Source organism: Leptinotarsa decemlineata, unplaced genomic scaffold, assembly GCF_025532065.1.
Source record: "Leptinotarsa decemlineata unplaced genomic scaffold, Ldec_3_MD MMD2_tig00026354_RagTag_RagTag, whole genome shotgun sequence".
NCBI lineage: Eukaryota > Metazoa > Arthropoda > Insecta > Coleoptera > Chrysomelidae > Leptinotarsa > Leptinotarsa decemlineata.
Window position 1 is genome coordinate 13,041,136 of NW_027412702.1, and position 121,896 is coordinate 13,163,031.

At 34.5% G+C, this 121,896-nt stretch overlaps 2 protein-coding genes across 3 annotated transcripts; one reads left to right on the forward strand and one right to left on the reverse strand.

Moving 5' to 3' along the window:
- The first annotated feature begins 14,363 nt into the window (after positions 1 to 14,363).
- LOC111506235 (F-box protein 42) lies at positions 14,364 to 121,218 on the forward strand. 2 transcript variants are annotated; one of them, XM_074184028.1, is made up of 5 exons: positions 14,364 to 14,427; positions 108,526 to 109,107; positions 112,724 to 112,935; positions 115,699 to 115,965; positions 120,516 to 121,218. In XM_074184028.1, the coding sequence occupies exons 1-5, from the start codon at positions 14,379 to 14,381 to the stop codon at positions 120,933 to 120,935; spliced, it is 1,530 nt and encodes a 509-aa protein (XP_074040129.1). In that variant the 5' UTR covers positions 14,364 to 14,378; the 3' UTR covers positions 120,936 to 121,218. The 2 variants fall into 2 exon arrangements, with proteins under 2 accessions (XP_074040129.1, XP_023017017.2); XM_023161249.2 differs by lacking the exon at positions 14,364 to 14,427 and adding an exon at positions 108,048 to 108,340.
- Phb1 (Prohibitin 1) lies at positions 102,205 to 104,927 on the reverse strand. The gene is made up of 5 exons (XM_023161239.2): positions 104,766 to 104,927; positions 104,588 to 104,681; positions 104,341 to 104,502; positions 102,679 to 103,018; positions 102,205 to 102,621 (listed from the first exon to the last, which is right to left on the reverse strand). Exons 2-5 carry the CDS (start codon positions 104,676 to 104,678, stop codon positions 102,384 to 102,386), a joined length of 831 nt encoding a protein of 276 aa, XP_023017007.1. The 5' UTR covers positions 104,679 to 104,681; positions 104,766 to 104,927; the 3' UTR covers positions 102,205 to 102,383.
- Positions 121,219 to 121,896: the final 678 nt, after the last annotated feature.

The window sequence follows — 121,896 nt, forward strand, 5'->3', positions numbered from 1 at the left end:
CAAACAATTTTGAAATTGTTCACAGCGATTCACAAGGATGTGTCAGAAAATTAATAGTTTATAATAATCGTTTACAGTGCTCGAATATACCTGAGATACCCATCGAAAAATTCCTCGGCATTCTGGAGTAGGCCCTGCGCGAGAAATGTCGATGAAATTCTCTTCGCAGCTGTCGGATAGTTCTAATTGATGGTAGCAAAAAGGCCTAGTCATGCACAGAAGGTTGAAGTTTCACACCTACCCATCGTAATCTAGCTTGCCGTAGTCGTACTATACATAACCTGTACCGGCATTCCGGTAATTATTTAGATTCGATGAGAGATAGCGGTCGAATGAAAATGTAGAAAAAAAATGAGACGTCGTGAAGAGCTCGGACAGGGATTGCATTGTGCAAAAATAAATAATCGTTCTGAACGAATTCCTGAAGAAATAATTATTTCGCCTGGACTCCAGGATATGAAGATTTGGGTTAGATAGAATCAAAATAATAGTGAAAGGAATGAAATGATTTGATTTTTGGTATAAAAAAAATGTGTTAACTGTTATCCGTTTGGCCTATTCCTCGTAAATCTTGAAAGGAGTTGAGGTCCTCTATAACAAACAAAGAGACGGTTTGTACAAATTGAAATGATTGAAATATATCCCGAAGATTTTAAAGTTCCAGCATATGTGATTTACTGGCTAGAAATATTATCAAACAAAAAAAGTATCGAGTATATATTTCCAGAACCAATTTTGATTTTTTTTTCATTCATTTCACAAACTTTCAACTTTCATTTGGTTTCACCTGTCACGGTGTCTGTAATCAAATCAAGTTGAACTTGACCCTCTTTCCACTATCGTCATAATGCACGATTTCCTATATGCAGCCATGTGTCATTTAATATAACGGACATTACAAAATGATGATTGATCATTTTCACGGTAACCCGTATGAGATGAATATCGACTGAATACAACAAAGTGACGTCTCTCTAAATTCAATATGGTGGACCGACTAAGATGGCGAAGTAGTTATTTTTTATGCACACCCATGAATCGGGTAGTGAATGAAAGGAGGAAGTTCATCGTCTATAATTCAGTTTTTTTTCATTCATGTATGCAAACCGAAAATCTACTGTACTGAACAGTCTAAGAACAATACTCCTTTGATAAATTATTATAAGAAAAATTTTCAGAAACAAGCTTTTATTTACGTTCTCTAAAGTGAAGAAAATAAACTTATCAAACCCAGTAATTAATCATAGTAAACAATTCATGTAAAATAATTGAAGCTTTATTAGTCTATGAAATATAGAGTTATCTTTGCACCAGATAAAACAGAAGGATCTCTACCTTCATTCAGAATGTCTAGTTTTGCTACCACACTAATGAAATGGATAACAATGTTTCAACAGGCTATGAGAAATGTATCAGAGTATGTTAGTCAGAATAAATTACATATGAAACTCGTTGCAAAAAACAGGCGACACCTATCTAACGAAGAACAGTAAAGTCTACTGTAATTTGTGAAATACGTCGCTGATTTGTACTCAAGCGATCATCAAAATATGACATGAATTGAAAGTGAAAGTTCATCGTATCATCTTGTTGGAATGCAAACTCAATAACTAATACCTTGAAATGATATAGGTATACAGAAAAAATAAAAAGTATGTTTCAGTTGGGCGGGTACTACATCTTCAACTTACTGATGTGTATCTATTCAAAACAATTTTCCCACACTTGAACAAAAGTGCCTACTGTTTCTCGACCCAAGTTTCGCAGTCCAAGATAGCATCATCAAGAGATGTCTAAAACTAAATCTTTCAGTATATAGGAGTGTTTTATATTCTTCCGCACATTTTCTCATTGAATTGATTTTCAATATAAGTTATTGTATTTTTTTAATGTATTCCGTTTTTAATTTATGTCCTAATGAATACCAATACCCATTATTAGTATTTATTTGGTTTCTATCGGTAATATTATGTGAGAGAGTAAACAGAAATTGCTTGGAATGGAACCATCATTGCTGTTCATATAAACCCTATTCTACATTTTTCTATTTCTAAACTTTCAAAGGTCTCCAAACTTTTTTTTTCATATACGGGTCTCAACAACGTCAAACATTTAAATTGAAAAGGTATAATTTTTAAAAAAAAATTTTTGAATAGAAGTAGAAATCCAAATAGCCTTTTGACCAATTTCAAGCATTTCTCACTTATTTTATAAATATTTTCACAAACTACACCTCAACAATTTGATCTCCACAAACTTTATTTGAAAAATATATCACAACATGTATCGCTAAGACATTAGCTTTTTCAAGTGATTTATACAATTATACAATTTATACAAGCAATGAAAATTAATAAACTTAAAAATTCAAACATTCTAATGAATGACCAACTAGATTTGAATAGATCACCATTATTGAACTTATTTTTTTTAAAACCTAGAAAGAATTATTATTGATGTAGATGTGAGGCAATATACTTTAGGTAATCATAATTGAACAGGTACGTTATGTAGAGGTTCAGGTAATTTCTTAGAGGTAGTCTCAATTATGGTTACCTGTAGTATATAAATAGTAATGAAAGGATAATTTGATGTATAAATCACTTGAAAAAGCTAATGTCTTAGCGAAACATATTGTGATATATTTTTCAAATAAAGTTTGTGGAGATCAAATCGTTGAAGTGTAGTTTGTGAAATTACTATGGATCTTCATCAAGTAACGGCCGAATCAACCAGAAAAAAAAAATAAAATATTCTATAGCTGTTCTAAAAGGCATTTTGAGCAATACTAGACTTCTATGGTCTATAAAACCGAATATAGGAAGCGTGTTTCTTGTATCTAGTTATTATGGTTCTCTCAACTTGAACGAAATACTTTTTGTTGCAATCCTAACAGCTTATTTTATATATTAGTCGAACTAAGCAGACTATAATAACTCGTTTTCAAGGGACGTAGGTATTTCACATATGTGATATCATCGACAAGAATGTATGGTCATATAATATATGAAATATGCTCCAAAGTGAGTGGATCTATTCAACCCTCCACCTCAACCCGCAAGGGTTTATTGTGGCTTAGACCGGCACATAACTACGAGCTTTGAGATGCCTTTGGTAGTTTAGAAATCTTAAAATATGAAATGAAATTTATAGCAGGGGAGCCCACGATGGGGATTTACTCGAGCGTCATTGAGACATATTAGGTTGCAAAGCTTAGATGATAAGAAAAAAAAATGTTTTCATCGGTGGGGGAAGCGGCTATAGATTTTCAAATATGTAAAAAAATACTGTTACATGGATATACTCGAGCGCGTCAGATATTGATAGCATCAATGTCCTACGTATTTTTAATAATGTTGGTATGTTAATTGATCGTTTGCATGATGTGGGTGGTTGTACGTAAGGGTTAAAAGTGAAAAGAAAAGAAATTTAATCGAGCGCGTCAGATTTTCAAAGGGGGTGTTTAGTGCAACAAAAAAAAAAGCTCTCATTCAATAATCTGACGATTTCAATCTGACCCAAACTCGCGGCCATTATTATAATGTGCAAAAAAAAAATCGCCATTTTGAAATACTCAAGCGCATCCGATTGAGATATATATAGTTCATCTTTATGTTTTAGACGTGGTGTCTCATAATCTGACGATAATCTAGAGGAATTCGCTTAATCTCAAAAAAAATATTTTTTAAAATTTTTTTTTAATTCATTGAACTCAATTAATTGAAAAGCTCAGGAAATAGCATGCCAATGCTATGTTTTTTAAATAGAATACTTGTATTTATAAAAAAATTATTTAAAAAAAATGCCCAAAAAAATATTTATTTTCATAATCAATTGATTAATTGGTGAAGAAAAGAGAAATGTTTTTCACCACTTTTATTTGTAACTAACGTTACTGCAGTTTCGTCGTATAAGGACATTTTCAAACTTATATACTGTATAAGTTTGAAAATGTCCTTGTATATATATATATATATATATATATATATATATATATATATACTTATATACTGTATAAGTTTGAAAATGTCCTTATATATTGTATAAGTTTGAAAATGTCCTTATAGGACGAAACTGCAGTAGGTAACGTTAGTTACAAATAAAAGTGGTAAAAAACATAGAAAGTTAAATTTCTCTTTTCTTCATTATGATTTCCTACCACGTAGTAATGGCTACATCCATCAATTGATTAATTAATCATCACGAACGAGTCTCTGTGTGGCAACAGGATTCCGAGTGGAGACGGAGTGGGAGAGTAATAGATAGAGAAAAAGTGAATAGAGAATTAAGGAATAGAAATTTGAAGAGGGAAATATAGGTATCGCACAGCTGCACGCATTAAATTTCATCGAAGAATTTTTGTTATTTCGGCTTGCGGAAATCGTCAGCTAAAAATTAGCTACGCTCGAGAATGTCGAAACGACGTAATTTTTTTACAACTTTGCTGCCCTCCCCTTTCTTTACGTCACTCTCAAATTGTCAGATTACTGGAATATACACTTTTGAGCAGGTAATTAACTCACCCTACCTTAATCTGATGCGCTCGAGAATTTCTGATGATCAATTTTTTTACTAATCTGATCCTTTATCCCTCACAGGCGGCCTTATATATGGGGCTCATATTTGGTGGATGTACTTAACCGAGTACAAGGTATCCCCCTGTATATTAATCTGCCGCGCTTTAGTAAATCCCGAAATCACTTGGGCTCCCCTATTATTATGAATTAATCAGATGAATATCAAGTGTCACAAAAAGTTTTCATTAACATATAAGTTGAGAATCACAATACAATATCGGAATAATATAATGATTGATAATAAGAATTCATTTAATGAGGAAAAGTGATGTTTCTTTTTGATATTTAAATTAGTTGCCATTTATCCAAATTACCATGGAGGGGTATAGGATTCAACAAGACGTGCAGATAATGAAATTGTTTTATCAAAATGTTCAGTTCGGGCAACGTACCGCGTTCTTCGCCCATTTTACGGTTTTACTACCGAGAGGACTATTCGCAATGTCGTGTATGTATGTGAGAGTGTGCAGGAGAGTCCACATGAGATCCAAGAGCGTCCAATGCATCCCGAAAAAGTCATTGTTTGGTGTGGATTTGTGCTGGCGGCGTCATTGATTCATATTTCTTCGAGAACGACGTTAGCCAGGCCATCACTGTCAACGGCGAGTACTTCAACTTCTTTTGGCCTGAATTGGCCTGTTCTGGTGTGGAAAAAGTGGTTTTCATTTCACGCTATCGGTTCCAATTCTACAGACAAATCTCGGACCAACTACTCACACAGCGGCTGAAAATGTCCCAGAAAATTTTCCTTCCCGCCCCTCATCTTCCCTTTCCTCTCCTTGCCTACCTTCTCGCACATGGAGAATAACGTGTTCGTGATGGCAATCGAGAAAACTGGAAACACGTGTTTCCGATTGATACGTCTATTTTGAAAAGTCGCTGGCAGAGACAACGAACGTTTCACTCTCGTCGGCAAAGGAAGAAAAGAACAACAATATTGGCAATACTATTTTCCGTGGAGTCGGCAACAATACGGCCTTTCGGGCCTGCCGTTGACACGGCCCATTGTCGATGTCTTTTAGTCCGTATTTGCTCGAGTATCGATTGCTCTGACATCTCTATGGCCGGAGAGAAAACAAACGTTCTAATGTAGATTTATATTGAATTTGAAGCGGCGGAATTTTAAAAGGGAAACCTGTTGAGTCTTATTTTGTCTTATCAAAGTAATTGACAGGCTTTTGTTTCGATTTTCGAGTGAACGAGTGTCTTGCTGGAGCGGTATCGCTCTGATTGCCACGTTCGTGAATTTGGGTCGGAAAATGCAACACCTGTAATGAGTTTAGAGAAACATTTTTTGGTGGTCAAGTTGGGCGATCGCTGAATTGTTGTTTCAAAGAACATATTACATCGGTAGCATGCGTAGAATAAATAGAATAAGTATAATGAACTTTCAATTGGGATAACTGTACGAGTATATTACTATCCACTTTTAGTCTCATCTTCTTCGGTTCAATATGGAGAACAAGCAACTTTCTACAAATGGAGATTGAAGGAAACTTCGCTCATAGTATTTGTATCTGCAGAAATATGAAGAAGCAATGAAAATATCACTAAGGGCTTGGACTCTGGCCACAAGTCTTCAAAAAAATGAAGGTAGTGCCCGTAAAAAAACAGTAGACGAAAACGTAGTGACTGAGTACTGACCAATATCTTCAATAACTCTTCTGATGAAGGTCTTCGAAAATATTCTATGAAAACGCTTCAGCCTTTATTTAGTAAAGTATAACCTATACTTTGTCCATCTATGCAACATAGTGATCTAAAACATTATCATGCATAGTGCACGTGATCTCCCAGACAAGGCTGCTTGTACAGAGTCGCACTAAAGAACGACCGAAATTTATTTTTTTTATAATATGCGGCTGGGTATAAACATTTTTTTAGGTGGAGTGTAGAGATACAAATTAGCAGTTTTATTAGCCGTATCAGTATTTGATATTTTAAAAATTTTAAACTTCAAAATAACTTATATTCTTCTGGCAGAATCTTCCAGGATTGTTTCACTCCAAGGCGTTTATTCACCCTTCGATGCTTGAAACCAAACAGTTGTTGAACTACAGTAGGGATGAACTACGATGTATAACTGGCCTTCTTACAGGTCACTGTCATTTGAATCATCATATGCAGAAACTTGGACTGTCGGAAGACAGTGTGTGTCGCCTCTGTTTGGACAATGATGAAACAGCGAGTGTGAACCACAATAAACCCTTGCGGATTGCGGTGGAGTGTCAAATTGACCCGCTTACTTTAGACCTTACCGTATATGGTCACACCACAGGCGTTAAAATGCAATTAAAAATGATTGGCCCGCGTAAGGAAGCTTGTATATTTTATACTTTGATCACTCATCTATCTTTGTTTGGGTTACGTTGTTCGTTAGATGGATATAGTTTAGTTTCTGAAAAACAATTCGGGATCAGAAATAAAAACCATGCAATACTGGTACTTACCCAAAAACTATCTTCCGCTATGAAGAAAGGTGAACCATTCTTGTGTATTTTCGTGTACATTTCTAACCTCAAACCCTTGAAGATTTTGAGATCAGAAATAATAGCCTACACTTATTTCAATCTAACCTCCAACATCGATATCAGTTCTCACAAATAGACAACTTTTACAGCAATCCTAACACTACTGAGTATGAAGTATGAAGTACCTCAGAGTACAGTTCTGGGACCCTTACTTACTATCGTACTTATCGAAGCATTTGTCGGAAAGATGTCGCAATAGATAATCACTATAATATAGATGAGGCTGTTGATGAATCTGAGCAAAGTTGAAATATTAAGAATGATCTTAAGGGAAACAAAAAAATTCTAGCTCACCTTTACCCTTTATTTATTTCTAATATGAACAAAGAAAAAAAATTAATTTCGAGCCAAATGATAGGTACAATAGCATTGAAAGCCACTATTAAAAAAAACTGGGCTTCGGCAGTATTCTAGATAACAATTTCGTTATCATATTAGCTAAACTCAAACAACACTACTGGATATTTCCATTGTGATCCCAAATAGCAAAGATGGAAACTCTATAATGACTCCGCGAACTTTTGGCTAATATTTCTGATTCTAATAATCGAGAAGCTAGTTCAAAAAACATCACTCATGAGATACTAAGTTCATTCATTTCTGGCCCAGTACAAAATAACTTCATGAAATATCTATTTTTGAAGAGATAATTTGTATTTAAACGTAAAAACATAACAAGTTCATAGAGTCGTATAAAGTGGAAAATGTTGAATGCCTTAATTTCTCAAAGTATCATTTTTAAATATGAATTTGACTTTTTTCAATTAACTTATTGTCAGGGTCATCAACAAACTCCCAAGAACAAACTCTGGATTTTATAGAAAAATTCACCTATTTAAAACACATTCTCCTTCACCAGAATAAAAATACTGTCTCTCGACGTTTCGCTAACCAAGTTAGCATCATCAGTAGATAACTAGCACTATTAATGTTCATGTTGAAGTAGTTGTTTCGAAAGTATTTTTTCTGTACTGTAATTCAATGTTTACATGAAATAAGTTGTTTGGAGTGGGATTTTTCTTGCAGTTTGTATCTGAAAGTGACTTCTAAGCATGAAATACACATTTTTGTGAAGAGTTCATTTTGAACTTAATTGCTTTCTCCGTTCCTTTGGAAGTTTTTCCACAATTTTTTGTAAAACGATGGAGAAGTGAAAGCCAAAGTTTTTATTTTAATAGTGATAACAAAAATTAAGCTATAGTAACTTCGAACCCGAGACAAAAGTAGGTATATAACCCGTCTTGCACCAACCGCCCAACATCGAAACAGTGGCGTAGCGAGAACCCCACAAACTCCCATCAATCACCGTATCATTTCCAACAGCCGAGGAGAAGGCATCCGCTAACGACGCCGAAAGACGAATGCGCCCCGACGGTGGCCGTTGTTTTAGCTCATTGGGCGCCGGCCGGATGCCCGGCCACTGCTACAATCGATACCGGTCGTCGACCAATCGCGCTCCGCCAGAACTCTGCCTTCTTTTGTCTTTGCGAGAACAATGGAGGAGCGATCGGGTCGTTTTGTTTTTCTCTCACGTGTGTGCGTTCGTCAATTTTTATTTCGTACGTTTGTTTATATCGGTAGGTACGCACACACACACACACAAAGAGATGTGTATATGGCCCCAGAAGGTCTGCACGGGGCAGCCCGTCTTTCTCGCAATTAGTCGCGTTTAGTGTCGATGATCGATTACTTGCGGTTTTCTGGTGGGACACTAACCTCGATCGCGACACAAGGCTGGCTTCGATAGAATTCCTTAGAGGCAGTCATTCTGAGAATTTCGATTCGGTTACACAGTGAGCTCTTGAATTTTTCTCATGATTCGATGTCCCCAAAAACTTCGGATTTATGCCTACATGTTCCATAATAACCACCGTAGGTTTGAGAGGGAAATCATTGACGTTAATGAGAACATTGCGGCTCCATGCATGGACTCATATTGCGACTTTTTTTCCACTTTTCTCAACACCACGTTGCAGTAATCGCGTTCCCTGTCCTTTGTTGTATATTTATCATATTTTTTAACATAACAGTTGAGATAAATTAGGAAATTGTAAATATGATAATATCTTCTTCTAATTATCAAATGGCGTTAGCTAGTGATCTCGACTGCTGCAGTAAATTGATTTCAAAATAGCCAGGGTTCAAATACGTATATGCTCTATATAGTAACATGCAGCTTGGAAATAAAATTGTATCCTGTGATCTTTGCTCAACTGGTGAAAACTTAAAAAAAGTACTGTTTGCTGCCATATAGATGAATTTGTTGTAATATTGATATAACGTATTAAAAAAAAACACTTTATTGTGAGATTTTCACTAAACAATTTTACAAAAACGCAACATGTGTTTCGCCATATACAATGCTCTTAAATGGATTGAATTGCATGTGTTTCAGAGTAATCTTTATCTATTCTTCATTCATCCATTTCCTGATCTAGTCCCCCATCGAAGACTTTGATGATGTATCTGAAACTATTATTAACTTTTTCGTTGCGGGAGATTCCTGAGAATTCTAGCCAGCAGAAGGTAAACGAGTATCTATCAAGTCAATCTAATTCTGTTTCCCAATTTTTTCTGTTTCTTAACGGCCTTCTCACTCTCAATGTTCCAATATTCAAATCAATATTCTTTGCAGATTGCAAGACAATAAACACATCCACCTGGAAGATGGATATGTATTGACCAAGTTCATAGCTATTTATAGTACTGGAGGTTAATCTCCTCACGAGCAGCGATAGAGAGAAGTTGACCTGTTGATATTGGAGTTCCTCAGGGATCAGTTCTGGGGCCTATAATCTTCTCCATTTATATACTCTTTGTCGGTGATACGTCAATAACGTTGCTCAGTGGAAATATAACTGAAATTAAACAAAACATGTAATTGCTATTTGGTTTTGGATCGACTTAAAGTACATGCTGAAAATGTTAGCTGTGTGCTTTCAAATCATTGATTCTCTGTGTGGAGAAAAACATCTGTTGAAATATGTTTTTCCGTTAATCAGTTGTCGCCCTTATGAACGACAACTCCCAGATGTCTAAGCTTGTGAGAGCTGAGGATTAACGAGGTCTCACCTCTTAACGTGTGATTGCTAGCACAGGTTGGGTGAAAATCGATTGTCTGGCCTCGCGGCTTGAACCACCAGTTCACACAGCATTATTGAAATAAACGATATCCCGATATATCCTTCCATAAAAGTACACAATTTCTAGGGTTAGTGTTCATCTAGACTCTAACCTCTGTTTTGATTCGGAAATTTCATACAGACTGGGTTCTCAAAAATATGGTTTCAATGCCTTACTACAACTGAAAAAAGTTTTAGAAAGAAAATATAATATAAGAAATGTGTACTACGCCATGGAATAGCTACTTGAAAATGATTTATTACGTCCCTGCATGAGGAAATAGACAATAGTAGTCATATCGAATGAAATGTCATACATATCATATCGTATCACATCATATAGAAAGATGGTTCAAATAAAACATAAAATTTGATAGGTTCGTGGGATACGATGTTCAAAAAATGAGGTGAATTTTCACTTTTCAAAAAAATATTTTTTTATTCATCAATTTCTATTTTTCCTCTTCAAAGTAGCCTCCCTCATAAATAATACACTTATGCCAGCGTTTTTCCAATCCACGAAGCATTTCTGATATGCAGTTTTTGGTGTGTCCTGGAGCTCTATCAGCGATTAGAATTTCTTCTCCTCATTGGAAACAGGAAAAATTCAATGGGGGCCAAATCTGGTGAATACAGGGGCTGAGGCCTGATTACAGTTTTGTTTTTGGTCAAAAAAATACGAACAAGCAATGATGAGTGAACAGGTGCATTATTGTAATGCAAAAGCTATGAATTGTTTTTCCACAATACCGGACGGTTTTCTTCGTATTGCTTCTCGCAAGCGGCGCATAACTTCAAAATAATACTCTTTGATGACATTACAACCATTTGGCAAAAATTCCTGATGCACTACGGCATGGTAATCGAAAAAACAGTGGGCAAAACCTTGACATTTGATAGAACTTGGCGTGCTTTTTTTGGTCTTAACTCTCCTCGGCTCTTCCACTGGGACGATTGGAGTTTTATTTAGATGTCATAACCATATACCCTAATTCGTCACCAATTATGACCCTTTTAAGCAAATCTAGATCTCCGTTGACGTCATTCAACAGTTCCTGAGTGATGCTCATACGACGGTTTTTTTTGATCAAAATTCATCAATTTTGTAACAAACTTCATAAAATTCCGTTTTCTCAAATTTCTCTCACTCTTAACGTGTGCAATATTAAATATATATCTTGATGAAATTTTTTAAATGGTTCTCATATATTTTCCGTTTTTCTAATAATATTCAGTAGTTACCAGATACACTATGCTCTGTACTCAAGTAGGTATAAATTCCATCAATCCTATTCCACTTGTTACCCATTTATCTATTGATATTAGCCTTTAAACATCATTAACTTTTGAGAAATTGCCACCAATAAACTAATTTAATTTTATAGCTGTTATAAACAACCAGCTGCAACTTGTGACGTATATTCTTAAGTTACATTTGTCGTTTTATTTGTAAACCACACCAATATTGCGTCGTTCGTTTCACTCAAAGTCCCTATTTTTTTAATGCCAACTCCTTGATAATTTTTGCATATCAACTTATGTCCCATCATAAATGTAATTGTACGGGATTTATAAATCTTCATGCATATATGGAAAGGTGTTAGAATGGTTCAGTAATTATTTGAACAGTAGAAAACAGAAAGTCCGTTTTGAATATGCACTATCAAATGAAAAAGACATTGATGTAGGTGTTCCCCAAGGTAGTGTTCTGGGTTCACTTCTTTTTGTTTTATATTTGAACGATATTGAACTTTTTATTGAATCTGAGTTCATAAACCTATTTGCTGATGATACGTTGCTTATGTGTAGCGATATGAATTTAAATAGAGCTATTCATAAAATGGACATGATTTTAGGAACGATAAATGAGTATTTATGCACTAACAAATTAAAGTTAAACGTAACTAAAACAAAAGCAATGATATTCACCACGAAATATAAATACAGTTCTCTGTCAACGGTATAAACCTCAATATCAATAACGTAAAGATTGAGGTTGTGTCAACAGTCAAATACCTTGGAAAATATCAAAAAACTTTATTTTTTCCGTAGAATAGCACAATATTTGTCAATGCAATCCAAAGTAACAGTTTACAATACCATTATTCAACCACACTTTGATTACTGTGCGTCAGTATTATTTTTATTCATCATCAATCATCTCTAATTAACAAACTAGAATGCGAATAAATCAGGATACCAATTCCAACAGAGCCACTTTGTAGCCAGCAGACCTTTTTTGAACAAAATAACTTTGGGAATAAATATTTTCAAGGAGTTCACTAAACTTGCATCTAAACTTGCCATAAATAGACATTCACTGTGAGTTGTATGTGGTAGACTATTTTGAATTTGTATCCAACAAACCCACTTTGTAGGCTCCTTCTGAGCAAAATAAAATATTTTTGGGAGGCTCTGAGCACTCAATTATAAATGGACCTTCATTGTGAGTCGCGTATGTTAGACTGTTTTAAGGATGCATCCGATCAATTTATAAGTCGCAAGAGGACATGTACATATCAAATATATTCACTTAGTTATTCGGAAAGTGCAGCTTGGACGAAAACATTGAAATAAGCTCACCAAAACCAGCTCAGGACCTTGCAGGAGTATGGGACTGATAAAGAGTGACTTAGTTATGGGTTTCGCTTCGTCATTAACACCCAGTGACTTCTTCGACGACTCTTTCCACAGACCTTCGCCAACATTTTAAATTGACATAGATACCAGAAAAACAAGAATATATCTCTGGTGCCAGAAAAACAGTGTCAGAGTTCAAAGAAATATTTCCTTTGTAAATAACGTATGCGTGACCAGTTTTGACGATGGAGGATCTCTATAGATGACCAGGTGTTTTCAGATCAGAAACTCGTGAGTAGGAATTTAATAAAACATGAAGAGAGAATACGATTCTTGCCGAGAAGTGTCCAAGATAAAATTGTAAAGAATAAGTATCTCGTTGAAAGAACGAATAATAACGAGAAAATGGCTACTAAAATCTGTTTTTACGTCAACCAGCTGTCACCCCCATACAAACGACAACCCTTGGAAGTCGAAACCTGTACTATCTGAGGATTAACGAGGTGTTACATTTACGTGCGATTCTTAGCACATGAAATATTGAAATCTAATGAAGGAAGTAAGAGCTGGAAACATGCAACTTCCACTGAAGAACACCAACAAGTATCGCTGTCTTTTGGACTAGCAATGAACTCTGAATAGACACTGGCTGCGAAAGAAAGAAAGAAAGGAGAATCTTATGAAGATAAAAAACTCATCCGAAACTAGTTCGGAAAACGTTCAGCCGGATTGGCACCATCCAGTCTTCAATTATACAGTTATTGGCAACAGTATAACTGTTAAATTCCAAAAGATCAATAAATTATCGTAAAATTTCCTGGCACTGTACAAAAGTTTTTGTCCAATTGAAAATGATAGTTCACAAAAAAGATTCAATTATGAATTATAAGTTAATTGATTGATTTTTTTTAAATTTTGGTACAAATGCATACACCAATTCAGTTGAATAAATTGAGAAATGATTTAATAGCAAATGTGATAGAGCTGTCATTATCTTCTTGAATTTTTAAAATATTCTTTACATCTAAATAAATATTTAGCTACTTTGTTGATGAAAATAATAGTACATTCATTTATTGATACTGCTTCCATCCAATTGCTAATTATTCACTCTATTTTAATTCACCTGAAAAGTTTCCACTTCTCTGGTCATAATATCATGAAAGTAATATTTGTGTCACTTCTAATATGAATATTATCGATCTAGACGCCATATAGAATATGAAATTTGAGTTATATAAACCAAACCCCAGCACACAACAGCTAACGATGTAGACAAATGTGTAATCTACAGGTAGATATCTTGATATTCAGATGCGTTTTTTGATAAAAACTAATGACCTAACCGGTGGAAAATTATCCAGTAAATGTTTTATTGCCTAAACTCCATTATTAAGCTAAACATCGCCCATTGCCAGAATGAAATAATGGAATAATTGGAGTTCGGGGATAATTTAGTAGTTAGAATTGCTTTTGTAGGCATTTGTGTTTATTTGTATCATTGGAGCATTACTTTTTTGTTCTGGATACATGTTTATGTTGAGGAGGTGCCTGAGAAAGAGAAACAGATGAAGCAAGAGAAGTTGTCCAAATTATTTACTTCTGTCAATATCTGTGGTAAGTATTCGAATGAACAACAAGAGGTTAATGATGAATAATAAGAAGAACATGTAAGAGTATCTTATCTATATCTTGGTATCTATAAACTAGTTATTTGGCAATTACCCACTAAGATGAATATTGCGTATCTGACTGAAACAATAGAGTCAATAATCTGAATGATGTAATGAATCCACATTCTTATCTGCAATCCACAATATTGCAGAATTTACTTTATGAACATCTCGAAGATGTTTCAATACAGTGAGTCCCTTTCAAATTTTAAGAAACCTAATACAGTGATTTTTTGTGTACATGATTCACTGAACCATTCAATATGAATAAAACTTTTCAAAACTAAATTAATTTTTATGTCAAATTGTATACTATGTGTCAAATTATGTCACATTTGAATATTCGTTATATCTGCTTGCTATGATACTTTCGAAGTAGAATACAAATCAATCCACATATGAATATTTTTGCTTGAACATAACCGAATCGAAACGTTCTCATATTCCCCCATATATTCTACTAACAGAGAGACTCTTATGGTTGTTATCTGGCTTATCTGATCCAGTATCCACGTTATTAGATTATGATAGGTTTGTCACACATATAGTGGGTTAATTTTCGAACTATTCTGTACTGCAGGTCAATAATTGTTTTCTCTCACTTGAAAAAACGTCTAGTTATTATTATAATTTGAAAATGTCACCTTTATGTTATCTTTGAAGACTATCATTGGACGTTCACATTGTCGTTTACAGTTGATGAAGCAGGTTACTGAAATAATATATCACTGCTTTTCATCACTACATTTATAACATTTCACCGATTGTCAATAATACTCAAATCGTCTTCAAATCATTGGGTTTTTTATACTGCATATGATTTCTCAATTCTACAGTATAATCAAGATGAAAAATAATCTAAAAAAATATAGTCACCTGATTCACTTTTCACGTTTTAATTTTGTTCTCCAAAAATTCCAGGAGTGAGGTTATTTTCTATAACTCTGAGCAATATACCTGAACTTCTCAGATCGACAGTGATTTCTTTATCACACTTTTTTTTTAAATTATCGTCATATCAAATGAACTATTTTCCAAATAATGGAAATAGGGGTATTTAAAATTGGTCACAAGTAATGCAATTTTTTTCTTTGATCCTGCAACTCCATGAAATATCTATTTTAAAAATCTTTGTTCGTGTCAAGCAACAAGTATTTTCCCTTCATATATAATATTATTTTTTATCAAATTCGGATTACTGACATCAAACAGTAAAATATATCGGATTGTTATCCGATATCACCTTGTTTTCTAACAGGAAATGAACAAGGATGTTCAACAAATGTAAGTATGCACTACTCAAACCAATAACATTTCTGTATTTTAAAGTAAATACTTCCATATTTCCTTGGAATTAAATTTATAAAAAGTCAGTTTATATACACAAATTAGGAATTGGTTTTTACCTCCTCAATCGTCAAAAAACGCCGTCTTTTCATGGGTCTCGTCAATCTTGGGAATAAGAAACAGTCGCAGAGGGACAAATCTGGTGAATTCGGTGACTAAGACATGACTACGATGTTGTTTTGGCAAATATTCATGAGCAAGCAATGACGACTGAGCAGGTGCATTATCGAGCTGCTAAAGCCATGAATTGTTCTTCCGCAATACCGGACGATTTCTTCGTATTGCTTCTCGCAGGCAGCGCACAATTTCAAGATGATAGTCCTTATTGGATGTACGAGTATGTGGCAAGAACTCCTGATGCACTACGATACGGTATCTAAGTCAAGAGTACAATCACCGTATGCTACTGTCAACATTCCAAGTGTTTTTGAGCACTTTATTCCATTTTTACACGAAATTTGATGCAATTTAATCCATTTTTTCGATAACGAAAATCGCCGAACACACAAAATACTTCTGACTTTTATTCTTACCAACAAACTAAACATGCTTAATAGCTGAAACTGTAAACATATGTTCGAGACGAGTGTATCAACATAAAAAAATCGCTAATGAAATGTACGTAGCCCCCGAAATTTAAACATTCAGCTTATTTTTTAACAGACCTCGTACATGTCCATTCCTATGGTTGTTTAATTTCTGTAGTCGGATCAAATATAAACGTCAAATATCAACTGACTGATATCTTCTCCATTAACTTCTCTCATCACATTACATATTAGCATGTTAACATTTTTTTTTCAAAATTTGTTCATATCGTGGACAAGCTCCTTCAAGCTATGGAAAGAGTTTCAATTGGTGTATAGATCATTTTTCAAAGATGACTTAAATCGTTTGATTGTAATTTCATCTCGAACAATACCCTTATCATTTCTAAAAAAAATTCAATCACTCTTTGCAAAGGTGAATTCAAAACAGGTTTTAAACAGTTGCATAGACTGATAAATCAAATCTCTAACAACAAAAATGATCTTAAACGTAACCTTGACAAACTCTACAAATAACAAATAAAAGAAAACCATCAAGAAACATACAAAAAGCTCCGAACACCAAACATATCCAAAAGTGAGTTAAACATCTCTCGAATCGAACATTGCATTCATATCAATAACAATGCCAAACAATGCGGAACAGTTGAATAGTCTACTATCACTTTCCACAAATGGCTGAATTGCTGAATCAACAAATAAGTCCTTCAGTGGATGTGCGAAATATTTCACTTGCCAGTGAGTTGACGCCATCTATTGTATCACAGGGGAAAGAGCATGAACCTTTTATTACGCATGTTGGGTGGGCGTCATTGCCAGGTCTAGAGTTTTGTCTTGATAAGTGCTACAAGTCGATTTCATTTATGTCTGCTTGCTGATTTCATTGCCAAAAAAGAATAAGCAAATGTTGACCACTGTGTCGTCACATTTGATGTTCCTTTAAAGAAAAGGAGGTAACTGCACTGCTTATAGGTAGCTAATCCGTTAAGGGACCCTAAAAGATTCTCCAAATATATTTTCATTAAAACCCACACTTTAACCCAGTTGAGCAAAGGACGTTAAGATAACTGTACCAAAAAATGTATAAATTTTATGTAATACACTAACGAAAAATTTCAGATTAGTTTTTTGGGAAGTATGGGTAGAAAGGAAACCAAAAATGTTTTTTTCAAGACCAACAAAACTTGTTGAGTCATAGATTGATAGAATATAGAATATTGAATTATTTAGCAACCTCGGGTGTCCCCAGGGGATCCAATCTTTACCCCCTTTCGTACAGCACTCTGGACATCTTCTGATGATTTGAAGGGGTTGAAGGGGTTAATTTTATTACACTTCAAGAAGGTCTGAGAGCACTAGAGTTGTGATGCTCCGAAAATTGTCTCTCAGATATAAATAAAAAATATCATAACCCAATAAGTTTTGATTACTCAACTACTCAATGTCGTGTTCAATGAACACGACTTCAATGAAATCACTTGGTTACTGTCTGCTGAATTGGTCCAGTTTCTCTAGCATAGGCAGTTAGAAAACACGACATGGTATATTCATTAGAAGTTGATTGGATGCAATTGACAGCATATAGTGTGTTCAGAGTTAATGTCTAAAGTACTTCATATTCAACATGATATGAATCACGATAAAAGGTAAGACCTCGTTAATCATTAACTCGCCCAAGTGTAGACTTTTGATGGTTGTCGTTCGTAGGGGGCGGAAGCTGGCTTACGGAAAAACATATTTTAACAGATTATTTTAACATTGTCGACTTCCACGGGTACTATCCTGAAAGAGAATATGACAACAAGCATCTTCAGAAATATTGCTATATGATAGGCGTAACTTAACCGTTCCAACCACTCTTTATTGTTGAATTGGCGGCTTGACTGTCCCCGTCTATTGAAAAAAGATTAATTTCTCAGTCGTAGGTTAGTCTCACATCAACAATTAATATTCTATAATCCAACTAGTCCTACCAACTAGACCTATCTAACTAGACCTATCCAACTAGTTTTATGAATATACTTATCAGGTCACCATTTTACAAAATGTGCAATATCTTCAACGATATTGCACACGAGTAATATTCATTTTGATAACCTAAATTTCATAATAGATATTCACAAACAAAACCGCAATTATTGTGTTTATATATTTTTTGTTTACTCTATTTTTCGTTTGTTAAGTCCTGAGCCATTATATTTATATTTTCTTATCATTTTTCTGTTACGTGATGTACTCCTATTGAAAATGAATGTATTATTATTATTGATATTATATTCTTACTGTAAAACGATATCTATGCAAAGATGTAACATCAGTTTCATCATTTTTCTTAGAAGGCATTTGTATTCTATTATTCAATAAATGTATCACATGCCTACGTTTTTTTTACAGTTGTTTTGTCTATCTGTCCAAAAATTTAATTTTTGTATTTACCAAACTTCATACAGCATTTATGTCCATTTCCAATAGTTTTTTCGTGTAATTTGCTTAGTCCAGAAGAGTGAGGGACTCACCCGAGAAATTTTATTTCAATTTTTTAATCTTTTCGTCATATTTTTTTTGATACATCTCCTTTCTCCTTTCAGGTAGTAATAAATGAAAACATCGAATTTTGTTCATTTCATTGCCAAGTATTTGAGTGGAAAGTAACTAGATGGTTTCAAATCATACAGAATTTTTAACATTTCCAAAAATATATCTTTTTTTCTATTGCTTGTCTACATTGATCTGCTTCATATCAGAAAAGAACTCAATAGATAATTCAGTGAATGGACATGTGCTGGATATCCGAGTATCTTTCAGGTCATATTTTTTTCCAAAGCAATAATTGTCGGACGACTTCTCTTCTGAAGTATAATCGTAATAACGTCAGCACAGTTTTTGGTTTGATTCTCAGAAGAGGTATCTGTGAAACTCTTTCCTAAGTACTATATGAATATACCTGACATATCAAATGAAACTGCCGTGGTTCTCTGGATATACGAAGAGCAACCCTGAAATGTCAATTCACGTGGTTCAAACAACCAGGTCATTTGGAGCTACAATTCCCAATGTCTATAAAATCTATAAATTTTGGGTCACTATTGTCCTGAAACCTCTTCAAATGGATGCCCAAAAGATTGATTTGGTTAGTTTGGTTTGTCTGAAGTCGTACAGTGCTAGAAAAGCTCAAAAAACGAGTGCAGTGCCTTGACTGTTGTTATTGACCTCATCGAGCAAGCACCAAATAAAAGGACAATTATGTGGATCCTAACTATGTGTCACAGTGGTATCTAATATATAAAAATGGATGTTTGTTGGTTGGTTGGTTGGTTGGTTGGTAAGTGATAAACTTCTACATCGCTTAACCGATCGTGATGAAACTTGACATGTATAAGTAATTTTTCATAGAGAAGGTTTTTAGGCTATCAATTTTTCTGTAACTCGCCACTAGATGGCGCTGTAGAACAATTTTTTTTAAAAGCACTGTTCTATAACGCTGCGCACGCCTAAGTTCGTTGATTCTGATACTGTCAAAACATTGGAACAGCAGCGATACAACAACATAGTACTAGTTTTGTATATAAACGATGAATTGTTTACCAGTTTCAATTGTCGCAGTTGAGGGACAATTGAAACAGTTATCAAATTAATGTTTTTTAAATAATGTTTTTGAAAATTATTACTGGGACGTAATTGAATGTGACTATAATATATTCACAATGAATTTTGACTTGCAACCTCAAATTGTATAAGAAGCAGTAAGAAAAAATATCAAACTGAATCTGTTTATATCGTCCCTTGTCTAGGATCGTAGAGTGGGTGGAACCGTGGAACGAATGTGTGTTCCTTTTTATTTTCAATTTATTATATGGGTGAGTTGTTTCTCCCACTGGTAAATTTCGAGTTATTGACAAATCAAAATCTGGCAACGTCGCACCGTAACTAATCGTTACTCCGTCATATCCAGTGTTTAATGTCACATTTCAGATTTATTTTAAGCTTTCATATCTCCAGGCTTCATTGAATTATGCTTGAAATAAATCATTATTATTATTGTCGTCATATTAATTCAGCAACGATGAACTGTTGATTTTTTGTTGCCGGTTCATTGATTATTGAATCATTATCGTTGTAAATTATTATTATTGCGATGGAATTCGAAATCTGGCGTGTCGATACGGGTTTTGGAAAATTATTGTTTACAGGGTGGAATGAAAAAGTAGTGGAGTGACTACTTATGACTATCAGGGGGAATTTTAGGAAAGGTTTCCTGGTTGAGATATTTGTACCTAATTGGCAACAGACTAAAGTTTCGATTATCAATAGAATGAGTACTTTTTTGATTACAAATAATCGAAAGTTACAGTTGCTGGGTAATCTATATTCAACTTTTCAGAATCAGAAAACTATATCAGTACAGGATCCATTCATTATCAACATGTGAACAAACATTTTTGTTTGATTGATCCATTTTTAAAAAAATCGTATCATCGCTAATTCCTTCAAATCTGTTCAAAATATGTTTTTCCAATAACCAGTTGTTGCCCCTTACGAAATTGAAACTTGTGCGAGCTATCGATTGAAGAGGTATCACCTTTCAACGTGCGATTTCTGGCACGGTTTGGCTATAACCCCGTTCCACATAACGGTCGATTGAATGAGTAGAACGAACAACTCAAGCTAATCAACCGGCCACCATCCCCCTATTCGTACTTTTCGATTGATTATTTTGCTTTATCTCCCAAATCAACTTTTTTTAACTAACGAAGGAATATTAACGATTAATATTTTCATTTCTTACAAATGTTTATAATGAACATAGCAATGGTGAGCTGGCTATTTCCAATCAAATTAATTCGGTATGGATTCAAATAAAGAAAACCTACCTTTCACCAATAAAAACTATTTTTCATGATGTACCACAAGGTTCAGAAATCGGAGCAACTCTTTATCTGTTATACATTTCGCCGAAGACATCACAATTTTTTGGCATAGCTGTGAACTTGTTATGCCACTACATAGCTCTCAAGAGATGTTATTATCTATTCGTATTATGCCTGAAGAAACTGGAACTAATTATAGTGTTCTTAATAATTTCGAAGACAAATATCTTCGTGAGAGATGCGTTAATTGCCTTTTTTTTCAAATTTCTTTGTTAGTGTAATTATAATTATTGAATTTTCACTGTGCTTTAATCAATTTTTATTTGTTTTATTCGTGTTAAATATTTCTAGATTTCTTCTGAAATTTAACTCCAACTGTGTGGAAAAGGCCATGTTTTGTTTTCATTTTCCCACCGTGTATGAGCTGAAGAAATTCTGAAGATATTAAATGGTGGCTCTTTACTTTCATCTGAATGGTTTCTCAATAGTGTGGCGGTAATATATCCCTCAGTTCATCGCCTCCATTATTCTCATAAACTGATTTACCAACAATGAAAATAAAAACATTATCAAGTTATCATCAGGAAACTCCAAAACTCGACTCGACAACTCGTAAATGTGGCCATTCACAATAGACTGAATGAAAGAACAATCTTAATCCGCTATAAAATTCCCCGTCAATCCCATACAAAGTGTTCGCCCATTACCGCTACACAAAACATCAAACGGTGGTACAGTGGTAGAAGTAAAGCGAGACCGTGCTTTAAGAATTTCACCACCTGTGGCGCTTTGCCCTTCCTATCTGAGGAACATATCTCTTCGTAAATTTATGCTCGTTGTGTTAAGTATTTGTCACAGTCTAACTGCAGTGTTTTATATTTGTTAGGACGAGAAGCTGCCACTGTTTTACACCATGCCCAGCATGTGGTACAGTCGGACAGCTGAAGACCAAGCTTGTTCACCTTATTCGGTTGCAAGGTTCATTAATTTTCACAGGGAAAACGCAAAATGCCTCTTTAAAATGATTTCGTGAAAAATTGTGAAACCATAACTTGACTTCGACGTTTATTCTCAAGTACCAAAACTTCGAACACTTCCATTTTTACTTGGCGTGAATCTCGAAATTCTGTTTGTTCCATGTTCTACTTATTTTTTTTTATTCCAAGTAGCAATTATGTGGCCAGTCATGGATGGGTTGTTATTGCTTTGAAGCGACAGGTATCGGTGAATTTACTCGTTTGGAATCACTAGAGTTACACAAACCTAGATCATTTCCTGAGAAAAAGTTAAATTCACTTTGTTAAGGCTATTGATCCATTCTGTAAAAATGCATTGAGGGTTGACCTGGTAGTAACAATAACTGTTATTGCTGTTTATTTAAGAATGACAGCATCTTGAGGTTTTGTTTAGTCGTTAACTCTAGCACTGTGTGAATTTCACCATATTTTCACTTCATAATGATAGGTCACGTATTAGAAACGATATTTTTCTATTTTCAAAGGTTCTTCATCTTGACTGTCATGAAATTGCTTGTATTGTGCACTTCTAGTAAGGCCAACTGGTTCAACACTGATGGTATAACTCGGCTCAGCCATTTATGTAACAACGGGCCTTCGTGAAGTCCTATATGGAACAAAGTTATTTAGATGGTTTCTGGTCACTAGACCAGAATCTCGTAGCACCGGCACCATACTTGTAAATTTCATATCATTTGAGTTGTATGCCATATTCCAGAGTGAATTTGATTTTTTGTGAGAAAACCATTTTAGCTTTTTACTTTTCCAAGTACATGTACCAAACGTTCCTAATGGAATTCAAACAGATGTCTTCTGGAAATCCACAGAAATTGATTGCTTGCAAGAAACTTCTGTTACACATTTCTGTGAAGTTTTTCTTGATATCTTTAATAGTTTCATTCATCTCTTTGGAAGTTTCCCATTTCAATAGAAAAGTAAAAAAATAAAGTCTGTCTTTTCCAGTAACTTCAAATTGTTATAATATTGTGAGATTTTTCCTCCTGGGCTCTTTGAAACTTACAAAACTGCTTCCAAATTTTGATTGTGCCTTGTTTTTCAGTTGTACACTGAGATATTTATTTCAATGAAATGTATCTCTCCAGGTTATCTCTTCAGATATCAATATATGCCCAATACGGAGTTGGATTCAAGATGAAAAATATATTCTTGAATTACTAGTTTTACGATCCAAAAAATTCATTAAAACATTGTCTTTGTCGTTTATCTACAGCAGATTTCATTTGCTCTTTACATGGAGCAATATATATGAGTGTTACACTTTCTGAGACTCCTATAATTTTTCCTGGAAACTGATCTGATTCAGTCATTTACTTATTGCTATTGTTGTTAAAGTAGCTACTCTTAATTTACTACTTAGCTGTAGTCGTTTTCATTTATAGATTCTTGTCTCCTTTCACCTCAAGCACTTACTGATAGCTATATTTCTGATTAATAAATTATTCGCTAGGACTATATACATCCGTCTTCCAGGCGAAAGTGTATGCTATCTTGCAGTGTGCAAGGCTTATTAAATTGAGACCTCAAAGAAATGGGCGGATCAATATTTTAATAGACAGCAAGAACGCACTAGGGGCTCTGACAAACCCGAAGGTGACATCAAAAGTGGTCTGGCAATGCCATGAAGAACTGAATGAACTTGCAAACAGGAACAAAACTTTGTACTTGTTGCCAGGGGATTCAGGAATCACAGGTGATGATAAAGCTGATGAATGCGCTAGACGCGGATCTTCATATATAGGTCCTGAACCAGCTCTGAGGGTACCAAAATCATTGGTACGGAACCAGATTAGGACCAATAAGAAGCACACAGAGTACTGAGCAAAAGTACCTGGCAACAAACACAGTAGAATCTTCATTTGGGAACCATCCGAGAAAAGAACCGAAGAACTACTTCAATATATTAGGGATCGGCTCAGAATAATAACAGGGTTACTAACCGGTTATTGTCCGCTTAGAGGACACCTGAATAAAATGGGGCTGCATAACGGAGACCTCAGCTGCAGATTATGCAACGAAAGGATAGAAACATCTCTACACATCTTATGCGAATGTGAGACACTGAATCACAGGAGGCAGGCAATATATGGACGAAATTACGTCCAGAAGAATATGACGAACATCCAACACGAAACCTGTACAAACTAGTAGAGGGAACGAGACTGATGCAATGGGTGTCATGAGAAGATAGGAGAATAAACACAATAAGCCCAAGAGGCTGGAGTGTTTTCTGGAGACTTGGACTAAATGGACAAGTCAGACAGCTCCCAAGGTACCAAAAAAACCATCTTTAGTAATTGCAACTAGTAAAACTACACCTCTATTGGCATTGATCATATTTCTTATAAAACTGTACAAATATATCAAATAAACTTTATCTACTGGCAATAAAGTTTCAAAATTTCAAACATAAAGTAAAAATTGATAATGAAACGTAAACTGAAGTAAACTAAATACACTTACCAAAGAAGTGAATGATCCAAGTCAAAATATAGAACATGCACGTCAATAACTTCAGTGTTAAATTGTCCCAAAAACTAACCTCTCGTGCAATATTCATCTGGTCGTCTATAGACAAACATCATGTAAGCATATTAAATATGTATACCGCACACGTCTCTGTTTGCCTTATTATTCATTTTTCTATATTTATATGGTATCTGAAATATGTTAAACAACCAAAGGCCAGTACGGACCCAGAGGTCGACCGATCGCCCACGAAGATCTGTGATCATTAAAAAAATTAATTATTTTTTTTCATAAGTCGATACAAACTGATTAACTGAAAAATGCTGAGAAACAGAATTTTTATAATAATTTGACAATATATAGCGATTTGAATCCTATTTAAATTGTTAATTTACAGTGCTTGTGTATTTCTATTCAAGAAAATTAGCAGATTTATTCGGTGCAAAATGATCATTGGAAAAAAATGTGTTTTTCTGTTAACCATGTCTCCCCCCTAATAACGAACGACAACCCTCAAAAGTCAAAATATGTGGAAGTTTAGAATTAACGAGGTCGTGCGATTCCCAGCACACAATATATCATTTCTTCATGAGTATGTTAAATACTACTATTTCGTTGAAAATAATTAGGTGTCATCATGTGTCACAATATTCACTTCATGACACATTAGGGAATCTTCATGTCACTAAATTATTACACTGCTTGAAGTAGGTGTTGACACAGCTCAATAAAGCAAGCGGATGGTTCAATTGCAACAACAGCCATAGAAAGAACAAATCTACTAGCTGAACAATTTGCGTCCCAGTCCACAGTAGATTTTCTGGGAAAGACACCACCCACAATTCCACAATGCCGGAAATTACTTTTCGACAACGTCTAGTTAGGCGAATTATGAAACAGCTTAATATCAACAAGGCGTCTGGTTCTGATGAAATGCCTGTCATCGTACATCATACAAAAAGTCCGCCAATGAACTCTCACCAGTATTTTGCAACACCTGGCTTCGAAGGAAGGTGTTCTTCCTTTTTGTTGGGAGATTGTTCACGTACAGCCTATTCCCAAAAAGGGCAAGAAACATCTCCTAAATAGCTACAGACACCAGTCTGCTATCAGTGACATCAAAAATCATAAAGAAAACCGTAAACCACCATATCCTCAAATATTTGGAAGGCTTAAACATCTTGAGCGATCATCAATATGGTTTTCGGAAACAAAGATCAACTGGTGACCTTCTACCGTGTACCACCCATATTTGGAATAATACAATCGAGAAACGTTTGTTTGAAGGTGATTGACAATGTTTCGTGATGAATTTCACTAGTTCGGACTTCCATTGTCTACTATATAAAATGATTTGAAATCCCTGAAACAAGTAAAAAAGAATAATTAAAAGAGAATAGTTGAAAATAACAATTATATTAAGCAACAATAAACCTGAAATGAAATGATAGTGAAATAACCTACAAGTAAAAATATAATAATTGAATAAATAAAAATTAAAGGAATGAAAAAAGAAAATAATAAAAAAATAAAAAAGTGTAGAGATTCCAAGTCACGTTAGTTCACGACGTTTCGATTGTTGGTATCTACAATCGTCTTCGGGTGATGACTGGACTGATTCCTCCGAGAGATGACTATTTTATAGGTCGTTGAAATACTTTCACTTTCTCTACTTTCCATTTTCCGCTTCACTGATTCCGTGAGAAATGACCGTTTTGGCGGGAGTTGGTCATTTTTCGTTTGATGATGGGTTTCCATATGTTTCGTATATCTACGCTGGCCTGGCTGAATACGTTGTTGGACAACATGTATGCGGCTTCCTTAAATTTTCCCCTGAACCAATGTTTCTCTCTGTGCAAGATCTCAGCTTGGGACCACTCGATGTTGTGTTGACGGGTCCAAACATGGTCTGCTATTCCTGATTTGCTGGTTTCTCCTCGCTGTGTGTGCTTCTTGTGCTCGGCAATGCGAACATTCAATGGCCTCTTAGTTTCACCAATATAGGATTTTCCGCACTCACAGGGTATCCGGTAAATGCAATTCTTGGAATCGCAGTCCGCGTTTGGGGGCCTGGTTTTCGTGAGGCTGCTACGGATAGTGTTACCGGATCTGAAACAGGTTCTAATGTTGTACTTGGAACCAATTCTTCTTATCCTCTCCGATAATCCTCTGATGTAGGGAAGTGCAAGCACTGGTTGTGACGGCTTCTCTTCCTTGCGAGGCTCCTGCTGTCTTTTAGCCAAATTCTTTTCTACCATCGCTTTGGAGTATCCATTCCGCTGAAGATCATTTTTGATGATGTCTAGTTCCTTCTGGAGACCTTCCTTTGTATTACAGAGCCCAAAGGCATGGTCTAATAGAGTCTTGATGATTCCTCTTTTTGTCGATTGATGGTGGTTGGATTCGTGGTTCAGATACTGTCCCGTATGAGTGGGTTTTCGGTATACAGATGTTTCCCACTTAGTGTCGGTCCTCTTCACCAAAACGTCTAAGAATGGCATTTCATTGTGGATTTCCTTCTCCATTGTGAAAGTGATGGAAGGTCTCACGCTGTTGATGTGTTTCAGAAAGGCGTCTAGTTCAGTATTCCCATGGTTCCATATGATGGAACCATGACTATAAAATAGTCATCTCTCGGAGGAATCAGTCCAGTCATCACCCGAAGACGATTGTAGATACCAACAATCGAAACGTCGTGAACTAACGTGACTTTTTTATTTTTTTATTATTTTCTTTTTTCATTCCTTTAATTTTTATTTATTCAATTATTATATTTTCACTTGTAGGTTATTTCACTATCATTTCATTTCAGGTTTATTGTTGCTTAATATAATTGTTATTTTCAACTATTCTCTTTTAATTATTCTTTTTTACTTGTTTCAGGGATTTCAAATCATTTTATATAGTAGACAATGGAAGTCCGAACTAGTGAAACGCAATCGAGAAGCATGGAGAGTCAAGAACTGATAGTTCTATGGCCTTTAACCGTGTGTGGCATGAGAGTTTGCTGGTCAAAATTCGATGCTCTTGGCTTGTCGGATTATTTTTTGTATACGGCTCTTCTGCTTTCTGAAAAATAGGTTCCCTGCAAGTGGCCGTCGATGGAATTCTCTCGAATATTTTCACCATCAACGCTGGTGTTCTACAGGCATCCATATTGTCTCCAACCCTCTTTATTGTATATCAACGACTTATTGGGAAAAACCAAGAATCCAATATATTGCTTTGCTGACGACAGCACACTTGTCTCGTCATTCCATTTGGATTCCAGGACATCGGCTACGGAGGCATATCTTCACCGGCAGCAGGAGGTTGCATATCTAGAGCGCCTTAACTATTTTCCTGTAGTGCTTGTGTTTTGTCCTTGAAAAAATCCGTTCTATTGATAATCTGTACTCATTTACCGAAATAAAAAAACGTAAGTACGTTCTTCTAGAGCAACGTGAAGTACAATTTTTGGTAAATTTTCGTTTTGACGGCATCCGGCGATTTTGATCCGAAAGAAAAAAGTAGCGCTCTCTCTTATTTACAAAGTTACGGCCCTTCAAAGTTCAGAAAAGGGCAACTTTTAGTTCAGAAAAGGGCAACTTTTCAGCCTTCTTTTTCACAAAATAAACTATTTAAAAACACAAGCATTTATTCACTAGGACACCTTTACAACTTATTCCTCCTTCATTGACACTTTTCACTTCAATTATCAGCATTTTTTCTATAAAAATGTTAAAAAATGTACGGAACTGCTTTTTGGTTACATATCTCTGTATTTTACGTTCTTAAGGTTAATGGCATGGTTGGTACGACTGATGAAGTCCATATTCCTAAAGTAATTCAAATGTTTTTTACCTTCATTCTTCAGATCGTAAATTGGTTTTTGGTAGTGTATTACGAATTTGAAATAGTAGGCAGCGGCAAATACCAACCACCTTTTTTTGAAATGTCACTAGTAACTAACCTAAAAATAGAAGAATGTCACCAGGAGAAGCATTCGTTTTTAAATCAAGTTTTTTATAAGAAAAATATTCATTATTGAAGTGAAAAGTGTCAAAGAAGGAGGAATAAGGTGTAAAGGTGACCTAGTGAATAGATGCTTGAGTTTTTAAATAGTTTATTTTGTGAAAAAGAAGGCTGAAAAGTTGCCCTTTTCTGAACTTTGAAGGGCCGTAACTTTGTAAATAAGGGAGAGCGCCGCTTTTTTCTTTCGGATTCGTAATCTACGCATCAAAATACGTAAGTACACTCAAACATTCTTTCAAAATCGCCGGGTGCCCTCAAAACGAAAATTTACCCGATTTTCATATTTGGCAAAATAATTTCCATTTCCGGACTCAAATAACAAAAAAAATACCTCGAAACATTTTCTTTTTTTGGTGAAATAGATTTTGATCTTTTCAAAACAGTTGATATGTTTTAATATGGGTCTGCATCATGAGGTCGTGAAAAAATGTGGCGTTTCCAAGTTAATATTACCAGAAATGAGTTAATGTGATAGTCGTAGTAACTCTAATTAACTCCAAAAACCAGCGCGAGCCCGAATAATAAATATTTACCTCAATGACGTCTATAAAAAACGAAGCCCCGATTTCAATCTACGACCGTTTCATTTCTAATCTCGGCACCTCGAGCGAATTGCACGACTGGAAAAATAATTATTCGATTTCTAATCAAATCATAATTGCGTTCGTTAGTTCTGAACTGGCAGTTGGAATTCTTCCCACCGAGCCGACCTACCTATCTCGGCTTCACGAAAAATCGCCCCGTCACTGCGAGCGGGAGAGAAACAACTAATATTCGAGAAACATTAATCTAGCTGGCATCAAACATTTCGATGGTTTGACACATCCGAGCCTCAAACAACACTTTTGCTGCTGACTCACACTCTAATGACGAGCCGACACCGACAAAGAACAACTTCACACTCTCCTGAAGATCCGCTACATAGTCGGAGAAGTATCTGGGGTCGTTCGAGAACCTGTGTTCGAAAATAAAACAGTTTCGACGGAAAAAACAAAAATGAATTCGAAGTTGAGAAAATATTACCCTGTTCCTAGGCATTACCGGAAAAGGAGTACCACAGGGCAGCGTGTTGGGACTACTGCCTGTATAATTTATCAGTATACTCGTATATAGAAACCATAAGGAAGGTTTTTGGCGAGACCTACAACATGATAATGTTGAATGTCTTAACTTTATGAATGAAGTAAGGGTTGTGGTGTAATTGGCCGACACAAAATAAACTATTTAAAAACACAAGCATTTATTCACTTCAATAATCAACATTTTTCCAATAAAAATGTTAAAAATATACGGAGCTGCTTTTTGGTTACATATCTCTGTATTTTACGTTTTTAAGGTTAATGGCATGGTTGGTACGACTGATGCAGTCAATATTCCTAAAGTAATTCAAATGTTTTTTACCTTCATTCTTTAGATCGTTAATTGGTTTTTGGTGGTGTATTACGAATTTGAAATAGTAGGCGGCAGCAAATACCAACAGCTTTTTTCTGAAATGTCACTAGTAACTAACCTAGAAATAGAAGAATGTCACCAGGAGAAGCATTCGTTTTTAAATCAAGTTTTTTATAAGAAAAATGTTCATTATTAAAGTGAAAAGTGTCAAAGAAGGAGGAATAAGGTGTAAAGGTGACCTAGCGAATAAATGCTTGTGTTTTTAAATAGTTTATTTTGTGAAAAAGAAGGCTGAAAAGTCGCCCTTTTCTGAACTTTGAAGGGCCGTTACTTTGTAAATAAGGGAGAGCGCCACTTTTTTCTTTCGGATTCGTAATCTACGCATCAAAATACGTAAGTACACTCAAAAATTTTTTCAAAATGGCCGGGTGCTCTCAAAACGAAAATTTACCCAATTTTTCTCAATGCGTTTTCATATGATATGCAACACGAATGGTTTTCAAAAACAATTGCAATTTTGAAAAAAATTATTGAGTTTCTGAAGAATCATATAATGTGTTACTATGTTTGATGTTTGTGGTAGTAGACTGAAAATTTTCGGCGCCGTATGATCTGGATCACCTGTAATTTTGCGATAGCTACAGTGGAATTCCTTTAATTTCCGCTATTGTAATTGTGAACTGAACAAATTTTGGAAATTGAATTCGTGTTTTGAAAAAAATACACACTCATCTCCAATATATGAAGGCAAAGGCTCGGTTTCAGATTATTTAATGAGCCCTTCCATGAGATTTTATAGCCAAGGGCCAGCATAGAATTGTGTTTTTGCGCAATAAAAAGGTTAGGCGCTGGGGTTGATATGCCCCACGGTATCATCCAGTTACAAGAAAAATTCAGAACCGCATTTTACTTTCCCATACAGCCTAACTACATGTGAATTCTTCTACTGAACTATTTATGTGAGCTTACATATATGTATTATATCAGTACATATACGTCGAGATTCAAATTAATTTTTATGCTAATTCTCTACGTTCATAGTGAAATTTCTAATAAGTTATTCGTAACATCATACCCGAAGATTGAGCGCTTGATAAAATCTATTTTTAGTATTATTTTCGTTCGCCGTCAAAAGCATAGACGAGAAGGGGCTCATAGCAATGCCCGCTTCAGATAACCTAAAAAATACTGTACTTCTGGTAGAATAAGGAAAAATATCTTCAAGTTTCAGTTATTTGGAGTCGTGAACAGCAACATTGCTGTTCAGGACTCTATATAAGAACATTATGTAGAATACATCCAGTCTAATGTAAAAGCGAAATATTTTGAAATGCTGCCTCAAATCTTTGGATCTTATTTCTGCATATTCCGGTCATCGGTGTTTATTTTTTTGTGGAATAAATACCTAAGTAACATATTTCCATATGAGCGAATCGAATTCCAATATGGATCTTACCAGCACGAAATATGATAATAATAATCATAACTAGACGTAAAAAACTAAAAAAACAAATGCACCTCTATAGAATTTTGTATCCCAAATCGTCCGTTCCACGGTTGTATTTTCCCCCACAACAGGTAGGCCGTGGACTTTTGTAAAGACGTCAGGAGTTTGGATTTCCTTCTCTACATGATCCATGAGAGAGCTGGAATTGGAGCATTTCTCTTCAGGGCAGCTGCCCGAGCAGCTAGTGAACTTGGTTTAGTTTTCGACACTGAACTAGGTGATCACAACTTTGTCACCGAGTTGGAACCCGTTCAGCAAAAGGCCCATATAAAAGCCGCAAAGATCACCTCATTTCTGCGGTAACCTAAGAATAAGCCAAAGCATGGGGTGTTCTTCAACAACATTGAAGACCCTGGCTTATCAAAGCGCCTGACCTTCGCTTTCCTCAAGTCGAGTGAGCTGAAGTCGGAAACTGAGGGGTTCATCATGGCCTGCCAAGATGGTGTCTTCAGCACCTGAGTCTACCGCATTCGCGTAAGGTATAGAGAGGTTCCTGACATAAGGTGCAGGGCCTGTCGCGAGATTGCTGAAACCCAAATGCACTGGCTGTCAGCATGTCCAGCATATGCGATCTCAGCTCATATTCATCGACCACCTACGGCACTCTCGTGGCATTGACGAGACACCGGTGTTGCCCTACGATCCGGGGGGAATTGAATTCGTTGCTTGGGACGATAAATGCCAAATTCATTGGAACTATTCGTTTCCGACCCTCAGGCTCATACACGCTGATAAGCCTGATGTAGTCCTCGACCACCAGAGCAAGACGATATTTGTCGTGGAGTTTTCAGCTCCTGGCGAGACGAATATCGTCCGAAAAAACTGTCATTCTTGGCTCATTGCGACTGCTTAGAGCACATTATTCTCGGACCCAATGACCACTTACCCCACGTTGTGGGAAATGGTCATTGGTTTCTAATGCTGCCGCCCCCTCCCGAATATATCGTGGTTTTGGAGATAGGGCCGGACCAGCGCATCCCTAGGGAAAAAATAATGATAATAATACTTTATTGAATCCCTTAAGATCATGGGATACGTCAACACGTATGGAGATTTTATTGTGGATATATCTACAAAAGAATTGCTAGACCTCATAATAAATACCAACTTTTTGTTGGTCCTCTTATAAATTTCATAAAATCATCATCATTAGTAAGAAATCGATACACCTTCTTACATTTGTTAAATTTTTCCCAATTAACTACAACTACACTATTGTTGACTCAAAGAAAACAGTTGGTACCACCACTGCCCCTCACCGACAAAGCCAACTCCCTCCTCCCCAGGTCGAGATCACGACTAAGGAATAATTTCTTGTCGGTGAAAAAATCCAAACGCTAAACGCTCCCAACACATGTCTAACGCCCGTTCACGTCAGAACTTTTTAAAATGGACGTCTTATCGGAATGTGTTTATCAGGTAATTGGATCCGATAATTATTAATATCGGCGCGCTGACCTTGCATCTGACAGGATGACGGCCTCTATTTTGATATCCATCTCGTTCCGATATTGTTAGGGTGCGCGGACCGAAAGACGAATAGCAATAGAATTTGCTCACATACCTAAGTTGACTTGACTGGAACACTTTTTACTGAAAAAAATATATCATTGAGGCTCATACAGAATGTATCACAAATATTAAACGGTGCCTTGCGTCAACTGTCCGTTAGTAAAAATGACTGAAATTATCAAACGCTCCCAAAACAAATGGTTTACCCCAGAACTAGCTCAGATAAAAAATAACTTGCAATACTTGCATTGGTATAGTCGAAGTAAACGATATTGTGCACTCTTAAAGTTGGCGGCACTCAAAGGCCAAAAAACCAATAAATAGAAATGAAGCGGCAGCGAAATAGTCCACGTGGTTTGTAGACTTGGCGGTTCGTATTAGATAATTAGGTAAAAAGATATAGAAATAAATACTCTGAAATGTGATGAACGTTTGATAATAAATGAAAAAAAAAAAAGTATGTTTGAAGGTGGTTGACAATGTTTCGTGATGTATTTCATCTGTTCGGACATTCATTGTCTAATATGATATAAATTGATTTGAAATCCCTGAAAAAATTAAAAAGATTAGCTGAAAAATAACAATTGTATTAAACAAAAAACTGAAATCCACAAGTTATCACCCGAAGACGATTGTGGATATTAACAATCGAAACGTTGTGAAGTAACTTGCTTTTTAATTTTTTCAGCTCGTGTTGATAGCTCTTTTTTTTGGTTGTTGCTTGCATGTTATTTCATTGTAATTTCAGTTTTTTGGTTTATAAAATTGTTATTTTCCAACTAATCTTTTTAATTTTTTCAGGGATTTCAAATCAATTTATATCATATTAGACAATAAAAGTCCGAACTGATGAAAAATGAAGTAGCTGATAAATTTGCAGATTATTTTTCGAATATGTGCAAAAGTAAAACAGATACCCCTTTTGGCGATAACTCTTCAATCACATGTACCGTTTGTATTTGTTTTCCGAACAATATATTGCCCTCTACCTAACAGACACTGATATATTGAACATCATAAAATCCCTAAAAATGAAGCATGCTCTAGGATTGATGAATTTTCACCGAAGTTGCTGAAAATTATGGATAACTATATTATCTCCCCTCTAACAAAAATAATTAATTCATCTCTAGCCGGAGGAAAATTTTCTAGCCTGATGAAAATTTCTCTAGTATTTCCCCTACACAAAAAAGGTGACAAACAAACAATAGATAACTACCGCCAAATATCTCTTTTGACAGAATTTTCAAAGGTGCTTGAACGCTGTTTATACAATGTAATAATCAGTTTTTTAGAACGCTATGACCTGTTAACGCTTTCTCAACATAGTTTTAGGAGAAATAAATCAACGGAATCAGCCACATACCATTTACTGAATTATGTTTACACTTCCTTAGATAAAGGAAAATTCGTTGTGTCTTTTACGTTCGATTTCTTTATAGCTTTCGACTACCTAAACATAAAATTCATATTAGAAAAACATAGAATCTTGTTAAAATGGTTTGAGTATCATTTTTCCACAGAGGTATTCTCATCAAACTAGAACTACAACTATCGAATCAATGCACTACTTCTCTTGGTGTTCCCCAAGGATCTATCCTGGGGTCCTCAATTTTTCTCCTGCAATCTGCATAAATTTTCATATGAGAAAGCTAGTTACAAAAACCTTCTACAAAAATTTAATATTTGGTGACAGCATCAAGTTACTCGAGACATGGCTCAACTCAGACCTTAGTTTTTCCTCCCACATAAACTTTGTAAACAAATCAATACTTGCAATTCTTCAGCTGAAACCAATTTTGGGCCAAAAGGAATTGTTGAATTTATACTATGCGTTTGCATATAGCCAAATATCAAATAATATTGCATGGGGACTGGCTACTGACTGTTGAACAGTTTTCACTTCTCAAAACAAATAATCAGACTATTATTCAATTTGGAATACAGGGAGTCATGTAGGACTGTCTTCAAACAACACTCTATTCTGCTCTTCCATTCTATTTTCATTTAAAAATGTGTAACTTTTTTGAAAAGCAATATTTCTGACTTCAACGTGTTAGGAAGTCATCATAAGTACCCACCAAGAAGTTCTATATTGGAAATACCAAAACATAAAATTACAACATTTAAGAAGTCCACATTTTATCATTGCATATTTCTTTAAAACAACTTGCCAAAATATATAAAGGATATCAAAAATTATAACAGCTTTGAAAATGCAACAAAAGAATACCTCCTGGAAAATAGCTTGTATTCAATAGAGGAATTTCTGGCATTGGAATCCAAACACTTAATGTTCGCCGAGTAAGTTTTTCAATGTGTGAATACGTATAATATAGTTTTTTACCTATATTCTGAATTTTTTTAATTTTTATCTATGTAACATGAAATTTTTATAGTCTCATGACTGTCACAGATTTTTTTCACCTGCCAATTGTACTCTGTATGTACTCTGTACCTATCCACGATTGTTGATATTTACGTTGATATTTGAGATAAATGAATTTAACCCATTAATAATAACAGAGCTGACAATAGTGCCGACTTAATTTGAAACACCCTGTATACATGACACTTATTTTGATTGCTGCCAAACCCACATTTCAATAAGACTTCCATTACCCATTTGCAGTTAACTTTGGAATTTGGTCAATTCGAAGTGACCAGTGACCACGTTTGGTCTCGAAAACGCAGAATGGCCACATATTTTATTATTTGTTTCTTAGAAATTTTGACTTTGAATCCCGAAATTTCGACGTAAATCTCGAAATTTCGACCTTAATCTCGAAATTACGACTTTAAACTCGAAACTTTGACGTCAATCTCGAAATTTTTATTTTAAATTCGAAATTTCAACTTTAGGTAGGTACACTCTTAATTTCTAGGTAAACCTCAAAATTACGATTTCGAACTGGAAATTTTTAAAAACAAGCACTGAGTTGGCGTCTTCGGGTGATGAAGAAAATCAGTTGCGAAAAGTAATTTTTTTTCGATACGCCAGGAGTTCCAGTTCCTTTTATTCGAAATTTTCATCTTGAACTCAAAATTTTGACTTTTACTCCGAAAGTTTGACTTCAAACTCGACAGTTCAAAATTAATTTCAAAATTATGACCTTGTATTCGAAACTTCGACTTTAAACTCAATATTTCAAATTTGAACTCCAAATTGCAGATTCCAATTCATAATATCCGAATTGAACAGATGATAATATATTTTGCACACTTTCAGTCAGTAATGACATATGGAATCATAGTATGGGGAGTATCCCAGGAGACCGATAGGGTACTCAAACTCCAGAAAAGAGCAGTTAGAAATATCACTGGAGTGGCCAGGAGAGTAAGTTGTAAGAATATAGTTGTACAGCTGAAAATCCTGACTTTCCATTCTTTGTATGTCATGCATAATCTGATATATCTATGCCAAAACAGAGCGCTGGGAAACAGTAGGTATCACACAAGAACTGCAGCAATCACGAATCACCATCTCCATAAACCAGAACGTTGCACAAAAAACATGACAATTTAATCATCTACCAAACTGTTACAAAAATTTTTCTATGAATAAATTCAAAATAGTAGTCAAAAATATCTTATTAATAAAAGCGTACCTACTAGGTACTCTATAAGTGATTATTTGGGAGACACAGATTTTAAATGATTTTATATTTTATGTATGCATGCATATTTTCATATTTTATCAAACCACTTGTTTTTTATTGCTTTCAGATGTTCTTATGTATAATCTGTAATCTGTTTATAATTTAAGTATCTTATTTGTTTCTGTCATCTGACTTGTTCTGTTTTATGTAAGAAATAGTCATAAGAACCAATAAAACATAATTAACCACCATTACTATTATATTGAGTTCTTTTACATGCTTTCATGCACATAGTTACATTAATAACTATATTCATTATTTTGACTACAATTTGTGAAAAATGTTTTAAATATTATTTTATCTTAGAAATTATTTTTCTTTAAACTGAATCTGTAATATACTGACTAGTTCTATATTATGCTAGACATAATCTATAGAACTATTATTATTGAAATAATGTCTATTTTATTTCACTTTTCAAAACTATAATATATTGAAAACCTCAATATCCTATCGAATGGTTTACGACACTCAATAAAAATGAAACAAAAAATTAATTCTTGGGAAGAGAAAAACCTATATGATGGCATTGGTTGATAGTTAATAAAAATCCATAACTCATTCAAGTTACCACTTTATTGTGAGATTTTCACTAATCAATTCACAGAAACGCAACACGTGTTTCACTATACAATAGCTTCCTCAGGCGCTTTGATACTACTCTAGTATGAACAGTATTACTAGTATGAACACGCCTTGAACAGTTATTATTGAGAAGAGCACGTGTTGCGGTTTTGTAAACTGTTGAGTATAATCATTATTACATTCCTAAGTGTTATACCTATCAACTAACTTGGACTAATATACAACCTTGAACTCAATTTTTAGAAAGTCTTACAGACATTTTAAGGATTTTTCTGCAGTGCTTGTGTATCTCGATACGGAAGTAGGTAATTCACGAATGCAACCGTGGAAACAATTTCCCTAACTGTTTATTTAGCTTTTAATAACGATTTTTGAGTATTCAAATATCCATACACCATACACTCCCGTAACTGAAAAACCCGTGCTTAATCTGTATTTTATTCGAAATGAAAATTGAATTACCTAACAAAAACTGTCCTGCTCTGAGCAAACATTCAACCGCCGAACTCTAAGAAAAAACAAACAATATCTACGACAAATCAACGAATTCCTCGAAAACGGGAACGGAAAAAAGCCGAGGATAATCAATTAATCCCCGTCTCCTTGGTCGCAGGATGATGAATCCTGCCGAAGGACGAGGACGAGATTGGAAAGAAGGGTCTCTGCGGAATAGTCTCCTCATTTTGCGGCTCGCCGAAATGACATCCTCTTTTTAGCCGGCCTGATCCGCGATTTCAATTAAACTAGTAGGCCGGTCGGGGGACAGAATCCCGAACAATAATACGGCCTCACCGCAACCCCCCTCCCCTTGCCGCCGCGAATTATTACCGACGAGACTGCTGCCCCCCGTAATATAGGCTCGAGCTGTGATTGACAGCAGTCTCACCGCTCGAACTAAAGTCTCTACGTGATACTGCGACCAAACGTATTCGAATATAGTATATTTTCAGGGGTGGCTTTTGAGAAAATGGAATTGTTAGAAACTTAAAGTTACTATAAGACTTCTTTTCTTGTCATTTGCCCGTCGTCACATTCGTCTGTAGCAAGTTGAGATTATTCTACAAAAATATTGCCTCTGAGTGTGAATTATTCTACAAAAATATGGCGAAACGTATTGGAATATGGTATATTTGCAAAGGTTTTTTGGAAAAATATAATTGTTAGAAACTAGAAATCAAGACTTCTTTTCTTGTCATTTGCCGTCGTCACATTCGTCTGTAGCAAGTTAAAATTATTCTACAAAAATATTGCCTCCAACTGTGAATTATACTATATAAATATTGGATAATGTCATCTTTGCAGGGGTGGTTTGTTGAAAAAAATGAATTATTGGAACCTGTGTGAATTATTCTACAAAAATATTGCCGAACGAATTGAAATGTAGTACCTATATTTGCAGGATTGCCTGTCGAAAAAATGAAATTGTTGAAAATTGATAGTAAATCAAGATTATTCTTCTTGTTTTTAAGAACAAAGTACAAGCACTATAGAAAAATCCTTGAAGCGCTCTTGAAGCGGTGCCTGTGCGAAAGTATTGATCCACATTGGATTTTAATCGCTCTGGAGATTATATCCATTTGGAAAAACGTTCTCAGGAAGTTTATTTCACATAAACGCCGTTCTTCAAATGAAAGTTCTCAAACAGTGAAGTTCGAGGTGAACCTCAAAGCGATGAGCAGCCACAGTCCGTCGCGTATTTCTGATATGTATCGCTCTTGGTGGAATCAAATGTGCCAAGTCACTTGAACACTTCACATGGAAGTATCTATGTCTAGAAGAGAGGCAAATCTCCAACCTTTCTTCGATGTTCCAGACTATCAAGGATGAAATTGATGTTCGCGTCTCCAATCAGGCAGATAGCTCTTTTCTGGATTCAGTCCAGCAGCTTTGGGATATATTTGGGGGCAAAGCTCCATACATGAGAACAATACTCCAAAGAAGGTCTGATCTGAGCTTTATAAAGCATCAAAAGTTGCTAAGGTGTGTACAGTTTTCCAGTTCCGTAAATAAAAATTCCTAGCCCCCTATAAACAAACAGAGGTGATTAAATAGTCCAGTCAATGATTTTTTCTTGTATTATTTTGCCAAACCTCATCGATGTTCATAACATTTGGATTTATGTTTTACTCACACTCTACTTCGAAGCTGACCCTGGGACCGCTTTTACTCTGGGAATGGATTCCACTCCTTCTGGTTAATGAAAATGGTTTCATTGAAAATTAGTCCGGCAATGGACAATTGTTCAGTTTCAGCTATTTAGCATTTTTAGTTTGGTGGTAAGAGACGTCAGAGCTGAAAGTGTTTTACGTGCTCGACGATTTTCTGCTATCGAAAAATAATGTATTGTAATGAATCTGAAGCTCCTGACCGATAGGCCAGCCGACTCATCGAACGAACACATGACCTCACCGAGAAAGAATGCAGTCAAAAACCGCCAGTGAAATTCTAGTCGAGTATCGAACCGTCTATAATATTCTCCAGAGGACCTTTACCGATATAAGCCCGTCTTCCCAACCCAAGAGGCAGTTCAGAAAGTGAATCGGGCGGCTAAACAAGAAATTCAAATACTGGAAATAAATTAAGCGTTAGTTGTAAGCGTTAGTAAGTATTATAATAAATAAATTAGTTTGTGATTATTGAAATAATGTTGGAAATAAATTTGTTTAAGACAGTTAATCCATCAATTTGCACCAAAGCTATGTGGAAAATGGAATCAAGTGCTCAAAAATACTTGAAATGTAGACAGTGACTGTATAGTGATTGTACTCTAAATCAGGAAAATGTTTACAAGTGGAACAAACTTTTCACAGAAGGTTGAGAAGATATGAATGACGACGCTCGCCCTGGACATCAACAACCGATGAAAATGTTGAGAAAGTGTAGGAAATTCTTATGGAGAATCATCGAATCACTATTATTAGAGAAGTTTCTGAAAATGTCAGCAAATCAGTTTCTCATGCCACGAAAATTATTCGGAAATTTTGGAAACGACGCGTGTGGCAGCAAAGTTCGTTCCGTTGACCAAAAATCTGAAGCTTCAGCATCGTTCAGAAATTTTTGAATGACGTCAACGGCAATCCAGATTTGCTTAAAAGGGTCAAAACTGGTGACGAATCATGGGTATATGCTTATGACATTGAAGCCAAAGTTAAATCGTCCCAATGGCACAAGAGAGCCAAGACCAAAAAAAAACACTCAAGTTCGATCAAATGTCAAGGTTTTGCTTGCGGTTTTTTTCAATCACCGTGGCGTAGTGCATCATGGTCATACGGTCAATAAGAACTATTATCTTGAAGTTATGAGCCGCTTGAGAAAAGCAATACGAAGGAAACATCCGGTATTGTGGAAAATCACCTGCTCACTCGTCATGGCTTGTTCGTGATTTCTTGGCCAAAAACAACACTGTAATGATGCCTAACCTACCAGATTTGCCCCCCTGTGACTTTTTTTGTTCTCAAGATTGAAGAAACCTATGTAAGGACGGCATCTTGTGGCGATTGAGGAGATAAAAATCGAATCGCAGAGAGAGCTCAAGAACATTCCAAAACGCTGTCACAAGAATATTATTTAAATCTCAGAGGAACTATTCTGGAAGGGACAAAAAAGAAATTTATAAATAAATGGATATTTCCCTTATTTTTTTCTAACAAACAGCGAACATCATCTTTAGGCATTATTAGCCACTCTTGTAGGAATAAGACAACATAATTTTTTAGCTGATTTATAAATTATTCAAACATACATATCGTCTCAGATCCGTCCCTGCATTCCGTGCAAATAGCCCAAATCTCTTATTACGGCACCAATATCAAACCCGGAATGCTTATTATTTGTGTTCTGCGGCTGTGACTTGTTTGGAGAGGCATTTTAAGTGCTTTAGTGGTAATGTTCACCCTCGCGGATTGCGTCAAAGGGTGGTTTTTAAGGGTCATAAAAATCATTCTTGGAATATTTGCTGACACGAAAATCTGAGGGAATAGTTCAGTATAATATTTCGATATATAGTGAGCCAAAGGCAATTAAATTTTTCAAATCTGAACTTCTATATTTGAATACAGTTTAATAAGGGACCGCTGGGTAAGAGTAAAAAAGAGTTTTACAACGACGATGATACATTTGATAACTTTGCGTTATTTACAAGTGATTTAAAATCACATCCTCCTTTTCATCTTTTGGGCTTTGGACCCTCAATGAGATGAGTAACATTTCAGAAAAGAATAATTCGTATTAAAAACAAAGCAGGAACACAGAAAAATTGTGTTGATCATTTACACAAGGTGTATCTTGAATGATGTCATTCATTTTAGATGGTGATTATTCGTCATATTTAATTGAAAAAAAATGCACTTGAACGTGTGTCCTAACTTGCTTCGTTTCCGAGTACCAGTATGTTAAAGTTTCACTAATTATATCGCTCGTTCCCATGTGAACCGCTGACCATGCTGAAGCAGAATCTCGCGATTCTGGGAAACTGATGTGCAAGCAATCTTATCTTCATGGAAAGAATACTTTTATAATTCAGTCATAATTTTGCTTTCACACTGTTAACACCTATTTCTGTTTATAACATTTGATTTTTAAAATAGGACTTTGACATCCGAAAGTTATATTTGGCGCAGTCGGTAGGATACTTGAAATTGAACGTATCGAACGTGCAATTTTCGTTTCAACGATTTATTGGGTATCGAACTTGTTGTTTTGTCTTGTGGAGGTGTTTGTGAAGGAGTGGCTCTTCAAACTTCAAGAAACCCAATCCATCGTGGACCTTTAGCTACCCTCAACAGGCAGATCATCGTGGAACAGAATCGTCCAGTCTCGCAAGGAAGTCTTTCTGGAAATCGAAAATTGAGGAACCAAGAATGCTCAAAGTTCTTACAATTTTAATATTATCTGGAAATCTCGGACTCCGGGAAATTATATCTAAACAAAACCTAAAGAACAATCCAGGACTCATTCCTCTCAAACTTGGAACAGCCAAAGTCGAAACGCACTCATATTCACTTATTCATTATTATGATTCAAATCCAATAATCATGTTGGTAAATAAACTGAAATTCCACTCAAAAAATGTAAGGACACTTGTAGGTGGTCACAAATACTACTCATGGGAACTACTCATGGGACACATCCAACTATTTAAAAATATTAGATTTTTCGGAAAAAGAGGTGACTGATAGACTCAACAATATTTTAACACATCCTCTCAGAACAAAACGCGGTTTTATAAATCGCATTGGATCCATTTTCAAGTCAATCACAGGAAATGTAGATTCCAGCGATGATGAAAAATATGACCGTCTGATCAAAGAATTACAAGATAATCAAAATAATCTAGTAACGAACATCAAGAAGCAAAACTCACTCTCAATCTCATTAATTGATCAGTTCAATAGTACAGTTCAGCAAGTGAAACATAACGAAAGGCTTTTGGAATCAAAAGTGAATCAAATAGCAAAAATTGTTGAAAATCAAACGTATAAAGAAAACTCTTTGTTCATCAAAGACATCGTGAATCAGATAATCAATATATTTGAAAATATAAATTCATTTTTGCAAGATGTTGAATACTCAATACAATTTTCCAAACTGAACATTTTTCATCCTGGTATAATAAAAACAAAAGATTTGTTCAAGGAACTGCAAAAATTGAATAAAATTGTTGAGAAAGACAATCTATCAATGGAAATAAGTTTCGAGAATACTTTGCTTTATGAAAAAATCATAAGCCTTAAAAGCTATATATCAAATTTCAGAATAACCTATATCTTGCATATTCCAATTACCCATTCCTCAAATTTCGATTACTATCACCCATTTTCTATTCCTATATTAACTAAGGGTCAGTTTAAGGCTGTTATACCTCAAAACAAATATTTATCAAAAAACGAAAAATTATATGCATTCTTGAGCGATCCTTGTTCGGAGATCTCCCATCGAACCTATATCTGCCCATCCACTAACATTAGAGACCTGACAGAAAACAATCCATGCGAAATCCAGCTACTCAATGTCCAGAACACCTCCACTTGTAAGGAGACAGTCATACATTTATCGAGACTAGACAACTCAAACAAATGGGTTGTCCTCCTACCGTCTCAACAACCTACCAAACTCAAGTGCCAGAACCAGAACGAAATCGAAAACATACTACCGGAAGTTATCTATTCGACATTCCAATTGGATGCCAGTTATCCTGTGGCAACCAAATCATAACCAACGATCGCCAAGTTACCAATAGTGAACCAATTATCTTACCAGACTTGGACGGAGGGAAGCCAGAGCCACCTAAATCAATAGGAATCCAACTTGATTACCTGGACCTGGACGAACTTCATTCAATAAAAACAGCAATAATGGAAAACGAACCGATTATATCCTTCAAAGACGTAGCACATATACCAAGTTTTTGGACGATGTTTATCTACTTGGTCCTAGTATCAATTTGTTTGTACCTAGTGCACAAGAAGATTGGCTTAGGGTGCAAAACCAATGAACCATCCGAACCAAGTCACTATATCGAGATGTCTAGGGTTCAACTTCTTCGCTGACTCTCCTACGTTGAATCTTCGGGGGGAGGAATAATATCGCCCGTTCCCATGTGAACCATTGACCATGCTGAAGCAGAATTCTGGGAAACTGATGTGCAAGCAATCTTATCTTTATGGGAAGAATGCCTTTATAATTCAGTCATAATTTTGCTCTCATACTGTTAACACCTATTTTTGTTAATAAAATTTAATTTTTAAAAAAGGACTTTGACATCCGAAAGTTATATTTCACTGAAGATGTTATTCTTCAATTAATAAATCAAAAGTCTTTTCGTCGATTTTAATAAAACTAGTGTGTTTGTTAACAGTATACCGAGGCGTCTTTCATGAAATTAAAATACGGATAATAATTCCACTGTCATCACAGAGGGTTATCTGAATAATATTTATAGTAAAAATTATTTCACGCCACTGTTTTTCTCCAAGTTTGATATTTTTGTCAGATCAAACAATTAATAAAATACGGCACTAGACGAAGAGACGATTTGATACTTGTATTGCACGTCAAGATTCTCATTTTGAGCATACAATTCAATATTTTTCATCTACTTTCCAAACAGATTTTCATTTCAAAGTTTGTTCAAATGGCGACGAATATCAAGACAGATTTTTGAAGTTAAATGATGCGTAATCCCCATTTCTTCGCCACTCACTCTGATTCGATGAAACTTATCTATTTCAAATAATATCAGACTAAGCGATAACAATGGCTTAGAATGATATTTGCCATGAATATCAATAAAGTAACCATCTGGACCACTGGACTTGAAATTCCAAATCTGATTTCATGAAAAGAAGCCCCTTGTTATTCTTAACAAGCCCATGTAGTTTATTCAAAATTAGTGGAAATGATTGTGAGTTATTAATAAAAGAACGATATTTTAGTAAAACTGTGACACCCCGTTACTCGGAACCTTTTTTTGATAAAATATGACAAGTTATCATCACCTGAAATCAAGGACATCATTCAAATTACATTCTGTATAGTAACATAGCAACAATTATTGATCATTTTAAACGGTTTTATTTAGATTGCCCTGTTCTTTTGTTCATTTATTCATTTATTTGTTTGGGTCAATTCAGTAATTGAAATTCGACCCTCTTTCTGTTGACAGATTGTTCTGATATTAGATACACACATTTGGTTTTGATTACAATACAATTTAATAAGTTATGTATCATTGTAAATCCAAGATGGCCGCATTTCCAAAATAGCATATTACATATTATTCCACAACTACCTCAATATGGGTATCTGTATCTGTAGAGTAGGGAGAGTGAGTGTAGGCCCACAGAACTTAGGCCACATGTGACCCATTGTCCATCCTCCCAAGGAGTTGTCCTTCTAGGTCAACGTCCATCCTGTCCTTTCCAGGAAGGTGAACAGGTCTCTGAGAGACATTTCCTTTATATCGGCAGGTGTAGGCCAAGACTCGTCGAACACACATTCTCTTATTGACAATAACTCCGGACACATAGAACATAGGACATGATACGTCATTAACGATACACTACCCAAGTTGAACGTACCGAAAACGGTGTGGCATCAAGTTGATAAAAATTAGAAAGTGATAACTTGAAAATAAAATAATCGAAAAAAAATATATGTAAAACGGTTTTATTGAAAAAAAGTACTAAACCCTGAAAAATTATTTGAAAATTCCTAGGTAGCAGTCATCACGCCACTCTTCTCTGCAGTATTCGGTATTGATCAAATGAAAAAATAATAAAATCGTTGGGCGTAGTATTTATATATAGGGCTTTTCATGATGAGCGTTAATTAGCCGTTTCTGACAAACTATTTAACGGATCAACCTGAAAATGTCACAGTATGCATAAATCAATATGACCTACACGCTTAAAATATTTCAGACGAAGCGGCGTTGTCGCTTCTACTATAAAGTAGCGGCTTCTTTGATTTTTCAAATGGAACACCCCGTATATAATATCATATTATGATTCATTATCACTTTGTCAACAAATTCATATACTATTTCTCTTTACCTATCTATTACCGTTTAGAAGATATAAATTAATTTCGATATTTTTTTTACCAAACATGAACTTTTATAAATGCTGATAATCTTGAACACTCTTGCACTAAAACGATCAAATTTGAAATGGAGTGGAGTGATACTATGAGGATTTTCACTCCGAGTCATATTTTCATTTGCCTCATACAGGGTCTTCAAAAAATGCAGATACTTTGATCTCATGAAAAAATGAGTGGAACTCAATTTTTTCATATGGAACACCCTGTATATTTCAACATTTTTGAGCTCTACATCCAATTTTAGATTAACTTTGTTCAGATAATACTATTTCTATTTTGAACCGTTTTCGAGATAAACTGTTTCAAACGGAAACTGACGTGGTTTCCTTGCTCGTTTTTTTGAATTCATCACTTATTTTGGATATTCAACATTTTTTTTATACTTAGTAATATTTCTTTTTGATCCAGTTTTATAACTGTCTCAGATCAGTCAATTCGAAATTGGTATGTACCTACCTTAGAAAAAGTTACAATTTGTATACATTGAGGTATTGGTCTCTAACGTACAACAGTACATATTAATATTTTTTAATAGTGTGCTTTGGAAAAATAAATAAACCAATTATTTAACGTCAGACTTTCGTTGGTGGTTTTGACTGATTGTGATAGCTGCCAATAATAATAGAATAATGTCAAGATTAGGTTACAGTAATGAGGATTTCTTGAATTTATTAATAATTTATGGTGAGTGCAATAGAATTGTAAGTAGAACATGCCGAGTATCTCATGAAAGATATCCACAACTCCCGAAGCTGAATAATAATGTGATAAATCGACTACTAAAAAACTGTAGGTTGAATGGAACCTTCCGTCCAAAAACCATTCGTAAGAAGACTAAAGTGGATGATGATGACAATGGTATAACAGTTTTGGGATACTTTCAAACATTTCCAAATGCATCTCTGCACAAGGCTGAAAGGGAGATATAGGTATACCCTACGTGACAATTTGTCGAATTCTTAATAAGCATAAATGGCATCCCTATAAGTTCTACTGTGTCCAACATTTGAAAGAGACTGATTTACCTCGTAGAGTGGAATTCTTTGAATGGTTACTTGTCAAGACTCAAGAGGATGAACATTTCCTTGACAATATCATATGGACAGATGGGGCCAAGTTCACAAAAAATGGAGTTTTCAATAGACACAACAGTCATTATTGGGCGCCAGAAAATCCCCATGTTGTCCGCCAAAGGGGTTTTCAAGAAAGATGGCAATTCAATGTATTTTGTGCCATAAAGAATGAGTCAATTTTTTATATCGAGTTTTATGATGATAATTTGAATACATCAAAATATGAAAATTTACTGAGGAATGGAATTCAAATGATTTTGAATAATAGACCAGGAAGAGAACGTGTATGGTACCAAATGGATGATGCTCCACCCCATAATTCTCATTCAGTCAGCGAAGCTTTAACCGAAATCTTCGAAGACAGAGGGATTGGTAATAATGGAACTTTTCGTTGGCCTCCTAGAACACCAGATGGCAATCCATTAGATTATTTCGTGTGGGGTTTCATTGAAAATATGGTTTACTCTACTCCAATAACAACAATGGAAGATATGAAATCGAGAGTTACAACTGCTTTCAATAGTTTGACTCCAGACTTTTGAAGAGATTACATGTTTGTTTAAGTAGAGGTGGAGATGTGTTTGAACATATTCTGAAATACACTGACGATTAAATTAACTCATTAATTTATAGGTTTATTATTTTCAGTACGTGTTTCAGCGTTAATAAAACTATTGTTTGAAGAGAAGTTTCATTCGATGGTTGAGGAGTATTTCAATAATTATCTTTTCATTGTATTATCTGTGACTAATTGAGAAACATCAAACGAAATCTGTTTTACAAAAATGAGTGATGAACAAGGAAACCATGTCAATTTCCGTTTGAAACAGTTTATCTCGAAAACGGTTCAAAATAGAAATAGTAGTATCTGAACAAAGTTAATCAAAGCTCAAAAATGTTGAAATATACAGGGTGTTTCATTTGAAAAAATTGAGTTCCACTCATTTTTTCATGAGATCAAAGTATCTGCATTTTTTGAAGACCCTGTATGAGGCAAATGAAAATATGACTCGGAGTGAAGATCCTCATAGTATCACTCCACTCCATTTCAAATTTGATCGTTTTAGTGCAAGAGAGTTCAAGATTATCAGCATTTATAAAAGTTCATGTTTGGTAAAAAAAATATCGAAATTAATTCATATCTTCTAAACGGTAATAGATAGGTATAGAGAAATAGTATATGAATTTGTTGACGAAGTGATAATGAATCATAATATGATATTATATACGGGGTGTTCCATTTGAAAAATCAAAGAAGCCGCAACTTTATAGTAGAAGCGACAACGCCGCTTCGTCTAAAATTTTAGGCATGTAGGTCATATTGACTAATGTATACTGTGGAATTTTCAGGTTGATCCGTTGAATAGTTTGCCAGAAACGGCTAATTAACGCTCATCATGAAAAGCCCTGTTTTTACTCAGGTTACGATACGCCCAACGATTTTATAATTTTTAATCTGTCCAATACCGTAGATTGCTGAGGAGAGTTTTGTGATGACTACTACCTAGGACCTTCCGAATTATTTTTCATCATCCGTACAATAAAACCGTTTAACATAAAAAATCGCTTATTTTATCTACCCACAACCACAGATCCTTGCCGATGACTTTAAATTATTTATGGAAATTAAAAGTACTGCTCACTTTTGAAAAAGATTCGTGTATTGCTATTATTTTCCATAAACAAAATTTGATTCTTTGATTGTGTTCCGGTTTATAATATATGTTATGTGGTTCACACTGAATTTATATTTTTTAAAATAAACTTTATTGAATATAATTATTTACAATAAAGTATGAAATGTTACAAAAATGATTCAAGAAATCGACGAACTTGGATAGTCGCGAAATGATTCAAGAATGAGGCGTCCTCTTGTTTTCCCATATTTATAGGATCAGGAACTGCTGATGTAGATATGCGTTTCTTCGAATGTTCTAGAAAAACCTCGGAAATGTGCTGAATATGCTGAGTCATTTCCTGGATAACTGTGTAGTGGCTGATGCAATGTTTGTTTATTATGGTGCAATCCTTGGACAAAGGGTGCATTGATTTTTCTAATATAACATATATGTTTTGGTGTCCAAAATAAAACCCTTCGCCATATTCATCTGAAACTGATATTGCACCTTCACCAAGAATCCGAAAAGTTGGATTATTCAGATATATTTGTCATTTGAAAACTCTCTTTGCTTACCTGTTAACTTTCAAATCAGCAACAATTTTTCACGAGTGCCTATATATATGCTTGTCAGTTTGTGTGCGTTGTGAACGAATTTTATTCGTATGTGAATATTAGAATGTAAATATTTATATTACGATGTGTACACACGTTTGCTTTTTTGTTAACCTATTGGACTGAAATGAACATATTTTACAAATAAATTACGTCTGTTGAATCTCTCTACTGACATTGAATGCGTTTTGTTGGTAATATTCCATTCCAGATATGTTTTTTCCGACATGTTTCTTTCTCTACTCGATCAAAATATGAGGAGCAGCCACAGCGAATAATTTTTAGGAGAAGTAACTCAATCTGGAATAATATAAGTACACTTATCAATACACTTATCAATATCATATAAAGATTGGCCAAAGGTGAGACAGAAATTACGTTTTATCTGAGAGCAATAAAATATCGTTTTATTTTCTAATAAATTATACATGGCTTTGGTTTTTGGAAATTGTGTTTCATGAAGGTTTATATTGTTTCTTAAATATTTCACAAACTGTTCTTATATTTGGATCTGTAGAGACTGAATTATTAATCAGACGGACACAGCGTTGACAAATAATAAAATGTATTAATAACACAAACAAAACGGCAAATAGAAAATAACAGTGTAACCTCGTGGTGAGGAGAATCAGAATTAGGATTAGTTCCCGGCCGAAATTCCTGAATAGACTTAATACATCGAATGAAAAAAATGTGTTCCCAGTAATTCTTCAAAAAATCACCACTGGTCGGGGTCCTTAATATAGTCAAAAGGATCAACCACTTGGTCCCAAAATCTTTGTCTAAATCGATAAAAGTGTTAACGATTAGTATCTACTCGAAACATCCCAAAAGGTTTCGTTCTAAATATTCATCTGTTTTTCGTTTTCGAGAGAAGAGAGCATTTCAATGATATGCGATGTGAAAATAAAATAATTAACATAAAAATCCAAGCAGATAGATATTTTGTACGCCTGCTAGATAATGCAGTTATGTAAAGTTAATTTCGTAATAAAAATTTATAATCCTAAATAAAAATCAGTAAAGAAATGAAATGTTTCTTAAGTTAATTGTTGTAAGAAAAAAAATACAGATCTACACTTTTGAAACACAAATACAAAAAACAATATGATTCATTTCGCCCAGTATTCAATAAACTATACAAATAGCGAACAACATGAAGAATCATTAATTACCAGCAAAGATAATTTTCAAATTTGATATAATCGTCAACTTACGTGAATTTTTGCGAAAGAAGAAAGCTTTCCTTCTCTACGTTAAAAATGTTACAGACCGAATGGGATAATTTTAGAGAAACACGATGTGAAACCAATATTTAGGACAATGCAAACTATCAGTGAAAGTCTGAAGGAATACAAGACAAATTGTTGACTCGGACAAACCAACAAATCAGCAAGATTCAGTAGTTTTTATGTTGATGTGTTAGTCGTATAAATTATTATTATAATTGTGGACAGTTGAGTCCAGCAATACATTTGAGGTTCAGACTATTACCACTGATGAGACCAATGACGGTTCGAAACAGTGCTGTCTGATATTGAATAATGCATTGTGTTTAGGCTCTAGTTTACAAATAGTTGTAAACTAGAGCCCCTTCCATCTTCATTTTCAAATGTATTTCATTTGTTAGGCAAAACAATAAATTATATGATAAGACTGCTTCAGATCACAGTCATAATACAAGAAACGGTGATCTTCTAAAAATCCCACAGCATCTCATGACAAGCTATAAAAAATCCCCTCAGTATAATGCCATTACGTGCTTCAATAAGCTGCCAAATGAAGTTAAAAAAATCACAAGTGACAAGGTATTCCATGATTATGTTAAAACTATGCTTTTAGAAAGAGGCTATTACAGTTACCAAGATTTTTTAATTGACAATCTCACAAGCAATCAAATTCACAGTGGACGAAATGTTATTTAGATTAAATTATGTGAATGATGTAAAATGTTTACTTAATTTGAGGGCATCTATGCTTACTTGTATATGTGTGTATATATGTATGTGTATATATGTGTATATGTGTATATTTAGAGGTGATTCTGTGTTCAATCTCCAACTCTTTTTATCTTTACTAGCCTGTAGTACAACTGACTTACCATATATACCCAAGTGTATCAAAAATGGTGAATAAATATTATTATTATTATTATTATTATTATTACTATCCAAACAAACTACTTGTTTGGATGGTTCCTCGAATTCCATAGTACTCAAGTATTTTGATGAGGAGATTGTGATTAACACAATCAAAATGCTTTGCTCAGATCCCACAACGTTAAAGAAGTGTGTTCGCCACGTTCCTCATTGTTTATTGCATTTTGTATTATTTCCATAACTGCATCAGTTGTTAATCTGTTTTCCATGAAGCCATATTGATGTTTGTGGAGAATACTATATTTATTCATAAAGCTCATCAGACGTTCTTTAACTATGATCTCTATTATTTTTCCCAAGATGGGTATAATAGTAATAGGTCTGTAATTGGCAGGTGATGAAGGATCTCTTTTTTTGAAAATAGGTATAATTTTTCTAAATTTCTATACATCTGAGAAAAAAACAGCCGTTTATCAGAATGGTTAACGGTTCGATGAGATAATTTAGAGTTTCTTTAAAGATAAGGCTATTTAAATAATATATTATGTCACACGAGTTTGAGCTCTTGAGTTTTTTAATCTCATCGTATTACATCTTCATGGGTCACAGGTAACATAAAAAAAGATTCTCGAGGTGTAGGGAGGTTAGAGTAGCAATCTGTCATGTTGATATTACAGGATGGCAAGGATCTGATTATATCCTCGACTATATTGGAGAAGAATATGATGATAGAGGAGGCACAAATATCATTGCAGTTTCAAACATATGATATTATTCTTTCACCGAATATAAAAATGTATCAATTGAATGGGGCTTCAGGTGTCTTGAATGTATCCGCCTGGTTCATATTTTTTAAAGAATCGGGAAAGGTTGAAAATTTTTCTAAAAATTATATCTAGAACTTTAGAGGCAACATTGATTCTTGAGAAAATTCACGATTATTATAATGGATACTAAAAAATATTTTGTGAATTTCGAATATATCGGGCTTTCTTATTTACATCTAAAAATCACGTTGTCTTAATTTCGATCCAACACGTTCAGCTTCTAATCATCGAAATGAATCATTCATATGAGACTAGTAGTTGTTCGCGGCTTTGCCCGCGTTGAATTTTGTTTGACACATTGAGCTTCATGATATACCAGTCTAAACAAATAGTTGAAATATTTTTTCAATCACCCAAAACTTCAAGTTTAGTTTACGATTTCAATACTGACGAAATTCAATACAATCTTTGAACCCCTATTTTTCCTCCTTGGGGTGGAAATTCCTGAGTCCATTTCTTGATGCTTATTTACGATATACAAAGAACTTACCTGCATATTTTAAGATTCTAGGTCCAGTAGCTTCGGCTGTACGTTAATATACGAGCGGGTAACAGCTAGTAATTTATATTTTTACTTCAAAAATACAGCCAACTGCACTAAGTAATGAATAGCTTGGAGAATCGTAATATGTTACCTATAGAGAAATTCGCAAAACTAACACATCCGCCAACGACGTCTTCCGTCACGCGTCTGCCCGCGTTCGGGTTGCGTTCTGGGCGATGGCACTTCATTGCTTATTGGTAGACTACCCAATAGGTAGTCATCCTCACTGGTAGACAAGATGGAGAAGTAGAACGTCAAAACCTTCATGTCCCAAATATGTCCTATGTCCTAAACATATACACTTTCAATTCAAACTCTCCAATATACTGAAGTTACAACGAAAATCGAAAACTGTAAATAAATATTTTCTTCAACTAACATATTGTGTGAAGCCGCGGTCAAAAATAATAATTGATTCAGTTCAGGTACATCTGTACCAAGGCCACCCCTCATGGCTGCTATTAACCTCGAGAAACCCCATAAAATTAATTCTCCTTCAATTCGGTAGCGGTTACTTTTTTCCACGGCTTTCTCTGATTCAATTATCGGTGTGTGCGTATGAGCGAGCGACTTTGCAAATGGCAATTTATCAGTTTAAGTCATTGTCGGGGTCTTCGGATGATGATTGCCCGACTCAATAGCGGAAACAATGACATGTCCCTCGCGTAAAAAACACGACCTCCTTGATCAAAGTGACACAATGTAACGTGTAATCAGCGAAATTGCCCTTGGAAGCAGACCCTCGTTTTTCGGTACGCTGTTTTACAACGTTTTGATGTTCTCTGCGGGGCAAGTGGGGCAAAGTGCGAGATTCCTTCTTCAAATAAAAATCTTGTTCAAATTTGACTGGTTGTATCAACTCGTCCCAAAGAACACATGTGATATACTACAACAATTTTCAATTGAAGGTGATTCATTAGCAACGTCGCACTTGAAGTGACCAACGGATAATCCTCTTACCAGCTCTGCAGAGGCGTACGAAAATAATATTTTCATTTATTTGAACACATAGGTAATTTCGTAAAAATTGTTATAGTAGGTGGCGCTACCTGCTGTCAATGGTAAAATTGATTACATTTTCTTATTATGCCTAATACAGTCAATACATTGACTCGTCCGAAGAGGAATCCCCAGTCACACTTAAATCTATTATTATTTGGTCGAAAATAGTGTCTACCATCCCGTCCAATCTCCACATTTTCTCTTCTTCCTTGATCACATGGATTACAGCATTAACCCAATCTTCTTTCCGTATCCGTTCCATTGCGAGTTCTAATAAACGTTGGATATCAGAAATTTTATATGTCACCTTTTCACGAGCTACGTAACCCTTAATTTGAGCTCAGATTAATTCTATCGGGTTTAACTCGCAATGGTAAGGAGGAAGTCTCAAAATGGTGATGGCTTCAGCACGAGCTATTGTATCCACCACATGCTGGCGATATCTGTCACGATGCTGTTTACTGAAACTCATAAGCTCGGCCTTAACCATGTCCTCGGAAAATGGAATTCCATTTTGTCCTAACCAACTCTGCATGTCTGCTTTTCTGGTGGTCATACTTGGTAGCTGTTCTACTAATCGGCTGTGATAAGAAGCGTTATCCATTACTGTTAGCGAATTTGGCTCGACTCGTGAAAGAAGGGATTCAAACCATCTTTCAAAGCTTTGGGCGTCCATGTCTTCGTGATAATCCCTCGTTTTTTTGATAAAAAAATTAGTGCACTATCGTCTAAAAAGCCACCCTCGCTACCTATATGGGCGACAATTAGTCGTTGCCCTTTACCCGTTGGTCCGCGTAACTCTGTTGATAAACCGTCCACAAATGCTTGACGATAACTAGTTACAATAGTATCTTGCCAATCTCTAATAGATTGAAGATATCTCCGTCGCCATGAGACTATAGCTTCTCTTTCTATTAAGACAGATTTACGGGATCGTTCGGCATATATAAATTTTAAATTTTTTTTTATTATTTTCCTCAACTTCTCTTTGCTCATTTTTGTAATGAGATCATTATCCATTACCTTTGTCCTAATGGATTCGAGGGTTGGCGCTTTATTCTCAAAAAAGAAAGAATGAATGGTATTGCGTACAAAATTTTTCTGGTACTCGTCCAATTCAATTTTTTTCTACCACGACAATGTACTTTTGGAGCTTGCACAATCCCAGTCACCGTTTTTTCACGTTCAATGCGTTCAATTGTCGACACGGATATTCCCGATAAAATGAACACTGGGCTACAGCTTCCACTGTACGGAGTGTATTTTTTAAATTTACGTACACTCTACAGACAATCTGTTTTTCTTCTAACGACATAAACTTCCGCTTTCTTTGTACATTACTTGGACCTGCTACTGCATCCATCTCAATACTATAAAAATAATAAAATTCAATCATATTATTCAGCAATTTGTCGGTTGTTTACTCAACTCAAAAACAATTTTAAAGTTGATGTATTTTGAAAAACACTTTATTGTGAGATTTTCACTAGAACAGATTAACAAATCTGCAACACGTGTTTCGCTGCACAGTGGCTTTTTCAAGCGTGTTCACTAACAAACTGAATTCTACATACATTATGATTTATACATATATACTTTTTGAAATATTACACCTGGGTTTAATGACTAGGTCAACTAATTATGTCACAATGAAGTGTGAATGTGATGAAAATCTATGATGATGTATTTTGAAAAACAAGTATCGGCCAACTCTATCTTATATTTGAAAGTTAATAAATATAACAGTCTATTTGATGAATATAATAAAATATATTTAATTAATACAAAACAAAGTCACCTTCACAAGAAACAGAACACACTACGCCTATGCAGATAAGGACGCTTGATAATGAAGGAACCGAATGACTATTCATGGCATTTTAAGAACGCAAATATAATAGATCTGCCAAGTGTTGATCAGTTTACCGATGTTTCAAAGTATTTAACGAACTGGTTCACCTATTCGCTGGTACATTCTATCGATATGCAGATGCTATCTTGTTACGGGGGGCAAATTTTATGTAATCATCTTACTTTTCAATTATTTACAATGGCGATACATAGACAATAAAAATGACCCCGGTAAGAATTTAGTTCTAACATTAATTTAACATTGTTGTCATTAGCTCTCAGTTCAATTTGTATATGAGTTAATTTCAATTGAAAATTGAATAAAATTAGTGAAACGATCCATTGATAATAAAACAATTCTGCCAATGAAAAAACCTCAGTCCTATTGCTGATGGCACAATAATTGAGATTGAGATGAGAGAGTGAGATTTTGAAAACAGCTAAACCAAGCTAGATTTTGGTTCAAAAACAGTGAACTTCAATGATAATCTTTGAACTTCGATACCAATGCACGATAAACAATAGCAGCCTAATGCACTGTCAGATTTCTCGAGGTGTGGTTAAGCTGGCTAGAACATGATCTATATGGAAACAACGAAAGCAGTATGTATGGAGCTCCGCCTCTAAGCATACCCTGCTGTATTCCATCCAGAAAAGAGCCATCCGCCTGATTCAAGACACGAACATCACTTGCAACCTTGCTAGTCTGCAACATCAACAACATAATGGGATGGAGAAAGCATGCTGAGACTACTCAACGCCTGTCTGGAAAGAAGGTATTTCCTGCGGTATGAAAGCAAACAAAGGTTGAATAGATACCAAAGAAGGACGGAAACCCCAGGCCCATCAGTTCACTGACAGGCATGTTGGACAGGCTTCTTAATGGTAGGATTCAAGTCTGGTGTGAAAGGAGGTTGAAATTCTCTCCAAACCAATATGGTTTCAGAGGAGAAATGGATACAGTAATGGCAGTAGAAAAAATGGTGAAAACAATTAAAGAAAATAAGAGAGGAAGCAGACACAGTGTGCTTGTGGCATTGGACCTGACCAATGGAGGTATGGTTTGAACGAATCAGAAGTATGAAAGAGAGGCAAGGCATAGGTAAGTTTGGGGTACAAGTGCAGACCTACGCTGGTCATCATTGAAGGTAGCTCCGCAGACGATATCGAGAGGAAATGGAATCTGGTCTGGAATGAATGTAAAGCATGAGAGGAAGAGATGTGGGAGGAATACAATGAAAGGAAAACAGAATGCATGTACATACAGGCCAGACGGGATGAAAGACTTCCGGTCATAACAGTGAATGAGAGAGATATTGAAGTTAGAATGAATGTCAAATACCTGGGAATTGTGGTGGACTCTGGACTATTGGTCATTGACCACCACAAGGAGGTTAGAAAAAAGCTAAACACACTGGCGGGAAAAATGAGGAGATGGACCGGGAGGAATATTGGATTGAAGAGAGACTGTGTCAGAATAATATATGAAAGGGTAGCGAAACCTGCAGCTATGCATGGTGTGCAAGTGTGGGGGAGTAGAATGCATGATAGTAGAGTCAGGAGATAGCTAAGGGCTGCGCAGAGGCCTTTCCCCATTACCGCATGTGGGGCGTATAGGACGACGCCGACGGCCGCGCTAAGTGTGATCACGGGTATAGCCCCGCTTCACATAGAAGCCATGCCATGCCATGATTGGAGAATGAACGGGGAAAGGAAGATTGAAGACAGAATGAAAGGTATAGACAAGATACTTCCCTGGATGCAATGGGATTTACTGGAGGAGTCGCAGATCGAAGGGATGATTGAGGTGTATGTGGATGCCGGAGCGAGGAAGGGCGAGGAAAGAATGGGCATAGGCCGGGCGTACGAAAGGAATGAGGGTGAATGGGTTCTAGGAAATGAGAAGATTCCCGAACAGAGCAGTGTGAATGAAGCTGAACTGATCACGATAGAGAGAGTGATAGAAATGTGGGGTATGAATGAGAATGTCAGAGTGATTAGTGATTCTGCAATAGCGGTGGAAAGGATGAAAGTGGCACGAGTGAAGAATAAAAGGGTGGCAATGATTCAGAGAATGGTTGAAGCGAGGTATGAAAGGGGGGCACGGACCGAAATCTTATGGCGAAGAGGGCACCGAAATGATAATCTTGGCAATGAAAAGGCCCACAAGGCGGCCACGATAGGCATAAGAAGGGATAGCATTTCATGGAATGTAAGAAAAATGAGTAGCAAGAGCGACGAGAGAAAGAGGATAAAGGGATGGGTTATGGAAGAATGGCAGCGAGAAGGGAATAATGGCCTGACTGGGCGACAGCTCTACAGAGTCTGTAAAGCAGTCGGGTATGAGTCACTGGATCTGTCGAGGAAGGCAGTTAAACTGTTCAGGGGGCACGGTAACTTCCCGGGATACCTGGCTAGGTTTAACCTGGCGCCGGAGGTGCCGTGCCTATGTGAATGGGGGGAGCCTGAAACGGCAGAACATGTGATAGAGAGATGTATGGACAGAGATTGAGTTGGTTGGCGTGAATGGAAAGAACGGCTGGAACAAGAAAAGGGAGGTATGCAGTTAAAAGATAGGAATGGAAGGAGAAATGAATGGATATGCGTGGCGAATGAATGGGCAGAGAGTGTAGTGAGAAACGAGTGGGACGAGTGAGAGGCAAGCTACCAGTGTGGCCAAATTGAAATGACGACGATCTTCCCAATCTAGGCAATCCTATGAGTACTCAAAAAACTGATTCATGAAACTCTGAACTCTGATATTTATGACAAAATGGATTGTTTAAAACAGGAAAAATAGAAATATTTGTATATATTTAAATTATGATGATGATATGGAATAACTTGCGATTACTTATATATCACCTTATACAGAATTGTTTATTTAAGTTCAAATAGCATAATATGTTAATGTTATATTGTAACATGTAAAGAATTGGAATTTATTTTGGTATTCAATAAAATTTTGGGTCTTCGACCCACGCTGGATTGGATGACCACGAGTCCTTTGGCAGTGGTGACGTTTGGATAGAGGAAATATGCCCAGTTGAAAGGCTTTCGAGCCAGGCCAGCGCAGGGCAATGACATTATTCATGTTCCATCAACTTATATTTTATGGAGTGTGTTTCTGGGATAACTCATCTCAAAGGTATGTAATAAAAATATTTTTTATCTCATGAAATGCAGCAGCGAAAACGTTATAAAAATTATGTGGAACTATTAAAAAGCATGTAAACAAATATTCACAGCAGTCAGATTTACATAATCATAATACCAGAACCGGAACTAATCTTTTTTATTCCTTGAGATGAAACTTTCAGGACAGACGGAAACATCTATCATAATCAGATATAAGGAACACTTAGCACACTTAAAATATGGAAGACCTGAAAAATCAGCAGTCGCCAGCAGTTGGTAATTAAACTATACTGACAAATCATCTTGATTAAAACATGCGCAGTCGTTGAACTAAAATGCTGAAAAATATTTTAAAAAACGCTATCAAGTAAAGAAATTAGTGGAAGTAGGGGCTTGTGTCTGGGCTCGGTAAGTAACAGATGCGGCACTAATTTGTGTTCAAGGACACATGCTTCTGAAATTATAAACTAAACGTTGTGGTAGGCTAAAGTTGATTTGGAGGAAAGCATTTTGTAATAAATATCTGCTTTCACTTAAAGAAGCTTAAACGGCTCTTCCTGAAGTTTCTATTCACTCACTGCCAAGGCAAAGGACTATTTGGAGGATGACACCATTAGTATCCAAAGACAGCATACAACACCAGAGGCACTATTTTGATCAAGCATAGGTTTAATTAGTGATTCTAGGCTGAACCATGGATGCATTGCTTGACTCAAAGGTCTTCAAAAGACAAGCCTGAGTAAGTAAGGCTCTCACATCTCCTCTTACGAAAAAACCATTCATGGGATCAACAGAAGACTCATTATTCGAATCTTAAAGATGAGCGCGCTGCCCAAGGCTCTACAACGCAAGTTCGACATCAACCGCCAAACAATATAAGTCCTATCGCTGCAGCTTCCACTTTAAAAACCTGAAGAAATCAAGAGTTTTTCTCGATCTTTGTCAACTCATTTGATTCTTCTCCTCATTGCCAATGCAAGTACCATTTGAAACATATTTTAAAACCGTTCAACTTGTATGCTGCCTAGTTCAAAATAAATAACATCAATTGTGAATTTACATACTCTTTTATGTAAGACATGGAGCTATGGAGCAATCTGCATTTTTAGAAAAGGACTTCAACAAGTTTTACATTTTCAATGAACTTTCAATCATTTGACAAATATTTATGTTAGTGAACTGATAGTTTTCAAAAAGAAAGCATTTCTTTTCAAAAAATATGGTACTTCACATTTTTTCGTAGTAGGTCATTTTTGCTCCACTCTACCCTGTTAGAAAGACACCGAACTGTAGAACGGGGTTGGAAATAACGCCATTTTTTACAGTGTACTCTAAATTAAAGAACAGTGGGAGTGGATGCCCGATAAATCCATGTGAAGAGATACTTCAGATTGTCAATCCCACATATAATGACATGTGGTCTATAGCTGTATCAACAGGATTGATTACATCTGCAGGGACGAAATTGAGATTCATATCTCATTTTAATCTGCAGGATGATGAATGCTGAGAAATGAGAACTGCTTGAAAATTTTGAACCGTTACGAAGGGGTGTTTGTGCGCATTTGTTTCTAGTTGTATAATAAGTTACGGAGTCTTTACTTTACATAGTTTTTTGACAATTCTGTAATTGAAAATTACGTTGGCTTACAAGTAGATTTTGTAAAAATTTCTACAATATGATTTTTACTAACAACTCAAACTTTATCTTCTGAATTTTTGATCAATTATAAAAGTATCAAGAAACATTACACTAATGAAAAATTATGGAATTCATATTTATAGAAAAAATGAAAACAGCTCAAGAACAAACTCCTGACATGAACTGGAGAAACTCCAAATGAGAATAGCAGAATTATGAAGAATGGTGACAACCTAAAAATTTCTAGGTATTGAAAAAACTAGAGTAATCATAATTGAACATAAAATGACAACAACGTCCTATGAAATTGATTTTTCTCTGTGACACAACAAAAAATAACTATGACGAATATGAAGAAACAGAAAAAAATGGAAAAGAAGAAAATAATAAGAAGGTTTTTGATGGAATCGGTCGATATTTGATGAAAATCATAAAGACACTCTCCGAAAGTTCGAAAATTCTAACTACAAGAGGCAAGTAATTCAAATTTCAAAATAAAAAGTTCAGTGGAAGTGCTATTATATCCCACTTGTTGCGTTTTTGTGAAAATCCCACAAGAAAGTGTTTTTTGAATAAAAAGATTAGGAGATATGAACTTGAGATAACTAAATATGAGACCTAAATTTGTGCAACATAATTTCTTGAATTTGTAGTTATCAAGGCATCGATAGAAGAGAACTAAAAAAGTCTTGAAGTACATATATCTGCATAAAGTCGATGATTTCCGATAATTGAAAATCATTCCTCAACTAGGCTGAAGTGGACAACAAACAACAGGTTTGTCATCGCCCCATCTGCATGTGAACAAAGTAACCAACCGCATATCCAAAATTTGCTCAATTCCTCCTATAAGGAAAAAATTTTTTCAAATATAATCAGTGGGCATACTGGCGATTGGTTACCTCGTTCACAGGCAGATCACACATCTTCAAATGACATTTAATGAATTATTTCTCAAGTTAATTCTATTCATGATAATCATAAATTTTCACAATAAAAACTTTATTTATTATGCACGTTTCACTACAGAGTAGCATCCTCAGTTAGAATAGTACTCCACATTACTTTACAATGGAATCTTTACAAATTATGGAACTTAATTAATAGGGATTACTAATTGGTAAACAGGTAGTATACAAAGAAATTATCGACGTATTCGGTAACCATGTAGTTTTTTATGCCATTCGAACTGACTTTCTATGCACTATAACGATAATTTACCTGCTTTGTACATGCAGAAAAACCTGTTCTTGAAACTACCAGTTACCAATTAGTAATCTCTATTGATTAAGGTCGATAATTTGTATAAATTGCATTATGAAGTAGTGTGAAGTACCAGTCCAAAGGTAGTAAGTAGTAAAGGCATTTTGGAAATAAAATCTATATTATGAAAGTTTGCAATTATCATTGCTGTATTCAAAATCCAATGATACTTTTTTCGATCATAGATATTTAGAGATATGTTTGAACAAATGAAAACATTCCTTCATAATACCACCAGCCATATAATACTAGCAACATGGGTTTTTACAGGCATTTTAGTACGATTATGGTAGAGCGATACCCTTATGTCAAATTGAAAATATTTATGAAGACCTGCGGCTTGCTATGTGGTCGGACAGCCGACACCGATGGCACGAAAGGGCGTTAGAAAACCTCAAAATTGTTTTTTCAACCAAATATGCTGGATGAAATTTATAAAATTATCGCAACCGAAAGGGTTCACGAAATCTACAACTTTAAAAAACACATGTGTTATAATGCATATACAAACCTGTACAAACGAATACTTTATTTATTCGATGTATTTACCACGGCATAGAATGATTTTTTATCTGCTTTTAGCCGAATCAACGAAGGATTTTTCTCTGAAGTCCTTAGAAACAGCTCCAAATTTGATTTTCTCAAATCAAATCAAGCCAATAATTGTGTGAAAGCTACTTTTCGGGCTTCTTTTCCGTGTTCTATATATTTTTATGCCTGACATTACTTCTACCACTGCGGTAGATATTATCAAAAACGATGTGGTGAAGGTCCAAGGTGGTCCCATTGTTTTCCACGCAGAAACTGTGATGTTAGTATTTGACTCTGGTGCATTATCAAGCATGAGGCTGCTGACTCTCTTGCAAAGGAGGGTGCTGCAAGCAGCTTCATCGGATCAGAACCTGTCATTGGCATCGATTCAGGTTTTGCCAAACAAACATTGAACACCTGGATGGCAAGAAGATTTATGGACTTTTGGCAAAATCTTCCAGGATTGGCTCACTCCATGGCGTTCATTCACACTTCGAAGCTTGAAACCAAACAGTTATTGGACTACAATAAAGATGAACTACGATATCTAATAGGCCTTCTCATATGTCACTGTCTGAATCAGCATATGCAGAGACTCGGACTGTAGGAAGACAGTATGTATCGCCTCTTTTTGAAAAATGATGAAACAGCATACTTTGTGTCTGCCCCGCTGCGGACCGAATCAGGTTTTCAGAGTTTGGCAGAGCCAATTGACCTGAAAGACCACTCACCATATAAACTAATCGGTGTGAGCCAAAATAAACCCTTGCAGGTTGCGGTGTTCATTGCCTCTTTTTTTCTACTGAAATCATCGCTATGTTTTTTAATAATGTCTGTTGTCCCTCTATATACTCTTGAGTAGTAATTTTGAGTTTCATCGAGTATTACTGTATCTTTGAATGATATATGTGAGTGCCTTCTTTGTTGAGAGCATGTGCGGCCACAGGTAATTTGTCGGTATTCCTGAGTCGACAATTACACGAAAAAAAAAATACTTTCGACAATTGCTTTTATGTGAACAAAAAACCTTTTCCTATTCATTTTGTACTCTAAACATGCGTTATGGAATTCAGAGATATCATTCTGCTACACAATATAGTATATAAATAAGGTAAAATTCCATTTACATGGAACAGTTTCATCCTCAATGGCGGACATCCGATGTTTCGGAATGAGGCACATGCCTCTTCAGCATCAATCTTAATAACATTACAGATGAAGCACTCAATTCATTCATAAAATTACGACTTCATGTCACAAATGATTTTAGTCCACTCATGTCATCAGTGACAGTACGTAATTATATTCTTTCGCCTATTTAATTTGATCCCAGCCACAGGACTGTCGTTTACAAAAGAAACATTACTATGGCTGGATTTGAATCAAATGAGCGAATGAATGTCATCACGTACTGTCATCGATGTCGTGAACCGAGTGAATAAGTACTTTTTGATGTAAGCAATAATTGTATTCTCACAATGGATGGTGTTAAAATTTCCGAAAACTAGAATGAACTTTTCATAGTAATATCTTCAAAGAACAGGAACGTAAAGTGTTTTCAGAAATACATAAACCGAAATAACAATTCGATCCTGAATCATGAAACCAGCAGGTAGGTTCTCGACAAGGATTAAAGTGAAATATTGCATTTGCAAACAAAGACGCAAGAATTTATAATAAATAACTTGAATCCCTGTCGAGCTTCCTTAGTTTGGTATCATTCAGGAATGAATTGTCAATTTAGTAAAGCTCTGAAAACATTATACGACTTTCGTTTCCTCCGTATAGAGAACAAAGCTTAATACAAATTAAAAAATGTATTTGCAATATCTGAGAAAAGTTTTTGAAAAAAGCCATGCAAATTAGATTATTTATATAAATATCATAAACATTATTTAAAGAACAAAAATAATTATGACCCCACTCCAAAAGGTTTCAAATAATAAACGTAACTGTAATTTTTTCACAATTATACATGGAGAATGAAAGTTATAAACGGTATAAAATGAAATTATGTATTTACTGGATACAGCAACAGGCTTGTCCCTGGCATTTTGTGGCACAGCTGCTTTATAGTAAAACAATTTGGGGCTGTTGGTTCATGAAAAATTCCATTGGGTTGAGATCAGTTGAACTAAACGGACCACTCAACTGCTCCAGAAAGATGCAGGGAAAGACAATTCGCCTTCCGTTGAAATCAGATTCTGGGGTCGAAAGTATTGGCTGTTGGAATATCAGGAAAACACTAGGTTGAATCGGGCATTGATGAATCATGTGCAGAATCCAGATATGATGCCGCTATAAATATTTCATCAAAGGAAATATGGTCCAGTAACTGTATGTGATTGAACTGGCCGTTACTGGATGAAATAAGTGAACTGATTGTACGTATCTCAGACATACACCATGTTATCCCTCTATTAGAATGGGAAATTCTAGATCTACTTACTTTCTTTCAATCTCTTATTATTTTCAATTGAATGAAAAATTGTACTCATGCAGCAAAGGACTAATTGTAGAAAATTTTTTGAGCCTGTGCTAGGTGAAATTTTCATGGATAATCCTGAAAATGGAATTATTAGTGATTAAGTAGGTAGTTTCTTTTATACTGATCAAGTTTTCAATTAGTTTATATCTAAACTATATTTTCCTGACCTTATTAGTCATTAATTAGATGTGACATATGATTCAAATCGATATATTATACAAAGCACCAATTGTGATGCACTGTTTAGAACCTTTGGTGTATTAATGAATATTACTGAGTAAGATTAATCTTCCTCTTGAAGATGATCACTTAGTGATTGAAACACCTGTCGAGGTGTTAAAAATTAAGGTTTGGTATTGGGATTGATCTCCAGTTATATTCTTTGGGTAGAATAAGGTTAGCATGAACTTGCCTGAAGAAGCTAGTGTATAATAATGATAATAATAATAATAATAGGTATTTAGATTATGTCTAGCATAATATAGAACAAGTCTGTATAGTACAGTATCAATTAAAAAAATATTTATAAGATAAAATTAATATTAAAAACATTTTTCACAAAGTGTAGTCAATATAATTAATATAGTTATTGATACTAAGTGCATGAAAGTATGTAAAATGATTCAATATAATAGTATTGGTGGTTAATTATTTGTAATTGGTTCTTATTACTATTTCTTACATAATACAGAACAAGTCAGGTGTAAGGAACTGTTTGTCCATTCGAGTTTTCGATTATACAAATAAGAGACTTAATTTATAAACACATTACAGATTAGAGATCATACAGAAAATATCTAATAAATATGAAATATGAAAATATGCATGCATACATAAAATATAAAATCAGCAAAATCTGTGTCTCCCAAATACTCACTTATAGAGTAGTATGCTTTTTTTATTAAGATATTTTGACTACTATTTTCAATTTATTTAAAGGAAGATCTTTGTAGCAGATTGTTAGATGATTAAACAAGGTTATTGCCATGTATTTTGGACAACGTTCTGTTTTTTGGAGACGGTGATTCGGCACCTCCACGATTGCTGCATTTCTTGTGTGAAATCTACTGTCTCCCAGCACTCTGAATTATGCCAGCAGCTCTGTTTTGGCATATATCAGAATACGCATAATATACAGCTTACTCTCCTGGCCACTCCAACGATATTTTTAAATGCTCTTCTCTTGAGTTTGAGTACCATATCGGCCTCCTGTGATACTCCCCATACTATGATTCCATATGTCATTACTGACTGAAAGTGTGCAAAATATATTATCATCAATACAGATTTTTCGACGGTCTTCCCGAGTTGGTACAGAAGATAACACTTTGGGCCTAGTTTTTTGCACACTTCATTTATATGGGTAGTCAATGTACAGCGTTCATTCACATGCAACCCAAGGAACTTCGTATAAAGTACTTGTGTGATAGATCTGCCGTTAGATTTTGGCAACAAGCTGTGGTCGAATTTATTATTTGAGGGACTAAATCGTATGAACGTTGTCTTCTCCATTTTCAAAACTAATCCGTTTGAAGAGAACTATTCCTCATATATTTTGATTCCTTCATTGGCCTTCAAGACTGCTCTACATTGATCCCTGTATCTATGAGGGAGGTGTTGTCTGCATACATTATAAAACTTTCATTAGAAATGTCATTTACGTATATTAGATATAACAGGAGACCTAAAACAGAACCCTGGGGAACCCCTACATCTTTTAGTGTTTTCAACAAAATGCGATTGTTTGCTTGAACATACTGCATTCTGTTTGTCAGATAGCCATTCATGTACCACTCCTCTGAAACCGTACAGTTCTAGTTTTGTTAAAAGGGTTAAAATGGTTGACAAGATCGAATGCCTTGTTTGGATCCAAAAAGTTGCAAAGATAACAAAGTGGTTTTCGAAAGTATTGGCTGTTGGAATATTAGGAAAACACTAGGTTGTATGGAGAATTGATGAATTATGTGCAGAATCCAGATATGATGCCGCTATAAATATTTCTTCGAAAGAAATATTATCCAGTAACTGTATGTGGAAAAGGTGCAAACCACTTCGTTATCTTTGCCTAACTCCTCCGAAAGTCTATTTACAAGCGTCACCATTGCATTTGAGGTTGACTTGCCTTTTTGGAACCCATATTGATTTGAGTTAATTAAATCAAACCTATCCATGAATTATTCATTATTCCATTGGCAACATATTTTTCAAAAACATTTTCAAACATCTGTGACTCTTCCCGATTTGTAAATCGGAATAATTTTTGCCATTTTGAGGCATGATGGAAAAGTATTTCTTCAAGAGAACAATTTAATAGATACGTTAATGGTTGCATCAACAGATTTGCACACTTTTTTATTAGATTTGTTGTTATATGATCATCAAACTGTGAGTGGGAGCTCTTTAGATTTAGGATAATGTTTAAGATTTCTGATTCAGTTGCTGGAATAAAGAAGAATAATTTAGGATGTCTATTTTTCAGCGTTTTTTATGTTGGTTTTCTTTGTCCGTTGTTTGTTTGAAATAGTTATTAAATTGATTAGAAACTATTTCTGGGTCATTGGTCAAATCATCATTTATTTTAAGTGTTATATTCGTTGTTGAAGAAAAGTTTTTACTTGTAGTTGGCTTAACTATTTTCCAAGCTGCTTTTGTTTTATTTTTTGACGCATATATTAAGTGAGTGTTCTAATTAAACTTGGCTTTGTTTAGTAGTTGGTTGTAGATTTTCTTATAACGCGAAACACGTGCTAAACAGTTTTGTGAACTGTTTAGTGAAAATCTCACAATGACGTGTCCAATAACTGTATTTCACACACTTAATGCTAGCGATGAAATTGTTATTTCTTTTATTTTACACTCGTGGAGTTCAATTCTTCTGTCAAAGTTATCTGTAGCTACTTCATGAACGGAGACGTACTTTTCATGGATGGCTTTTTGAAAATGCTCAATACTGAAGACTTTCCAATATTAAAATCTTCAGTTAGTTCTCTTTGGTGTATCCTTCATTTGTTTAATTCGATATATTTCACCCATATGAGCGTCCATTCAGTAGTTTTTAAATTGATTGCGTTCAAACAGAGATACAGACAAGATGGGGAACTTTAATTTGTAGTGTGTAGTGATTAATGTAGTTGTAATAACAATTCGTTATTTCATTTTTGTATTATGATTATTATTTCTTTGTTGTTTTGTGAAAAACGTTCTAATTATGGTATTGTTGTTCGCTCCGTACCAATTGGAAGTCACTCGTGATACATTTTTGGAATAAGTTCAGTAGAGTATTCGAAAAATTTGTAAAAAATTCAAGGTTCTGTTAAAAAACTGGCGATGACATCATTACTCGTGAATCGCCCCGTATATTTAATTGAAATTCAAAGAAAAAGTCAATCAATATCGGGAATTATCAATGATGTTGTTTATTTAGTTTATAATGAATCGATTATAACGGATGCACTGTATGAAGCTATCTCAGCAAAATTTATAGTCCTGCATAAAATATTAGTTTATAATTTTTTATTTTACGCTGTCTGTTCAAAAAATAAGGTGAATTTTCATTTTTCTCAAAAAAATATGAATTTATTCATCAATTTCTATGGGAATTCAGAAAGCCCCCCTCAGATATAATACACCTGTGCCAGTGTTTTTTCCAATATTCGAAGCAGTTCCGATATGCACTTTTCAGTATGTAGTTGAGCTCTCTCAGCGTTTGGTTTGTATCTCCTCAATCGTCATAAAACGCCGTCTTCTCATAGGTCTCTTCAATCTTGGATACAATAAAAAGTCGCAGGGGGGCAAATCTGGTGAATACGGTGGCTGAGGCATGATTACGGTGGTGTTTGTGGCCAAAAAATGACGAACAAGCAATGACGAGTAAGCAGGTGCATTATCGTGATGAACAGTGTACAGCAGTGTACAACCAAATAATCAACTATTTAAACAAATATAATATTATTACTTCATCTCAGCATGGATTTCGACCTAACCACTCAGTGGAGACAGCATCTGTTGATTTGACACAATATATATATATATATATATATATGATAATATCAACGAAAACAAAGTTGTAGGAGGACTTTTCTTTGACCTGTCGCGTGCATTCGACACCATAAAGCACGAGTATTTACCAACCAAATCAGAGGCAATAGGTATACGAGGTCCAGTTCAGCAGTGGATCCCATCATATATATCTGGGAGGATGCTTAAGGTGCAGATTGAGGACGAGTTCTCTGATAACTTTGACATTACAATTGGCACTCCCCAAGGTGGTGTCTTAGGCCCCTTGCTATTTTTGCTTTATGTGAATGATTTACCCACTCACATTAAGCATGGACAAATCTTTATCTATGCGGATGATACCACAGTTATTGTTGTAGCTGACACCGCTACTGAATTCCAAAAGAAAATTAAATTGGTTACAGAGGAATTTTCGCACTGGTGTGAGGTGAATCATCTAATTAAAAATACAGAAAAAATGGTGTTCATAGAGTTTACAAGTCCCCTCAGGCGAACACACAATCTTACAATAAATATTGATGATATTGAAATAAACACATCAGAGTCAGCACGATACTTAGGTATGGAACTAGACTACAAGTTCTCATTTAACAACCAAATAGATTCTATTTGCAAAAAACTAAATAAACTATATTATGCTTTCTATACACTCAAGTCAAATTTTCATAGACCTAACTTGATCAATTTATATTATGCACTGGTATATAGCACCATCAGCTGCAACATCATAGTATGGGGAAGGTGGTCCACAGAAACATCCAGAGTCTTTGGAATACAAAAAAAGTTCATCAGAATGATATATGATTTAGACTACAGAGAATCGTGTAGGAACACCTTTACAAATAACAATATTTTAACATTCACATCTATTTATTTGTATAAATTACTGACGTATACCTTTTTAAATAAAGGAAAACTAAACAAAAACAGTGAGTACCACAGATACGATACGAGAAAGAAAAATGACTTTCACTTACATCCCATACTCAGATCACATCACAAAAAACCACCTTTGTATGCAGGGGCATATTTATTCAACTTATTGCCTGAAAGCATGAAATCGGAAACCAAAATAAAAACTTTTAAACATACACTGAAAAAGTTCTTAATCCAAGGAGCATTTTATACTTTAGACGATTTCATTCAAAAGTGTGGCTGATTCATTTTCATCAATGTAGTATGCATTATATGTACTGTTTTTAATATGTATCCATCCAATATGTTTTAACTTTTGTGTGAAATTGACTATTGTTAATGTGTTTGTACTTGACATATCTCATGTTATAAGAACAACCTAAAGAGACAAATATATTATCTATCTATCTATCAAAAGCCATGAATTGTTCTTCCGCAATACCGGACGTTTTCTTCGTATTGCTTCTCGCAAGCGGCCCATAACTTCCAGATAATAAATACTCTTCATTGACCGTACGAGCATGTAGCAAGAACTCTTGAAGCGGAGAACATTGAGCAAAACCTTGACATTTGATTGAACTTGGCCTGCTTTTATTGGTTTTGGTTCGCCAGGGTCCTTCTATTGGGACCACTGAACGTTGGTTTCGATAGCATAACCATATACCCATGATTCGTCACCAATTATGACCCTTTTAAACAAATCTGAACAGCCGTTAACGTCATTCAATAATTTCTGAGCGATGCTCATGGGACGGTTAAAATTCAATTTTGAAACAAACTTCGCTGCCACACGCTTCATTCCCATAGTTTTGAATCATTCACATCTTTTCGAACTTCTGTGAAATGCGTGTACCACTTGTGAACATTTTTCTGTCTCAGATTACAATCACCATAGGCCAGATTTCTAATTCACTTCTTTTTCAGATTCACTGGAAAACACTTGCTCGCGATATAATGGCATTTGTCTCCGGTTAGTTTTTAGGGGCCCCATGCATTAAATTATATTCAAGTAAAGTCATGATTCGATAAAGTGATTGATCAGAAAGTAAAAGCACCTAAAAGCTGGCTTTGGACCGCAATAGGTCAGATGTCAATCCTGCTGAAGTGCCCATCAGTAGGTTGAGGTCCACTCATAAGAGTGGGGGTGAATGGACGGAATGGGATGTTCTGCACACAGTAACCGTGTTGGGAAGATTTCAACTCATGGACAAGATTATAACAATTTCTTACTGAAAAATTAAATAAAAATGATGAAAACATCGTTTTGGTTCCACGTTTGTTAATGGTTGCGTTGGACCTTTGTTTCTGTGCTCTACTAGAATTAACAAATTTGAGGAGAAACAACTCTTTCGATGATGAACTATACAATGGACTGAATAATCGATTGTGGTGCATATACTTATATTTACAACCTCTGAATATCGCTGGGCAATAAATAAAATCCGTGAACGTCGACTCTAAATCAGAACCATATTTATGGGTGTATGGCCACTGTATTAGGGTAAAACAATAACGATATTTCATTTAATACAACTCTCCCTGGCTCGTAAACGTTGATCAGCCAGCGAATGAGCTTTTATAGCGCAGTGGTGGGGTGGTCAATTATGAACATTATTTTCCATAACTTTTATTACCTACTTAAAAAACTGACTTCAAAAAACGGTTTTACTGACGTCTATGTTTTATTTAGTAATTATTATACGATCCAGCTCATATTTGGAGAGACAGATATGTCCTTAAGGATTGAGGGTTGACTTTAATTTTATTTTCTCGTAAGTATACCAGTCCTCCAGCCACTTTTCCAATTTATTTCAATTTGATGTAGTCAAAACTTTAACTTACAAAAAAATTAATACTTACTAAATGTATACCAAATTGCATCCCTATCATGCGAAACAGGCATTTAGGCCTAGATCCAATTTGTCAGATCACATACGCCGTAGAAAAAGCCGACAAAGGAAGAAGTGCACGCGAGGCCTCAGTATTACAGGGTGTCTATCGTCCTGGATGTTTCCATTTCAATGTGAAGTTTTGATATTTTGATAATAAATTTTCATTGAATTTCATTAGTTCAGAAGGTCATTGTCTAATATGATATAAAATGATTTGAAATCGCTAAAAGAATCAATAAAATTTAAAAAAAAAAATGCTGAAAATAACAATTACATTAAGTAAAAAAACGCTAAAATGACATTACAAGACAAGATAATCTAATCAGTTTCAACGTGGAATACACCAACGTTCCTGTCGAAGAAGCACTGCAAATCATACAGAAGAAGCTATCTGAAGACGGGAACCTGGAAGATGTAACTAACTTACCTACAGAAGTAATCATGGAATTACTAGAATGATGTGTACCAAACTGCTATTTCCACCTGAAGGACGAATTTCTTACGCAAGATGAGGGACTGCCACTTTCACCAGTCATAGCCAACACATATATGGAGTGGTTTGAAACATAATATGGAACCATGGGAATACTGAACTAGACGCCTTCCTAAAACAGATCAACAGCGTTAGACCTTCCATCACTTTCACAATGGAGAAGGAACTCCACAACGACTTGCCAGTCTTAGACGTATTGGTGAAGCGGACCGACTAAGTGGGAAACATCTGTATACAGGAAACCCACTCACACGGGACACTATCTGAACCACGAATCCAACCACCATCAATTGACTAAAAGAGGAATCGTCAAGACTCTACAAGACCGTGCTTTCAGGCTGTGGAATACGAAGGGAGGTTTCGAAAAAGAACTAGGCATCATCAAAAAATGATCAATGGAATGGTTACTCTCAAGTGATAGTGTCGAACACAAGAAACACACACAGTGAGAAGAATAAACGGATAATATATCGAATTTTACTCTTCTAACTCTGCACCGCACCGCAAATTTACCTAAACCGTTGATAATTATCATCGTAGAATTCTTTGATTGGCTGATGTCTTTCTTGTCCTCTAACCTAAAGATTGAAGTAGAACGGCGGAAATGTTGGTCGAACAAATATAGAAGACTAGCAGTCTTTCCTAATGGTGTCAACTCATCAAACAGCACTCTAGAATCCAATTATTACTTATCACGTGTCCCTTGTATATGCCGGTATGTTTGGCTAATCTTTTTAGTAAAAAGTAATAATGAATAATCTTACTATTTCATTGCATCTACTCGTGGCATATGATTATCGAAGCTAAATATTGAATACCTGATTATATTAGGAATAAATTCCATGATATTGTGCAATATTCACGATGGAAAGATCTGGTTGATTGATTCTGCTAAATTACATGGTCATGATGCTCCTTAGGTGGGTCAGAGCATTTATATAACCAACCCAGAACACATAATTTATTACCATGGTAGTCGATGGCATTAACACCAAGTTTCCAGCAATGTTCCCAAACACTAGAACTGCAACACACTTGTCGACGTATGTTTCGCCAACCAAGTTGGTGTCTTCAGAAGATAAAAGATTAGTTCATTTCATCTCCTGAAGACACAAATTTGGTTGGTGAATCGTGCGTCGACAAAAGTGTTGCAGCTCTGGTGTTTGGGAACATCACTTGTTTTGGGTGTATTCAACGCAGAGGTTTCACTTCAATCTTCCAATTATTCTACTTTACTGTCAAACAATTCTTTGCTAGTTGAGGGTGGCTACTATCATAATTAATCAAATTGGCTTCTAAAACTCAAGAAATTATATTGATAAATTGGATGATTGTAACTCTTCTTCGGAATATATATTTGTAGAATCTAAAAATAATATATAAATATGCCATTTGTTGTGTTCTATTTCTTGTTAACATCGTATATTATTTAACGAATACGAAACAAGCCGCAGGTAGTTGAATGGATATTCAATTTATTTCAATTAGGAATACCGGCCCTGTTATTAGTCGGGACAAATTATCCAAAATTGATTTATGGGATGTTTCTTGAAGACACTGAACCAGAAATTTATCAGACCGATCATTATTGTTTTGGTGCCTCCGTTAGGATTTTTCATTTCGGTATAGCTCGAAATCTCTTATAGAGAAACACTTGGTATGTATATTATCGAAATTGAAACATCACCAAATATAGGATAATTGGGGGTTCGCTCCATGTTCTGTGTTTTTTATCCTCATAAGGATTATTTTCACAACGTTTCGGCAAAGTATCATTTGCAGTATTCTGGTGATGTCTGGAGTTTTACTGATAGATGTAAAAGTCAATTTATTTTCCGAAAGTATAGTTAAAGTATAGTAAATTATTTTTTGACTAGCATTCTCTGAAGAATCGTGTTTAAATTTACAGAAGTGATAGATGAAACACAATCTCTTCAATTCGGGTTCAAATGTGCTTATATATAATTATGAAATTATATTTGTGTAGCTTCATTAGATAAGTAGACTGTAATATAACATAGGATTGTATGATTTGAGGAAGTGTCCAATAGTATTTTGCTCAGGACACAAAAAAAGACCGAGAGAGATTACGTGACTGTTGTTCTGCTGCTTTTTCAGCGACCGACCAAATATATTGATAAGAGGAGCGCTCCATATATTTAATCAGAATAGGAAACAGCCAAATTTCGCGTTGAATACAAATTTTGCAAATTGAGTGAAAATCATCAATAGATAAATACACAGAGAGAAAAATCAAAATAAAAAAAGAAAACTGGTGAAGACGGAACAATTTTTGTAAAGTATTTCTAGAAATTCAAGTTGGAATTTTTAGGAACAAATAGAAATTGGGTTAATCTATTTATTGATATCGAAAATCAATTTGAAATTTCTATTTTTGATAGAGTTTTTCTTGGACAGTATATCAAAAGTTTTATCCGTTAAAATTCGGATTTTTTACCTCTTTTCAACTTGAGTCGTTGAGCTAGTTTTGTTAATTATTTTTCTACGGAATCAAATTGAACCGAAGCGCTGTCGAAACAATCCGAAAAATCAGCCAAGCATTTGGCATAATGACCGCAATGTTCGAAGTTGGTTTGCGAAATTTTGTCCCGGAGGTTTCACCCTCGAAGATGAGACCCGAAGTGGTACACCTACAGTAGCCCAGGATGAGGATTTGATGATACTGGTAGAGACTGACCCACCACAAACAGTGCGTGGGTCAGTGAAAAAACTGAGCGTCGCTTCCATATAAGAAAGGTCAAAAAGCTCGAAAAGTGAATGCCCAGCGATTTGAATGATAAACAGAAATTGTACCGTTTCGAGGTATGTTCTTCTTTGCCCTTGCGCAACTAAAACGATCCTTTTTTGAATCGGATCGTCACCTGAGATGAAAAGAGAATCCTCTACATCAGTAGACGTTCAGAACAGTGGTTGGAAAATCCACCAAAAAAGACCATGGTTACTGTATGTTGGTCAGCGGCTGGTCAGCGGCTATAACTTTCTGCAGCCGACAGAGTTCTGAGAAAATCGACTTAATGTACCAAAAATTGCGTAAGCAGTAGCCGGCACTGACCAACAGAAGAGGTCCGATCCTGCTCCATGACAACGCATGTCCACACGTTTCACAAATCACTGCCCGTAAATCATACGAATTGAGCGTCGAAGTTCTGCCACAGCCACCATACTCCCCAGACATCTTGTCAACCGACTAACATATTTCCAAGCACTTCGATAACTTTCTCGCCGGTAGAACCTTCGCCAATCAGGTTCAAGCAAATGCGACCTTCGTCGATTTCATCGAATCCTGAGAACACTATTTTTATGCTGACGAAATTAATCGACTCGTGTTACGTTGGCAAAAGTGCACTGGTTCAAATGTCGTTTATTTTGTTCACATTGAATAAGTATTCACATATATATTATGATTGAAGTAGACTCATAAAAACGGAAAAAATATTATGAGGAGCATTTGGAATGTTTTTAAACATTCTGTGAGATTTTACCTTCATTGAATTTTTAGGATGTCGATGTAAGTGATGGATAATGGTTCAGATTATAATCAGCAGGCATTGAAACATTTTCTAGAAATCATAACGTTTGTTAATGCTGTTTACTTATTGGATATTTCCTACTGAAACTATCAGACTCTATATAGAATATATGGTCTACCTACAAAGTAGCTCTGGTTTTAACAAATTTCCTTTGCGGTGAAAGCTGCAGAGAAAGACAAAGGACGAATCCTGTTTGACGCATGATGTTGAAGCTTGGCTTTGCAACAAATTGACTTGGTGTGCCTCTTTTATCTTTCATATACAAAGATTTAGTCAATCTCATATATGACGTCTTCTTAAGGGGATTGTGTTGAAGTACTCTTTGCATATTTTCTCGATTTGTCTTTTATACTGTGTTATTTCGTTCCTGTTTTTTATTTCTCTTGCACTACCATTTGGTCAGTTATTTTCTGTTCTTAATTTTTCTTTTAACTCCCTTAGTTATACATTATTTTTTGCAATTCATCGTATATTACGATCCCTGATTGTACTTCCATTTACAGGTTTCTGTATGCTTTTCGTTTTGACTCTCCTATTTTTTTTTTTTTCATTTGATCTTAACGCTGTTAGAAAAGCATTTTATTATCTTTTCTGTTCTTCTGCTCTATTTTCGCCTTCGCATATACTTCAAAGAGTATCTGAATTTGTATAGTAGGGAGGGTGAGTGTAGACCAACAGCACTTAGGCCACATGTGACCCATTGTACATCCTCCCGAGGAGTTGTCCTCCTAGGTCATCGTCCATTCTGTCCTTTTCAGGAAGGTGGTCATGTCACTAGGAGACATCTCCTTTATATTGGCAGGTGAAGGCCAAGACTTGCCGAACACACACTCTCTTTGGCAACCTTAAGGTGTCTCACGGCGACCTCCGTGAAGGTTTTGGAAGGTGCAGCGACATTACTGTCGTTGCGCGGCTTCTTCAACCTTCTTGGGATTTCCTCCGTGGAGGTGCCCTTGCTGTTGGAGATGGAGTGGGGGAGGAGGAGGGTGCACTTATAGTTGATCCACTTCTGCCTCTATCGTTCTCCTTCTCCTTTTGGCCTCGGCGCCGCAAATGCGCTTACGCCTTGGCCATTGTATTATATCACAGGTGATCTGTCATGTCCAGCCTCATTCCAAGTGGTAGATTGGGGTGGACATTTCTGTTCATCCCCAACCACCGCCATAGAGTGAGGTGAGCATTTCTATCCAGCCTTTTTCAGTGTCTGTTTTTATGTTTTTTTCATTCATATGTGTTCCCACGCGTAGCAGGGGAAGGGTTGGTCACTCTGGCTGATTTCAATGAGGTTTCGCCCGTTTCCCCAAGGGGATAGTTCGTAACTGCATATCACCCTGCGGCCATTCAGCTGCCGGCACGATTCCTTACACTTTAACTTGGGTAGACTGGTCCACGGTGGCATGTTTCGCAAAGTCTTTTGGGGAGTGTTGGTTCCCCTCACCCTACTTATTTCTGCCACTGACCAGAAGTCCGGCGACCCCGTCTGTAAGGCCACATTGGCTTCCCGGTCAGGGCACCCAGTCCCCAGTCCCGCCATTTTCACATACGACGTCTTTGTATTGACGTTTTGGACAATTCCTTATCATTTGTCTGTGGCTAAGTACCATTATCCATTCTTGCTCTATGTGTTGTTGGTTGCGGTGATTTACTGTTTGTATTGAAAACACAGAACTATAACTCTAAGTTTCTGTTCTGTGGTTGAAAGGATTATGATTGCCTTCTAGATCGAATAAGTTTTATCGGCAGGTTTGATAATTTCAAAACTAGTGTTTTGTCTTTTTTAGAAAAATGATGTGCTACATAACTTTCACAATTTACTCGAGAAATGATATTCATATGTAATAAAAGCGTGGTAGAAATGGCGACTCCTCATTCTTTTCGAATTAACTTCAGTGAACTTTTTATTACCCATTTCAATTACCTGGCCATAAAAAGACCAAACCGAATAATTATCAGACACCAGACCAGGGCGTGTTTGATGATTTAGTATAATAAGCACAGGTGTGCGAGTGACTGGACGCGTAGGTAGCCTGCTAGATGCTACCGTGCAGATAGCTGATAGCATCAAGTTACAATTTCCATATTCATATAATCCGAATGAGCCTGGGCCTGATGCAGAATCCTCGGAGAGTTTATTTTTTCTTTTCGAGACGTCTCAGAGGTGGCCGGAAGTTGTTACGCCTTGAATAATTGTTGTTTGTTTTCAGGTGATGTATGAGCGTGTATTCGATGTGGTGCGTTCCCACGCATTCGTTCGAGGTGACGTTATCTCATCAACCCCGACTAAATGCTTTTTTTCTGCCGGGAATTATTTCTTTTGAAACCATTATTGCCCTGCGGTGGACGAAGTTGAGAACTGAACAGCTAGATTTGTTGATGGAGTGATAATGGGTTTGATGACAATTGTTTGGAATCTGTTTATTCGACTGTTAATTTTTTACAATTATCCAGATTCAGATTTGTTTATATAAAATTTGTTATTCTAAAGATTTTACTCTCAGCAGCCCATAAGTATATTTTTAGACGAGTAAGAACGATAAGGACGCACTAGGACGAGTAAGAACGGGTAAGGACGAATAAACACGGATGACAGGTGGGGACATGTAAAGACGAATAAGAACTGATAAGGATTGATAAGAGCAAGTAAGAAAGGGTAAGGACGGGTAATGACGTATAAGGACGAAAAAAGAGAAATGGATTTTCCATAAGGAAGAATGAGCAGAATGATTAAAAATACCATTAGGATCTGGTGCAGGCGTATACAGTCGCAGGCCCAGAATAGAGGTATTGACCCGCATGGAGAACTATACAACCGTATTTCAAGCGATTCCAAGCCACACTGCCCTAGACCGTAATGAAGCTGCTGACTGTCTTGCAAGGGAATGCACTACAGGTCCAATTCATGCAATTTTGCCATCAATCAATCAATTATGCTTCATCCTTATTAACAAAGCTAGTGAAACTTTATGAAGTCAACAATGTTAAAGTTTTTAAAAAATATTAAAATTATGATATACAATGAACAATCATTCATAGGGTTAAAAAAATGTACATATACGAATACACATAAATAAAACTATATATAAACCATTACAGATAATAAATAAATAAATCATTACAGATATGTAAACATCTGAAATACTAAGAGTTGTATATTTTCATGCTCTCATATATCAAATAAAATTTTGTTATTGGTGATTTTGGGATTAGCAAGGGTAAATTCCTACTTCCCCTCGTGTGGTTACGTCTGTCATTATTTGCTACTGAATTGGAGTATTTCTGACTGATGAAAAGTGGTTTGCAGTGGTCTTATTATTTTTCCTTACATATGTATCTGACAACCCTTTTTATAGAACGAATACTGAATATAGTAGTTGCTGACAACAAAAGCCCCAAAAAGCAATCCACATATCCAAAATACACAGTTCTGGCTGAGGATTGATTGAGTCCGTTAGAAACAACTCGAACTGCGTAACAGCCAGATGCTACTTTTTGCAAAAATTTCTTATATGCTCATCCAATTTTAATTTATCATCTATAAATACCCCTAAAAATTTTGTGTGAGTTTTGTTGACTATATATAGCGTGATTTTCTATAAGTAAGTCGTCAAAATTGAGTTTGCATCAAACTGCGTATGTTTTATTTGTGTTGAAACATAAGGAGTTCGAATCGCACCACTGTTTAACCCTATAGATAATAATAATAGGGATCCAGAGTTATGATGGCTCTGAGATTATCTTCATTTGTCCCACGCCAAAGGATCGTGGTGTCATCCGCAAAAAGTGTGAACTTCCCTTTAATGTTAATGATTACCAGATCATTCAGATGAAGCAGAAAAAAGATAGGACCCAGAACCGATCCTTGTGTTACACCTGATGTATCATTCTCAATATGCGATTTATTTCCTTGGAGTCTTACTAATTGCTTCCTGCTTGTTAGATAAATGTAAAGCTAGTTATATGACAATCCTCTAAAACTATAGCACTGAAGTGTAAATAATAGTGTTTCATGGTTCACGCCAGTCGAACGTATTCATCATTTTCATTGATTTGTGTCACGGTGGATTTTCTTGATGAAACAGCACTTTCTTTTTCTTCAAATATAGGGCCGCTTTCCGCGATTTCGTCTTCAAACGCTCGAATATCGCTGTGGAATAATCACTGTCGATAAATATCAGACCATGCGCATACTAAAATACTGATGCCATAATCTTGTTCACCACGTGCAGATCACTCAGATGACGATCGTTTTCATTCTGGTTTCAAATAGTAAAACCATGTCACATATCGACGCCTAAATTCGAGTTTTTTGTGGTGGAACAGCTTCAAACACATCAATTCCATGTTGTTTTTGGTCGATTGTGATCCCGTGCTTCATCCACTTTAAACAGAGCTCTCACATACTCGAATATTCATGCATGATATGTGCAACACTGTCCTTTGATATCTTTAAAGACTCAGCTATCTTGATCAACTTCACTTTGAAGTCGTATTACATTATTTTGTGGACTTCAATTATGTTTTCGTCGGTAACAGCCTCTTTGAAGCATTCACTGCTTGCATCGTCTTCGGTTCATATTTCACCTCGTTTAAACTTAGCAAACAACTTCTCGACGGTTGATTTTTCTGGCGCAAAGTCATCAAGCCAAGCCTTGGCTTCAACAGTATTTTTTTTTTCGCCAAAAGTAAGGGAGTGTCTAGGATGTACGAAATTATAGTGTCACTCAACATGCCTTACAGAAAGGCAACAAAATAAATGAAAATTGTTCTGAGTTGTTGAGACCGGTACAAGACAACAGATTTCCAAATGTATTCGAAAATTTAGAAGCGACATAGAAGTCGCTATAAACATCGACAAAGTTTCCATTCAAAGCAGCCTGTCGTTTATTCTTTACCTTAGTTACAGTTACAAACCAGGTAAATATTGGATATCATAACAGGTAAACAATAATAATAATAGGAACCCACATAGCAATAGATATTCCAGGTATATTTCATGAATATACATTTATGGATATTGTATTATGCTATGAATATGCCATGATTATCATGGATATATATATATATATATATATATATATATATATATATATATATCTTCTGGAGAATATTCCCTGGAAGTGCTCCTGGCGAACCTTTGATATATTTTAAGAATATTCCTTGGGAATATTCTTGGAATATCTTATAATATTCTTAGAATATCTAAGGAATATTCTATTAAGAATATTCCAGGAATAGAACCCGAGGAATATTCATAAAATATTCAGGATATTCTTAGTTTATTGTAGGAATATACAATAGAGAAACACCATAGAATATTCTTTAAATATATGTTATGAATATTCTAGGAATATTTGGAATATTCCAAGAATGTGACGAGTAACCGCTATTAGGCATGTATATATTGCATTTTGATGCAAGATTCACACAAGTAATAAAACACATAATATTCATAAACAAATATATTTTAAAAACAATATACACTGAAATATTTGACGTTTCAACCAATATTAAAAATAAAAAATCTGATTCAAAATATTTATTCACTGAATAAAATATTCCTGAATACTGTCATATTATAAATATTAGAGATGTATTCAAATTAGGATGTTCCTACTCTCAAACAAATGTATACTAAAAAATATACTAAAATAACAACTCTGTGAATTCATCAGCACTAATTAAAAAATAATAAATATATCATTTCATTGAAAAAGAAAAAGTGTATTATATCAAGAAATAGGTTAGGTTAGGTTTCTCACTTAAAAAAATAAACCCACAAATGAAGTATTTAAAATGAGTGGTATGATGGGTTCTTCAATGAATTTCACTTACTTAAAGTTATCCAAACTTTGGTCACCAGAATAGTTTTCCTTATATTTGTCCAACAATGCATCAGCCAGTGTTCCAATAGTAATACCTGGAACAAAATGTGCATTAACGTTCATTATCACTATTTGAAAGTGGCACAATAAAACTGGAATAAAAATCAAATAGATATTTTTCGCATAGGTTACTCATGAACATTTACAACATTTGATGACTTGGAGAGCAACTTGCATTGTCTTGTTGAAAAGTGCTCATTACATTTTCAGTTCCTTGGCGCACCTGCCTGTACCAGGTACCACTCTGTTTGCTTTTGGGCAAATTGATACTATCTTAAAAACGAGTGATAAAAATTATGAAAACAAATGATACAAAAAAATGTGTCATTCACTTACTTTTCTCTATTGAAGATACACAACTGAAATCACTCTAGTTCAAACATGTACTTAGTCAAACCAACAAATCCCACACACCAACTCTTCTCGAACCTAAAATGAGATATAGTAGGTTAATCACCATGACTTTACTATCGATACTATTGCATTTTACTTACTTTTCTTGAAGAGTGAATATATGCAACTCTCCTGTTTGAAGATCCAAAATCAAACTATTCGCTGTACTGCAAATTGGACAACCCCAAATTATAAATGGTACACTGAATGTGACAGAATTATACTTTGATAATAACACCAACACACCAGGCATTACACACGCGAACCTGCCACGTCAACCGCCATGTTGAATCAAATGTCGGATTTAACGCAAATGTACCATGCATTAAGGGACAGCCGCTTTCACAGAGCTCATTCGACTGTCGCGCGCTACACTTCAATTGACCAATGAGAAACGTTTACTCCAATTCTTCACTTGCCCATTTCTCTTTTTCCAGGATTTTTCGCTTTGTAATTAAATAATTTCAAATACAAAAAGACAAATAGGATGAGAATTAACCAATTTATTGATGCAATTGGTTCATTTATTGGCCCATTCAAATTTTTTTGTCGTTTCCAACAGTTGCTGTTGGAGCAATTCATCCAGAATCTTCGCGTTGAGTTCAAAAACTGTTTAACACTATCAGGGTTATATACATTAGGTTATGCATTCGATTAAGATCTTCAAATATTTTTGTTTTTAATAATATTGAATTATTTGAATACGTTATTATAAGATAACTCAAAATTCCATTGTATAGAATATTCCAAAATATACCGTGGGGATATATTCTAAGAATATACCATATGGTATATTCGATCGACGACAATATTCTTAGAATATTCAAGGGAGAATAATCCATTTATAGACATTCTATGCACATTCTTTCGGGAATAATCCTGTCATATTCTATGAATATTCTAAATGCATGTATATATTCCAAGAATATTCTATGAATATTTGGAATATATACGTTCGTTTTATGATATACAGGGAATATTCCATGAATATCTAGTGCTGTGTGGGAAGTGAAATACAATGACAATATAATTGTATAACTAATACTGATTATTCATTAATGATCCTTATCAAATTACCTTCATCTGATGACTCTTATTATGGAATCTGGTTCTCCCAGATGTAGGGGAGACCGGGTATAGTTGTCTCACGGGTTGGTTGTCACAGCGGCCATGTTGGAAAATTGAACAAACGAAAGAGTGTATCGAACAAAATAGAAGGATCGCGAGAGAAATATCTCCTTTCTAACGTCACTTCAGTACACTCTCATACTGTGTGAGGGAGATACGTACATTTGTTTTTTTCGGACGGCAAAAGTAAATTTTTGTGCGTTTGTGTCGAATCTCATAAGCATACTAGAATTTTTCATGAATATATATCATTTCATGTATTTTTGATGTGACATATGTGATTCATGATATCACTATCCATTTTTATGAATGAATATAAATTCAGAGATATTTCAGGGAGTTATATTTTGGAATGTGTTTTGGGGCTGGTTGTCTCAACTTGACGGTGGCTGGTAGTCACATGTGACAACCAACACCATATAAGTGTGCTGCATTTTTTGTTGGCTTTTTGAGCTTCTGCTACATACAATTTTGTTTGGTTTAGAAAAAATCATAGAAATATCATGGCATCATATGAGGAAGTCTGATTGGCTAGTATTACACGCAGTTATACTGCGTGATGCAAAATAAGTGGTTTTGGAATTAATTAGTATCGCAATTTTACACAGTTTTGTGAAGAGATGTCGAAGAGATGAGCAACAAGGTGTTATCAATACCATCAACAAAAATTGGTTATCACAGGTATAGGCAAATCATCAATACCATCAACAAAAATTGGTTATCAAAGGTATAGGCAAATATTCACCGACAGATAGAAGAAAGAATTAGAAAGATACTAAAGATACATACTTATGACTTCAAGTATTCATTTCGGTTCGTCTCCCAAGGATATTCGAAAAACATTTACCATAATTGTGATTTCGAATATTCACTGAATTTTAGACTGACTAAATATAATTTCGCTAGGATGGGTATTTTTAGTTAACAGGCATTGCGGCCTGATGGATATTTTTGGTATTTTAGTTACCAGAAGGAAGTTATTTATTTGGAGCAAATAGTTTTTTCCTACAAATGAGACACTTGTTGTCTCTTTTTGAGTATAATTAATTACCTATATTATTCCACTTTTATTCCCCTTAATTACCTAGGTAACTCTTGTCCCAGATACTGTGACAAACATCCTCGGTCCGGGGTTAAAAGTCACACTTTTTTTCCATTATATTTCCTCTATATATGATGTTGGAGAGAAAAATAATATTTTTTTAATGAGTAAAAAATACCATTGCTTATTTATAAAAAAGGACACTAAAAATGCAAATGACAAAAAATGTGTCTTCCCACCCCGATCTCCCCTATATGAAAGATCTATGTTATTTGTAATATATAGTTTCAGCCATCTCCTAGTGATGCTAACTCGGTTAGCGAAACCGGCGTCGAGATACAAACTATCCATTGTTCACTTCTTTGTAAACAAATATTTCTTGAATTTACAAAGGAGATAATTAAAAAAATCATTTTGATGAGATGACTTGAATAACAAAATGGTTAAGGCTTTCGCGGCCAAGGTTCTCAGTATCATTATTTTTCGGGTTTGAAGGCCGCAGATTTTTGGAATTTCTTGCTAATGTTTCGTTGGCGCGAATGGCTAGCTTCCTCAGAGGTGTATACGTCCTGATGGGTTAATATCCGATGATAGTAACAAGAAAAATAATGACACTGACTTAAAAAAGTCGGTCAGTTTGATGTAGTTCACTAATTGAGGTATTAGGAATCAGTTGTGATCATTTTCTAATGGGTGAAACGTGCATAAGGAAAGTGTTGTCTCATTTATTGAAGAGATAACTTTTTGGAAAAAACTTTTTTTGATTTCCACTTCTCCATCATTATATAAAATTGTTACCTTTCCAATTTTCTATTTGATGCGATTGAAGTATCTAGTTCCATGAATGTTGTTTCAGGAAGTGTCGTTGTGATAAAGCCTTTTCCAGTGGAGTGAAGTTGTGAATTTTTTGTAGAAATTGAGTGAATTGTCTAGGAAAACGACTGAAGAAGATTAATGTTTCCACCTGGAGCTTATGAAAGTACACTTAGAGATAGAAAGTTTTCCTTGTATACAAAAATATTAAGGTACAAAATTTGTTCTTACATTACGTTGTGTAGCGTTTTTATTCCGTTATGAATGTTTGTGGATTACAAACAAATATTTGGAAGGCTTTAACATCTTGAGCGATCAATATGGCTTTCGGAAACAAAGATCAACAGGCGACCTTCTATCATATGTCACCCGTATTTGGAATAACGCAATCGAGAAACATGGAGAATCAAGAGCTGTTGCACTTGATATATCTATAAGGCCTTTGACTGTGTGTGGCATGAGGGCTTGCTGGCCAAACTTCGATGCTATGGCTTGTCGGGTCATTTTTGTGTATGGCTCTTCAGCTTCCTGAAAGAACCTTCCCTGCTAGTGGCGATGGTGTCTCTCGAATACTTTCACCAGCAACGCTGGTGTTCCCCAGGGATCCATATTGTCTCCAACCCTCTTTTTATTGAATATCAATGACTTATTGGAAAAAACCAAGAATTCAATATATTGCTTTGCTGACGACAGCACACTTGTCTCGTTATTCCATTTGGATTCCAGGACATCGGTTACGGAGGCACGTCTTCACCGGCAGCATATTCTATTTGGAAGGATTTAACGTCTTGAGCGATCATCAATACGGCTTTCGAAAACAAAGATCAACAGGCCACCTTCAATCGTATGTCACCCGTATTTGGATTGACGCAATCGAGAAACATGGAGAGTCAAGAGCTGTTACGCTTGATACTTCTAAGGTCTTTGACCATGTGTGGCATGAGGGTTTGCTGGCCAAACCCTCATGTATATCAACGACTTATTGGAAAAAATCAAGAATCCAATATATTGGTTTGCTGATGACAGCACACTTGTCCCGTCATTTTAATGGATTCCAGGACATCGGCTACAGAGGCACATCTTCAGCGGTAACATGAGGTTGCATATCCTAATGAGGATCTAGAGGTGATTTCGAATTGGGGTGAAAGTAACCAGGCTCAATTCAATGCAACAAAAACACAGGCATCGGTTTTCTCCAAGAAGATGAATGTCTCCGAACCGGATATAATAATGTCAGGTCAGACAATTCCGCTTCAATAAGTCTATTGGGTGGTTAAAATGGAAACCAATATGTCTTGGCACAGTTATGTGGCTGGAATTTCGAAAGCTGCTTCTCAAAAACATCAAAAGTTGCTGAGGTTCGGAACAGTGTTCCGAACCTCAGCAATCGACGCAATCAAGAAACATGGAGAGTCAAGAGCTGTTACGCTTGATAATTCTAAGGTCTTTGACCATGTGTGGCATGAGGGTTTGCTGGCCAAACCCTCATGCCACTTTTCACCTCATGCCTTCTTCTCCTGAGGATGCTAACTTTGTTGGCGAAACGCGCGTCAAGTGCAAAAATATCAGTTTGGTGGTAGGGCAATTGATCTCGAAAAAAGCTATTCAATTTAATCATGTGTAAAACAAATTGTAATAACTAAATAATTATCGTAGGTAAAAGTACGCTTTCATTTACCTAAGGATAGTCCAGGTAAAAATATCAGGAAAAATATAACTTAAAGGATTCATGTCATAGAAAAAAATAATTATTAGGAATGGTGTTAAAAATGAACTCACCAGAGTATACTCAGTTCAGGTTTACATTATGAATGGATCAAGTCAAAATTCAATAATTGTATATTAATGAAACAGTATTTCTAATGCAAAAAGTAGTTATTTTCGGAAAAATGAGTCAAGTGTAAGTAATATTTGCCTGTTAGTTTCTCGTCGAGCTGTAGCTGCAGTTTTCTACGACCAGGAACGGGACAGACTTGGAGCACGTACTTTTCTAATTTTTAAAAAGGACCTAAACTATCTTGTGGACGTGGACAATAACATTTATCGAACTAGACGAATGAAAAACCCACCATTCGGTAAATTAACTGAAAATCTATTCCGTAAGGCACTCAGAGATAGAAGTCCTTGTTCTTCCCTCTTTAATGATTCCATACAAGTTCTGTAGAAGCTCTTCTGCAGAAAAACTATTGTAAAAAGTCTCCAATACTAAAACCCTTCTTAATCGAAGGGTTCCGTTAACCAAAAAAATCACTAATAACGTCTTCAAGGAAATGGCGTCGCTCGTTCTGGAAAAGTAGTTGTGACCCAGTAGAATCCTCAGGAAGAGCAACCTTTTGTGAAACTCTCAAAATCTATATATGAAACTATATCCGAAACGATATCGTTCAAATTCTTGAAAATGGACCACACGGCTCACCACTAAACGAATCCCTTCTCGAGATTCTCGTTCATCACTCCCTTTTCCAAAATGGCACAACTCCTGGCCGTTCTCATGATCAAGGATCACCTACCGCGCAAGTCTATTCTGAGGAATTCACCCAAATAATTTTGGTGACACCTCATTCCTGACTTTCGGTTTAACGAAAATTGAAAATCTACCTCGAAGGGATCCGAGTGAATCGGTCCTATTGGAAAGAAAAACTTATCAATCTGTACCAGAAACTAATTATCATATGTGTATTGAGAAGTGAAAATCTTAGCAAGGCAAAAGGTGTAAATTGGATTGCCTACTCCTCAGAAAACTTTCTTTAAAATCAATTAGGATTACCTTCGGTGAAATAAAAATCAAATGTAAAGCACAGTAGGTTTTTATAAACGCTACAACATATAAAAAGTTTTGTTTCCCAAATTGTTGTCACAATTCTGTTGTGTGGAAAATGTTTTTTTTGTTAGATACTTATTGGTGTCCATATATGGTTCAGTTTCCACTTTCAATGTCAATTCATATATAAAAAATTTTAATATATATTAATTAGATTTAACTTTCACGAAAAAAGATGCGATTCATTCAAATCAATTTGGACCTTACTACTTTTACCTGCTATAAAATACTTCCCTGTCACTGTTTTGTAAACCTTTTATACTGAAAATATCGATCAGCTCTATTGACAAGTTATGATATGAATTTTCATCAGCCGTTTCCATTCAAATCAATTCGGTTTGAATTTTCCATCAAAGGAAATTTCGAAAAATATATGATATCATTTTCAGTTCAAGTTCAAGTTGTCTCGATATTGCTAAAGACCATGAAATAATCCCTCACTTTTCTGTTTCCAAACGGCCTTTTACCTTCGTCGAAAGTTTTTATCTCGGCGGAAAATGAACCTAAACAAATCAAGAGAATCCCCACTTCCCTTATCTAATCAAGGCGAACAAATAAAAAGGCAAAGTGGAAGGCGAAACAAAACCAAGTAGCGCAATCAGAGAAACTCCCTTCCGAGAACTACATATATTTTTATCTGTCATCCGCAGAAGTAAAATGTTTTCTTATGGGGTCGAGGGAGAACGACAGAATAAGGGCCGAAGACAGAATAGGAAAAGGGTTGGCCGCGTTGCCTGTGCCATAAAATCATGAATAATCCCCTCGCTTTCCCCTTGCCGCCCGCGTCAACCCTAAAACAAAACTTCAAGATGGATTTCTCAATTCTGAAATGCAAATGAGCTGTAAAAGATCGGCCCGGCTGAGAAAGCCATAGGCTCAGAGGAATATTAAGCCCCAGGCAATTAATCTAGTGTAATTACTCATCTGGTCGACTCGCCACCTAGCGGTGAGAAGGGTAATTACGGGAGAGACCCGCTAATAGCTAATGTAATTAGTGCTGGGGTTATTAATCGTCGAAAAATTCTTCAGGTGGCTTTCTCGGCTCCCAGGCAGTCGTCTATGTATTTTATATGGAAATGTCGTCGTTAGATGCATTGCAGGAAGTTTAATTGTGCTGCAGGAATTCATAACAGCCCGCTGACGATAATGATCGATATTAATTTTGTAGGTATATTGGTGTGAGTCACTTGTAGCCGAATGCTTGAATGTGTTTCGATATATAATGAATTTAATTTCTTTTTCATTTACCGATGAACAATAAAAAACTTTGGATCTGGCTCGAATGACCAGAACGTAAAGTATTAGTTTCAAAAATGAACATGTACGAGAACAGAAAACATCATTCATGATCGATGTTCAAGATGTTAGTACTTCTCAACAGATTAAAATTAGTGTTAATTATTTTTTCAGTACTGGAAATATATTTCCTGTATTATTTTTCAGATCGACAACTCCATATTGAAAAATATACAGTGCGGACGTATCTATACTAATATAAATGTGAAAGTTTGTAAGGAAGGATGTATGTTTGTTGCTCTTTCGCGCCGAAACGACTGAACGGATTCAGATGAAACTTTACATTAATACAACTTATACATTAGAATAACATATAGGCTACAATTTACAAGAATAAGTATTAAATAAGTCGGAAAAATTCTTACTCCCTGAGAGCTATCTTAGCGTGCACTGCCTATATCGTTGGAGTTACATGCAAATAATGTACAGAATATTGTTTATCTTCAATGGTTCTAAATAAAAGTCCGCGATAACATATAACGTATACAAAATACTGAGCCATAAATACAATTGAATTGGATACTTTTTTGCAATTCACATTTTAGAATTTCTGTCGATACGCAATGGTCGTTTAGTGTACATAAACTCTGTCTTTTATACTATGTAATTTGTACTAATCGTTTGAAAGTTATCACGATAAGATTAACTTGACTCAACGCAGTAAGCTATTACGCGTCGCGTCTACTGTAAGACGACGGGGGACAATGCGTGGGGGTAGAGGGGTGGTCTAAGCAATGAAGCGCCATCGCCGAGAACGCGACCGGGCAGACGTGTGCAGGCAGACGTCGTTGACGGTTGTGTTAGTTTTGCGAACTTCTTTATGAGTAACATAATTCGATTCTCAAAGCTATTCATTACTTGGTGCAGTTGGCATTATTTTTTAGTTGTTGTATTTTTAAAGTAAAAATATAAATTACTAGATATTGCACGCTTTTATATTAACGTACAGCCGAAGCTACTGAATCTAAAATCTTAAAATATGCAGGTAGGTTCTTTGTATAGCGTAAATATGAATTAAAAAAGGGAATCAGGTATTACCACCCCCAAGAGGGAGAAATAGGGGTTCAAAGATTGTATTGAACTTCGTCAGTTTTGAAGTTGGAAACCTGAAGTTTTGGGTTAATAAAAAATATTGTAACTGTTTGTTCAAAATGGTCTGTCAGGAAACTTTATGTGACAAACCAAATTCTATGCGGTTGAAGCCGCGGGCAACAACTAGTATAATATATCGAAGTCGGACAACATTTACGTAAGAAGGTATCATTTTTAGTACCTTTCGTCAAGAAAAGCAATAGTTTTGTATCACTAATCGCCAAAAGGGCGCCACCAACTATTTTTTCAAATAGAAGGTTTGATACGTAAGTGTTTCAATCTATATCCAACATTTTAAAAATTTTTGATGAGTCGTTCCGTCGTTCCTGAGTAATTAGCAGTTTTATATTCGTTTCAAGGATCCGCAAACTAACGATGAATATAATAATTTCAAAAAAATCGCACCCCAGACTATTCCACTAAATGTTTACAATGTTCACCGTTCATTTCGCAATATTGATGCAGTCCGTTTACAAATTTATTCATTATGGTTTTTCTTGTTTTGTTTTAGAGGAAACCGTATAACTGTAGAGTCTTTATGGCAATTATTTGCGTTAATTTTCACAGTACAAATACAATTTCGAGAAAAGTTGGCATATTTTGTATTCAAAACTCCACAGTATAAAAACTAGTTCCAATTGAATTGGGTTAATAGACACGTATCAGAAGATCGAATTATCCTATTCAACAAAACGAAAATTCCGGAACACTTCATAAGAAGTTCATCCAGCACAGTGTAAAAAACATATTGAAATAATAACAATAATTAACTGAAAATGTTACGCCACTGTATATTATAACTGAACTATTTAAAAGTGTAAATTATGATTTTTAAAAGCAAAATTATTATTCAACTAATCATTTAAACAATCGAAATATAAAAAAATCGATTTTAAACAATTAAAAATTAAAATTAAGAAAAAAATTTTTTTAAATCATAATTACCTCTAGACAACAAAATAGTAAAAAAGTTTTTTCAAAAATATTGAATTTCTCTGTTTGTTTAAAACAATTTGATGAACAAATTACGTAAAAAATTCATATCCCATGTTAATAACTGCCATTGTTTAATGTGAAAACAGACATAGCTAAATATCAATTGAAAAAAAACAATATATATCAAAAGGGCTCCACGAAGTTCAAAATTAAATTTATAGGCCAATTATTTATACCTTTTATCCCATTATTTATGCCAACGGAGATTGGGAATAAATTTGTTAGTTAACAATTGAATAACTTTTTGAAAAATGGTGATAAAACTTTTTTTCTACGAGACTCGATTCACTCAAGTGTTAAGAAGATACAAGATTTTTTCAAATTTTCAAAATGACATTTTATGTTATAAAAAAAGTATTTCTTTTGATAAACTCTCTTTAGCGGCAGCGCGCGCATGCCGTAACAGTCGTAACGTCAAATTAAAATTATAAATAATGTCGATAGAGTTTCGGGAGTCGAGACTTTTTTATCGAAAATTTCCTCCTCTTTAACGAGCTTTTTTCAAAATTGCTTAAATAATAATATTTTTTGAGTTATTAACGAAAAACTAAATACCATTTTTTTTAATCTTATTTTGTTAATAACAATTGCAATTTTTTACCTGCATTAAAATCCTTCAAAAACATTTTTCTAGAGGTGATTCCAAATCGAATGAGCTATCACTCATATTTTTAGGACCTTTATCTCTATTTTTCATGTTTTTGAACTTGTTGATTAGACTATAAGGATAATGATGGTTACTGACGTATAAGTAAATATTGAATTAAAAAATATCGGTTATGAATCAAAGATTCATAACACAAAACAAATATTCAACTCAGCAGGTACTACCAAAAAATGTGGAAATCTTCCAAAGAAAAGAACAAAGCTACTGATTTCAGAATAAACTCTTTACAAATATGTTTGGATCATGGAAAGAAGTAACTTTCAGACACAAACTGGAAGAAGTTTTAAACAACTTCTTTTAAATGAACATTGAATTATACAAAAAACATTGTTTTTTTATTCGGTTTGTTCTCCAAATATTCCTTGTGTAATTGATTCAGATATCATTCACAGGACTGCTACACAATGTCGTATGTAAAAGATAATATTTCATTTACATGAAACACTGTCATCCTCAACGGCGGACATATATGTTTAGGAATAACGAATGTTTGGATTACAAACTAAATAGGAAAAAGCGTTTTTGTGTAATTCAATGTTTCGACAGGGCTTTCTCTTACAGTTTGTATCTGAAAGTTACTTCTTCGCATGATCTACAGATATTTGTGAAGAGTCTATTTTGAAATAAATTGCTTTCTGCCTTCCGAAAAGTGTATATTCTATCGAAAACCCAACTCCTACAGTTAGAGGATGGTCTACTGAAACAGAACAACAGAAATGAGAAATGAATATTTAAAAATGTTCTTCCTGTATAATCATTTTATTTTATACTAGCTTTCACCCGCGGCTTCGCTCGCATTTATGCCATTAAATAAGTGTCAGTACAATAGAAATGAATCAATATGAGAACTATATTTTAATGCTTGGCTGGTATTATAAATTTTTAAAAATTATTACAAACGATGAAATTTCTAAAATTTAAAATATGCTTTATTGAACAAATGTTGAAATATATTTCACTGTTAGAAAAATAAATAATTTTCAATTCTTACAATTTAAAAAGATAAAATGAAGATTATTAATTTAGGGTGTTTTTGTAGACTATGTTATAAGTTTTTCCTAACCTAACCTAACCTAACATAACCTAACCTAACCCAACCTTACCTAACCTAACCCTACCTAAAGTAACCTAACTTCATTACTGGAATGCTAGATGACGTTGAAGTGGCTAGTTTTTGAGATTTTTTTGAAAAACAATTTTTTTATCTTACATAAAAAATATTTTTTCAATAAAAAGTATCCTATGTTACTTCTAATACCTCCAAGAATATGTGTACAAAATTTCATGATGAACGGTTGAGTAGTTTTTGCCTGAAACCGTAACAAACAAACTTACATTCGCATTCCAGTCTGTTACCGCACGATGTAAGATGCTCATCTGCATTATTAAAATAGTTATAGTTACACGTTCATATTTCATTACTCGTCCCTAACAAGGGTGGTCCTTCGCTCACAATCAACACTTCCGATTGAAAAAAACAAATGATATTCAATTTAAATTTGTACATGTTGATCAGTGTTTATCTTTTGTCATATAAATGAATGTTTTTGTGAAAATTATATTATTATTATTGTAATGTATCACAGCGTTTTGTTTTTGACGAATTTCTATTTTTCAAGAAATTACTCCACTTTTAATAGTGGACCAGAAAATTTATTGAAACCCAATTTTTCATAATAAAAGTGTGGGTTCCTCTCTGCACACATTTCATTATTGCCAGGAAATAAAAGAGAGGGGGCTATTTACATCCGCATTCTATATTCAGAATCGCGTTAGTCTTTATAGACAGAGTCAGACTGGCCGTATATAGTTGAGGCAATAAAAAAACACACTTGCATCATCAAAAAAATACTCGATAAAGCTCAATAAGTTATTTTCTTTGAAGTCCTCAGTTATATTGTTTGCTAAAAAAGAGCCAAAGATGATCTTTTAGATATCAAACTGAATAATGAACAAGGCATGTTCCTTGATCCCATATTTTTCATTAATCAATGTTCACTTTACTTTACCCTTTCTCTGTCAAGAAGAATCTTTCTCAGATTTTTCAAGCATATTATAAATAATATATCGTTTAGAACTGTACCAACTTTCACACATACCTGCGCGGTTAATGCCAGCCACGAAAAACAAAAAAAAATCGCAGGTCACCACCCGAGGGGTCTTCAAACCTTAGATGGAAACAAACAGTTGCGCATCGCGTGCAGCAAGATGCCTCAAAACATCCTTAAATAGCCGCCCGCCCCTAACATTCATCATTATTATTATTAATCTCGAGTCACACACTCTAATTTCGGTCGTTTTCCACATTTTCGAATTCTATTATTGTTATTATTGACCGGGCTCAGCCGTGACCCGTATTTGATGAGAGAACTTTCGTGAAACCCCATATTTGGAAGGAGAATGTGTGTGAATTATATTTCTCTGTGAACGAGGAAAAGTCCAGGCCTAACACATGGTTTATTTGGCCGAAGAGCAAGGCAGTGGCACCGAGAGGGTGGAGAAAAACTGTATCAAGATTTTCAAGTAGCTTTGAAATTTCCTTTCAAAATATAATATTCAAGTAACACTTCATTGTGCTATTTCCTCTGAATAGTTTACGAATTCTCAAGATGTTTGTCTCCATACAATAGCTTCCTCAGGTGTGTTTCACTATACCATAACTTCTTCACTACTACTTCCTGCTACTAGTATGAACGGTTTTATAAACTGTTATGTTCGTCAACCTCATGGTGTGTGGATTGACTCAGCGTACTCATCGTGCTCAGCGAATATGTCGTATAGCTTCGACTAGAAGACCTTACCTGCAAACCAAAGAGTAAAAAAAATGATCTGATATTTGACTTTTCAAGAGTACTTATCACGAAAGTCTCCGCAGAATGCACAGGATTGTTATAGGATTGTTATTTTTTTAAATATTTTAATTCTTTGATCAACGCTTCTCACTTCCATATATTATGTAAAATGTTAGTTTTGTAACAGAAACGTTTTGAAATAAATTGATTTTCTTCGCAGGAGAAGAAACATTTCTACATTCCATGTATATCTGAAATTTCGTTGATTCTTATTAACCAATCAGTAAAACAGGCAAAGTTATTCCTGTTCATAAAAATAGTTCACATGAAGATACAGATTACTATCGACAAATATCATTATTGGATAATCCATCTGAACCTATTGAAATATACTGGCAAATAGAATCATTTCATTTCTCGAAAAATATTTTAAAAAAATTATAAGAAAAATATATTTTCAAATATTGAATTTCACAGTATCTCGATCAATTTACTTTTTCATAATGGAAAGAAATATTAATTTGAAATCTTCGTCCGAGAAAAATAACTTGTAAATTTTATGTTCGAAATTTGTTTTGTCTATTTTATGGTGTAACTCACCCGAACCGCAAGGCATATGTTCATAATATAATTGCATAATAAAACTCCATTATGATTTCTGCGGGACTCTCTCATATCTCTTAAATGAAAACGAATTAAATCAATTACAAAAATTACAGAATCGTGGAATGCGAATAATATTACACTGCAATAGAATGACACATATACGATATGCTCTGCAGTTTGAGGTGGCTTAATGTCTGTCAACGACTATACTATTAAACTATGTTATTCATATTTAAAATAATGAGTAAATTGCAACCAACATACTTAGTAAACCTTTTAATCAGAAATAGTGAAGTACATCATCATAATATCAGATCAAACACCAATTTTCACATCCCAAGGACAAATTCACTTAGCAGTATGAACTCAGTTTGATATTCTTCTTGAAGATGATCACTTGGTGATCGAAACACGTGTTGAGGTGTTAAAATAATGGTTTGGTGTTGGAAAAAAACTCCAGCAACATTCATTACAGTGGATCACATGTGCCAAATAATATAAAAAATTCTTCTTCTATCCGTCTATTCAAGAGGGACTTGATAACATTTATAACGACAAACTGAATTAAAACTCATTTATATTCAAAATATATTAATAACTAAGACTTCGTTCTCAATGAATATATAAAATAAATAAATATGTAAAAGTGTATCCTACATAGCATATACATGCGATATAGTTTTTTTATGATTTTCTGTTATTACGTTAAAAATAGAATTTATTGTGATTTTTATGTACCTATTATGTGTAGATAAAGTACATTAATTATATTTATATTAGGCTTGCCTATCTGGAAATAGAGTTCTTCTTCTTCGTGCAACTCCATATTTTTATAAAGCTCTTTTCACCTCTTTGAGAGATCTTCATAACAAAACAGACTTTTCGCATTAGTTTTCATTACAAATGAGGACGGGTCAATAGTAAATTAATTTTTCGTCGTTCCGTACCTATACGAGTATAATACAATACTATTATTTCTAAAAGTATTTTTCAGATGAAACCCACATCTGGAATGCAATATGCAATATATGTTACTACATTTTAAAAAACCCATCAATACGCCACTCATCAATACTGGATAACCATATATTAGTGAATATATCAGAAAAGCCCAATATATTGTTATCTAAAACTTGTATATGAAACATTTTTCGATATCTTCACCACTCCATCGCAAACTTGATGTGACACACCCTGTATGGACACACATAACCTCAATCGTAATATTTCTTTCTTGAAAAACATTCAAATAACAGTATGGGTTGACTTGCAATAATTTCTATAGATGTTTCTCATCTGATCGACAGTTATGTAATTTTAAAATTAAGGTTATTAGTTTTCAGTAATAAATTTTTATTGAGTTTTGCAAAAGAAAGATCAGGTGATCCAACCGACCAGCACTCTACACACTACACTAAAAAATGGTACCTACTTCGTTTAATAACCGGGATAATAATCTCAGTCATAAAACAATTATTCTCTGGCGAATGCCACTGAAAATATTCAATGATTTTTGTATATGTACATGGGGCATTGCAGGAAAAAACAAAATGAAAAAACTTTGAGAAATATTTTTGTGTTATTTTTGCCTAACATAGTACTAATCATTTCGGTATACCTTGAGGCTACGCCACTGGTGTGTAATAACACGTTTGATCTGCAATTGAAAAAATGTGCTTTAAATTTGTTCACTTCGAGGGAATCGTGATGTTAAGAAAGATATAAACTGCCGTTTCATACATGTTGGTTATGTGTTCCTGCCATTTAATGAGCACTTTTAGAGCGAAAAAATATATACGAATGTCTCTTCTCTGTAATTACCTAATTCTATACAATTCGTCGGAGTTTCGAGAAAAAAACGTGTGCGAATTTGGGAAAATTAGTTCGTCGTTCGTTTACCTCGAACTGATTATTTGCAATTTATTTGAGTTGCCAAAAAATATCTTGTCCAAGTCCGGGGGGTAGAAATGTTGCGGGTGGTATTTTCCATTTACCTACATTTTCATATTTCTTACACGTGGTGGAGATACAGTGAGGCAGGCAATTAGTGAAAACAATAATTTCATCGTCCGTGGAAGAGATCATGAAATAATACTAATATAATATTGAAAATGTCAATAAAATGGTACCCAAGATTTAATAGTTTTTTTCATCAATAATCCAAATTATAAAATGGAAATGTCGATATTTCATCAAAATGTTACCGCTATGTTTAGATCAGACTTTATTTATAGAAAAAATTGATACCTTGGAGTACGTTGTTAAAATCAATAACACTATTCATGATAATAATCATTAATATTATATGTTTTTATTTTTCAGTGATTTATTTACAAGTTAACAAATAAAATTATTCAGGGAGGTATTCAATCATGTTGTTTTTCCAAGCAACTCTACGTGAGGATCTATAATATTTTTGAAAATAGAATATAGCACATTGTTACTCGCTGATTATATACTCGTGTAGTTCATCCATTACCAACTAAACATCTTTTCTCTTCATATATTAGTTAAGATTTAGATACATGCGCTATTATGTTGAATTAGTTTTTCCATTCAAAATCTGATCATGTGTTCTTCATTACCTATATTCGAAAAGTCTGCCGTTTGCCCTGTAAGGCCGTTCAATTATTACGTAAGCACTAATGGGGGGGAATTTGCTTTGCTTATTTTTTATGACATGGGGTGGAGGGTATTAATATATTTAACAACAATTTCAAAGTCAAATAAACCAGGAATCAAACTTTAACTATTTTTAATCTTCAATTTCAAAATTATATTAACAAGTCAATGTCATAACAAATTTTTCTTTTTTGTTTTTTTGTAAACATAAAAACAAGTGATAAATACTGATTAACTCAATTAAAATACATGGTGATTCTAACAGCAACACTTACTTTTGCTGACAAGGGGGATGGGCGGGGAGTTAATAATTGTAATAAGTATGCTTACGTAGTACGTGAATGGCCCCTGTATAAAAATAGAGAAAAAATTAACATATTAATTTATATCAAATTAGCTCATTATTTTTTTATTGCCTAGTTACAGCTAGCGGACTGAGTCATGGGCGGTGAGAGAAATCGCATTGTATCTTCACGAGTTTGACTATTTAAAATATGTTTGTGCAATTTACTTTTGAATTCTATCACTAACTGAATACTGTCCCGAATTTTGATGTTTACGGCTCGAATAATCTAACAGACTGATAACAGATTTCTACACATCTACTGCACATCTTGAGGTAGGGGCTTCTGTCTTCTATCAAGTGAGTTATCACTGTGAGTTTCTATAAGTTGTAATCCGTAATTTGCCATTATGCTATGTCGAAGCTTTAGGAATAATTGAAGTATACTGTAAGTCTTCTGTAACACCCTGTAATAATTTGGGTCAGTTGGTCGAGTGGAAGAAAGCACTTTTCCAACCCCTCTTCAAGTGCGAACTCTGCCTTTTGAAAAGTAATTTTCTCTAACGCTATTTTAGTTTGATTCTACCAATTGAATCATGTATTATAATTATTATGTAACTCGATGTGTTTTCCAGTCTGCATTGTCCCACCCTCAAGAGTGTCTCCGATGCATCTGTAGGAGTGGTCGTTTTTTTCATCTTTGGCTATCAAACCATAGGATCATAACTTATCATGGGTTTAACCATATAGGTGTAGATCCAATACCCCATGTCTTTCTGCAGATGTGTCTGGCCAGCATCATTGCTACCTTCACATTTCTTCCCCAGGTCAGCCTGAGTAATCCAGTCATTTAAGCTTAAATTAGGTAAGAATCTCGGAATTCGAGATACCCAGCTGTAAGTCTGTAAATACTTGTATATTGACACCCTAAAAATTGTCCCAAAACCTACATATGGTAGGGTGTAAGCAACTATTAAATTTCAAGGTCAAAGGTCACAAACATCGGTTTTTTGCGCTTTTTTTGGAAATATCTCATTTCCTATGGGTTTTTTGCTATTTGTATTTATTATCAATATTGTAGAATATAAAATTCTCTACAAATTTTGTTTAAAAAAATGTTTTGTACGGTGAACCGTTTTCGAGATAGAGGGCGGAGAGCGCGCGGTCACAGCATCACTTCAGGTCAACCGGTGCCTCCGGTCGAAAACGCGCCATATATAGTTAATGAACTATCGATAAATCAATGATTATAAATATTTGTCAATTTTTATTAACTATTATATTATATTTTATCATTTTCTTCATGCATTAAATCTATATCTATTCAATAATACTGATAACCGTTTACTAAAATTAAAAAATAATTATTTACAAAGGCATTACAGTTCCAAAATAATTGTTGTATTTGATGGATATTCAGACTACAGTAAGAACGTAAAAGCTATGGAGTAGCAAACGTATGAAGTTTGTTTCGATGAAACAATGGTTGTACCAGTTACTCAAGAAAAATTCTTATCAATTCGAAATAACAAAGATAAGTTCATTAATATGTTAATTGAAAAATTACAAGCTGCAAATATTACTACTAAACAAGCCAGAGATGATGCGAATGTTCTTATTGTTGAAACTGCAATTGAAGAATCAAAGTCTAAAAAAACTTCAGTTATAATGGGACAAGATATTGTCATTTTAATTGGGCGTACACTGTCTTACCAACCAGAAATTTTCTTTAAAAAAGTTGGGAAAGGTAATGTAAAAACGGAGATATACTCGACTAAAAGTTTCGATAATTATCCTCATTCTAAAAAACATATTTTATTTCTGCACGCATTAAGTGGCTGTGACACAACTTCTGCGCTTTTTAAAAAGGGAAAAAAATCATTTTTAAAAGTTTTTGAGAAACTGACAAATTTGGATGAACTAGCTGCAGCATTTGAGGAAGAAAATTGTTCGGCCCAGAGATTATTAGAGAGTGGAACTCAAACCTTATTGGCAGTCTATAATGCTCCGAAATCTGTGAAAAGTCTCGATCATCTTGGTTATATGCATTACGTCAAGTCTACAAAACTTAATAAACCTGTACAGCTTTCAAATATTCCACCAACAAGTGCAGCTGCTCATCAACATTTCAACCGTGTATATTATCAAGTTCAAACTTGGTTAGGACATGATTTGGAACCCCAGGTATGGGGTTGGGCAATGCGAAACGATTTTCTGGAGCCTATCATGACAATTTTACCACCTGCAACTGCAAGAGTGGTTGTGGTTCGCGATGCGGATGCAGGAAAGCGGGCTTGCGGGCTCTTTAGCTTGTGGCCAATGTAATGGGCAAGCTTGTCTCAATGCTCTACCATATCAGAGCGACATTAACGAAGATGGAACCTTTGACCCCGAAATCATGGAAGAACTTGAGACAAATGTCGTTGAAGACGATAATGAAGACCAGTTTGAAATTTACCAGCAGCCAGAAGACGACGATGAAGAGGAAGAAGATGATTAAAATTATAGATTGTAGTTTTTGTACCCTTTATTCCATTTCTTTACTTTCAATAAAAATAAATGTATTCAATGATATTTTTTAATAAAAAGATTATTTCATAATTTATTTGTTTTTTTTTCATCATGTAAGAAGTTATAAATATTAATTAGGTTAAAATTCAAATATAATTCCTATATTTTCATTAACAATTCTGCAATTACATGGGCAGGTAAGTGTTGTTAAATAAATTAATACTGAATAAAAAGTGGATTAGTTAGGAAAAAAAATTATAAAATATAATATAATAGTTAATAAAAATTGACAAATATTTATAATCATTGATTTATCGATAGTTCATCAACTATATATGGCGCGTTTTCGACCGGAGGCACCGGTTGACCTGAAGTGATGCTGTGACCGCGTGCTCTCCGCCCTCTATCTCGAAAACGGTTCACCGTATAAAATTTTTTTTTTAACAAAATTTGTAGAGAATTTTGTATTCTACAATATTGATAATAAAAACAAATAGCAAAAAACCCATAGGAAATGAGATATTTCCAAAAAAAAGCGCAAAAAACCGATTTTTGTGACCTTTGACCTTGAAATTTAATAGTTGCTTACACTCTACCATATGTAGGTTTTGAGACAACTTTTAGGGTGTCAATATACAAGTATTTACAGACTTACAGCTGGGTATCTCGAATTCCGAGGTGAACTTACTATAATGACTGGACTAAAGATCTAGTATCGCTCTCAGATATCGCTCCTGAATTTTTAAAAAAACTGCCACCCTCTCAGTTTAAAATCAAAATGAAATTATATCTTTTTCAAAATCAATAACATGATGAATGTTTCACCATCCCGCTTTTCAATCTTTTTATTTTTTCCTCTTTGAGCGATTCTTGACCAATAATAGTTTGCCTAGTTTTGTATCATCGCCAGTCACTGATCTTTATTCATATACTTATGTTAATGATATGCTACTTCAATACCCATGCAGAGACATTTTTAGGTTAAGTGGAAGAACAATTTAGCAGTTATTTGCATAGCTGCGAAAATTGAACTTCGCCTTTCACTGTAACTTTAGTTAGAACTTAATATTGTTATTTTTTTGTGTGCTTCTAGTAATAAAGACGTTTATTATTATTATTATTATATTTGATATTCAGACAAATTCATCCCCCCACCTGGAAATTTTAGAATACTATTGTTTTGGGCCTTCTTGGTGAATGCTACTATGGTCGATTTCGTTTGGCTTATGTTCAGCCCTTCTTAATCAAATGGACCATTTAGTTATACTATTCAGGGCCTGCTGCATACGTACCGTCACTTTTTTTCAAGGACAAGACATAAGCATTACAGGAACATCCTTAAGGCGCTTTAAGAGCGTTGCCTGGACTATACATAATAATTCGTCCATTACAAGGCTCCAACTACTACTTTTTCTCATGATGGTTGTACATACCAATCGTCCTCTTCTTGTCGATGTCTGGATTATTCATTCTAGGGTATAAATATCTATTTAATATTCTTAATATGTAAACAATTATTATGGGCTGCATTTTATTTTCATTATACTTGAACTTACTCAAATTGTTATCTGCTACACAGCTATGATACAAATGGTCTTCTTAGTCATGACCATCATAAATAGAATACATACAATTTTTGTGTATATCTGTAGTTCTGGTTGATACTATTTCTCAATAAAAAATCAATTTCTTAACGATTTATTAACAAATCAATATAGTACAACTACGCTTATAAAAAATAATAAGAAAATGTATAGCTCCACAAATCCCAGCTTTCTATTGACAAAATTCCACTCCTGAAGCCAAAATAGCAACACTTGACTTCCTGTAGTAGATCAATTACAAATAAAAAGCTCCCTTATTAGTTTCCTGGAGTTGGCACGTTGAGCAGCAAGTTCTGACCTCCCGGAAGATATGATACTTGTCTTGATTTGGACAGTTGATAGGCAATATCCTCAGCTGCTTCGATTCTCCTCAATTCGACAAGACCCTCTCCAGCATCACCAAAAGCTTTGGCCAACAGAATAGCGGCTTGGGCATCACCTTCAGCTGAGAGAATTGTTGCTTTTTTGGTCTGTTCTGCCTTCTCTACCAAGAATCTAAAATGAAGAATAATATGAATACTTATTGAATAACACAAACAAACCAAGCCCAACCTAGCTTTTTCTGCTTCCTGTTGTGCAACTTGTTTCAGTTCAACAGCCTGTGTAAACTCTCTACCGAATGTTAAATGTGTTAAAGAAATGTCGTCTAGGATCACACCAAACTGTCCCGCTCTTTCTGTCAGATCATCACTGACTTTTTGTGATACCAAGTCACGCTGGGTGATCAGTTCTCCTGCGTCAAACTGAGCTACTACGGCTTTGAGAACTTCAGTGGTGATCGATGGTAGTACTCTTTCTTCGTAGTCCTGTCCTAGGATAGTGTATATTTTCGGAAGCTCGTCTGGGACTGGTCTGAACAGAATACGAAGGGTGATGTTGACATTCTGCAGATCTAAAATGAATCACCAATTTTTCAATCAATCACTGTATCAATCAAGGAATATTTCTCATTGATAAAGCATAGGTTCACACTACCTCTACACACTTTTTCCTATTCAGTTTGTAATCCAAGCATTCGTTATGGAACTGAATCAGATGTTTCAATGGAATGCTGCAAAATATAGGATATGAAAGAGATAAAATTTCAATTATAGAATATACTGTCATCCTCAATGGCGGACATTGATGTTTCAGAATAAGACATTGAGCAGCAGCAATTTGGATACATAACCTTGCAATGTTATCCAAATTGGTGCTGAAAAAGCAATAAAACAAGTGTCTTATTTCGAAACATTGTTGTCCGCCATTGAAGATGATAGTGTTCCGTATAAGTGAAATTTTATCCCTTTCATATACTATATTGTGTAACTTCCTATGTTTTCATACCACTTGTATTTGTAACTATCGTTACTGCAGTTTCGTCCTATATGGTCATTTGCAAACGAATATTGTATTTATTGGATTTGTTTGAAAATGTTCTTATAGAATGAAACTGTAGTTACGTTGATTACAAGTACAAGTTGTATTAAAACAGAGGAAGTTTTATTTCTCAAATTTTCATGATGACTTCCTACCATGTAGTACAAACTGAATAGGAAAAGACAGTTTTTGTATAATTCAATGTTCATATAAAAGTTATGGTTTGAAAAGTAATTTTTTTCTCATGTAGTACAATGTTTATACAGAGGTAGTTGTTTCAAGAGTATTTGTTTTGCAGTTTGTATCTGAAAGTAACGTCTATACATATCTTTGCAGAGTTTATTTTGAAATTAATTACTTTCTGCCTTTCTGTGGATGTTTCCAAAGAAATGGGCCATGGGTCGACAGAAATAAATAATGCAGTCAGACATCTGGAACGAAGTTGGCACCTACAGAAGATGAAGAAAACATCTGAAGACGCCAACTTGGTTGGAGAATCACGCATCGAGAGAAGTATTGCACTTCTGCTTATTGGGAAAAGTGCTTGTTTTAAATTTATTTAGCCAAAGGTTTCAGTTTCATTTTTTATCTGGAAATATTTCATTTGAAAAATGTACCTTAATTGAACGTATGCACATAAAGAACTTGATAATTTCACTATCCACATTCCAATGATCCAATTCAAATTTAATTAATATATTTCAGGCAATATAATGGTAATATTGAATTGCTCTGTTGGATGTGATTTTTTTCTGCTAGTAGGTACATTGGGTCAATGCTTATTTGAATTATACTTGAAATTATATAAACATGATTTTGGAAAAGGCTAGATTCAACAATAAATTGTGCAATTACCTTTACTTCCAGTTACAACAGGAATGTTCCTAGGCCTAGACCTAACATCAAATATGATTGGTTTCTGTACCCATGGAATGAAAAAATGTGTTCCTTCTCCAATTACTTGCTTTTTAACTCCAGAGAATCTGTCGAAAATTACCGCCCTGTGTCCACCATCCACTGCAATTGAAAATGTTCCAATAAATCAAAAATGAAGGGTATGAGAAAAAATGGGAGGGGTGATTGAATAAATTTGATAACTCACCATTATACAAGGCAGAGTTAACAACTCCTCCAACTAATGCTATTCCTAATCCAACCTGTCCGATTCTATTAAATACCTGAGCGGCAGACATAATCTGAAATATAACAGGGAATTCGAGACATAAGAAAATTGCGCAATTTTAGGTTAGAATTTTCAAGATGGAATTTATAAAACTCACCAATGTTTTAACTGGAATTATTGATGAAAATAATCTTATTCTCCTGTAATCTTAATACGTAAACTCAAAATGAAATATTTCACACAAAAAATATAAAGAAAATGTCTGATCACAATGCCGAATTTTGACAATTGACGATTTTTAATACCCACATGCTTTCTAAAGGAGGTCACACACAAAGAATACACCAACTACCGTCACACATGATATTTATATATTACTAATCAAGTTCAGTGAGTAATTATGGTGAGATGGTGAGTACAAAATCTTTGCAATAGAATTTTTTGAAAACTGTTGCAGTTCTCACTCAAATTCGTTTTTTATACAGTATAAAAAAGTTATTTAACTTTTTAAACTTCATGACTTGATAAACACTTCAAAAGAAACATTTTATATGTCATGAGGTTGAAAATCAAAAACGTTCGCATTTAATAATGTCTACCGCAGTAGTAGAAGAAACGTGAGGCATAAAAACCTGCAGACCACGGCCAAAAAACCCGGAAAATAGCTTTCACACAGTTATCTCCTGCCGTGAAAGTTTACGTTCTTTGATCAGAATAACTAAAGTTATAAAACATACATGCACGTATACATTTCAATAAATTTTTGGAAGCTTTGTGTTGAACACTTTTTGGAAAATGACAACATACAGAGTCCAGCACGACGACCGCTGTTAAGCCGTATTTTGAGAAATGATAGGACTCATATTATGAAAATTGGCGATTGTAGATCTTCTGGTATGCTCTATATCAAATGCGTAAAGAATGAAAAGAATTCGTTTCAAAATAGATCCTGTGGATACTCCATATCTGATATTTACATTACTCCCAATGAAGCTACGGCGTTAGCGAAACGCGTCTACAATATTTTTTTTGTGAAAATTGACTAATTATTATCATTATTTTTTATCGACCTTTTTTTGGGTAATTGTTACCTTCCACAATTTGAAAAAATTTAAAAATTATAATGGAGAACTTTATACAAGTGTAGAAGGGCAAACTTTTTACTTTACCCCGATAAGTTACTGCGTAAAAATCAAAGTATTTTTCACAAAGAAAAATCTTCTATTTATCTGTAACTTGTCGTATTTAACAATTTTGCCTATCAAAAAAATTATTAAGAAATAATACTTATCTTTTACGTTTCGGAGGCCAAAATCTGTCTCCGTCTTCAGAAATGGATAAAAATTCGAATATATACGCAGTTATTCCTTTTTTGAAAGCTTATTTCTTTACTTCTTCGGCAGATGTCAAAGAAGTTTTGAAATATGAAATTATGTCAATGTTGTTGATTGACAACTGAAATATTCGATGTAATACAAGGTACTCTCCGATATCAGTTTGTTGCCATTTCGCCACTATCCAAAGTTTTCTTCAAGATGGGTAGCCAAGTACGGTCGCTATTTCTAAGGATCTATTCGAGATACAGTTCTCTCCAGACATGAGAATATACGCTGATTCTTTTAGCTTACGTCTCTTAGAATGAGGCTCATTGGTAATCTTTCTTGTCCTATTCCATTCCACCCGATGTTCACCGTCTGATTTTAAAATGTGTTCTGATAATTTTGATCCTGTCAACTGTCTATTTTTTATATAATCTCGATGTTCATTCTCACGCACTTTCAATGGTCTTGAGGTTTCACCAATGTAACTTTTACCACTAGAACAAGGTATTTTATAAATACAATTTTTTGTTTTTTCTTCAGTGTTGTTGGGTTTTGTATGTGTGAGTATATATCTTAGTGTATTTTTTGTTTTGAAAGTAGTTCTAACATCATATCTATTTCCAATTCGTCTTATTTTTTCAGATAGTCTTGGAATGTAAGGTATAACGTTAGTTGTAAAAGGTGTCGTTGGATGTTGAGTCGGTAATTGTTGAGTTGGATGATGTTGAATTTGTGAAGCTGTTTGTATGTTCGTTTGGTTTTTAATTGACTCTTTATTTTCTATTGAATTTATCGTTGAATTTATGAAAGAATCTGGATAAGCGTTATCTTTCAAAACAGATTTAATTAATGATATTTCTTAGAACTACTTTCAAAACAAAAAATACACTAAGATCTATACTCACACATACAAAACCCAACAACACTGAAGAAAAAACAAAAAATTGTATTTATAAAATACCTTGTTGTTGTGGTAAAAGTTACATTGGTGAAACCTCAAGACCATTGAAAGTGCGTGAGAATGAACATCGAGATTATATAAAAAATAGACAATTGACAGGATCAAAATTATCAGAACACATTTTAAAATCAGACGGTGAACATCGGGTGGAATGGAATAGGACAAGAAAGATTACCAATGAGCCTCATTCTAAGAGACGTAAGCTAAAAGAATCAGCGTATATTCTCATGTCTGGAGAGAACTGTATCTCGAATAGCTCCTTAGAAATGGCGACCGTACTTGGCTACCCATCTTGAAGAAAACTTTGGATAGTGGCGAAATGGCAACAAATTGATATCGGAGAGTACCTTGTATTACATCGAATATTTCAGTTGTCAATCAACAACATTAACATAATTTCATATTTCAAAACTTCTTTGACATCTGTCGAAGAAGTAAAGAAATAAGCTTTCAAAAAAGGAATAACTGCGTATATATTCGAATTTTTATCCATTTCTGAAGACGGAGACAGATTTTGGCCTCCGAAACGTAAAAGATAAGTATTATTTCTTAATAATTTTTTTGATAGGCAAAATTGTTAAATACGACAAGTTACTGATAAATAGAAGATTTTTCTTTGTGAAAAATACTTTGATTTTTACGCAGTAACTTATCGGGGTAAACTAAAAAGTTTGCCCTTCTACACTTGTATAAAGTTCTCCATTATAATTTTTATATTTTTTCAGATTGTGGAAGGTAACAATTACGCAAAAAAAGGTCGATAAAAAACTGATTTTTTCCTCCACAAAAAATTACTTTCGTTGAATATTATCATTATATTATTCATTATTAATTTTCATCAAGTAACGGGTAAATGTATTGATAATTTGATATCTAATATGTAAAAGGAGTTAACAATTGAAGAAGCCAAGTGAGTTTATTCAGCAAGATTAAATATGCTTTTGTAGTCCACTACTGATAATAATATGTTTCAAATGGAAAAATGAGTAAATTCATCGTTGAATAAATTACCCGCCAATATTGGGTTTACTTCAGTTTACTTCATTCTAATTTCTCATTTTGTCGCGGACCGTTAGCTAAGAGTGTGAAATAGCTATATTCATACCGATTAGATTGAACTACTGTTGAAGTTATATGTCACATGTCAGATTGACATTCAATACACGGTTTTTTGACATTCCACATGAAAATAAAAAAAAGTAAACCTTAAATATTTTGACATGGGCCCTCAGCAGCCAGTCCCAAATGAGTAATCAACCTGAGCATTTGTAGTTCTCATTCATTATAAATAAACATTCAGAAAAGTTCAGTCGTAAGCAGATATGGTAGACTCTCCTATAGATATTTTACCAGATGAAGTGTTGGAATTTATTTTATCGCTGATTCCGCCTTACAAGGATTTACACGAGTGTATGGTAGTTTGTAGACGGTGGCGAAGATGTGTTTTGAGTAAGATTAACTTGCCTATTTGTTGACTTTGAACTATTTTTAGAAAACATTCTTTGTTAGAGTCAGTTGACCCCTAGAATTATTTGGCCCTTGTTCTCTTTTGTTTCATGACAAATACGATCATCAATCTTTTTTTAGTGTAACATAAAATTATTTATTAACTCACATTAATAATTTATTTTCAGATGTAGTGAAAATAAAGCAACGAAATCTGTACCGAGCCATAAACGACTTCGACATAAGATGGGAGAGATTAACGCCTCTAGACATGGCCCCTACGATACAGAAACGCTATTCACACAATGCGGTGGTTCATGAAAACTCAATGTTCATTTTTGGAGGCTGCACTTGCACCATGACCACTTACAATGATCTCTGGAGATTGGATTTATCGAAACGTCAATGGATACGTCCCCTCGCCATGGGCAACTACCCATCTCCCAAAGCCTGCAGCTCTCTCGTTAAGCATGGTGATACTCTTATACTATTTGGGGGTTGGGCATATCCACCATCTTATCCACTTTATCAAAGTTGGCACCTATTCAATGAACTTCATGTTTACGATATAATAGGGAATCGTTGGACATCTGTAACTACTTTGAATACGCCACCCCCTGTTGCAGGTCACTCTGTATCCATTATAGGGGAGTGGATGATTGTTTTTGGGGGACTGCAGAAGCCTTCCAATGCTGTACACTGTGAGAAATCAAATGAAATATGGAAGTTAAATTTGAATTCTTGGTCGTGGCATAAACAGGCAGTTGAAAGTGAGTTCAAAGAATGATGTTATTTTAGATAAAAGTAGTGAAATATGACACATTCTCACATTTTATTAATGCATACCATATAAATATATCTGAATCAAAGTTACTTACATAAAAAGAGAAGTGAAAGTATGGAATGTATATACTTCACAAATATAAAGATTTAACGTATTCAAAAAACACTTTATTGTGAGATTTTCACTAAACAATTTTATAAAAACGCAACATGTGTTTCGCCATACTCGGGCGGCTTTACTAGTAGAGACACTCCCGAAGAAGCCAGTGTATGGCGAAACACATGTTGTCCTGAATACATTTCAATATTTTATTTTCTATAATGGCAATAACAATAAAAAAACCTAAATTTGGGACGAGTTTTGGAATTTTTTTGAGAGTAATACAAAATGTTTTGAAAACCATATGTTTTGGTAAACACTGGTTTATGATACTTCCAATAAAATGTATTTCTATAAAATGAGGAACTATTTCAAAAGTGGCAACGGAAATGACAATTTCAAACTTTACCCAAAATTAATTTCTTCTGCATACAGATCACAGCATAATGACTGTCATTTAGCCATATTTTGGAGAATTATAGGACTCTATCAAATGAAATTGATAGTATTGCTGCATCACTTTCGGTTATACCGAATATCGGTACAAACCTCCATATTTCAAATAGAAAATATACATTTTCTCATTTTTGGATACCTAGCTGAATATTTCAAACTAAAGTCTCAAAATATTCATCTCTCCAAGCTTAGCTACACAGTAAAAATTTGTTTGAAGCTGATTGACAATGTTTCATGATGAATTTCACTAGTTCGGACTTCCATTGTCTACTATATAAAATGATTTGAAATCCCTGAAACAACTAAAAAAGAAGAATTAAAAATGAATAGCTGAAAATAACAATTATATTAAGCAAAATAAACCTGAAATGAAATAGTAGTGAAATAAAATACAAGTAAAAATAGAAAGAAAATGAAAATAAAAAGTGGAGCGATTCCAAGTCACGTTAGTTCACTAATGAACTAACGTTAGTTCACTAACGAACGAAAATAAAAATAAAAAGTGGAGCGATTCCAAGTCACGTTAGTTCACTAACGAACTAACGTGACTTGGAATCGCTCCACTTTTTATTTTTATTTTCTTTCTATTTTTACTTGTATTTTATTTCACTACTATTTCATTTCAGGTTTATTTTGGTTAATATAATTCTTATTTTCAGCTATTCATTTTTAATTCTTCTTTTTAGTTGTTTCAGGGATTTCAAATCATTTTATACAGTGCTAGTCAAAAGTCCCCTCCCCCCCTCGTATCTTTTGAACGGGTATACTTCTAATAATGAAATTTGGAGGGTGGAAATAAACTGATGTAGGCTTCTTAACTGGTCATAACAGGTGACGCAATAGTCATAAATGACGTCACAAGGCTACTGTGACCAAAAATTTTAAATGGGACCCTATGGCAAGTGACAGCTCGTTTGAAAGGTATTGAAAATACCTATTCAGTCATACCAATTTTGTTTGGGTTTCGGCTGATTTTGATTGATAAATTGAAGAAATACGAAAATTATAGTTTCGCATTTAATTAATAAAGATTTAAGAACCAGTTCTTATAATAAGTGTTCAAAATGTGCTCCATCTACTTCCTGGCAGTAATGCATCCTATTGCTAAACTCTTGTCGTACTCGTCCCAGTGTGTCAGCGGAAATTGCCCTACATTCTTCAACAATTCGTTGTTTCAGAATGGCAATACTGTCAGGTGCTGTAGCGTAAACCTTAGATTTCAAGTACCCCCATAGAAAAAAATCTAATGGTGTGAGGTCCGGTGACCGAGCTGGCCATTCGATCGAACCTCGTCGTCCAATCCATCTACCACGATATTCTTCATCTAGGTAACGTCTTACTGCACCGTAATAGTGTGCAGGAGCACCATCTTGTTGAAACGTTATTTCCAAGTTGTCGAATTCATCTGGATTATCTTCTAGAATTTCAAGAATTAACGCCTCAATATCAGTTTGTAACATCTCCAGATACAATTCACCGGTTAAGTTAGCATTGAGAAAAAGAGGCCCAACTATGTGGTTTCCCAAAATACCTGCCCAAACATTTACTTTTTCTGGAAATTGAGTATGTTTTTCACGAAAGATGTGAGGATTTGTGTCACTCCAATACCTCACATTTTGAGTGTTAACATTTCCATTGAGAAAGAAAGTGCTTTCGTCACTAAAACAAATTGTCTGTATGTAGCCTGGTTGTTGGTTCATTTTATCGGACATAGTTTCTCAGAATTCTAGTCTTCGGTCGGGGTCATCATCTGAAAGTTGGTGCACCATTTTTAATTTGTATGGATGAAATTTGTTTTTAGCCAACACCCTATGTACTGTCCTTTGACTGACTTCACAGATAGACGCAACTTGGGCTGTGGAAGAAGTAGGGTTCACTACCATTTCTCCAAGTATGTCAATTTTTTTGTCATCACTAATTGTTGGTCGACCAGATCGTTTGGCATCTTGAACACTACCTGATGCTTCAAACTTCCGAAGAAGCTCCCTCAAATAAACCCTCGATATAGGGCGATCGGGGTACCTCTCATTAAACAGTCGTTCCGCTGCATGGAAATTATTTCTACATTCACCAATTATTAAGATAGCTGCTACTTTGTTGGCTACAGTACATACCATTTTGCCGATGTAAACACTTAAACGTCTCGTTAAACAATAGCTTAGGTAAATTTTCAAGGTATAAACACTTTTGACAAGTAGATAATTCAAACACGTCAACCTTTTTGACAATGAACCAGAGGCGTACTTTAAAATTTTTATTAATTAAATGCGAAACAATAATTTTCGTATTTCTTCAATTTATCAATCAAAATCAGCCGAAACCCTAACAAAATTGGTATGACTGAATAGGTATTTTCAATACCTTTCAAACGAGCTGTCACTTGCCATAGGGTCCCATTTAAAATGTTTGGTCACAGTGGCCTTGTGACGTCATTTATGACTATTGCGTCACCTGTTATGACCAGTTAAGAAGCCTACATCCGTTTATTTCCACCCTCCAAATTTCATTATTATAAGTATACCCGTTCCAAAGATACGAGGGGGGGAGGGGACTTTTGACTAGCACTGTATAGTAGACAATGGAAGTCCTAACTAGTGAAATACAGTAAAAATTTGTTTAAAAAACCTGTTTTTCCGTTAATCAGTAGGTTCTGTTGAATGCCTGCCAGAAAACAACTTCTTCCCTGGCTAATACCAAGCTGAACATTGAATTATATCCATTAGAAGACTGATATAATTCATTTCAAAATGTTTATTTTCTTATTTGAGTATAAGTTTATGCATTACATTCTTTACCAAAAACTCGATATATTCAGTTATTTATTTAAAAAAAAACTAGGAATTCTGCTCTGCAGTAATTCCTTCAAGTAAATGAGCTAATGATGCATTTTTAAAATGCTTTATTTCATCGTTCTCTAGGTTTAAGATTTCCAAAATCTTACACAAGGTGTTTGAAATCAGTTACTAATTGTGAAGATATATAAATTGATCAAAACTTTGAAAAACACCCATATGCCACATTTTCCCATATGTTTTTTCATTTTGCAGGTGGCCCTAAACCAAATGGACGATTTGGACAAATTCAAGTTGTTTTGGATGATGAAAACTTATTAATCTTAGGGGGCTCTGGGGGCCCGAAATTTCATTACTGTGATTGCTGGCTGTTAAATATGTCTGGGGATCTTTGGAGGTGGAAGAAAGTGGAAATTATTGGGAAATGTAATGAACCTTCAAAAATGTGGAGCATTCCAGGCTGTAAGGTAGGTTTTCAAGTAATTCTGTATGCGGTAAGTTCCAAAAGTTTTTTCAAAACCAGTCTAGAACTTGTGCTGTCTAGAGATGAAACCTTCACCTGCAAATTTTTTTTGACAACTAATAACTTTGTATACTTTTATAGGTTTTCAACTTGTCTATGGACTTTTTTTGTGATTAGATTAGTGATATTTTTTCTTTTTTGCTTTTTTCAATTCTCAATTATTAGATTTTTGCAAACATGTATGATTTTAGATATGATATAACTCTCTAGCTATCAAAATTTGAAAAAAAGGGTTTTTTTTGTCAACCATGAAAGGAAACATATTTCCTTGAAACTAAAATTGCATCACTCTACTCAAACTCTAAAGAGATCTACAACATCAACACAATCACTAAGGAAAATTTCAATTCATCTCTTCTTTCTTCTTCATATCTTCTTTCATAATAAAATTGAAAGGGCCACAGAATCACTATAGACAGACACATAATTTTCCAAAAAAAAAGATTTGTTGATTCTGATTACCACTTTCACCTTCTAGTGGTTTTAGTACTTTAAGGTTCAAATAGAAAAAAACTGTTTTCTGTTAACCACCTGTTGCCTCCGTACAAACAACCACTTTCAAAAGTCTAAACCTGTCCTAGCCAAGGATTAACGGGTTCGTACCTGTTAACGTGCGATTCATAACACAAATACAGAAACTTCATGTTCATCTTACAAATCTTCATATTCAGTATGTTATAATCAATCTGAATTCGAACTTCAAACCAGAACTATCTAACTTTTCTCGAATGCATTTCACTAATCAAGTTAGCATATCATCATGATACTGATTTGGATTTCAACCAAAAACTAGCAGTATAACAATCTGCCCCAGTTAAATGAACATCCAACCTACTTTCCTTGTTTTAATTTCTTGTCATCATAACATGCAGTCTTTTGAATTGAAGGGGATATATTTTTAGGAGTGATTAATTTTTGTGAAAGAAAGTTTTTGGCTTTCTACTACTCCATCTTGATACAAAAACAAGGATGAGGGAATCTTCCAAGGAAAGGAAGGAAGTAATCAATTTTAAAATAAGTAACTCTGTACATGGATGTGTAAATCATGCAAAGAAGTAACTTTCAGACACAAACTGAAAGAAAGTCCTCCTGAAACAGCTACTTTCATATAAACATTGAATTACACGAAAGAAAAAATTCTTTCGAAACAAATACTTCTATATGAACACTGAATTATACAGAAGATACTTTTCTCTACTCAGTTTGTATTTCAAACATTCGTTGTGGAATAAAAATCAGATATCATTCACATGAGTTCTACTTTAAATGAATGGTAATAAATTGCACTTACATGGAACACTGTCACCCTTACTGGTATACACCGATGTTTCGCCTTAAGACACTTGCCACAAGGCAAATTGGATAACATTATAGAAAATACACACAGTTCATTCATGAATTACGATTTTTTTTTTGTATCAAGATGGAGTAGTAGAAAGCCAAAAACTTTCTTTCCCAAAAATTAATCACACCTAAAAATATAACCCCTTCAATTCAAATAAGATTCCTTTTGGCTGGGATTAAATCAAATAGGTTAATGAATGACATTACGATATCATCGATGACATAAGCAGATCAAGCTTATTCCGTGACAATAAAAATCGTAATTCATGAATGAACTGTGTGTATTTTCTATAATGTTATCCAATTTGGTACTAAAGAGTCTTGTGGCAAGTGTCTTAAGGCGAAACATCGGTGTATACCAGAAAGGGTGACAGTGTTCCATGTAAGTGCAATTTATTACCATTCATTTAAAATAGAACTCATGTGAATGATATCTGATTTTTATTCCACAACGAATGTTTGAAATACAAACTGAGTAGAGAAAAGTATCTTCTGTATAATTCAGTGTTCATATAGAAGTATTTGTTTTGAAAGAATTTTTTCTTTCGTGTAATTCAATGTTTATATGAAAGTAGCTGTTTCAGGAGGAATTTCTTTCAGTTTGTGTCTGAAAGTTACTTCTTTGCATGATCTACACATCCATGTATAGAGTTACTCATTTTAAAATTGATTACTTCCTTCCTTTCCTTAGAAGATTCCCTCATCCTTGTTTTTGTATCAAAATGGAGTAGTAGAAAGCCAAAAACTTTCTTTCCCAAAAATGCAGTCTTTTCTTTTCAATTTTATGTTCAAATCATATTCAACTCAACCGATGAGTTTCAATTTTCAGACCAAATGTGAGTCATATATTAACTAGCCAAGAGATAGTATGTAAAAGGACAGACTCTCGAAATACCATTCATTTTTTAACCTTCTTGGCCTTGCTATTTCTACATCATTCCATATGAAAGGGTGGAAGAGTTTCAAAGAAGGGAAAAAAGTAATTATCCTCAATGAACCCTTTAAAAAAAGTCCATCCGAAACAACTATCAGGTTGTTTCAAAAGTTTTGTCCGTTTTCATGAGTATAATGAACTGTTGTATTTCAGTGAATATTTATTCAATTTTATTAAAATAAGCGCCATTTGAACCAGTGCACTTTTGTGCCAACGTTACACAAGTCAGTTATTTCTGCCAGCATATAAAATGCTGACGACTGAATACCGTTTTTTGTATGGTCCTGATTGGCAAAAGTTCTACCGGTGAGAGAGTTATTGAATTGCTTGAAAAGATGGAAGTCGGTTAGCGAAAGGTCTGGGAAGTTACTTTAGTAAATAAATCTACATTTCTTCCAATCCTATCGTATTTTTGTGTTTTTATTGTAGATAGGCGATAAAATTGTGATGTTAAACAGGATACAGGAGCCAGAAATTTCACCAATAGCATACTATCCTAAAAACACATGGAACATCGACAACAGGACTGTTCCTGAAGACGGACGTTCAGCTCGGATAGATCTTGCTTCTAGAAATAATGATAAGGACGAGAACGTTAATGGAAAGCGTGGCACTCTAAGGAATTCCAAAAGGGAGGCAGAAGACGAAGAACCTGTGGTAGTTACAGGTGGAAATTTAGGCAGGGAAAACATCAGGGTAAGTAGTTTAGTTTGTATGAGATTGACGTGAATCCAACAAAACATTAGAATGAGACAGAATACATTTTTGCTTACCAAAATTGAATTTGAAGAAAAGAGAATTCAAACTTTCTATGTTTTTTATCACTTTTATTTTTGAACATTAAACTTATGTATAAATTTGAAAATGTCCTTATAGGACGAAACTGCAGTAACGTTAGTTACAAATAAAAGTTGTAAAAAACATAGAAAGTTTCAATTCCCTTTTCTTCATTATGATTTCCTACCACGAAGTAACGGCTACATTCATCAATTTATTGAAAAATTTTTTTTTTCTGTTCACTCTAACTGAACTGAATATATGTGCTATTTTTTTCTTTATATCTTATAGAAAATGCAATATGAATTTCATTTTAATTTTCTCTTGTTAACTAAGACAATTTTGTGGTGTCTGTTTATGTTTTAGGTATAATTTTACCCAGATAACCCTTGTTATTAAATTGAATATAAAGACTCTTAACTGTTTCTCATCTCATTTTTTATAAAAGGTTAGTACATTGATTGGGAGGATACTACTAACAGACTGATAATTTTTATTATTAACATTTTCCAAACTTGAGAAGCTAATTTGAAAAGAAGTACTAGTCTGTTACTATTACTTACTTTTTTCTTATAAAATTATTGGCTAGTTTAAGATACATCTCCAGATGAAAAACAATTGCAGTAAATTAGTAATTCCAATAAATTTTTACTGTCAATATTATGAAAAAAAAATCTGGTTAGGTCAGATGTAGCGTGGATGACTTCCTTCTGGATAGATAATTTATTTAACTACGATACATAATGTTTGTAGCAGGTCATATAAATAAACAGTCTTATTTCCAATGCTAGGTTGTGAACATCCACACATACTCATGAGTAACGCCTACAATTGAAACACAAAATAGTAAAACAATAATGAAGTAATTTAAAATGAAGATAGCTGAATATTTATGCGAATTTGCATCATGGGAAATTGAAATTTGAGAAACATATCTCATCAAAACTGTAAAGCAAGTAGAATCATATCATGCGAAGTATGTCTGTGAAAATCTTTCTTGATGTTACGTTCAATAGCTTCATACAACAAACAGCTATTAGGCGCATGCTATAATATTGTACCATTAGCAAAATGCACAATTCCCTTTTGGGGTGAATTTTATAATCAACTTTTTGAGGGTACATTAGTGTTATAAAAACAAGTAGTGAGATACATGAATTAATCAAATTTTTGTGAACCCTGCAATTCTAACAGCTATAACAGCATATAAAGTATTCTTTCATCGAGACTATATAAAAGATATTAGGTGTTCGACCAGCATCAAAATAGGTAGAAAAGATTGGTTGATAGACAAGCTTTAGTAAGTTGAGATGAATTCTATAATGACAAATTTTAGTAGGTGGATCCAAATCCAGTATATCTGATAATAAATCCGGTTAACAATAGTAAAATGAATAAAATCATCTTTCGTGAAAACAATTCAATAACAATTAGTGAAAATGAACATGAGATTGCTGAGAATTTCAATAATTACTTTGTTAATAGTATTTCAAATATCTCTAAAAGTATCCCTCAATCTGATGAATGGTCATCCACAAATTATTCAGTTTTAAACAGTTCTTTTTCCAAATTCAAACTATTAACGATGACTCAACTGCGGAAGATTATTCATTCCTTAGACAATAAAAACAAGTCTGAAGTACTGAATAGCAAATTTTTAAAAGAAACATTCGAGGTATTTGGGTATGTGATATTAAACCTGGTGAATACATCTCTAGATAAAGGAATATTTTCAGATCAACTGAAGATAACTTCTGTTATTCCTATACCAAAGGTTAGTAATACAATTGAAGCAAGCGATTTTCGCCCAATTAATACTCTTACAACTTTGCTGAAAGTCCTTGAACTAGCAGTTTACGAACAATCAGTTGCATACTTTGATGATAATGAATTATTCTTAGGTAAACAGTAGGGATTCAGAAAAAATCATTCCTGTGAATCAGCTATTCAGTATACTTTCTCTAGATGCAAAAATATGTATGATGAAAATAAATACGCTGTAGCTGTCTTTCTTGACTTCAAGCGCGCATTTGAAACAATTGACAGAAACATTTTGATAAAAAAATTAAATTATTATGGGTTAACAAGCTCTGTGCTGGCATGGTTTCTTAGTTACCTTAGTGAAAGAAAACAGAAAAACAAAAATTGGTTCAAAAATATCTGATGAGATAGATATCAACAATGGTATTCCCCAGGGAAGTGTACTTGGCCCATTTTTATTTATTATATACCTAAATGATATTTATTATGTTCCTGGGCTACATGAACTTAATCTGTTTGCAGACAATACATTAGTTTATACTTCGAATATAGAACTCAATGATGCTGTAGATACTCTGAAAGGTTTTATGAAGAACATCGAAAAATATTTACATATGAATAAATTAAAATTATATGCAGATAAAACAAAAGCTATGGTGATAACAACTAAATATAAACAGAACTCTATTGATTATAATGAAATAAAAATTGAAATTGGTAACACTTCCTTTGAATATGTGTCTGAAATAAAGTATCTGGAATTTATTGTAGACAACACCTTGAGTCATGCTGAATACATTATAAAAAATAAAATAAAAAAAATCATATTTTTTTTTCTAGGATAGCAAATAATTTGAGTATTAACTCCAGGATATTAACTTATAATTGTATAAATAAACCTCATTTTGAGTACTGTCCAACTTTAATGCATTTAATAAACCAAAATAGGCTTTTCCAACTTCAAAAACTCCAAAATAGGGCCATGAGAATTATATTAAGATTCAGTCATTATACTTCCATTGATCACATGTTAAATATACTACAATGGCTGTCGATTATTCTTTTTAACAATGGTTATTATATTTAAAGTAACCAAAAGTCTCCAACCAACATATTTTAATGAATTTTTGGTTTTCAATAAAGAAAATACTGTAAGAGGGTTTAAAAGTAAATTATTGGAATACCTAAAGCGTTAGTTAGTTGGAAAATATGTATATTATATGAATGTTACTATATCAACATTGGGTCTTATAAATTGTATATTTTTTATTATTATCTTTTTATTTAGTTTATCTTCATTATTGTTATTATCTATATACAGACTTGAATTTTATTAATATTTTTGGCACTGTGGAAATTTAAATTGTCAATTAGTTATTATGTCTTGTAAGATTAGGATGTATCCTATAATGAAGATTACTACTACTACTCTTCACTGGGGTATATAACCCAGTGGGTATAAACCCCAGTGAAAAGGTATGAACCCCCCTACTGGGGTTTACATACTTCAGAATCAAAACTCTTTATTCCACAGGTGACAACAACTCACCCTGTAAAGGTATTATTAATTCCCCTCCTGGTGCATGGCATACAGTTTTTAGTAATGTTTGATCTGTTCTGTTCCATTATTTATACAGTGGGTATCTTGTGCTGTAGCTGTTTTTATTAATCTTTATTATTAGGTACATTATACATTATTCTGTGACTCCTTTTTCAAGCTATTTGCTGTATTTTCCTTGTTTATGTACACTAATCAAGTAAATCTATAATATTTCAAATTATTATTTTCCTTATAGTGTTTTGTGATGAAATTATTCGAGCAGTTACTATCTGGTTATCAAAATGTGTACTATTAATCAACGTATTCCAAAAACACTTTATTGTGAGATTTTCACTAAATTGTTTTACAAAAACGCAACACGTGTTTCGCCATACAATGGCTTCATCTAGCGTGTCTTTCAACTAATTCTACACATTCCATACTAAATATATATATATATATATATATATATAGTTTATGGAGTACCTGAGTTTCTAACGAATTAAATTAACTGCACTTATGTACCATTTTCAAATTTGAAAAAATATATTCAGTAACGGAGAGTTATTGAGTTCTAATTGATCATTCAGTAAATTACCCGAATTCCTGAATCTATTGATTTCTAAACATTCTAGAAGATTAAGTTTCAAACTCTTTTCTTCTAAATGTAACACCTCGTACTCGTGATTGAACTCATGTCCTTCTGCTAAAAGATGGTTTGCAAATGTGGAATTGGTCTTTCTATTTACAAAACTACTCCTATGTTCTTTAATTCGTTAGAAGAAAAGAGTTTGAAACTTAATCTTCTAGAATGTTTAGAAATCAATAGATTCAGGAATTCGGGTAATTTACTGAATGATCAATTAGAACTCAATAACTCTCCGTTACTGAATATATTTTTTCAAATGTGAAAATGGTACATAAGTGCAGTTAATTTAATTTGTTAGAAACTGAGGTACTCCATAAACTATATATATATTTAGTATGGAATGTGTAGAATTGAAAGACACGCCAGATGAAGCCATTGTATGGCGAAACACGTGTTGCGTTTTTGTAAAACAATTTAGTGAAAATCTCACAATAAAGTGTTTTTGGAATACGTTAGTTATGGATTTTCATCAAGTATTGGCCGATTCCATCATATATACTATTAATCAATTTGTTTCAGATAAACTGTCTTCCAGGATCTTCAGGTATCAATTTGGCTGCTTTCAATGTTGAGGGAAGTCGGCGCACACAAGAATCAGATAAAATGAGAGAAAAGCGTCTGGCTAACCTACTCAAAGTCGAGGAAAATCTCACCAAAGGCGCATTCAAAAGAGAGAAGAAAACACACTTTTTGGGGCTGTACGTCTTGGACATCTCCCAGGTTTTGGCGAATGGAAACATAGCAACGTGGATACCACCAAAGAAATTGAAGAATGGACCAGAAGAAAAAATTTTGTACACCTTGGTTAAGGGAAAGTCAGAATTGATTATGTTTGGGGGGATACAGAAAGATTTCAATTCGTTAGGGTTTTCAAAGAATCTGAGTAGCCAGATTTCCAACACGTTGCACTTTATTACAGCACCTAGCTACGTTATTTGAAGGGCTACAGACGTTTTTATTGTGCCATTTTCGTTTTCGAAGTGTTCCTCGGAGTTCATTTAATCCCACGGATTAAATGTTTATTTTAATTTTTTATATACTCAATGTACAAGGCAGGTGAAATGTAAAGGAATGAGATCTTGTGATTTAGTTATAATTAAGTCAGCGATTTTCAGCAAAAGATTTTTATTTTTCTTTTCATTCCACTTTAGAGCTAACATTTCACCTATTTATTGGTACCAGTTATTTACCTAATTTATTTTGAAATAAAATTTCGGACAATTTTGTCTTCTTTTTTTAAAGATATCTAGTTACCTTTCCTTAATGAAACTCATTTTGAAGTACATATAATTAACACCATCTTTTTATCAAATGTTGATGAGTGTCTACAAAATTTAGCCATAATTCCGAATAGAACATTCCAATTTTATACTAATTCTCCAATTTTTGAACTGAATTTCGATTTTTAAACTGAACTATCTCAACTCAATTCTTGAAATTGTCTTTTGACTAATAATATAATGATTTCATTCTTCTTACTGATTCTATCATCTATTCATTTATCAGCAGGTACTTTTAGAAAAGTGTACCATCATTTATATTTCAAATTAGTCAAATAAAGATTGGAAAAAATCAATATAAAATATTCTGTATGCCTACCAAATATTCTGATGAAAGTAGATATGCATTTGAAATTGAAGTATTTTTTTATGTTCACTAATCATAAATTTGAATAATAGTACTTCGAAATTGAACAATTAAATCTCTAAATAGATTATCTACATAGTAGGTTCTAGCTTTCTATATAGACTATCCATATACAAAGGTTCTAGTTTTGTTATATGTAGGCTTTGTATATGTATGTATATAGACTAACCTATATGTTTTTTCTGTTAACCATCTATCGCACCCCTACGAATGACAACCCTCAGAAGTCACAACTTGTGCGAGCTGAGGGCTA

Coding starts and splice junctions, on each gene's coding strand:
- Phb1 (XM_023161239.2), bottom strand. CDS start 104,678: ATGTCTGCCGCTCAGGTATTTAATAGAATCGGACAGGTTGGATTAGGA. Junction 104,503..104,587: donor TAACTCTGCCTTGTATAATG/GTGAGTTATCAA, acceptor TTTCAATTGCAG/TGGATGGTGGACACAGGGCG. Junction 102,622..102,678: donor CAGGAAGCAGAAAAAGCTAG/GTTGGGCTTGGT, acceptor TCTTCATTTTAG/ATTCTTGGTAGAGAAGGCAG.
- LOC111506235 (XM_023161249.2), top strand. CDS start 108,214: ATGGTAGACTCTCCTATAGATATTTTACCAGATGAAGTGTTGGAATTT. Junction 108,341..108,525: donor GTGGCGAAGATGTGTTTTGA/GTAAGATTAACT, acceptor ATTTATTTTCAG/ATGTAGTGAAAATAAAGCAA. Junction 109,108..112,723: donor GCATAAACAGGCAGTTGAAA/GTGAGTTCAAAG, acceptor TTCATTTTGCAG/GTGGCCCTAAACCAAATGGA.